Raw genomic sequence first — 119,072 nt, forward strand, 5'->3', positions numbered from 1 at the left:
CCTCTCTATGGGCAGTTTTTTTTTTCGGTGATGGAGCTTTGCAGGAGGGGATGAATAATGACGGGCTTACTCTTTTGAATGGGATGGACAAGTATGTACCGACACAACAACAGGCAATTGATGGGCCAGAAGACACTTCATCGTGACCCGGTACACGGTACACAGCTTGTAGGGACATGTGTTGTAAGTAATTAGATATACAGAAGTAAATTGGAGAGTATATTCGCACGCCCCCCCCCCCCCCCCTCCTCGGCTCTAACGCGGTCAAAAACACCCGAGGGTATTCTCTTCTCTCACACAACAAGTATACAAAACTTCCAACCGTGTCTTAGATCCAAGGATCTCAGCAGTGGATCGTAAGGGTATCACGAATCACGACATAAATCCCAAGTTTTTAAATATCAGATATCAGATTGAATTTCCATTTCGATCAACACGGACTAGACTAGACCAGACTAACAGAGTGGGAAAGAAAAATTAAAACCCAAGGCCCAGAAAGGAAACAAGCAGAATGCCCTACCAATACGACCCGGAATACCACCAGGCCATCGAGCCCATGCTGCCGGCCATGGCCGCGGCGCCACAACACCCTCCTTACGAAGTCGCCCCGCGCCGCGCCGGCATCGACGGCATGTGGGCGGGCCTGATGAAGAACTGGCCCGAAGTTGACGACGTCGAGGAGACGATCTTCAAGGTCGCGTCATTTGACGGCGTCGAGATCAACGTCCACCGCTTTGCGAAAAAGGGCTCCGCTGCGACGCAGTCGGCGGCAGTCGTGTACACCCACGGCGGAGGGTATTTCTGCCTCAGTGTCCCGCTTTACCGCAAGATGATCCAGAGTTACGTGACGCAGGGGGGCGTCCCGTTCTTCGCGGTCGAGTACCGGTCGCCGCCCGAGTATCCCTTCCCAACGCCCATCGAGGACTGCTACGCGGCGCTCAAGTGGGTTCACTCCCCCAAAGGTGCCGCGGAACTGGGTGTCGACCCCGCCCGGATCGCCATCATGGGCGACTCGGCAGGTGGGGGACTCGCGGCCGGGGTGGCCATCATGGCGCGGGACAGGAAGCTCGACCCCCCGCTGGCCCGGCAGGTGCTCGTCAACGCCATGCTCGACGACCGCAACAAGGGCCGCTACGAGGCCGCAGGGGGCCTCCACACCTGGACGCCCGACGACAACCTCACGGGCTGGGCTGCATACATCGGTCGCGAAAAGGCCGGCAACCCCACCGCCGACGTCTCGCCCTGGGCCGCCCCGGCGCGGGTCTCCTCCGTGGCGGACCTCCCACCCGTGTACATCGACGTGCCGGACCTGGACATCTTCAGGGACGAGAACATCAAGTACGCGGCACGACACGCCGAGGCGGGCATTCCGCTCGAGATGCACGTCTATCCCGGCCTGCCTCATAGCTTCGAGTCATTCGCGCCCAAGATATCGACGGCCAAGACGGCGGTGGCGAACAGGGTGAAATTCATCTCCAAGCTGTAAAAGAGTAATGCTGAAAAAGGACGCCTCTGACACTGCACCGCTTCGCTTCTGTAAAAGAGCAGGAACAGGAGTGGCTAGAACGCCAAAGAAGCGTAGCACCCAGGCTATACCACAATGGCAATCGAGCTTCGCCTCCTCTTTCTCTCCGAACCAAGCAAAGGCGTCTCATCGTCGTCAGCATCCTCAACTTCCTCCACCACTCCATCGTAAACCTCGTATTTGAAGTCCTCGTGACCAAAAACGCGACTCATTTCTTTCCCCAACGGAACTCCTCTCGTCTCCGGCACGCAAAAGTAGTAGAATGCCATTCCTAGGACGTTGCAGAGGCCGTAGAAGACAAAGGTCATTGGGCCAATGGAGGCGAGGAGGAGAGGCGTGATGGCCGCCACAACGACCTGAAACAACCACTGCGTGCATGTCGTGACCGCGCAGCACTGCGCGTTGATGTACGAAGGGAAGATCTCGCTGCACACATTCCAGGGAATAGGCCCGCTCGACACCCCGAATGCGACTGCGTACACGTAGACACTCAGAATGCAAAACGTGGCGCGAACGACAGACGGGATGCTACCGCCATCCGATGGATCAGACATGGTAGCTGTACAGTACCCCAGCACAAACATCGATACGGCGCATACCCCGGTTCCCCACAGGAGCCAGAAGCGATTGCCGTAGATGCGCACACAGAGGAACATGAAGAGGAGGGCGGCGACGAGTTTGACAAACCCAAATATCCCAGTCAGAAACAGAGACGCTGACACACTCTTGAATCCTGCTTTGAGAAATATGACTGCCACGTAATAGTTTAGCGCGACCATGCCCGACATGTTCTGTACGACGAACAGGCCGACTCCGACGACCAAGCGCTTGCGAATTGGGGCACTGAGCGCTTCGCGGAGAAAATGTGTTTTGTGGATTGCTTGTCGACGTACTCCAGAGAGGACGGTGAGGGAGATTTCGAAGGCTTCTCGCTTCATAGCCACGTCTGTTGGGGGTAATCCTCGAAACCAGCACAATGAATCCTCCACCAACTCGAGATTGTCCAGGGTAGCCAGGTATTGCGGTGTCTCTTTGATATAAAATGTTCCCAGAAGGAGAATGATACCTGGAAAAAGTTGAATGGCAACCGGAATCTGCCATTGTAGATCCGAAGTGTCTGCAATCGCTGCGTTCGCAGCATATGCTCCCCAGAAGCCGATCACAGCGCTGCCTTGGATCACGACTTGGAAGCTGGACATCAGTATGCCTCTGTTGGACGGTGTCGCGATCTCCGAAATACTGTAATCATGGTCAGCGGGGGATGTCAGAGAATGGATGCAAAGAACACATACTAAATGGGCGAGACCAGCGTGCCAGCGCCAACCCCGTAGCCGTTTAGAAATCTCCCGACCTCAAACAGCCACAGAGCTGATCCAGCGTTGATCACCTGCAATACAGTCCCAAGGACATACAGAGCAGCACTGAAGATGAGACATGCCTTCCGGCCATAACGAGAGCAAATAGGGATGCCGGTTGGTACGCCGAAGAAGGCACCAACAATCCACGACGAGACAACAAGTGATTGAGCACGTGCGAGTTCGGCCGCTGGAAGGACATCAAGGTGGAAATGGCCAAGGAACGAAGGCAATACCAGCAGTCCTCCCACGAAGCCGACCGAGTAGCCAAACAGTGAACCAGTAGAGGCTGCGACGGCTGCGGCAATGTAAAGGTTGAGCCTGGACATGTCCAGCAGTTGCAATAGCATGCAGCGAGAAGATTCTGTCGAAGTAACCAGATATTTCACCAGAACCGGATGACAAGGACTTATTTCAATCTCGATTCACATTTGCTTCGGGATCAAATCCAACTTACCTGTACAACACACCCGATCCATCGGGTCTTGAGAGGGGGAAGCGGAGGAATACAGTTCAACCGACACATATTCGGTGAGCCGTGGACAAGTTGCGACACACCCTCATCCATCTCGTCTGCAGATCGCGTGGGGTACAACGGGGAAATCGTGGTAGAAAGGGTGAAAGGCTTGTTGTTGATGTAACGGATGCAGATGCCGGTGGCGGAGAAATGATTGTCCGGAACAGGGAATTGCTGGCGAATCTCGGCTACCATCCCGAACATGATTCCGATCGCAATGATACTGATATAATAGTTATTTTGTAACGGACCTCTACGAGTAACCCTTGGTGCCACTATAGATACTATGACTTATCACTCTTGTTTCAGGTAACGACGCCGATACAAAGGCGGGACGAAGTCACGTGGATATCGACTGACAAGGCAAGTAATTTCAGCCAATCATGTTTCACCTTAGTGGATGCACAAGGCTGCGCAAGGCTGTATAAGCACAGGGGTTTTACGCAACCGGGAGCTGCCAAGCGTCAATTACGATGCTCAGAGAAAACTCACGAGAGACTGTCCAGATACAGGTCAGTTTCTATGTACAAGTATTAGCTAGTAGCAGTCACTACTTGTCGATCAACAAGTTGCGCCTAACCAGTGCCAGAGACCGACGTTTGTGTCAACTCTACACAAGTAACTCTCCCCACCCCATCTTGCAGGAGAGATGCATATCTCCGCACCATCTTCGTCTTCAGAGCCATGTCATTATATGGCTATCGTTCGGTCTTTTTGTCCTACACCACAAGATAGGAAGACTATGTTACATATGCTTGGTCAGCATGCTCTTCACCTTGCTCCTGCATAAAGGGGTAAGACGCCCTCCTGAGCGTGTTCTCATGAACACCACTGGGTAGGCCGGGAGCCCACCGATACTTTTATCCTGCTTGATCAAGAACACTCCAGGTGTTTCCCCATACTTGGCATTTTTGTAGAAGACTGGGCTGCTTTGAGAGGAATTCCATGAGCATAGGAGAAGGGTGCAGGTTGAGACCAGAGAGGTCTCTCAGTAGGTGTATGGGCTTGACCGGACTTTGTTTGTCGTCATAAACTGCGTTCAATGCGCCCTTGCTCCTCGAGAACCATAGGTCGACGAGACGTGATTCCATTGACATCAGGGTGGAAGGATCTGACAATGTCCCACCTCCTGAGCCTCAAAAGCTACCAAACATCTCTAGCTCTCCGGTAGCTGCCACTTTAGATGTTTTGGGGGAGGCGTGGCATCTTCAACCAGGACGATAGGTGGTTTGGGTTGTCTGCTGCCCGCAGACGAACCAAGAAGCACGTTGTCAATGGACTCGTCCATGATCCCTTGGTTGGGCTCTGAGTCACTGGAGTCTTCCGCCCCTGTAAGCACAGGCGGGCTCGTACTAGGTCGCTCAATCAAGCTGGGATCAAATTGGGGATCTCCGAGCCTGCCATTGTCCTCTTTGTCGTCGCCGTCAGATGAAGGGTCGCCGAAGCTAACAGGCGTTGGTGGTGAGTATAAATCAGTCGGACTCAAGCTATTGTCAGCCGAGTCCTCCGAAGGGAAACGCCGGTGGCCCTTCAAAATACCCAGACGCCGTTGCACTGCACTCGCGGAGTTAGATCTCGAGACGGGAGAGTTCTGCGAGGGTGTGTCAGGGCTGGTGACATTCACAAATCGTGAACTCGGAGATCTGGACAAGACACTTTGTACTAGTGGCAGCTCAAGGTAGCTGTTCACATTGCCCTTGGAGAACAGCACCAATCCAAGACAGATCAAGATTAGAAGCAATTGCAGAAAGGACATTCGCTTCTGAAAGATGACCTCGTCCGCAAGCACACCGAGCCGCGCATTGATGGCAATATTTTCCTGCTGGTAGCGTTCGCGCTGCATCTCAAGCTCTATGACCGTGGACTGCCACAATTGGTCGTATTGCTGGCGGAATTCTCGGAGTTCATTGAGGACCGTAGTATTTAGATGTTCGAGGAAAGAGGTTGTTTTGGCCAGTTGTCTCTGTTCCACTTTGTGGAATGCATCTCGAAGTGCGCGAGACTGATCTTCTATATACTGAAGGGACAAAGACGAATTCGATTCAAGTGTTTGCAGGCGCTTCTGAACCGACTTGAAAAATGATTCTTGCATCGTTGGAGCTGGGTGGGACGACTGCGTGATGGACGCGGGTGTTTTCGAACTGTTGGTGCTGGGTGGTGACGATGAAGCATTGGTCGCTGTTGAGTCGACAATAAGATCAGATTTGGAGGTTGAGGTTGACCCATCCACCGCCGCCGTTGTGACGTGGCTTGACCCCAAGGAATTGGGGGTTAGAGCATCTGTAGTCACCTTTATAGCTTCTGTGTCAGACGATTGAGTAATATCCTGGCCGTGAAGAGCATCGGGGGTCGTTCTAGCACAGCCCTTCGTCGTCTCACACGTGCTGGATGTATCGTTTTGGTCACTTAAGCCATTGATCTTTTGGGACGAAAGCGCCGGAGAGGTGGAAACTGCGTCTTGGGTATCTTCGACGTCTGGGGTTTGGGTCCGATCGAGGTGATGATCCTGCACCAGGGATGAATCAGATGCGGCAGTGCGGACAGACTCTTCGAGAGTGTCACTCTCGGTCAAAAGCTGTTCAGCCACCGCTTCCGGTACAAGTCTATCCTCGTCTGCACTGTCGGCACCTTCCTGCTCCACTTTGCCTTCATCCTCCATTTGGATCGATTCGAGATCGTGTTTGTACTCCTCCAGCATTGTTGTCCCATGAACTCTGACGAGACTGATCGGGCAGTAAAACTCATTCCCATAATGGGTAAGAAACTCGATGCGTAGATACCGTGCCCATATGACAGGATTCTCAACCAGAAACGCCTGCACCTCACGGGTGTTTCGAGCTTCAAAAGTACCTAGAGTCTTCCACTTGTCGGCTTTGACTGGGTATTTGTCGGACACGCTTACTCTGAAAGTATGGAAGGTCGAGCTGAAGAATTCGAAGTTGGCCAGCACAATAGTGTCGATCGATATGTCGTCGCACAGTTCCAGGATCAAGAATTTGTTCTGGGCAGAGCACTCGTTTAGCATATAAGAATCCTTGTTATTTCCCAGTACCGCTGAAGCGCTTTTGGCTTCTGGATTGGTCTTCAGAACGTTGGCTGCACAATCAAATGAGGCATAGTTGAATCGTTCTTTGCAGGTTGTGCCAGCATCTTTACTCCTCGCGCCGGCTCTCGGAGCGTGTCCCAGTTCGATCTTGGTAGAACTGTCGCGAATTTCCTGCTGCACTCTGGGTTGATCCTGATTTGGAGGTTCAAGGGTGTCAGAGACAAAGCCAGAGAAGTCCAAATCTATCTCGGCGTCGTCCCCCAACGAATCTAGAGAATCTCGAAGAGACGCGGTTCTCTTCCTCGGTTCTCGACCTTCAATTCCAGGCCCTTTCCCAATATGTTCAGATTGACCCGACTTTTTCAGATTTTCCCGTTTCCAGTCCTCAAAAGAGAGAAACTTTCCGTCTTCGAGGGGGGACTCGTCCTCCGGCTGATCGGCATCTGTCCCGGAAGAAGCGCCATACCTTTCTGTCTGGGGAGGACCCAAAGCCGACTGCTCCTGCGATGTGTGCACGGGGTGAACCGAAGAATCTATCGAGGATGACGACTGAACAGTAGACGGAACCGAGAGGGAGGAATCTTCTGCGTAATAGTCATCAGGAGAAGATGTAGGAACAGCGGGCACCCCGCTGGGAGAGCTGGCGGTTTCGATCGTCGTGGAGGTGATGTTGGCCTTTCGAGTCGACGCAAGACATTGCTGAGGGAGACTGTGAGTAATGTAGTTTACTGTACGAAAAGGACAAGTGGAAGACGTCAAGGTCGTGAATGGAATCGAAGTACTCGCAACGAGGGTGACGAAAAGGAGTAAACCTGGCTTCGGAAGTCGCATTTTCAGCGCAGTCCATTGGCGATCTCTAACTGAGATGCCGACCTCGAGGGAATCATCTGTGACGGCTCATTATATTTCCATTTCTTCACCGGCCACGAGCACACCGCTTCGACAACTGTCCTGGTGCGGAAGTGGATGTTGGCTTGTGTTCGCCTCACGCGAATGCGCCAAGTGGACGGCGGGACTCTTTTGGTTCAGGTGTGATGCCGCTTTATGTAACGTCGGGGTCAGGAAGCATTCGTTCAAAGCGGCATATAACCGTTCCATTAATGGTCTATCTCAACAACCGTCTTTGGGTAGCTACACACTGCATTCGTGCGTGATAGCCTGGAGGGCGGCACGGAGGATGGACAGACGGAGTGACACGCTCGATGCCGCAGGAGCTTAAAGGGAAAGATAGAAGCGTGTTTGCTTGCAAGCTGATCGAACAGACTCCTTTGACAAGAACGAGCTCACCTACATGAAATCCCATCTGCTTGCTACAACTTTGGTAGGAATGGACCCGCAGATGGAGGGAAGGTGCCAGACTATTATATCAGCGTCGTGAGTCCACCTGGTTGCAGCTTCCCCTGCATGATGAAGCCATGGATGTATCGAGGAAGGAGCCGGCCAGTGACTGGGAAGGCGCAACCCACCAGAGAAACAGAGACGAGGAAGGCGCTCAACCATCTTTCACTTCACATGACCACCACGGCTCTGCTAAATACCATCATGTCTTCAAATCTTTCTCCCTCCCCCTCTCCTCTCCAGGCTTCACAAATACTGAAGTTGTTACTCTTGTCGCTCTTAATTTCCTGTTAAGAGGCCCTTGAAGATGGCAGATCTGCCCTTGAGAGCCAGGATGGCCGTTACCTTGCTCCGCAGCAATCCTTCGGGGTGGTTTCGTGATGCACCGATCGAGCCGAGAGACCTTGAGCTGATTTCTGCCGATCGCGTGAATTTCGTTGTCTACAATCAGGGGAGTTACCTGCGTAAGATCGTGGGTGTCTCTGCGGAAATTCACCCGATCCTTCGTGTGACGCCAACTGACTTGAGATTTCTAGTACCATATGAAAGCGGGCGAAGAATTCGAGAGTGTACGTCGTTGAACCTACGGGTTTCAAAGCTCACATTACAATCCTCATGCCACGAATCTGCCATTTCTATGCGTATACGCAAGCTGGCTGGCTCACCTTACCAGACTATTTGGAAGGTCGAGGCCGACAAAGAGTGTAAAGGGTTGGTTCGTTCCGCTGGGGCAAAGCTATATGGGTACGATGAGGGACCTAGCATATCTTCACACTGGGCTATTGTCACCGGTAAGCCAGCAAACCCTTCGCATGTCCCATTGATGTGATACTGAGAACTCCATGAGTCAACGTCAATATTATGGCTCCTCCCAGTTTCCCCTTCGAATGGGGCTTTCTTTCCACAAAGCCCGAGAATATCCGCATCTTCAAGAGGCCTGCGGATTCTTGTGGGTTACACGGTTGCGACGCGATGATACTGCGTAGCTGTATCGCCAACACAGATGGGCTCATGGACACGCCGAACGTTGCAGACCGTGTATGGGATATTCTGTGTCTGAAGATGGGCGATGATTATGACTGTTTGTATATCTCAATGTTCTCAAGCCGATTGTCACTGACCTATTTTGTCAAGATCCGTGGATGGTTGTCGCGGTGAAGGACGCTGGACCCCGCCCAGGATGAATTCGATGCCTGTGGCTGCCAGGACCCGTCTGCATGTGGTTGCAGCTTTGAGTGACCAGGCGAAGGTTACCTAGCTCGGACAGCCATGCCTGCATAACGGCGGATGATTCGTGAGCATGGACATACATGTGTGAGGGTCACAGGAGAGGCACTGTCAAAGAGTGCGCTGAGCCTGGCGGCTGATCCAGCTAAGAGCCAGTACCTGGGTGACTGCCGGGGATCCTTCAGGCTTGGGTGGTGCACAAGATGCTGTATGAGAATGTAGAGTGTGTGTGTCACATTACAATCAGGTCTTATGCAAGGTACCCCAATTGTGGTCCACAGAGCAGTAAGGACTCTGTTGATCTTAGGACTCGATGTGGAATGTGTCATTCTATTTTCAATGCGAGCATTGCGCCGGGTTTACACAGACAGCTGATGTTTAGTGGAAAAGTAGATGGGCCTCGCTAACAAGGTCAAAGGAATGCAAGGCAGACAAGGCTGGGTGGAGGCTGCTATTGATCTCGGTGTGTAACAGGCAAGTCAATGGCGCCAAGCAATGACAACATCGTTGGAGATCGACAAGAAATAATATCGGGAACGTGCGCAGGTGTATTCAAGTACCGAGTACTAGGTACACATTGAGAGATCCGCCATTATCCAACAAGACCGTTGATCGAAATGGGCCAAATGGAGAGGTATCAACTGCGTCAAAGGTGACAGGCTGTGACCATCTTTTGCCTCTGAACGGACATGTTTGCCAGGAGCTGTGGATTGCACGGCCTCCGCAGCTGCAGTCGGACGACCAGAGCTTTCATTCAGCGCAGCCCGACAACGAAGTTCGTCTCCAGACGCTTTTCCTCGTCCTCGTCGTCGGCTTTCAGCAATGGCCCTGCTCCGACAACGCACCCTCTCGCCGGAGTGGCCACCCAGCTTGATCATGTCGCCCCTCGATTCGAGATAGATCCCGACAAAATCCAGATCCTCGACTCTCCCACCGCTTTCTATGATACCCTGAAGGTAGACACATAACGCGCCTGGAAGGGGAAGTGGCCGGCTAAGGTGTGCTACAGGTCAAGATTAGAGGAGCAAAGCGGCGAATATACCTGTCTACATTGTACATTGGCAAAACCGAGCACGAGCTCATCGAGACCCTCAAGGAAGCGCTCGAGAACAACCCGAACCTCGAGGTTTCGATCCTCACTGATGCACTTCGAGGAACTCGGGAGGATCCTAATCCATCATGCGGCACCCTCCTGGCACCGTTGGCCGTCCAATTCCCCGACCGCGTTCGCATCTCTATGTTCCATACCCCAAACCTGAATGGATGGAAGAAGAAGTACATGCCCAAGCGGATAAACGAGGGATGGGGCTTGCAACATATGAAACTCTATGGCTTTGACGATGAAATAATGCTCTCAGGGTATGGTCAATGCTCACCATGGTTCTTGTCAAGGTTCTGACCCAGTTACTTAGTGCCAATTTATCCAATGACTACTTTACCAACCGTCTTGATCGGTACCACCTTTTCTCTTCCAAAGAACTCACCGATTTCTATGGCGCTATTCACGAGGCTGTCTGCGACCTGTCCTACCACCTGGTTCCGTCCGAGGAGCGTCCCGGCGGCTTCGAATTGTTGAGTCCTCATGAACGAGGGTACCCCGATCCTTTATGGCATACCAAAAGATTCAAGGCATATGCCAAAGAAATCCTCGAACCATTGATACACAAAAAGGCCAGACAAAAGATGTTCCCTGTTGAGTTCACGCAGCAAAAGACCTTCGTCTATCCGCTGGCCCAGTTCGACGTCCTCCTTGGAGCGCCCAAGAACATTGGCCTCCTCGATTATGAGTTTGCACAATATACTTCCACGGAGAAGCCTGCAATTACTAAGCTACTCACGAACCTTGCGGAGGATGAGCGATTACACAAGTCAACGTGGACATTCACGGCTGGATATTTCAACATCGACCCAGACATCTGCAAACTCCTCATAGCAGCCGCTCCGGAAGGCCCGTCCGCAGTACAACCAGGCCTCAGAGCTTTCGAAAAGGCATGCACGGTGATCACTGCCTCACCGTGGGCCAACGGCTTCTACGGTAGCCCTGGAGTAAGTGGTATGCTACCAGCAGCGTACACTTTGCTTTCTCGACGCTTCCTCCGTACCGTGTCCAGTGCTGGCAAAGAAGATGTTATTCAACTAAAGGAGTGGAGAAGGGGCACAGTCGGTGAACCTGGAGGAATGACCTACCATGCAAAAGGCCTTTGGGTTACTCTCCCACCTCAGTTGGACGCTGAGGGTCAGGTTACCGAGGAGTCTGGGCCGAGCATTACAGTGGTGGGGAGCAGCAACTACACGAAAAGAAGTTACAGCCTTGACCTGGAAATCGGGGCGATGATCATGACCGGCGACGAAGGCCTCAAGCGCAGACTGAAAGAAGAGACGGAAAACCTCCAGAGAGATGCGACGGTCGCAACGCAGGATGATCTCGCAAAGATTGACAGGAGGGTAGGCTTGAAGGTGCGGCTGGCCCTTTGGCTAGTTGAGGCCTTGGGAGGAGCTCTGTGAGCGGTATCGCTGCTGAGGAGAGCTGGCTGAAACCAGGAAACAAGAGCAGAGTTGGCATCGCCTGCAAACAGCTATCCAGTGCCGCTAAAAGGCCCAAGAAATGCCTGACATCCCAGACAAACGGGAAGCAACCGTCTCTCAGCAATGCCAACCACGCCAACCACACGGGACCGGTGCCTATCAAAATCCCTTGGCTGGGAGGACGACAAGCCGACGAGCACCACAATTCTCTTCTTCTCAACACTTGATCCTGGCGAAGCTGAAGATACTCAGCTATCCACGTCGACCTGTGGACACAAGAACCCCTTCGCAAGACGATTCTGGGCTGTATCTACCCTTGTATAATATTCCTCGTTCTCTTCTGCACAGACAATGCAGACATACCATGAAAAGAAGCATTCTGGATAGAAGGGAGGCCAGGGCTGATTGATTGATAAATAGACAGAGTGGGCTAATAGACCTCGGGCGCGAGGCGGCAGGTCTTTGTACACAGTATATATGTACCTATGTATCTAGTAGAGCACATGTGCAATTGCACCATATCCATATATCACATACCATGTACCAATATACCATATATCCCATTCTATATATTATACCATAATATGAACGAACATCCATGAGGACCAACATGATTACCATATAGGTAGAGACGAGGAGACCCTCCCCTGGGTACCCCTTGGGTACCTAGACAGAACTTGACTGCACCGCAATGAAGGCCGGTGTGTAAGACTGACTGTCCACCTGCCCTCGATCGTGGCTTTGTGGCCGAGTATAGGAAACAGACTGAATCGAAATTGGCCCCTTTCGCAGACCAAGGATGATGAGGACACAAGGCCGAAAGTCCTGAGACACGGACCTACCTATCCTCAGGTGGTCAAATCACTGGTTCAATGTCGATCCGTATATACAAAATCCTCCCTGGTCCTCCTAGGCGTGCGAGTTAAGGATAGAATCGAAGCGACGCAACATTTGAGCCACATACTATCGCATCCGTGGGTCGAAATGAGATCGAAGAGGAGCAATGTATGTCGCCGCAAATAGTGCAGTTCACCGACTTGAGACTCCATTGCGCGAGGATATAACACTTTGTCACTGGTAGGATTAGGAACGGAGTATCGGAAATATCATGATGGACCAGACAGGTAAAAGATCAACACCACGTCCTCCCGTTGTGACATGTGCAGACAATGTGGGAAGGAATTTTTTGTTTCTTCTTTCTGCTATTGAAAATTTTGCAATGTGTGATTGCGGTCACTGTCCTCGTCTAATTAGCGTAGCCACTCGTAGGCAATCGAGATCTGCATCTTCCAGCCACCTTCATATCGTTCATGCACACTGCAACAACAGCGCCAAATTTTCCGAGTTTTGGTAATGAGAAAGGGATAACCAGCCCCTGTTCAAGGTAGAAAAAATTCCAACATGGCGGTGTATATACCGCCATCTTCGACAGGAATGCGCTAGATCCCGGGTGGTGTATGGGAACAGCCGCCCGGTGGGTTCGCTTAAAGCCTCACCAGACTAAAGCTCCCACCTTCTGGACTAAGGGTTGTTGAAGATCTCGAAAACCTACCGGAGAATGATCTGAATGGGAGTGTTCCTTGGGTTGGGCCGTCTGCACCCTGGTGACTGTCAATGCAATGCGGTGGCATGCATGCGAAAGGAAAACCGAAGGCGTGGAACCACACAAGAGAAGAAATTGTTGTGGTTGTCCAAAAACATGGAAAAAATGCCAAAGGCTTGCTTTGCTTGGTCGTGGTGGCCAATGTGGTTTGATTGTACGGAACAACCATAATATAGAGCCATACCTTGGTGTTGAAAAAGGATTCAATTTCGGATAAGAAGTAATCCTAGGGAGAAGATTCAGAGGCCAAACCCCGTGGCAATCTCGACGCATCTGGGAGTCGACAGTCGGAGAATTCGAGACGCTGCTCGTCCCAACACAACGGGGGGCAACCTCATCGAAAACGTGTCAATCATTACTTTGGACGAAGTCTTGTGTAGCCCAATTCTTCTTGAGGTGCCACGGTAGACACGATGGCTGTTAGAGCAGACGCTGTCCTCGGTGGAGCTGCCTCTCAATGCGCACCTCGTAGCCAGAGATTTCAGGTCCAGATCGACGCCCGTGTGGAGTGACGCTGTCGAGCGGGGTATCGGTCTCCAGAATTGCAAAGTATTGCTCGGCCCGACGCTGGGCAATGTAGGTAGAGCATTCAATAGTCTGACAGACCAATAATCGAGGGTTTCATAGCATCGGCGGTTAGCCTCAGCGACGAGTACCTAGTGCAGGGCGACGACAAAAACATCCCGGCAGGTAGTATTGGCAACAGCCATGGCAATATTGCAGACAATGTCGATGACTGGATGTTCGTGTTCCGTTGCCAGTGGGTGGCGAGAGCTTTTTCTCCGCTGGCGCCAATGAGGTCTGGCCTCTTGTCCGAGGGCGCCAGCATCCAAACAGGGCCTGGAGCCCTTCATCGGCAAGTCGCACAGCCCAAAATCGAAGCGGTGGATGGATGGAGAAAGCCTCCAGTCGAGCTTATGCAGGCTTCTGCACCTCAAGAGCCCGCTGGCTGCATTAGACTGCTCCCAAGAAAAGGACTGTAACAGCTCCAGGAGCCACTGAAAGAGCCCATTGAAGGGGATTGAAATTGCACTGCCTTTTCACCGACTTTTGGGCAAAATGGCCGGCATCGAATAGCAGTGTGGTCTGTCTTTTGTCCGTCACTGATCCAAGATATGGCAGATTGCTTGTCTGTGTAATTTACAGCACGTCGTTCCATCGACGCTGCTTTTGACGCTGAAGACTCTCTGGTTCGTCGAGAAATGGGTCTTTGACCTTGTGGATGCCCTGGGATACCAGAACGATCCCTGGCCGAAACATCAGCAACGCGAAACCCTCGGTGGCACTTGTTTCAATGACCTTGGGATTATCCGAGATGATCCTCCCAGGTCTCAAACCCAGCATCTGCCAATAATTGCTTATCATTTCACGTGGTCATCCCCCTTGGTGTCCCTGGAACTCCATTGGATCTAGGTTTTCGTAAGCTAATGTCGCCTGGAGCAAGACTGCCGATCAGATAAACACGCCATTGCCGTTGCCAGGTTTTTGACAGCTCGTACTTGTATTCCGGGACCGGACATGCTGGGATCGAGCGCCCAGAACTTGAATGCTTGGAATCCCTTGGAAATTGATCGAAGCATAGGAGAACAACTTTTCTTCCTTGGGGCCGACTGGCTGAGCCTTTGCGATGCGAATGGTTGCAATCACATGACCTCAGCTCGTCGAGTTGTGGCTGCGAGGAATGGTACGGAATACGAGGAACGTCCTATGGCTCCGCCTTCCTTTGTCCTTGTAGAATGATGAGACATGACGGCGAATAGCTACATGTATACAGTGTTGACAAGCTGCAGAATGGCATCTTAGTTGTCTCCGGAAGCTGTGGAATCAGAATTCGAGCTCATGGGCGACGCTGAATCCATCCCAAAGCCCAGGACTCCCAAGTTTTGCGGGGTAAGATTGTACGACGAGTTTGAATGACCTGTTGCACTCGTAAGGTTGACTCAGCCAGGAGAGCATGGTGGTGATTGAGCAACAATCAATCATCAGGGCCACATGAGAGATTTTCATCCCCTTTCCCCTAAATGTCCAGGCCTAATGATCAGCTGTCCTTGAACTTGTCATCTCTTGAATACTGGTACAAAGGAGGGACTCCTGAACTCCCAAGGGCCGATTAGGACGAGTTGCGTGAGGTAGCTGTTGAGTGGCCCTATCACAAAGGAGATAGCCACGGGACTCGGGAGACGTGTTGAACAAGCATGTACCCGGATATGGCATCCAGAACGGGTGTCACCAGCATCGAGTTATGAAGGCAAAATGCATTCTTAATGACAAAGGGGATGGGAAGCCTTCGGGAGTTCGTGCTCCCCTCTACAACCGAGATTCGTAATTAGGGCATTCAGTAATTGTTCATTGCAAGGTGTCCTCTTTCTGCTTCTTGTCCTTGTGGTTATCATCCACTGTCGTGGTTACGTGTTCGCTGCCGGGCGGCGGCGTCATTTTCTGGTCAAGGCTCATGATGGCTGTGGCGTGACTATTGGTTGGAGGGAGACAAAGCGACGAGCCGAAAGCGGGTAGAGAGAATGGCACCTGGGGAAGGGTGGTTCAAAAGGAGAGCCTTTGTCTGGCATGCACCTGATCTGAACAAGCTGCCAATGGGTCTGGAATCTGAATGGCTTGGAGGCGTGGGAGGGTATGAGGGTACGAGGGTGGGAGGGATTGTCTTGTCTGAGACTGACTTTGAGCGCGTGTGAGACAAAAAAAGAGAGAGCGAAGTGGGTGGCGGCATTGCTTCGTCGAGCCATCGAAACCTTCAGGCGTAGAGATGAGCACGAGGACACACAGACAAAGCCAGCGAGGGCCAGAAGAAAAATGGGTCATGCGCTAGTAGGAAATTGCGACGTGCAGCTTGTGTAGAAGGCGCTAGGGTATAAGTGGATTAGCTTATGCAGCTGCCTTCCAACCGTGGGCCACCCTCGCAGGCGCAGGCACCGTGGCAGTGGCTCCACTCACTTGGACCTGATTTGTTCATGACTGGCCCTGCAGTTGCCGGCCGATTCCATTGACTTCGCTCGCCCAGTGGGTAACAAGGCCAGCGTCATTTGTTGGGGCAGGTCCATGAGAGGGCAGCTTTCTCGCCGTTGCCCGTAGCTCGTAGGCCGTAGCCCTCTGTTCAAGGTTAGGCTGCGAGGGCGGCCCATCAGAGTGGTGTGCCCACTGCTCGGTTGGCCCCAGAATGCACCATTCCCAGGGACCAGACACGGCCAAGCTGTCAGAGCCACCCGTCACCGCCAACTCGACCGCCTGCACCTCTTCTGCTTCATAACCATAACTCAGCCATCTTCGTCTCACTGTTTACCTTTGCCCCTACCACTCGACCTCCAGATCGACCACCCTGCAATGTGAAATCAAAAGCCCTCACGAGTGTTCGTTCTACTCTCCCTCTCACATACACAATTTAGCACCTGGTCGTGTCTCTCCTTCTCACTCTCCCCGTCTCGACGACGTTCCTCTGCTCGCCAGCATTCCTCGTTGTCGCCCAGCGACCTCGCACCCCCGCTGGTCCTCGAAGGCCCCCCACCACACCTGATAACTGAGGTCGAACTCACCCATCCCAACTGTACCTATAATCCTGTTATACCATTGAGCTCTTCCTCGATCTGCGTGGGATATTGAGGGCCATTTGAGCACTCCATCTGTCGAGTCTCGCCTGCCTTTCGGATTCGGCTTAGTTGGTGAATCATTGTTGTGGGTGTCACCTGGGTCATCAAAGTCGGGTCAAGTCACGCTCAGCCCACAACAGCACAATAAACTTCGGGACAAAGGGGTGACGGCATCTGCTTTGAGTCAAGACTGCACAAGCCGGATTCACTCTCTCGTCATCTTCTTGTCCGTTCACCAGCATCGTTCACCAGCATCGTTCGTGGCGACAAAAATTGTGGCTGCCTGTCGATAAGACATCCTCTGAGCTCGACGAAGCTGTGACCAAGCGGTACCCTCAACAGCCTTGGATTAGCTACACCATCAACTGACCAACTCTTCCACTCTCTCGAATCTCTACTATCTCTTTCGACTATCCTCAAACTCTTGCTCTTTCACTCGCAATCTTTTGGCTCTTCTGCCGGAACCAGTCCCACAATCCATTCGACCATGACACAATAACTTGACGCTCTTTACGCATCTGCTCGTTCGACTGGACAACGAGCCCGGCAGGCTCTGCGTCAGCGATCAGCTTTTTCCTTTTGTTTTACGTTACGACCTATATCACCTCTATGAGCCTCTGACCTTACACGAACAACAAGGAGTTCCGCGGTGTCCTTATCGACTGGGCGTTTTCTACACATGATAAGTGGAGGAGGTTGAAGAATTGAAGCTACAAGGCGGATCTATGTTTGGTGTCCGGGTTCCAGTTCCTATACTCGACGACGTTTCCTCGTGAGCGTATCTGCTCCTACACACTTGCGTCTGCATTGCAATCCCATTCCTGTCTATACTGTTGTACAAAGCCCTCCTGGATCATATTACCCGTCACTGTTCAGATAACAAAAGTTCTTGTCACTTGCGTCTAAAGGATTAGACTGCTGCTCGAAACATCAGAGAGTTATCGGCTCACACCACGCTTAGCCATCCAACTACGAAGATGGAGTGCATGAAGGATGAGTTCCACAAAGGCCAACTTCTAGACGGTCGTTTCAGAACCATTGCTCCTCTCAACCATGGTTCCTTTGGCATGGTCTTCCTCGCCGAAGATACCTTGACCCGACAGAATGTGGCCATCAAATGTTTGACCAAGCCTTCTGTGGCCAACAAGTCCGCACAGGTAACGACCCCGGATGAAGGGACAGAAGAGCTTGCCTGCCATGCAATTCTGAAGCACCACGACCACCTAGTGAACCTTGTTCATCATTTTGAGACCGACGCTCACACCTACCTGGTCCTGGAATACTGTTCTCAAGGTGACTTATATGAGGCAATCCGCCTCAATCGTGGTCCCATGCAGACAGAGCACGTCCGCCGTTTCATGCTGCAGCTGATCAGTGCGGTGCAACACATGCACGCCAACGGTCTTTACCATCGAGACATCAAGCCTGAGAACATCTTCTTGACCCAAGATGGTTCCGTCAAGCTCGGGGACTTCGGCCTAGCCACCAGGAGCCTCTGGTCCTACGAGTCCTGTGTTGGAAGCGACCGATACATGGCCCCAGAGCAGTATGATCCCGCTGGTACAGGCTATTCCCCGGCAAAGGCAGATATCTGGTCCATCGGTATCTGCTTGCTCAATGTCCTCTTTGCCAGGAATCCCTTTGTTACACCCACGGAATCGGACGTCCTCTTTGCCGACTATCGTCGAGACCGTCAATCATTGTTCGACATCTTCCCCAGCATGTCGCAGGACACCTTTGAGATCCTGTCCGTGGCCATGGCTTTGGACCCTTCCAAACGGGACCTGGGGCTTGTCAAGCAAGCTGTGCTTCGCGCCATTGCCTTCACCACCGAGGACGAATCCTTTGACGACTTTTTCTGTTCTGAGGAACGGGACGTTGTGCAAGCCAGTGCCAACCGCGAGCCTTTGCGGACCCCGTCAATTCAAAGCCCGCAGATGGATGGCGACTCCTTCCCCTGGGCCAAGGCATTGCATGCCAGTCCTCTGAAACAGCAGTTGGACTCCATTCCCGACCTCTACGAGGAGGATCTCTTCGACTCGGACAAGAGCCTCAAGCTGGGCGAGTCCTGGTACTCGGGCCATGGTACTACACCTTCTCTGACATCCATCTTCGATTCTGCTTATGGATCGTTCAAATCCATGACCCTCAGACGGTCTGCTGCCCGCAACCCGCCTAAGCCAGACCCTGTCCCCATCCCCAACTCGTTACCATCTCGCGCTTCCAGGCCCATTCCCACCATGTCGTCCGTGTTTGGCAAGAAACAGGATGACGTGGCCAAGAGCTGGAGTGATATGTTCGAAGAAGATGAGGAGGAGTCGGAACGGGAGGCAGAGCTGAAGTTGCGACGTGAACAGAATTCACGAAGCTGGAGTCAGGACAGCCAGAAGCGTCTTCCGGTACCTCCAGGAGTGCTCACCGAGTCCAAGAGTCGGTCCTCTAGCAACGCGCGTCGCAGCCGCACGCCGAAGCCCGTGTCGCCGATCAAGGCGAGCCACGGGGCGAACGAGAATGACCCCTTTGGCTGGCGTGGACGGACTCCTCGACATTCGCCCAAACAGGTTCCTGTAGACAAGTGGGCGGCGCTGGGCGACAAGAGGCGGAACTACCACACGGAGTCGGATCCGCAGACTTGGACTTTCAAGAAACGATCTATGACGACTGGAACACGCAGGAAACCTACGACTGTATTGGGACACGAGAGCCACCAACATCAACATACATGGCATCGCCGTGACAGCCGACAGAAGGCACGTCCGGCGTATCTGAATCAAGATTGGCGGCAACAACGGGTGACGGATTCATCCTCAGCCGATGAGGATGAGCTTGAGTGGGTTGGAGGTTGGCACAACTTCCATTTGTAATTCTTTGAGCATCACCTTCTTGTCAGCTTATTCGAACTTTTTGTGTGAACCAGGCGAGATAAAATCCCTGCCGGAAAGGGGGGGGGGGGGAATCGAATCTTGTGTTTTTTGTTTGGAGGGTCAGGTGGAAGACCACATTGCCATGCGTCTGAGAAAAAGGAGAGAGACCAAAAAAATACTCGCAACACCCTCGTTCTCGTCTTGATTGGAACCTTGACACTGATGACTTTGCAAACATGGGCTTGTTTATTGACGAGGTGTCACGGAGTGTACCAACAGCAATCAGAAATCCAAAATACCCGGACCAAGGCATTGGGAACAGCAGCGGCTTTGAGTATGTTTTTCTTTTGAGATGTTTATTTTACCGTGGGCTTTTGACCACGTCGGTCCGACAAGGACAGGACCACGTTTACAGGATATGGAAAGAAAAGCTTGGTGTGGGTGTGGTGTTTGCTGTGGGCGGCAAGGGAAACGGTTCACCAGTCAGGTTTGAAGTAAGGCCATTTGAAGTGGTTGAGACAGGGCGAGTGTGTGCTCTTCGAATTGCATCAATTCTCCTGGGACTCTGCGTGGAGTTACTTTTTTTTTCTTTTTTGTTGCTGGCTTGAAAGAGACGGAGCTGAGTGCTGGAGTCGGTGTGAGCTGGAGGCAGCTTGTCGTGGGAGAAGTAGCTAGATTGATACTTTGGCCTGGACAGGCAGTGATTGACAAGAGTCTTTCAAGAATGGAGAATTTCAACCCTCTCACCAGATGATCTGTGCTTTTGTGTACTTGTGTAGGATACCGAGTACTCGGTACTAGAGCGTCAAGAGTAAGGCTCGGTATACCAATTACTTCGTAGTTTGAGACAATAGTTACCCGGATCGGGTATAAGTAGCCCCGGCCCCTCGACGTCTCTCTCGTCCGGAAACGGAAGTCAACCGTAACCAAGTAGACAAATCGCCGGTGCGGGCACCCCTAGGGGCACTTTAGGCTCCCCTAAGCTTTTCCCTGGGCTTCCCCAGGCGCCCCCAAGGCCCCTTTCCCCAGGGCTCAGCATCCACATCATCCGGTGGAATTGAGTCGGGTCCAAGTCATTGTATGGCCGAGGCACAAAGTCGCCGTCTCCAACTCCCACTTCCCCAGATTCAGACTTACAGCCGAAACAAACAGCTACAAAACTGCGCCCTCCACGTTTTCCCATTGACTTGTCTCGATTTCCCGTTTGTTAAAGAGCCGAGGGTCTGGCAATCTGGCGGATATTGAGTACATATTTTGTCGAACTTCCTCCTCCGTCCATCCTTGGGTTTTCTCATCCTAATCCTCCATCACCAGCTCTACTACTTTTCGCCAGTGCACCATAACGAAGACCTACACACACTCCGAATTCCCCATTCAAGATGCCCGCCTCGGAGAACATCCCACCCGTTGTCGCTCCGTTTGTGTCAGAGAGGGCAAAGAAGCTGTTGGACTTGGTATTGTCTGCCCTTCTTTCTTTGCCTGGTGTTCACATGGAACCAATTGTCTAACCACCGCCACCACCTCCTCCACAGGTTGAGAAATTCGTCGACGAAGAATGCATTCCCGCCGATGTCGTCTACTCGTCACAGATCGGCTCGGGTGATGCCCGCTGGCACGGCCACCCCTCGGTCATGGACGACCTGAAGGCGAAAGCTCGCGCCTTGGGCATCTGGAACATGTTCTTGCCCAAGAACCATTTCAAGGACGGCCCTCAGTTCACCAACGTCGAGTATGGGCTCATGGCCGAGCAGTTGGGTAAGAGTATTACAGCCAGCGAGGTGTGTTTGTTCCTCTCTCCCTTACGTCTTCCCTCGCTAACGGAACCTGCACTCAACAGGCATGCAACTGCGCCGCTCCCGATACTGGCAATATGGAAGTCATCGCCCGCTATGGTTCTCCGGCCCAGAAGGAGAGGTGGCTCAAGCCCCTTCTCGCAGGCGAGATCCGCTCTGGTTTCCTCATGACTGAACCAGATATTGCCTCGTCGGATGGCAGCAACATCAGGCTCCGCATCGAGCGCAGGGGCGACCATTACCTCCTCAATGGATCCAAGTGGTGGTCTTCAGGTGCCGGGGATGACCGCTGCAAGATCTTCATCGTCATGGGCAAATCTGACCCTAACAACCCAGACAAATACCACCAGCAGAGTATGTTGCTCGTGCCGGCCGACACTCCAGGCATCAAAGTCCACCGTATGTTGTCGGTCTTTGGATACGATGACGCCCCTCACGGCCACGGCCACATCACATTCGATAACGTGAAGGTGCCCCTGGATGCACTCATTCTAGGTGAAGGCCGAGGCAACGAGATCATGCAAGGCCGTCTCGGCCCAGGACGAATCCACCACGCCATGAGAGCCGTCGGTGCCGCTGAACGGGCCCTCGAGTGGCTGATCAACCGGCTCAACGACGACAGGAAGATCCCCTTTGGAAAGCCTCTCCGCGAGCACGGCGTGTTGTTGGAGTGGGTCGCCAAAGCAAGGATCGAGATCGACGCCTCGAGATTGATCGTGCTCAACGCCGCCGTCAAGATTGACCAAAGGGACGCCAAGTTCGCGCTCAAGGAGATTGCCGAGGCCAAGGTCAAGGTGCCCCAAATGGCCCTGAAGGTCATCGATCGAGCCATCCAGGTCCATGGCGCCATGGGCGTGTGTCAGGATACACCACTGGCTCACATGTGGGCACACTTGAGGACGTTGAGAATCGCCGACGGCCCAGATGAGGGTGAGTTGTTGTTTTTTGTCTCTGTTTTCCATTTGGGGGGGCAAGTCCCCTTCTCTGGAGAATCGTTTCCCTTTTTGTTGCTCGGTCCTTTTTACTAACTCGCTCTCCCAGCCCATCTCAGCCAACTCGGACGCCGCGAGAACAGGCAGCGCGCAGAGGAGATCCGGGCCCGGATCGCCCGTCAACAGGCCAAGACCGAGGAGATTTTCCGGTCCAAGGGTCTGGATCGCAATGAGCTGGGCTCGGCCAAGTTCAAGGCCAGACTCTGAACGGATTAATCAATCACGTCGACATTTTTTGGGGGTTTTCTTTGCCGTTTCCACTCGAGCGAGCGTACCTATATCTGTGTGCGAGAGTCTCCAATCCGAGCAGGAGGCTGTCAACGTACTTACTACACACGGAGGCAACCAACCGGAGAACTATGATGCGTGTGTGTAGGGTAGGTGGTGGTCGATGAGGTTGCAGTTTGGAGGTAGTGGGGAGAAAAAGGGACGATGAATGAAAAAAGTACCTTTTGACTATGACAAATAGCATAGTGGGTTAGTAGCATAGTATCGACGAGGTACATTGCCAGATTGCACGGTGTCTACCTCGTACAGTGTCTACAATACCCCAGTGAGCAAGTGAGCAAGTGAGCAAGTGAGCAAGGAAGGACTGTAGATACATACGTCCATACATACACCATACCTTATACCTACATCATACATCCATACATACGAATCTACGCAGAGCTTGAAACACAGATCGACGAGAAAAGTCATCAATCAAGTACGGAAGCAGAAGCGTTTCATTTGTTGTGGCATCACGAGTACTTGTCAATACCAATCAATAGCTTTTGTTTCATTTTTCAATTGGCCTCATACCCTTTCGCTTTTCCCTTTTCCTTGCCGCTTCTCCCTTTCCATTTCCATTTCCTTCTGCATGTTTGGTCACATACATGTACGTACGTATGAGACGTCCATACCAACAAAGGTACCTCGTATGCAGCGCGCAGTCGCTGTGCTATTCATGGAGCAAGGTCTCCAGAGGAAAAGAAGAAGAAGAGGAGGGAGACATTTTCAATGGGTCCGCCTTGCTTGCTCAAAGTGTTGTTTTTGGCTCTTTGCAAACTCCTCAAATTACCAGCCAGGTACTCTTGCACGAACAAGGCTTGATGAACAAGGAGGAAGGCGTCCGTAGCCATGTTTATGTATTGCACAGATCGATCGATAGATTGTTGGACCGGCCTTCCCTTGAATGCTCCCCAGCACAACGTGGAACACCCTCAGTCACTGTCGCTCAGAACCAGTGCGTCGTCCGCGCTGTTGCCAGGTGCGCTGCTGGTGGCCCGGCTGAGCTGCGGATTCGTCAGAGGCGTTTCGGCGTCGTCAAATTCATCCTGTCGCGCTTGGAGATATGCAGGATAGTTGTATTGCCTGTCTTCTTCGTCTCCTTCATCCGACTCATCGTCCTCGAGCTGGTCGTTGGTGTCCTCCCCCATCTCATCTTCCTCGTCCTCGTGTTCCTCCTCCCCGCTTCCTTGCCCAAGATGATATCCATTTTCTTCCTCCTCTTCCGACACATCTTCAACTTCATCGCTGGTATAAGTGCCGTTGCGTGCATCTGCCGGATACCCGTTCTCGGAAACGCTCTCGTCGTCATCGTACAGTTCGTCCTGATCTTGGTCGTCTCCGTCGCTTTCCAAATCCCCCTCCTGATCGTCAGACTGAGGTGACTGAAGCGAACCAAAAGGATTGATGCCTTGGTTTCTGGGAAAATGGTTTGATCTCGAGGAGTTGGTAGTGCGGTTTGTGGTCTTATGCGGTGCCGCTCGAGGTCGTTTGGAGGCAGGATGAGATTCAGAGGTCCGATCCGTTCCCCTATCATTCGACGCTGAATCCACATCATGGTGCGCCCGTTTTCTCCCTGGGCTCGAGATATTGGAACCCTGAGAGTAATCCCGTGCGCTCTTCTTGGACATTGCAACAGGGACGTACTGCGAAACTGTTCGGAGGGGTTTGGTGGCCAGTCCGTGAGCCCCAGTTTCGCGTATCCTCCTTTCAGTGCGCGATAGACTTGAACCTGCTCTACTCGATGCCGGGAGGTACTCGTAGCCGTTGACCCGCAGCATGCCACTTGCCGAACTAGGGCTACTCTGTTCACGGCCGCTTTGGCTTCCTTGGAAATCTTCCTCTTGCTCAATCTCCTCAAGTGAGACAGATTGCTGCTTGAACCATTCAATCTGTTCTTCCATTGCTTCACGCGCTTGTCTGATTTCCTTCAAGAAGTCATCTTCTACTGGAGGTGGCAGACGGGGAGTCGGTTGCGGTTCTGGATTCGCATCGGGCATCGGAGAATCAGCTATCACAGAGGGGAGCATCGGTGCAGGAGAGCTGTGATCAGAAGACAGAGAAGGCCTTAGGCGTCGGTTCGCTCTCCGAATACTTGCTTGTCTCTCTTCAGCTTCTTTTTGTCGCCGGAGAGCCAGCGTCTGCTTAGTGTCAGGAATGATCGGCGTGTCTGGATCGACACCCATAGCTTTGAGCCTGAAATAATCCGTGCGTGTGGTGTCGAGTCTCTGAGCAGATGCTGATTGACTGAGTGTCGAGCTGCGGGAGAAGATGGAGACATGTTGTGGAGGCCTTGAAGTGGATACCCTGAAACCGGGGACGGGCGGTCTGTGGCTCGTTGTAGAGGCTGTGGGATCTGAAGAAACGCTCATTGTTTTCGACCTTTTATGTCCGGACACTGAGGGTGTCCCATTCATTGTTGAGTTCGCACCAGAGAAGCTCTTGCGTTTGCGCCCTGCAAGCTTGCTGGCCTCTGCACCGTTTGGCAAGGCCGCCGGGGGGTTTCCTGCTTGAACAGCCTGTTGAACCTCTTTTTGTAGCTGTTTGCTTTCCTTTGTCGCTCTGAGTATCTCCTCAAGTTCCTCTTCTGTTCTCTGTTTCCTAGCTTGTTCCGCTCGAATTGTCTCTGCAAAGAGCTGTCGTCTGGTTTTCGCCCGACGATTCAAAGCACTGGTCCATGCGCGGGTTCGCCAGAGATACCCAAACTTGCGTGCGAGGATACGTTCACGAACAGATACTGGCCAATACCGTCAGCAGAGTCTCCACACCACAACCGAGCTAATGCCTTACCAATGGCAGCGTCGCGCACTTCTAGTCGATGTTGGTTGAAGGCGGTAGTCACAAGATCACGTAGAGTGAATTCGAGGTAGCTGTCAAGCAATCCCCTCTGTTGTGTCAATGCAATTCTGGCGATATTTCCTGCAAGCTTGTTTCGGTCTGTTTGAGTGAAGACTGGCTTGGGCGGGGGCTGACGAGGAGAACAAGGAGGGGTAGTGCTGCGATGAGGATGATCTTTCAAGGTTGAACTCGGAGTCACTGTTGTTGTATCAGGTTGCTGGCTTGAGCGCTGGTCCTCGGAGGTCGTGGCTGGAGTTGCCGCAGTTGGGAAATTGAACTTCTGCAAAGGAGGCTTCGGAATAGGATCAGGAGTCGATGACGGTCGGGGCGGAAAAGAAGAACCTGCGGCACCGGATTTGAAAAGGGGACTTTGGGTCGGCTGTGAGGACGAGGCTGATGGAGTTATGGTCGATGGAGAACGCCCCTCCGACTCTGATGTTGACTGGGCAAGGACTGGTTGGCTTGTAGGTTTCTCGACGGATGTGCGAGTTGATGGAGCAGTTAGGCCTCCAGATACCTGTACAGACGTCGCAGAAGGAGAAGACGATTGTGTGAACGAAGCGAATGCAAACGGTGTTGATACTGGAGCCGTCGCTGGGGTGTTCGCTATTCAGAACCACAGTATCAGTAACGACCTCAATTATAGCACGATGACACAAAAGTGGATGTTCCTTACCTTGCTTGGCTGGTGGCGCGACAGATACTGTCGATGGTGCCACTGATAGCTGGCCAAAGGCGGGCGCAGGAGGAGTGACGTTCGAGATTGAAGATGTCAAAGGGACGAAAGATTGTCGGCCAAAACTGTATGCAGGCGCAGGCGCGGCAATTCCATCGCCTTGTAAGCCAGTAGATGCTTCTTGAACTTTAGCAGTGAATCCGCCCAAGCTGAAAGGTTGGTTTTCTTTCTGTGCTGGCGGTGCGGGTTGTCCAAACGTTGCGGGAGGTGGTGTCTTGGATGGCGTGAATCCAGCAGAGCCGAACGTCGATGTTTGCTGTTGTTGAGTAAGAGTCGATTTGGCAAAGGTTCCTGTAGAAGTAGTGGAGGTTGATGGGTCGAGGGATCCAAAGCCACCGGTTTTCAATGGCTTCCCAAACGGAGACTCGTTTGTTGGCTTGGTGGAAGAACCGATGTTGAACGAGCCAGAAGAACCAAACCCGGAGAGTGCCGGCGGCTTGTTCAAACTCGACGAGGCAGGACTCTGTCCAAACGTCGGTGCGAAGGGGGCAGCCTGAGGATTGAGTGAAGCGCCAAAGAATGACGAAGCGGCGGATATCGAAGTTGTCTTCGCCTCCGGAACGAACATGCTTTGGTCGTCCTCTCTGGTATCATCTGCAGGGCGGACATCCTCCTCTTCAGGCTCAACCCAACCCTGACGAAGTGCTTCTGCGACGGTCGTTCCATTGATGATGGAGGTCAGTGTTCGGCGGTACCGTTTCCGTTCCACGAAGCTGTGCGAAAAGACCTGGCGTCGCGGGATCGAGGACGCTAGACAGACATCAGTACTCGACGACGAAGAATGGTTGGAGGGTGAAAGGACGCACGATCGAGCGATTGAGCACTGTTCGCCGTCGCGTCCAGATACTCCTCGCCACTCTCATCCGTGGCAAAGTAGAGATCGAAAGCGGCACAGAAGTCCTTGGTCTCTTCATCAGCATCAAAGCCGAGGAAGTTGGTAACCTCGCCCAGTGTCCAATCTCGAGACTTTGCTTGTTGGGCCTGAGGGCCTTTCTTGCATGAGCGCCACAATGCATCCAGGGCAACAAAACGGACTTCGGCGAAATAAATCTCAGCCAGGCAGGCCATGATGTAGGGCACGGCGTCCGAGGCCAAGAGGCTCCAAAAGCTCCCCGTTTTGCCCTGAGCGACAGCGAAAGATTCCCATGGCTGAAGAGGCCCTTGGCCGAGGAGCGAGTTGCCTGCCGCCCTGTACAGCTTGAGTGCCGTCTGAACTCTCTTGTCTCTGAGAAGACCAACAGGCCATGATTGCATGCGGTCTTCCAAGTCCGGTCTTTCAGGGGCCTGGATTTCAAAGATCACGAGATAAGCGCGAAACTCTCCTTCGTTGGGAAAGTCAATCCGGCCTCGATGGTCATCGTAATAGTAGATCAAAGACAAAAGGGTGTTGTTCAGCTGTTCCCTCTCTTGGTAGGTGTCGAAATTCTCTCCGTCCAGCAAATTGTCGGGGTTTGAGAGCTGGTGCAACGACAGGATATGGAATCTCGCTATTCGCTCGAAACAATCGACGGCAAGCTTGACGTCCTCGACGTTGGTGACCTGTTGGATCGAGAAGTCGTTGCGGATTCCTCGTGTTCGATCCCAGACGAACTTGTGGACGGTCGCCAAACGTTCACCACCAATAACTTTGTCGAGGAGATAGTCCAGCGTCCGTTTCAAAGTCTCGGGCGTTCGAATATCGGATGGCAGCTGCTCGTCGTAGCCAGCAGCTGATCGGCGAAATCGTTTGACCATGCGATCTTCCGCAGGCATGTCCTTGCCAGTTTCTTCGTTCCGCACCTACCCATCCCTTCAGTATACCGGCCTAGCAGCGAACGAGCACAATATTCACCTTCTCCGCTTTGTCAACCATGTTCTGTACTATACGCTCCACTCTTTCAAACTCTGGGCACATCTCCGTGCACGTTCCGACCGGGGTGATGGCTTTGTCCAGGCTGGTCTTCTTCTCAGGATCGGCGAGAAATCCATCGCGAATCGCTTTCGCCCTCTCCTCTTCCCGGCTTTGCTTTAGCTATATGAAGGTATTGCACGTTAGAAGCCTATAAACGTAGTCATGGTCAGCGAAACAAGGATCGGAATCGCAACGCACCGCTTGGAATTTGTTATAAGCCAAGTTCATAAAGTCTCGGTGGGAAGCAGGCGCCGGAGAAGCTGCTCGAGAGCCAGGGTTGGAAGTTTGAGCTTTGGTCGCGTTGAATGTCTGCGACAAGTTTGCAAATCCGCGACCACGCCCTCGAGAGCCATTCGCAACACCGCGTCCTGACGCAGGTTAGCATTGTCTTGGTGTGTCGCTGAGCCAGCGGTTACGATGGATTCACCTCTTCCAGCGCCCGAGGGCGCATTTTCATCGCCTCTTTTGACTGTTCCCGCACGCAATCGCTGCAGTAGCCCTGCGCCATTGGTATTTGTAGCACTTGTGACGGTGCCTCCACCTGCGCCTCTCCCTCGTCCTCGCACCGTGGTAGATCCACGAGTGCTACCGCGCCCTCGGGTCGATTGAGATGGAGTCCCTCGTCCACCTCTGGTCGAGCTGCCACCGCGTTGTCCGCGGGTGGACGGCGGCGCAGACATGGGCGCAAGAGCGGTGGATCAACATCAGAGGATCGTCATGTCAATGCAGAAGGAGATTGAGGAAATCGAGGCGAGTAGCAAAGGGAGGGCGAGACTCGAGATGACGAGGGATCTGTGCCCGCTCTGGAACGGTGGCGATGGAACTATCGAGAGAGACAAGCCCAGAATGTAAGGCACAGGCGATATGGATGGTGAGAACTCGCACTTCTTATCGTCGTTACAGTTGCTGTCGCGTGGGCGTAAAAAGTAAAAGGTGAGTAGAGTAGCGAACCGAAAGAGACACAATGAAAGGGTGACAGCGCGCTCTGTCCGCGAACAGTGAAATCCAAGACGCCGCGGATGCCTACTGTCGCCTATTGGCTGGGGTCCCGCAGGTGCCCTCGTTAGCATCACTACCAACAGCCTCGCCCCCCGCCCCCCCCAAGCCCCTCCCCTGGCCTCCGAATCCACGCCTGGTGATGACCTTTGGGCTACGTACTGTGCGTGCCTAGACACCCACCCAGATCAAACCGTCCGCCACACCCAATATCAACATCAGTTCACCTGCCAGCCATGCTCGTCCTTTACCACGACACCAATTTAGTCTCACGCACGGAATCCCAGATATTATATATGCATTCATTTGACATGGCTAGCTGCCCAATATCTTGACTCGTATCTCATCTACATTGACCCGAGAAAGATCCCACGCAAATGCTCACATTCATTATGAGAACGCCACACAAGCTGTTTGATGAGCTCAACCAAGATATCAAACCAAAGCAAGTCAAAAGCGCAAAGCAATCGCGATTGAGAGAGACCGAAACCCTGTTTCCAAAACATTGTCCAACAAACAACCGCTTGTGACTTTGTCTGGCCAATCCTGCTGTGACAGATTTGATGGTCACTGTCTTCCGCCCGCCATGACCAAGACGCCACCATGACGACCGACTCATTACCTCGCCCCAAACTTTTTGCTGTGGTTTTTCTCCAAAATAAGGAGCTGCTGTGATTCTTTTCCCTATCCAGAAATGGCAGAAAACGTGGCCAATCAATGTAATGAGACAAAGAATGTAATCCGAAACAAAGAAGATCGCCAAAGGATAAAACGACCAAAAAGCTCAAAAGGAAATTCGTGCGACAGTGTGTCATGAACAGTGGTCAAGAGTAATGAAGCAGTCCATGACGATATTCTGTGATATAAGAGCGGCGAGAAGTCTGCTTGACATAAGATGTGTCGCCTCGTAATTTGGAGACAGCACCGAATTGACAACGAGGCCTGGATGACTGGGTTCGAGAAAAAAATTACCAATGATCATGCTTGTAGCAACGGTCCGTCATCATCTCCATGCTAATGTCTGGCGTGGGGATCATGGCAGGTTGCTGTGTTTCCGCCACTCGCAGCGGCAGAGCGCGTCGGGGGGTTTCCCCAAAGTCGTGGTATAGCATGGGATTCACCACGGTCGGCGCCAGTCCATTCTGGATAGTGTTGGCCATGTCGAGTGTCTCTTGCGTAAAATATCCGTTTCTCAAGCCGACCGATTGTGGCACCATATTAGAGTGAATACCGAACATGTCGGGAGGTGGGTCTGGCACCATGTCTGGCATCATCGCCGTCCAGGCTGAATTGTGAAGGTTTGCAGTGAGATGACCGCTATGTGGCGCAGGATGCATCATGGTATTGGGCCCAGCATGGTTGTCGAGATTGCGCCCAAATACATTGGAATGTACCGGATGGATTCCAGCCAGGGGTAGCATGACACCTTCGGTATGTGGCATCAAATTCTCCATACCCATTTTCACCCCAGGAGAAAAGTCCGGTCCTGTCCGCGGCGCAATCACTGATACCACTCGATTCCCATTGAAGCTTGGTCGAGGTCGACGTGGTGCATAACGGCGATTGCCGGCGTCCTTGGACGTCGAGCCTCGGGATTTGTTGGCCATGAGGCGCCCGTCTGAGGCGGGCTGATCACTGGGAGATGGTTGCGCAGAGGAGCCCGGCGTTGGTGCATGCTCTTCGCCTCCCTCAAGGGAGCCTTCACTGGATGCCACAGGGACAGAGCCGATCCATCGAAGCCCGTCATCATCAGAGTCGATCGCGGACAATTTTGAACTGGTGGCATCACTGTAATCGCAAACAAAGACGAGGGTGTCACCATCTGCCAACGTCAGTGCTGCACCCGTGCTTCATTATGACTCTCAAGAGACCTACCTATCTCGTTGGCCTCGTACTGCTCTTGTTTCTCTCGCGCATTCACAATCTGTTGAATGATATCCCACCGGTCTTCTCGCAACTCGTTTCGCTTTGTCTGAAGGGACTCTAGCAGGTCTCGAGCCCTTACAAACTGCTGCTTCGCTCCTTCAGACGGAGGGTTGGTGATGACTCGCTGTGGGGTGTGCGCGATCAAATGGACAAGCAACCGGGTTCTCTCTGTGGAGCTTCAGCGTGAGAACTCTCTCACGGACTTGCACAAAGCTTACCATTGCGACCGATATGGTCGGGCTCTCGATGGATGACGTCTAGGAAGATATTAGATCCCAGGATATCGCGACCACATACAACAAGCCCCGTCGTGTCCGAAGAGAGTCGCATAACATACCAGCCGGCCAATAGGGTGGCCTAGTCCGATCCGGATCAGGGGGTTCGCCACGGGGCATTTGGCCATTGTATGGATGTGTCGATTGCTGGAATCTTCAGTCATTCTTCCCTGTACAGAATGTCTTTGGAGCGATCATCTAACCTTCTTGGGATGGATCCTCTTGATCCAGACCTTGGCTACTAGCCGACAAGCCACCTGTTGCAGAACCAAGAAGGCCCCCCTATACCACTGGGCTAGCTTCTCGTGGTCGTCCACGCGGATTTGACACGCAGGGGCTTCCCAGAGTCTCGCGCCCCCGCCAGTCTGCTGAGGCTTTGATCGTGAGGAGTTTCTTGAGCAGAGGTTGGTTTTTGATCTGTGTCGCTTCAGCGGACGCTGTGCGGGCCAAGTGATTGCACCGCCCGGTGTTCCAGCATCTGTCGGGGGCTCTGGCTTCGAAGGCCTTTCACTTGGATGGTTGCCGCCCCAGCAATGGCCTGGTCGAGTCAGTACTACCATGAGCCGCGTGGGGAGATCACATACCGGGAGCGCTGGGGCCGCGCATCGATATGTATTGACCAAAGGTCACATGAGCCTCCCCAATGATCGCCCATCTGTCCTTTTTGATGTTGGGGGAAACTATAACCTCAGGGACCCCATGTGGGCCAGGCACCAGGCCGATGAAATCTTCGCAGTCTTCGACGAGTTTCTTGATTTCATTCTGCATAGGATGTTAACTCGACTTCTCGCCTCTATCATTCCTGGAGGCATGGCTCACTATCAAGTATTGCTGCTTAGCTTCTTTGGTGAGACTGGAGACTGCGACGCCAACTGTTTTTGGATCTTCTTGTGGTGTGGCCGAGAGCTTTTCTGGAGGAGATCGAGGGGAGTATTTGAAGTTCACTTCGTGTGTCATTTTCAATGCGAAGGATCAATCCACAGTGCTGGATGACTGGGTTGCGGTAAGTGGAGAAAGAGTACTCGACATTCGAGGAGCTGTCTAAGCAGAGTTGACTCTAACGGGAAGCGCATAATTGTTAGCGATTGTGACCCGAGCCGGAAGCCTGGGCCCTCATGTATACAAAGACAAGACGATGCCCGACCAGTGCAGCCCAGGAGCCTAGACGCAAGATTTTGTAGCGGTGTGCCTGTGGAGGGGAAGGGGGAAGGGCAGGGAGCAACAGTGCAGATGGGGGGACGGCTAGTATGCCCACGTCTAACGCTTCACCACATGCTCGAACAAGACCATCAAGAGCGACTAGGCCTTGATGGGCAAGGCGTTTGCTGTGCGGCTGGTTGCGGCTAAGTTAGAGCCAAACCCAGTCGTCCTGTATGCCTGGAGAACCCCGAGCTAGTTGCTGGGGGCATTCTCCACTGCCGGCCGTTCATGGAGACGGATCGTCAGTTCCTCGACATCCGCCAGCGTCAAAGAGGACGACACGCGCATCATCGCACTTATCTCGGGCGAACAACACATGGTGAACAGAGAGATGGAAACACCACGAACCTTTTCTTCGCCTTTTTGGCCTGTACGGTCCTCGGTCACGACGCGAAAGAAACGATGCTGTGGTGGCTTTGGCGCCGGGATAGAAGGCGCAATCTCGAACTGTCTTTGGGTCGTGTGAGTGTCCAATGTATCTGTCGCCCCGCTGTATGCACCACAAAAGTAATAACAACAAAACCACCACACAAAAACGACGAAAACAGAGACAAGGCCGGCCAGCGAGATGGTAGGGGACGGGTTCCCGACTCTAAACAGCCATCCGGGAGCTGCAATTGCCGTGGGCTATATTCGAGTCGGACAGTATGTGCTTCGGAGTGAGGATGGGCGTATGGAAGAGCTTCAGAGGACGGAGGAGTTGGAGTCGTTTCTCAATGAGTGAAGTCTTTGAGGAGAGTGGGCTTGAATGAACAGGGCGACCAAGAGAGAGGGGTGACGGCCCAGCGATTTGCGTCAGTCGGTTTCTTTGGGGACTGTTTGCTTGAATTTGCTTTCTCGACCGTCTAGGCTTGAGGCGTGGATAACGGCAGGGACGGAGCGGCAGGACGGCCTGGCCAGCTGAGTACAAATCAAAGAGTCTAAGGAAAGGAAGAGGAAACCGAGTTCCCCGGAGTGGTCCAGACGAAGATGTATATGCGATTGCCAATCGGACGACGCCATGCAAGCAGCCAATGGGCAAGGAGGGGGGTCAGAGGGAGTTGAGATAGAATGGGGCATGTGTTCGTGGAGCGAGACTGAAGAGAGGGGAGGGAGAGGTGTGTGGGTGGGGTGGATGATAGCGGACGTGGTGGTGTTGGTCTGTCAGTGAGCGACAGCTCCCATTGTAGAGGGAAAATACGGAGTCTCGAGAGTGGCGGCAGCTGTCAGAAGAAATGTTGCAACCAGAAGTCCATCTCTTTCCAAAGGCTTGTGTTTCCGCACAGAGGGAGAAGTGAGAAGGAGGAGGGAGGGAGGAGGGAGGGAAGAGGGAGGAGTCGACTTTTGTCGGGCTTGTCCCTCGTTGCACCGGTCCGTCACGTTCTGGGTCACGGTTTGGTTTGGGCCTGTCTTCCCTTAGGATCGAGGTGCCTCTTTCGGCTGGACAAGTACAAGGCTCTCAGTTGTCTTCGACGAGGATCCCTTCTGTTCACCATAGATGCAGACCTCAGCCTAAAATCTTTTTGGTAGGGGACAATGGGTTCTCTGGCGAAATCGGGTGGGTTGGGGTTAACGGGTTTTGCGCTCTGGGGCAAACGGCCCGTTGAGAGACTGCAGGGGGATCCCATGCATTGAGTCGGCGTCAAGGGCTTGTGCTTTGATGGTTCAGGCGAGTCAGACAAGCGACGGCAGCACGATTCCGACCTGTGCCAGGCAGAAATGGGCATCGGCCAGGTCTGAATAACGGGAAAAAAGGGAGCCAGCAGGTGGTAGGGAGGGGACCACGAGCAGGGGTGAGTAGTAGTGGCTGCGGACCATCTACGAGTAGCAGAGAAGGGGGGAAAAAAGGCGCCGGCAGTTGGCAACAAACTGCACTGGCCTCATCGCCTCAAGTCAGTAGCTCCGCTCTAGCACCCCATCTTCATGCGCAACCATCATGCAACACCATTGCTACTAGCAGCAGCTTCAGCAGCTCCAGGGCTCCAGGGAGCTCTCTTCGAGTATTTGTTTCCTGCTCTGGCGAATTTCGAGTCCCCTCCTCTCTTGGTAGCCTGCCCCTTCTGTACTACTCGGCAAACCAACACGCTAAGGCATTCCTTCTGTCACACCCCAAGCTGCGAATTGCCCTTCCCAAATCGAAAGCGGTCGATCGATCAATTGTCCAATCAGTCCCATTCCGGTCCAGCACTCCTGAACGTGTCCGAGAGTCTTCTGTCTGGACATCGTTCGGCTTAGTCGCCCCCCTAGCTAGCTAGTGTCGTGGGCCAGAGCTCTTCCTCCTCCCCAGCACAAGCAAACTGCAGACACGATGCTGTCACATCTTCCCTTTTCCGAGACCTCCAGCACTTGACCAGCCCTGGCGACCGGCTAGACGGGAGCTGCCGAGCGGTTAGAAGACAAGAGCCCCGGACCTTGAAAAGAGACTGCCCCTGGCTTCTGTTTGAATCTTGTCGTCTCCCCTCGACCCCCACCAGCTTCTGTCATCGATTGTCGACCAGGGCTAGTCCACTGGACAAGTGGAGGCCAGAGAGTTAGCCACCTTTGTCTAGGGCAATTCGATCTGGACCCTTGCAAGCCTATTACCTAGCTAGTACCGAGTACTGAAGCTCAAACCTCTGCGGAGTTGTTCCTTGGCAATCACTGGCTCCGGCCGTGGTCCTATCCAAACACGCCCTCGCATCTCGGGTTCATCTCCTTCTCAAACGGCCAAGATCCTAAAACTTGGAGCCGTCCGGGGGCGGGGAAAGTGACCTCAACGCAGATAGTTGCCTCTTCGTACAACAAGATGGCAGCCCAAGCATTGTCTCCGACTGCGAGCTGCCCTGGGGGTCGTCGTGGCACTGCCTGACGTCGCGCTTCATCTCCGTCCTGTAGCGGCTTGTGCATCAATCGTGGAGACCATCAAGAACTCGAGGCTGTGAAAGGTGGTCCAAAGCAAACACGGGAAGAGTGGAAGCCTTATTTCGATCGAAGTCCCTTACACCCAAATGACGAATATCTAGCCAAACTGCAAAGCTAGTGTACGTAACTACGCCACGGGATGCCCGCAAGCCTTGTCTTCCAACCAGGATCTTTTCTTCCGCTGCCATGCCCGACACCTTCTCCTTCAGTTCAGAGGCCACAGAGGGGCTGGACATGGTCCAACTTGATCACTTGCACTGGCGCTTGATTGCCTCGAGACCCCTCGCCACACCTAGTCGGTCTCTCTGCCCATCCTCGGCGACTCGCCACCGAAGGAAACTCGCCTCCACACCTGGATTTGTTATTCATGCAGCTGGTGCAACCGTACAACTACAATCTGGACACAAGCGCTATTAATAGGTAACAGGTACACTGATCTCAGAGGAAAGAATGATACAGCTCGAGGTACCTGTACCAGTAGGACGGAAATCACCGTATCTGAGAGCGCCTTGCTGCGTCCAGCACGGATCCGAGTATTTTGTCCAACACGATACGATTCTAACTTTTCGCCCTTTGTGCCACCTTTGACGCCCACATGCACGACCATGAAAGTAGTTGTCAAGAAGACGGGGTTTGGCTAGCCAGAGGAGAGCCTCAAACAATCACCGCGGCACCTGACCGAAACCCGGTTTGTTTCTTTTCGCCAGTGAGTTACACAGCATATACTAGCTGGTGAGGCTGGTCATCCAAGTGTTCACTGAGCTGCCCGGCGTGCATGCCCCGGTTCTTATTGGGTGGACCACACAAGCTGTGCGATCTTTCAATCTCGCTCTGACCCCCGAAAACATCTGCTCATCACACCCAAACCCGTCGCTGGTGCGAATGCAGCTTCCCCCCTCGAAAGCTGCCCACCAGCACAAGTGCTGTGGAGCAGGGAAGTGAATCGGCAAGCCTTGAAGCTCAGGGTCTCAGCGTTGCTCTGTCGCCTGAGATCGCGCGTCATCACTCGGCAAGGGATGCTGGTACCTTGAGGACGGAAGAAAGAGCATTCGTTCCCCGTCCGATGGTTGCTTCAAGCACTTGTTATTCGGCTCTCAGGGCTGTGCTAATGCTGGTCTGCATTTGCAGTACCATTGCCGAACCCGTCGAGCAGCCCAGCTTCACGCACAAGCTCGTAGAATAGGCCCCGCTTCCTGATCAACTCTTCTGGGGTGTCAAACTCCGCTACCCGCCCTTGTTGCAGCACTACGATACGATCCGAGTCCAGGATGGTATTGATGCGATGTGCAATGGTGATGATGGTGCGGTTCTGGAAAATGGTGCTTCGAAGCGTGGCCTGAAGCATTCTGTCTGTCTCCACATCCACCGCTGCTGTTGCCTCATCCAGGACCAGGATATTGCTGGGTGTGAGTAGCGCCCTCGCCAGGGAGACTAGTTGACGCTGGCCTTGACTTAGATTGGAACCTGCAACCAAAATTCTCGTGGTCAGAGCATGCCCCAAAAAACGAATACTACATGTGCACGGCGTTCCCTTTGGTGAAGAACGGAGTGGCGGAACTCACCAGCTTCAAGAATGGCGGCGTTCAATTGGCCTGGCATGCTTGAGACATGCTCCTTGAGACGAGCGTGTTCAAGCACACTCCACAGTTCGGTGTCATCATGCACATGGCGCGGGTCCAAATTATCACGAATCGTGCCTTCGAATAACGCGGCGTCTTGAGGGATGATGGCAAGCCGCCGTCGCAGATCTAGCAACCCAATCGTTGAAGTATTGAGCCCGTCGATACTGCAATAGAATGGATTAGCTCAGCACTTCCTCGCCTAACCTCGAGGATCCGCAATCCGCAATAATTGAAGAAAAGGTCTTCGCTCTCAAAAAGTTTCACGCACCTGATAGCGCCAGATATCGGCTCGATGATCCGGAAGAGCGCCAATGTCAATGAGCTCTTGCCTGCCCCCGTGCGCCCGACCACGCCAATCTTTTCGTGAGGCTTGATGTTGAGGTTGATATCCTTCAAGACGGGATCCAGACCTTCTCGATATCGCGTAGAATAATTCTTGAAGGTGATCTGCCCTTGTGCGGGCCATCCAATGCTCGGTCTGCTCTTGAAAATGACATCGGGAGCTTCACTGGGCAAGCTGGCGTACTCCAGGACTCTCTCCACCGACACGATATTCGTCTCCACTTCGACCGTCTGGCGGACAATCCAGTTCAGGGATTGAGTGATCTGCAGGGCATATGACATCTGGAATCCGGAAAACGCAGTCAGTCATCTACAAAAGCTGTGTATCGTCCGTACCATGACGTGCATCAGAAACAACTGTGGCCGCTATCCACGGACCACGGGGGAGACTTACCGCAAGGCCCACCATGCCGGACGACAGGCCGCTTCCAGTTGCCACCGAGATGATGGCGAAAAGAGCAGCCGAAAGGATAATGACGGACCCAATGAATTCCAGTCGGACGGCCAGCCAGCGATTGGCGCTAACCGAGGGAAAGTATGCCCGCAGGTTGGCATCCATGCGCCACTCGTTCTCCAGAGCGAATCTCTTCTGTTGGCGATATGCACGAATGGTGGAGACGCCACCCAGTGACTCCTGGAAGTGTGCATAGATCGGACTGCGACTAACGCTGTCAAGCCGTTTCAGCTCCCTCGAGGTGCGGAGGTAGTATTTCTGGTAGATGATGTAGATGAAGCCCAGAGGCAGCACCATGACCAGGAAGATCGGCGTTGAAGCAGCAATGACGCCGATTGTGAAAAGTGCGCGACCGGTATTGACAAAGAGCTGGGTGGTCGGTTAGATGCTTCCAGGGGTCGGGAATGTGATTCTGTGTCCACTCACCATGTTAAATGTGCGTGCGATAACCTCGTCAACACGGTAGATGTCACTTCGATCCCCGAGTCAGCACCGATGTCCCTCCCAGCAACGCCATTGGTGGTACAACGTACCTTGAGAATCGGTTCAGGATGCGTCCCACTGGAGTGGTATCAAAGAAACTCATGGGTGATCGGAATATTGCGTATGCCATGCGATCGTGTAGTTTTCTCGAAGCCTATGGGAAAAGGCGTCAGAGACGAGATCAGAGATGGTCTAACCATGTTTCGCGTGCCTGCACCATGATCTCTTGACGTGACCGTTGCGATCAACGACTAGAGAAGTGGGAGGTAGCGTGGGTTGAAGACCGGAAGAAGGGGAAAACCATACCTCTATCGAGCAGAAAATCCAGAGAAGCAGAGTCTAGAGTTTCCACAGGTTCATGTCAGTTCGGATCAACCTTGTGGTACACACCCACCAAGAACCAGGCAAGAGACATGGATCCTTCAAAGTATAGATCAAAGACAGGGGCACTGGGAGGTGACAGGTACGTACCTGAATGACGACCAGTCCGGCACCACCGATGCCAAATGCAAAGTAAATGCCAATGTACTTTCCCACCTGAGGGTTCGATCCGTGCGACTCGTTGATCTCGGACCACCTCTTTAACCAGAAGCTGCCTCCAACCTGTGCCGTTTGAGCGGCCAGGAGAGCGAGGAAGTAGATCCCCACAGCGACGAGATTGCTTTCCTTCGCGTAGCTTGTGTAGACTGACCATTTCACTTTACCCTGCTCGGCAATTTCTTTGGTCTGCTTGCTCTTCAGTTGTGCACCACCATGTTCTTCATCTGTGAGACGGCCCATGGGTCCGTGGAAGCTGGTTGTCGAAGCACGACGGAGAGTATTGAAGCTGGATTTGCGGGCTTTCGAGGGACCACTGGGTCCGGCGTGGATAGGTACCAGCCCGCCGACTTCTTGTTGCGATTCCTCGACTTCCTCGTCATCTAGTTCGTCCTCAATGCTGCCACCGTTGGCCCCGACGATGGTTGTCGAGTCGTCGGACTCCATTCCTTCTATGCTTGGGCTGCGTTCTCCCTCGGACTCAGCCTCTTCTGCCGTAGCGGACTTGATCAGCGTTGCAATTTCGCCTCGCATGGCCATGAGTTGTTGATATGTTCCCTTTTCAAGGATGGTGCCCTCACGAAGAAGGTACATGTAGTCTGCCTCCTTGAGAACAGTGATTGCGTTAGTAGCCAGAATCCTCGCTTTTCCGTTCAGAAGCCCATTGGGACCTAGCACATTGTTAATTAAATGGCGTCCGACATGTTGGTCAACAGCGGAGAGAACATCGTCCATAAGATAGACATCTGCCCTTGCGTACACGGCTCGCGCTAGGGAAAGTCGAGCCTTTTGGCCTCCAGACAGAGATATGCCACGTTCTCCGACTTCTGTCTGATCTCCGTCCGGAAGTTGTCTGAAATCATCAACAAGAGCACAGGCATTGACTGTTTGCTCGTAAAAGTGAGGATCCCATCGATGCCCAAAGACGATGTTCTCCTTGACGCTAGCATTGATGATCCAGGCCGACTGTGCCGCATAAGCAATCCGGCCTCGGACAACCGTCTCGCCACTGATTTTGTAGAGATCACCAAGCATAGCTTGCAACAACGACGACTTTCCAGCCCCCACTCGACCAACGATGCAGGTCAGTTCTCCTTTGTTGGCGGTGAAGTTGATGTTCTGTAGGACATTCTTGCCTGCATTCTTGTCCCAAGTGAAAGTGGCATCCTTGATAGAGACGGACACATCCCCGGCCTGTTTGGGGGGCTCGTCGATAAATCTCACCGCGTCATCCTGAAGCTCGTCCGTGGTGAAGAAGGCAGTCAATCTGCCCACGGCCACTGATGCCTCGATGATGCTCGTGATAACCATAGGGAGGACTGTGAGGGGGAACGTCAATAGATTGAACAAAGTCAGAGCTGGAAACACCAATTCCGTTGTCAATGGTTTGTTGTTGACAAGGACGAAAACCGCAAAGGTCGAGCACGACACAAAAAAAGGTGTTGAAGACCATGTAAAGGTCGCGAACGACTGTGCGGCGCCGATTTTGCGAAGGTTATTCAACTCGAGATCATTGCGCACATGGCTCAATTTGTCCATGAACGCAGAGCCCCACGCATAGAGCTTGATGCTTTTCATGTTGTTGAGAATCTCCGTCATAAGTCGGGCGCGACGGTCTTTGTACTTCATCTGCGACAGTTGCAGCTTCTTCATGAATCTCGCGATGAAGCCATTGATAGGAATCATGACGATCATGGCACCAACTCCGGCCAAGCATGAGACTCCAACCAATTGGTATAGCGAGATCATACACAGGGTGATTTGGAACGGTGCTGACCACAACTGTTGGCCCCATTGAGCAAGGTCGGCTAGTCGTTGTTGGTCAACGCTCATATATGTAACGATGTCGCCGGTGGATTTTGTAGCTCTCGACTCATTTGACAACCGCAGTGACTTTGAATAGATCATGGCAGTCAACGAGGACTTGATCCGCATGCCAGTCTCGAAGGCACGCTGAAAGTACTGATGCAGAGCGGCGGTCTGGCAGATTGAAGTCGCAAACATGGCCAACGCAATGACGACCCCCCGGATCGCTGGTTCGGGTTCGGCATACCGATGAGAATTGACAAATTGAATCAAAAGTCGAAGCAGTTGGGGCTGAACGAATGCCAAACAATCGCTGACGGTTTTTATCAGTGCTCCGCGCAGATATGGCCCTCCAAATGCTCTACCCAAAGCGATCCAAAGGTTTGGTCTCTTCTTTTCCAGCTCGATCTCCCAAGCTTTCTGCAACTTGTCTCCGGTGACCTTGGTAGTATCGCGATTTCGCAAATTCCACAGATCATCTTGGGTGAGGAAATTGTTGTAGCCAAACTTCATCAGAGGTGTCATCCAGCCAAAAGTGAGAACCGAGAAAATGTCGGCATATTCATATGGACACTCGTCATCCGCCCCCAGCGCATCGTAAACGCTCTGCTTCTTCGGAACCAGATATTCGAGAATGAACTCCACCACCGCTAGGCCGAGACTGATGTTGAATGTGATGAAGTATGGAAGCCGATCCTTGTATGATTCCCTCGACACCAGCGAACGCAGCTTCACTCCATAAGCCAGAATGAAGAAGACCCAGTAGAACAGCACAACTCCATTTGGATTCCGCGACCGCGAATGCTCATGGTATTGTACCGTGGCGATGACTAGGAGCGAGATAATTGTGGCGATCGAGGTATAGAATCGGATGTCTTGAAACCAAACACCAGGTAATTGTTCAATCTGCAGAGAGGCCTGAAGGGCGGTCGTGAGGATGATGGCACCGAGGACGGCTCTGTTATCAAGTTAACCACAGACCCAGGAAGGAATATTTCCAGGGAGGCTCACAGTTTTGTATGGAAATGCCAGTTTTTGGGTACATCCTGGGCGATGCGTTTGGTGAACAAATACCACAAAGCTCCAGCACCAAATAGCACACCCCAAAGAGCGACCCCCAGAATCCAAACGTCAAGGAAGCATGGTGTGAGATCCCATCGCAGGGAGCTCACTGGGCCCCAACCCTCTGCATCGCCGCAGAATGGCTGATGTGATTGTGATAATAAACGACTAGAAGGGTCAGAATTGGGCGTAAAGTCTCCCGACGCAGCCAGAACAGACTGCAACCCTTCTAGATCCCTCATCTACTGCAATTGGCTCGGCATGTAAAGACAGAATGGGATGCTGTTCGTCGACGCAAGAGAAAGAATCGTGGAGGGTGTGTTCAAAGGCGTGGTTTGCCGAGATTTTTGGCAATCCTACAGAGATGACAATAGGCTTGACGAAAGCGCAGTCACGGCACCAACGGGCAATGCTTAGGCCTAGCTATAGTGGGAGAGTGGGTAGCCGTGCGCAAGGCGTCGAAATGATGATGCAGAGAGGATCCCCGGTATTATCGGGGTTAAAGCCACCCCAAAAAATTTACTGAATACTTCCAAGAGCTACCCCTCACCAGCCAACACGCTCCCTCCGAGTAATACACCGAAATTAATTGGGAGGTGTACCGAGTGGTTGTGCCAGGCACCCACCAGGCTCCAACCCTAGGCATGGTGGCCCTCCCGGTGGCGTTTTAACAGGCACAAATAGGCTCACCGCCGGATGCCAGTTAAGACTTCGAGCCCCGGCACTAGATGGTAGCGAAGTGTGGCCTCCCACGTGACAGGCACCTTTGTGGACTGCGGTCCCAACGTCGACTCACTCTCCAGCAATCTGTCGCCTCTTCCAACCTCTAGTCTTTACGGAATTTGCCCTGTTCGCGGATCTCTAATGCCGTGTTTGTACACACCTTGACACCCTACCGACGAATACTCACAAGTACCTAGGCTGTCAGCCCGCCGTGCCGTTGCTCCGAGGCCGGATTCAGCCTCATCCTGTTCGAATGTTCCTCGAAGAATTACCGCCTCAGTGGAAATCGCCTTGTCGAGCCACCGGCCCCCAAACTCTCAGCTGTTCATGGCATGACTTCGTTTCCCGGCCCTGTCCGTTTTCTTCAGGCCCAGAACCCCGTCTGCTGCAACGCTGCCATGAGTCTGATCTTCCAAGTCCGTGCGCAGGCAGTAGGCCTGTGCAGCTACAAACACGGCCGTTGGCGCCCCGGTCCCTCGCAGATGATCCTAGCTCTCTGGGCTAGCTACATACAGTGGTCCCTTTGTTTCTGGGCGCTCTAGCCTCGTTATCGTCCCGACTTTGTTCTTTAAGACTTCTGCATTCAATTGAGCATGCGACCCTCCCGGATCTTCCCCATGGCCTTCGCCATCAGTGAGACCGCCTATTGGCGCCCGGAAGACCCTCACAGGCACACTGGGTCGCCCAGAGACTTGTCTTATCACGGTTGGCCGAGTCTCGACCCTACGAGTCTACTCGCTTAGAGCCATCCTTCGGAGCTAAGCCTTGACCGGTATCGATAGCTTTCTTACCGCCCATTCGTGTGACTAACCAAGCCTCAGCATGCATTGAAATATGGGAGATAGGATCCCATTTCCTTCCCTAGTGTCTCACACGCAGAGATAGACCGGGGCGGTGGCCTAACTTGGCCTCCTAAGCCTCGTGAGCCGATTATGCGACAAATGTTTATATTCAGAGACCCTGCATTCGAGGGTCCTTCTCCACTCTTTGTCTCCTTACAGCCTTGCTGCAGACAATGTCGGAATACCTCTTTGTTCGTGATGGCCACCCGTCTCGTCACCAAGTCAAATTCCAGGACAACGAGCCTGACGATGACGAGTCCAATAGCAATGGCATGAATATGGATCTTTCTGGTGGACACCAAGAGACTGCTTCAAATGCCGCTTGGAATGGGGCAGACGAGCAGACCAACGGAGATGGGAAACAGTCTGGTGATGGGCCAAGTCCGGCTTTTAATATTACAACCAACCGCACAGGAGATGAACCTGCAACTCCCAAGGATGGGTTGGTGCTGGGAGGTGGACAAACCATCAAGCTTATGCTTGTGCCGGACAAACCACCAGCACCTCCACCCGCTCCAGCGAAGGAAAAGAAGCCTCACCCTCAGGCTAAGATGAAGAAATTCTGGAAGAACTTCGATCCCGAGTATACTGGCAAAGTCACGCGCGTTCTACCGGACCGAATCACGGAGAAGGATCTGAGCGCGGTGACATTGGTCGGCGAGATCGCTCACAAGGCCATCAAGTCATACGAGGACGCCAAAGCATCCTGTATCCGAGACGTCAAACGCATCATCAAGGAATGCCGAGCCTCAAATCAGAAATACACCGATCCTCACTGGGATATTGAAAGAGATTTGAAAATTACACGGGTCAGGGATTGCCTAGATGGATTGATCATTGCCGACGACGATAAAGAGCACCCAGCAGATGCAAAGCGAGTCACAGTAAGTATTTATGTAATGGCGATCATACGGTTACACATCGCTGACCACATCCTAGGATATCTTCGATGAACCCAAATTCTACGTGAATGGTGTTTCATACGACGACATTCTTCAGGGGTCGGCAGGAGACTGTTGGTTTCTAGCCGCCATTTCTACCTTGAGCTGCAACCAGCAATTCATTGATCGTGTTTGCGTGATTCAAGATCAGGCCGTTGGTGTCTATGGCTTTGTGTTCCACCGTGACGGTGAATGGCACCAGTGCATAATTGATGACAAGCTATACCTCCGGGCACCGGCATACGACGAGAGTGGGGATGTGGTCCTGGGACAATATGGAATTCGACGTCCAGACCAGGAGGATCAGTATCAAGAACTCTTCCAACGCGGATCCAAATCACTGTACTTCGCCCAGTGCCGCGATCAGAACGAGACTTGGGTGAGTCTTCTCGAAAAGGCTTATGCTAAAGCGCATGGAGATTATGCGTCAATTTCGGGTGGACAGACCGGAGAGGCCATCGAAGATCTAACAGGTGGTGTCACGACGGAAATTTATACCACCAACATCCTCGACACAGATGAATTTTGGAAAAACGAACTTAGCCGCATTGGAAAGGACTTTGTCTTCTCTTGTGCTGCTGCACGCTGGCGCGAGTGGCGCCCATATCTAGTGGCCAATGAAAAGATCCGAGAGGAACGTCGCTCCGGGATTGTCAGCCAGCACGCCTATGCGGTCCTCGACACATACGAAGGCCACGGCCAACGACTGGTCAAAATCCGCAACCCTTGGGGTAGGAAAGAATGGACAGGTGCCTGGAGTGATGGCTCTAAAGAGTGGACTGCTGAGTGGTTGACGAGGCTGAACCACCAGTTTGGCGACGATGGCGTCTTCTGGATGACGTACAAGGACATGCTGAGCAAGTACAAGTACATTGATCGAACCCGGATATTTGGGCCTGAGTGGCAGGTCGCTCAGCAGTGGATGTCGGTGCAAGTCCCTTGGAGTACGCTGGACTACCAAACCAACCATTTCTCAATTGTTGTCCCCGAGGACACGGATGCGGTGATTGTGCTCTCCCAACTTGACGATCGGTACTTCAAGGGACTGCAGGGCAAGTACAATTACACTCTGCAATTCCGAATCCAGAAGGACGACGACGACGACGAGGAATACCTCGCCCGCAGCAAGATGAACTATGAGCTGATACGGTCTGTGAATGTGGAAGCCCACCTGACCAAGGGCACATATACTGTGCTGATCAAAGTCGAGGCGCATTCCACGGGAAGAGATGAGGTGGAAAATGTCATCAGAAAGAATATCCACCGTCGCGACAAAATCACTCAGATTGGCAAACTGTATGATTTGGCTCATCAGAAAGGTCAACTTCCTTCATCCTCGTCAGCATCGGGAGCCACCTCAACTTCTGTCTCTGGAACATCGACTCCTGTTCCTTCGGGAGTCAGAACTCCATCCACCTCTTCGACCTCTTCGACGCCTGCACCAGCGGAAGAGAGCAAACAAGATGCTGACGACAACGAGAAAGACCCAAACCGCAACCCATGGAACGCAAGCTGTGTTGTGGGGCTGCGCGTGTACAGCAAACAGCCAGAGCTCGAGCTCAAGGTCGTCGTGCCGTCCAAGGAAGATGTCCACGAGATGCCGACATTTGACCGAGATGATGTGGCCAAGAGCGCGCTGGACGAGGTCCAAGCAGTTGCCGACAAGGTAGATGAAGTTGTTGGAGATAAGAAAGAAGGGGAAGGGGAGGGAGAAGGTGAAGAGGACGCGAAGGAAAACGACGAGCCGGAATCAAACGAGACAGAGACGAAGAAGGCGATGACCCAAAGTGGCCGGCTCCTTGTCGAGAGTGACGACGACGCAGACGAAGACTATGAAGAAGAAGACAGTGAAGGCAGCGACGACAACGACGACGACGAGTAACACGGCGCTTGACAGCCAAAGTCAGCGCCTGAATTTCCAATCCCGCGTTCCAGCAAGGCGCCAGGAGCATTCCGATGCTGAAAGACGTGCCTCGTACTAGAGGTAGAAACCAGACTGTTTTCACGTTCGCAGGGTTTTCTTATATGGGCGTTTACAAGGGTTTGCATACGAGGATAAAGGACTGTTCGACTCTTTTTTTCGGGTCACGGTCTGGAATGGATATATCGCGCTTGTCCCGTCGACAGTATACGATCAGTCGACTCTCTCAAATCAGGATGAGAGACACACCACTCCACTCCACCGTCGGCAGCAGTGGATTACGCAGGGTTCAGGAAGAATCTCGGTACTGAGGGGCTGCTGGACCTGGATCTGAACCCTGATGTCGGTGTGGTGTTGTTGGTATTTGTGTTGCCCATCTATCTGATTTGAGATGATGTTTATACGAGGTTACAATAGACAACAAACACCCTCCCCAACCCACCTACTCACTCCCTCCGTCTCTACTTGGTCTATAAGTTTCTTTCTCTGGCCATAGGAAACCCCAACGAACTAGAAAGCGAGCAAATGAATGAAAATCACCATTCCCGAATTTAACGCGAAGAGAAACTCGTGTCTTTCTTTTTCCAGGCCAGGCCAGGCCAGGCCACTGTCACCGTCACCGTCACCGTCCATTTATTTATTGGTTCGTCTTACTTGACTTACTGACTTACTGACTGACTGACTGGTCGTCTATCTGAATAGGTGGGCTGGCTATATATCCTCCCATCCATCCATCCATCCATGCCTCTCTCACTCTATTCATTCTATTCACTCTCTCCCTCCCTCCCTCTCTGTGAATGGTGGTGTTTAGATCAAACACGGAGACAAAACATATGTAGGTAGAGAAGATGATTTCATTGTGGCGGCCTCCCGAGTTAAGCAGTATAGCAGTATAGCAATATAGCAATATAGCGATACCCAGCTAGTCAAGTCAGTTGGTTGGTTGATTTACCATTCCATTTCATTCACATTTACGCCTTGTTGTTCCTTGTTCCATGTACCTTGTTCCTTGAATTCCCTTGATTCCTTGATCCCTCCCGGCCTAGCTGCCTAGCTGCTTCGACCATCTCAGCCGGTCGAATCTAAAGATGTATCGTTGACATCCAAAATACTCACACTATGCGCACTCCCACTCCCACTCCCCGTGGTCTTGCGGCTGAGGGTTCCCGTCCCACTGCCATTGCCACTACCACTTCCCTTTGAGCTCAACGTTGTAGAACTCTCGGCTCGGCTCCTCACGCCGCCTTCGTCTATACTCCCACCAGGGCCGATAGAAGGTCGGATACTGGCCACCTCGGCCCCCTCCAACAACTCTTGATCTCTCTTCCCGATCCCCGTGTCCTTGTCATCATAGTCCTCATCGTCATCGTCGTCGTCTCGATAAGGTTTCTGCCCGTGCTCGCGGGCGTTGCGCTCAAACTCCTTCTGCGCATCGTCCATACGTTTCCGCATCTCAGCCGCCATCCGCATGCCGTCGTTCACGATATTGTCCAAAACACCTCGCAGACCGCGAGAGCCCGGTTCCACAACACCGCCGGCACGGCCCACGTCAGGTAGAGTCTTGTTGGACGGCGCGCCGTTCAGCAAGTTTTTGACCGGCGTGCCTAGATTTGTGAAGGTGGTTAGATTTCCCGAGAGGGTGTTGGTGGTCGAGGCCAACGACAAGGAGCTGGCGTTAGGAGGGATATCGGCAAGACGGAAAGATTGAGGGAAGAAGGTCTCAAAGAACTGCTCGAGAAGTTCATCCGCGAGAATGACCATGCGGAAGGTCGGGAGGGTGATATGCAAGGGTTTATTGGGATCAAGGGCAAGGTTATGCGAGGCGGCGCGAGATGAGGAGGATTTGCGATTGTCCTGACCACTCGAGAATGACGGCGTATGGGGAGGCGTCGTCTCGGACAGGGGGTCTTTTTCTGTCGGTTTCGGCGAGGCGAGGGATTTGTGATTCGATCGTGTCTCGGTCAGATCAAGTAGATCTTCCTCGTCGGCTGGTCTGTCTATGGTTGTTGCCTCGAGCTTCGAGCTTGCTGCCTCCACGGCGTCATCCGGGTCGGCGTATTCGAAACACCTCCTGATAAAGGCACTGACGCTACCTAGAAACTTCTCATTGGTGCTCAGTTTCAGGCCCTCCTTTGCGTCCGAAGCACTGAGTGGAGAACTCAGCCCGTTGTTCGTGTCGGACGGGGTAATGGTGCCATCAAAGCCTCGTCGAGAAAGGAACAAGAGGGACTCAGACATCCTCAGGATGCCCTCCCGATCGACTTTCCCCGTCCCCTCGTCGTCAAAGAGGTCGAAGAATAGACTCATCGAATTCATAATATCCGTAGTGCCTTTGAACTGCGCAAGGCCACGAACTAGTTGTTGAAGCGTCATCTCTCCCTGATGCGACTCGTCCCATTTACCGTACAAGCGTTGCATAAAATCGTGGTCGGCGGGTTCGGGCCCTGATCCCCATTGAGACATTGTCTTGCTCCGCTTTCTCTGGCTTGTATTGGGGCTGGCAATCTCCTTACTGGGTGACGAGGGCGAGTCTGTCACTGCCCACCTGGCCGTATTGGCTAGGAACTCTCTGAAGGCATCATAGTCCATGGTCTGCAAAGGGAGGGCATTGCGGCCGGGCTCGTCATAGTTGCGAGATGAATGCTGTGGCCATAGACCAGGCCGAGTTCTCTGATCTTGCTGCTTCCTTCTCTCCACCTCGCGAGCTTTTGCACGTTCTTGTCGTTCAGCCAACACGCCAAAGAACCTATCGTAGATGGCACTGAGATCTTCAGCACTGAGCTTCTTACTTTCAGGTCCCAAATTCCGTATTGATGTCCGTTTGGCGAATGTGGCAAGCCCCTCCTTGACGCCCTCGATGTGTTTGTCTCTTAGTTCTTCGACACTGGCGTGTGTAATGCCAGCAAACTCCTTGAAAGCCGTTACCATGAGTTCCTGGAATTTGGTGATAGCCCTCAGCTTCTCGTTTTCCGAATGAGGGTGGGCGGATTCGTCCAGCCGTGAAAAGTAGTTTTTGAGTATCGAGATGAAAGAGCCATCGTCGCTCACGTCGAGTAATTCTTCGCCGTTTATGCGGAGAATAGCCAGACCAATCTGGAAGAGGACTTTCGGGCCTTCCAGGAAGAACACGTCAAGTACCCGGAAGGCGAATACAAGGGGCATCGAGTTGATGTAGAGTGACAAAAACCACGGCAGTGACACCACGGATAGGTTGACGTCTGACTTGACTAGATGTTCCCAAAGAATGGGCATTGTCCGTTCGACGAGGTTTTCAAAGACACGCTGGTCCAAAAGAGTGCCATACATGTCCTTTGAGTAGTATCCGGGAAGCAGTCTGTCGCACAAGGCGCCGAGTGTGAAGAACGCCTGAGACTCTGACATGTAGATGAGCAGGGCCGCCACGACTATATTCATGGCTTGACAGTAGCCAACCTCTTCATTGGTCCAGCTGTATGCTGTGAGGACGCGTCGAAGCCTGCCAATACCTTCATCGCTCTGAAAGCCGGGATATTCTGGCAGACTCCGATTTAGATCCTTCTCAATCTCATCGATGGCCAAGGACTCCTTTCCGGTAAACTTGGCCAAGGTTTTGGCGTAGAGGTTGGGATTTCTCAGCCGCGTGTAGAAAGAGCCGGAGCTGATCTCCCATATTTCGCCTCTCAGACGGTTTGGCAACCCAACACGGATGAGTTTGTGGAACGTGGGCTGGCGGACGATGGTGGCATTTCGGCCATTCTCCCGCATGTACTCGCCCCAGAGTCTGATCTTACTCCTATCCCTAAGTTTTCGGGCATCTCCCGGGTATTTAAACAGCATTCCAAGTCCCGTGTCGGGCGGATCGGGTGGTGTGGTTCCTTCCTCTTTGGCCTTGAGGCGAACTGGATCCAGAAAGTATTCTGAGTAGCATTGAGAGACCACAAGCCGTAGATTGTCCACCTCTTTCATACCTTCCCTCAACCCTTTCTTGAGACCGTCACAGAAGCGCTCACAGGCGATGCGACTACCGTCGAGGGTGAGGATCAGTTTGCGGGGAGGAGGCTGTGCCACCTTGGTCTTCTCGGTCGAAGGTCTCTGGACGGACTCAAAGGTGGTGAGGGCGAGCGAGAACTTGTCTTGATGACTATTCAGCCTCTCGACTCTCCGTATCGAGCACAAGGGTAGAGTAAAGCCATGCCCTCCAGGGCCCGCACCTTGCGTAGGGCCCGTGAAGGAGGTGGACGATGCATAGCTGGCGGTGGGCAGGAAACTGGTTCGGATCGTCGAGAAGCACAGAAAGTGTTCACTCAAGTGTAGTTCGCCCTGATATTTATTGCCATTGTCCCTCAACTTCTCTCCGGAGGTGACAGCGCCTCCCGCTGGGGTCGAGGGAAGAGGTAGGAATAGTTCGGCGGTGATCTCGTGCAAGGGATTTTGACCGGCGGGCAGTCTGAACTGGTCTCGGAAAAGAGAGGCCTTTGACGGACGGTTGTCATTGGTGGAGGACAGCGAGGACTGGTCAATGAACTTCTGTACAAACGAGCTCAACATGGCGCAGGCGAGGCAAGGCAAGGCACAGGCTGGCTGTCAGCGAGAGGGTGGGAGCGGGTGTTGGTACAAGGTCGCTTCCGCGGGTGGTGACAGCGCATGTCACTTCCTGCGCGTCATATTCTGCTGGAGAGACGGACGTAGGCTCTCTAGATGTCCTGGAGCATCTCAATACGAAGACACATGTCTGTGGTGACCGTCCAAAAGCAATCCTGATTGCTTGTTGTAGGAAGACGCTGGGGCCAAAAGTCAGGATGCCCGCTTGGCACGCGCTGAGTCTCTCCGAGGATGAAATCGCAGCCTGAGCGGAATCCAAACAATCCTACCAATTCAAACGTCATATTAAAAGGGGCCTGGGGGCCCATGCTAAACAATATCGGGGACTCATTCCTCTAGCATGACTAGTCATATGTGAGATCTGCCATTCCATATCTTCCACCATCATATAGCCCAGGGGAAAGCCCGTCCTTGCCCCATGACCGATAGGAGCAGTGGTAACCAGAACTCATATTTCATTCCATCATGAACTTTCCATTCCTCGTCCACCCGCCCTCCCTGAAACACCAAGAAGTCACCCAAACCGCCATTACTGCACGACAAAGTAGAACATGACCCCTGCTGGTACCCCGTCTTCCAAGAAGCGTCCGCTCCTAATCTCAGGCCGGGTCGGTGGTCAACAACAGCTCAACCACGACGTGGCTCTTTTCGTACTCTGGGTGTTGCAAGACTATCTTCGGCGTCCGTGGTGCATTTCCAAAGTTCTTGAGGCCGAGTCCATTAATTCCTCCTCCTAACATAGCCTGCGTCTGGGTTTGAGATCCTCCTGAGCCACCACCGCCGTCGTCGAGCAATTTGATGTCTTTCCCGGCGATCACTTGCTTCAGCCGACCGTTCTGAGCGTCTCGGATCTCCACAAAGTCGTCGTCGACCAAGATCAAATACTGGTTGTAGAGACACGCTGACTTGGCCCGACCGACGAATTCCATCACCACGCCTCTCGAAATATCTCCATGTTTGTTAACATAGACGGCACATTCTTCAAAAGTGACCAAGAATTCCGCCTCCCCGAGCCTGAACATCCCCAGAGGCTTGAGGTCTTTGATTCGAGTTGCAATGGAACTGAGATGAGCTTGTGTCTCGGGCTGTTCGCTTCGGAGATTCGGTACACTCCATGTTTGCTTTTTCTCGAGGGTCAATACCTCCACCCCTCTTGCGGTCGATATCGCCAAGCTTGACTGGAACAGATTCAACCCATAGCACTCGGCCGGGATATAAAACTCGTCGTATTCCCTGAAAAATTCCGTCTGTCCACGTCGAGATGCCGATGGCAGAAAACGTGATCGAGTTGTGGTGCTCTTTTGAAGGACGGGTTCGAGGACCTTGAAGGTCGACGCTATACCATCTCGTTTTTTATAGAAGACCAGTGTCCGCTCTTTCATTCTCCCCGTCACAAAGAAGCCAATGTCCTTGGAGCCGGATAATTTCTGTGGTGCCTTTCGGCTGGAGGCGTCATTTTGCGCGACCGGATTGCCCGTGGGCGGACAAACAACGTCGAGATGGTAGGCAATAAGAGCCTTGTCCGAGATAAGCAGAAACAGGTTGAACTCTTCTAGAACTGCGACCTGAGTCACTCTGTGCATTTGAATAGCCTAGGAAATGTTAGTAGAGTCAACAGTCAGCGTAGATAAGACTAACCCTGATCCATCCCCGAGAATTCTGGTACTCGGAGATGTACACGCCGTAGTCGGTTCCCACAGCGCACATAAGCCGACCATATGGCTGATTGAATACAGTGGCGCAGTTGACAGGAGCGCGGCAAACAGGTGCTGGTCGGCCCTGGCCTTCAAATTTCTTCTCGGTCTCCCGGATAGCCCTATCCAAAGGAGTCCCCTTGATCAGAATTCGCTTCGCGGGATACGTGAGGCCTTCGTAGCCAAATGCTGTGTCTGCCAGTACTCGCAGCTTGAACGGCTCAGCATTTTGCTTATACAGCGCCTCAGCATGCCTCGTTTTCGCCTGAATGATTGCCTCACACCAATCCTGCCGATTTTGGGCGCTTGGTGCGTAGAGAGTGTACGTTTCAGTCTTGCCGAGATGCTTGACGCGGAAAGGATACATGATTTTCTCCTCTTTGGAACTGCCCGACTCCAACGTAGTGATGGGAACCATGCTCTGGCTTGTGTTGCCAGATCCTACCGAGAGATTGGTATTTGTATGTGACAATGGACCAGGAGTCCCGCCACTAGCAGTAGACTGCGCTCTGGTAAGCCGATTATCAGGGGTTACCGGGCCACGAGGTGCGACCGTGGTGGTGACGGCTCCGATACCCTTCATCGAGGACTTTATAACTGCAGGGTCATTGGAACTTTCAAGGACGAGCAGGTCCATCGGAATGGGGACTTTTGAGACATCGTAATATCCCTCTCTGCGATCCCGACTGAGAGGCTTTGCTAGGACGAGGTAATGATCGAAGAGAATCGCATGGGTTTCGACCCATTGGAACCCTTTACCGCCAGCACGCTGCAAGTCGCCCCGGAAGATGATTTCTCTCCCCAAGTGATCGAGGTTAAGTTCAACTTCCTTCTCCATTGGTGGTCGAAGCCGCAGTTTGGTTTGCATTTCGATCAACTCCATCTTCTTGGTCATTTCCGCAAACTTGGAATCACATTCGAAAGTAGCTGCGCGAATCTCGTCCAGGGCATAGGCCAAGTTGGCCTTCTCCTCGGAGTCCTTCAGCATGTTCTTTTGGACGGTGGAAAGTAACAAGCTGTACCGCTGCAGCCTGGTGATCGGGGCCTTCAAGTAATTGTCCCATCCTAATCTGTTCGACCGCTTATCCTCCCGCGCCTGGTCCAGGAAATTCTTGAAGGGAATATTTCGTTCCGCTTCACGACGCATGAGGTAATCTGCCCGAGGAAAGTTGGAAGCATACTCCACATACACGGGCCTCGCTTTTCGGATCCATTCCCGGAAGATGTCACTGAAGCCAACAATCCAGGGCCCTTGCTCCGTCTGTCGGTATTTGAGCTGACCAAGAAGGTAGTCTTGGTTGACTTTCTTGACCTTGTCCACGCCACCAAACACTTCCCTAAGAAATGTCGGCAATTTCTTGGTGGGAATGATAGGCGGTTGCGCCCCAGAAAGTCGATCTCGGTATAGCACTCTGAGCACATCCAGCTGGCTGATATAAAGGTCTTCACTTGTGACAATTTCGTGCAAAACGTTCTGCCGTTCGATTTCTTTCTTGTCGTGGGTTTCGACGTCCTCCTTCTTGAGCTTGTAGTATGTGGCCCAATCTTCAGACTTCTTCTCAACAGGTAGGCTATCAAGATCGAGTTTCTTGAGAGTCCGCATGCAATGATAGGAGTAGCATCGCCCACGGGTATGATATAAATGTAGCTTCGAGGAGTAACATCCGGTGCCTGTCAGCTGATATAGAACGCCGGACATGGTCCCGGGCCCGAACTTGACCCATTCTTCTTCTCTCACCAGAGCATTCGCGTCGAACATTTCCTTGATAACTCGTTCTCCCAGTGATTCAGCCTCTGTGATGTACATTGTTGGTACTTTGTTCATGAAGAGTGCAACAATGCCTTCCACAATGCTATTCTCTTTCAAATCAACTTCTTCTTCGGCCAGATCCCTGATCCACGCTAAGATCGAGCTCAGCGCCCAGGGTTCTGAACATTTCTTAAATTGATCAGCTGTCAGTTTGGACGGGTTGTACCGCTTCCTCGGAATTGCTGGAAGATCCAGTGCTACAGCAGATTGCGGGCTGGAGATGTCATACAGATCAGACATCGGTCTTCCCTGCTGCCTCAGAAGCCTCTGACGGTCTGCATCTGTTTTCGAGCGGTTAACCTGTTCGGCCCTAGGAGCACTTCGCGCACTAGACAACGAAGTAGACCGGGGAACGCTCGCTGGGCTGAGTAGGGTGTTGGGGTAGGCGTCCGGGGCTGTTGGATACGCGCGCGAATTCGGATCGGTGTACTGAGAGAACCGGCTTTGTTGAGTATAAGTACCAGCAGGCATCAAATGCGGTATTCGCAGTGCCAGAGCCGAGTCGGAGAGTGAAGGAGGAGGTGGAAGGGGACGCTGCTGGCTCATGCCAGGATGGAAGAAGAGATCCGGCATCTCTTCCCGTGATGGACTTGAGCTTGCAGAAGTCCGATTAGTTTCTGCCTCGATCATAGTTGATTCGTCTCCGTCTTCATAGCTTAACCGTCTGGGGTGCGGGCTGGGTTCTGTCAAACCGCCTGTGCCTCCAGTGTCCACACGAGCGACATTATGCGTGGAAGAGAAGGGATGGACGCTGTCTAGAGGCGGGATCGACTCAAATCCGCTTGTCTGCGACTCCCGTCCCTCCGAAGAGACGCCAGAGCTCCGTACTGAACTCATTCTGGTGTTCAGCCGCCCGTATAGTTCACTTTGCGGCATGGCCGTAGCAGCACTCGCATAGTTGGACACAACAGAGTCGCCATAAGCCATATCAGGCGCATACCCTCCCCCAGCGAGACTCAAATCACCGTAGCCGGCATAATCGCTGTCGCTGCTTTGTTCCTGGGAGGAAAGTCTAGCAGCCGCTTCATCCGCACGTGGCTGGCTGGGGAAGAGGGTGGCTGAACCACTACGCCGGCGCGCGTCCTCTGCCCTTTCTTGCTCATCTAATGCTTGCATAGCAGCAAGCCCCGCAGCGGCCTCGGCGTCACTGTCGTCGGTGAACGCGCCATAGTTGATATAAGCATCTCCGGTGGAGGCGATATTCCCGTTGAGATGTGTTGGCGCCTCGTCTGGCGAAAGATGGGGTCTGGGCGACGGATGTTGGAAAACGGCATCCGCTGGACCGTCCCTCGAATTGCGGTGTCTGTAGTCGCTGCCTGACCTTGTATGCCTTGAGGTCTGTCCTATAGCCTCATCTAAATCTTGCATCAAATCCTCATAGCCCGAAGAAGTGATGCGTGCTCCACTGTTACGCGATCCTGTCGAATTGAAGTAGTCACTTTCTGACTCCGGCTCCGATGGAAGGCCTGGTAATGATCTACCTTGGGGATGACGGTCGAGTGTATTCGTACGCTGAGGCGACCGGTTTGAAGGTTGTCTGCTCGGTGGCGTCGGAATGGAAGGCTGTGGCGAAGCAGACTGATTGCTCATACGGCTCGCGAATGAGGAATTGCGGTTTATATCAGGAGACGAATAGGCCGTCAGATTTGAGGCAGGGTATGTTGCCGACGGGCCAGTAGGATATGGATATGGCTCTTCAGGTATGCTTGCCGACCTTCCGTGTGGTGGAGGCACAGGAGCTGGAGGGGAATAAGTTGACGGGACTCCGTAATGTTGGCCAGGGTACTGTTGTGATATATCGTGCTGGTACGCACCGTAGGCTTGCGGGTTGGGAAATGCGACTGCTTCAGACCGAGGAGGGGGCGGGGGCGGTTGGGACGAGGAGTAATTATATTGAGAGTTCGCATCGTAGGAACCGTAGCTGTTGTAGACAGATGTCCGACGAGCGAGATTCTGGTCGCCGTAGGCAGCTGGAACGTACGGCTGATAGGTGCTTGTGGGATGGGCAGGCTGGGGGGCTGCATAGAGCTGTGGATTGTAAGATGCTTGCGATTGCTGCTGTTGATGATACTGAGCGGGATTGTAGGGAGCGTGAGCGGGTGCCGCAGTCTGGTACTGATGCTGGTACCCGCCCAAACCTGCATGTTGAGTATTTGTCCTGAATGGCATCGTGACCGAAGAGTGCATGTTCGCCGACAGAGATCGATTCACTGGAGGACTCGCTGCCGCTCCTGTGGACGGAGCGTACGAGTTTCGTCCCTGCGCCCCCCGCGGCTGCTCTTCTCCATCGAAGTACCTTTCGTCGTCCCCGGCGTTGAAACTCGGCGAGCGTTCGAGAGATCTTGGAGGATAGATGGATTGTGCACCGTAGGAAACGTGGTCACTATTCTGACCAGACGAAGGGTGATTGCCTGTCGGGTAGTAGGGCTGCCCATTTTGGTGGTAGCTGGCCATGGTCAGCGCAGCTGATGGAGTATGCGATCGGGAGGCGCGAGAGGGCGGAGTCAACGCAGAATCGGCCGTGGATGTCGCTGGGCATGTTCGAGATCCTTCAGATGCCAATGAGCACGAATCACTCCGCGGGAGTTTGTGCTGTGCTGCGCCGAGTCATCGGTGATAAATTTGGAGGTGCTGAGGTCGTGAGGCAGCCTGACGACCAGGAATGATGGATTCCCGGCGACGAACGATTGTGCAATAGGTAGGATGCTCAGAGAATCGGAACCAATATCAGAGCGATACCGCGATGAGCGCTAAGATGTAAATAATACCGAGATGAGTGGTCTATGATCCATTTGAACAATGTTGAATGGACAGATGCGGTCGGATGTTGCTAGCCAGCCCAGTGTCGCAGACGTGCAATGCTGGTCCTGCTGTGGTGCGCTGGCTGTCAGCGGGAGGCGGACAATAATGATGATACAGTACAAGTGACTTTACTTAGCATCGGGGCATAAGGCTGCCGAGGTGCCCATCGACCACCGGCCACCTCCCAACCATTGGCACTGCAGGCACCGTTAGGGACCACACTGGGGACTCGCCTTTTGGGAGGGGGGGCCCTCTAAAGTAGTGCCCATCCCAAGGCTGATTGGTGCCTGACGCCCCGTTACAACGCCAAACTGGCCCCCCCTTGCCCCCCCTTCTGACTGTACTGAGCGAGGTAGATACTCCGTAAGTACGAGGTACATTTACTCCTACTATACGTACTTTCAGGCGCCTCAATGGCTGCGAAACCAGATCCTGCAGAATTATTTAAATTGTGATTTTGTAAGTTAGATGAGATGCTCAGACATAGCTAGAGTTCCACTTCTGCCAAAGGTCTCCCTTACATATAAACAAGTCCACTACCTACAAAATTATCGTCTTAATAATTGACCGGGCCCTGGGAGGATGAAACACTCAGGTTCCTGTTGTGATTTGTGATGTGTTGGCGGAAATGTGCAGCTTTTCTCTCTCGCGTCAACGTTGCGCACGTGCAGCATTCTCTTCCCCCTTCCCATTGAATTCATCGGTCCAAGTCAAGACTCCTTTTGTTCCCGCATGGTCTTCAATACTCCTTCAGCGACTCGAACCCCTTCGAGCCCTGCTGGCATTCCACAATAGATCGCAACCTGCATCAAAACCTCTCGAATCTCCACTTCACTCGCCCCATTGTGAACCGCTCCTCTGACGTGCACAGCTAGCTCAGTCATTCGGTTCAAAGCACAGAGCATGGCGATATTTAGCAAGCTTCTGGTCTTACGCTCTGCAACTCAATGTTAGCCTCTACCAGTCTTGACAGAAACTCGTCACAATAACTCCTCCAGAGATGAAACAGACGTGTAAGAAGGGGAGAAGGATTCACCAAGTCCCGGCCGGGCCCAGATCATTCCCCATCCCACCTCCGTGGCCAAGTCTTGCATCGGCCGAGCAAAATCAGAAGAGTTGTTTTGAAGAGAACGCTGGACATGTTCGGGCCCAGCGACTTCGGTTCGGATCTGGAAGCCTTGGTCGTAAAAGATCTTGTGGGCTTCAGCCACGCTATTCTCCTGGGCACTCGACATCGCTTCGGGCGGATTTGGTCAGATGCACGGTTCGCGGATCTCTCAATAAGATTGATGAAAAGGTGGTAAGAACACGTCTGTGGTGAAAAGAACAACGATACAAGACCGAGGTCGGCCGGGCAAGCCCCACTACGCTCTCGTCGGTGATCATGCTGTGACTGATCAAACAGAGGCTGAATGCCCTATCGACGCCGGGATACTGACCTCTGACTGCCCTGGCAGCCTGGATGCACTCCAATGCGGGGCTGCGAGGATGGCTGCGCTCGACTTGGGGGAAAAGTGAATAAGGCTAACTGTTGGAGTAGAGCGAGGACTGTGTGGTTGCGCACAGATTCAAGATACCTACTACACTACGCTATTCTATCGATTCGTCTTGCTTTCATTCCCCTCTCTTCAATCCAAGGTACAAACCTGCGATCCAACTACCGAGAAAGCAGCAAGGCCCAAGATCCTACCAGTTCCTTCGTTGGTATCCGACTTGCAGATGTACTTCGTACAATCGCACCAACCACTGCCCCACCTCCTACTGGCGAGGCCAAGTCAGCCATGGGCAGTTTAATTCGGTCATCTGTGCCCTCTCCACCTCCGGAAGACCCCCCATAATCTTGGACGTGGGTTCAAGATGGTGTTGCATCTCCTGATATTGGATGGAGAAAGATCGCGGGGCTTGACACTATCCCTGCCAGATATAAAACTAAAAACATAACAAAAACCTTCCTAGCATACCATCGTCCACCTGTCGCTTCTTGCTTTTCACTTGGAGTCATATAGCCCTTTCACGTGTCTTCGCGGCCTGCAATATATCAATACCGAAATGACGTCTCCTGAGAAACCGTGGACAATCATCGTCGGTGCTGGACCATCTGGCCTGCTTCTGGGTCTGATGCTGGCGAAGAAAGGGGTCACTGTCCATATCCTGGAGGCCGCTGGTGAATTGGATGACTCTCCTCGCGCAGCGTATTATGGTCCTCCGGCCGCGTATGAGTTACGCCGTGCTGGAGTCATTGATGACATTCGAAAGGAAGGGTTTGATCCGGTAAAGACATGTTGGAGAAAACTCGACGGCACTTATCTTGCTGGGTTCGACAACACCCTCATGCATGACGACCCAGATCGTCTGGCGTGTCTGCCATTGGCGCAACTCGATCGATTGCTGTACAGACACGCCATTCAGCAGCCCAGTCTGAAAGTGTTCTTCAACCACAAAGTGATGGATGTTGGTCAGGACGATGACAAGGCATGGGTGGATGTTGAGACTCCCGAGGGCCCAAAACGTCTTGAGGCAACTTACATCGTAGGTTGCGATGGTGCATCGAGCACAGTCAGAAGAAAGCTGTACGGTGCAAAGGATTTCCCTGGTTACACCTGGGACAAACAGATCGTGGCGACGAATGTAAGCAAGCCAATATTTTCATTCCTCCTCACTCTTTCTCATTTTTCTCCCTAGGTGGCGTACCCTTTCGAGAAATTTGGATACGACGATGCCAATTTCTTTATTCATCCAGAGCACTGGCATATGGTCGCCCGTCTCACCAAAAATGCAGACGGCAGCGGCTGGTGGCGTGTCAGCTACGGAGAGATCTCTGGACTCACTCGAGAAGAACTGATTGCACGGCAACCCATGAAATACGAAGCCATGTTGCCCGGTCATCCCAAGCCAGGAGAGTATGACCTTGCGGCGATCAGCCCGTACAAGATCCATCAGCGCTTGGTGGAGAAGATGCGAGTTGGCAGGTTTATGCTCGCTGCAGATGCTGCACACAGTAAGTTGGACGATCCACCGTGCGAAGTGACGCTCACGCATTACTCTAGTCTGCAACCCTTTTGGTGGTCTCGGGCTCACCGGCGGTCTTGTGGATATCGGTGGCTTATATGACTGCCTGATTGGCGTTTATGAGGGTAAAGCGGATGAAAGTATACTTGATAAGTATTCCGAGATGCGGCGGCAGAGATATCAGACAGTTACGGATCCCATCTCCACGGACAACATCAAACGACTGTATGATCAAGACCCGGACAAAGCACTCGAGAATGATTCGTTTTTGAAGATGCTCAAGGATATCGAAGGCGATGTGGAAGCCCAGCGAGAGTTTATGCGGTCGCCTATGGCGCTTCGATACGACTTTACTCAACATTATAACACCGCGAAGAACGGAAGTCAAGCAGGGGAAGTCAAGAATGGAGCTGTGACGTCGCAAGTAGAGCAGGTGGCTGTGGCGGGAACAGATTGAGCCTTATCGAATGCAATCATACCAGCCCCAGACTGTCACTGAGGACTGCAGCTCAGCTATTAGATAAATGATTATACCCTGCATGCCTGCATGCCATAGCCCTATTGTAACAAAGGTGTCAAGACAGGAACCGTCAAACTGTGTACCAAATACTGGCTTGCTGGGTATCTTGCTTGTAGTATCTAGAGATGTACCTAGTAGTCATGGTAGTGGTACTGAGTACCTCCTCATTCGCCAGTGGGGGTATTACTACTGTCCACTAATACTGATAGGTAATAGCGCCATTCTCATTCGTCATTCGTCATTTGCCTTTTCTGGCCTCGCTAAGTTGCCCATGTATATACGTCATTTGAACTCGAAGTCCGCATTGGCCCGGGGCGCAGTCTCTCTTTCCCATGCAAGTTCCCCATGTATCGATGCCAAAAAGTCAAGACTTTCTCACAAGCCGCCCAAGTCGCTACGATAGAGCCTATTTTGGCTCTCAGATCTTGGTTCATTATTGTCATGAAGATTGTTGCGCGCTGACTGCCGTATTTTGTGCTCGACATTCAACTCTCATCTATACCTCGTCCTTCTGAGGTTGCCTCTTAGCCTTGCGCCCCGCCACAGGCAGCCCTCCTCCATCCTGATGAATGCTTGATTTACAGCCATGAAGCCCTCCGATCATGGGCCTCTCCTTCGTCGCAAGTCTTCGACTCCTCATTACCAGACATTTGGCGGCATATCGCCTCCCAAGTCTCGTGGGCGACCGCTGTCTGATTCCTCCAACTCCTCCAGCCACGACCTGCACAATGGTGACGACAACCACCAACACAGCTCGCCGCTGCCGAAGAAACAGATGGCTATCTTAGCCGTTATAGCTCTGTGCGAACAGACAGCACTCAATTCTATCAGTCCCTACCTGCCTGCAATGGCGTCGACGTTCCCCGAAGTGAAACAAGGACAAGTGGGCATATATGTTGGGACAATCGCTTCTGCCTTTGCGCTTGCGCAGCTGGCGACAAATTTCTTCTGGGGATGGCTGTCGGATCATATTGGAAGAAAACCGGTAATATTGATGGGCACAATATTTACGGCTGCCTGCTTCGTGGCGTTTGGTTTTGTGAAGACGCTACCACAAGCCATTGCGGTTCAAGCGTTTATGGGTCTGCTGAATGGGAACCAAGGTGTTGTCTCTACCTGCCTTGGGGAAATTACCGACCGAAGCAATCAATCGCGGGCTTTCACCTATCTCCCTGTCATCTATGGCCTTGGAGGTATCACCGGCCCTATCATTGGCGGTGTGTTGGTGTTTCCCAGGAATCCTTTCGATAAATCGAAGCCCAATCCGTACCCTTACCTTCCACCGAACCTCCTATCAGCAGCAATCCTCTTGGTAGACTTCATCTTGACGTCACTTTTCCTCGAGGAAAGCTTAGAAGAGGCACAGTATCTCCAACCTCTGGGTTCCAGGGTGCGCAACCTATTTTCATGGCTTTGGCAGTTCACCTCCTCCAGCAGACCTCATTACCTCCGCCGAAAAGGCAAAAGCCACCAAACCCCAGTCCATCCGAACGGTCTTGCAGAGGTTTCCGACGACGAAGATACCGATGGCGGGACAGAGCCTGCCGTGTTCTTCCCTGCCTCGGAAGAATTGAAGAAGAAAGATGTGCTCAACCGAGACACCATCCTCCTCCTTGTGACATACCTCATTTTCCAATTAGCCAACATTTCCTTTAACTCGCTCTATCCCATTTTCGCCCAAGCCTCACCACCCACTGGCCGGAACCTCGACCCAGAAGAGATTGGCCTGTCGCTCGCCTTCGCCGGAGTAGTGACCATTCTATTCCAGATTGGTGTTTTCGGCAAACTGCGGGACATGATGGGAAATAGATGGGCATACAGAATCGGTTTAGCTGGATTTGTGATTGCCTACGTCCTTATGCCTTGGGTGGGTTACAAAGACGATGCTGACGGAAAAATGGGTACACATGGCGCGGTATGGTTATGGCTAGAGATTTGTACTGTCCTTCTTATCAAGACAGTGGCGGCAGTAGGTGGTCTGACCAGCGCTCTATTATTGGTGAGTCTTTTTGCAGGACGGCGGTGAGTAATCCTACTGACTATATGCGCAGATCACCAACTCGGCGCCTAATCACTCTGTCCTGGGGACTCTCAATGGCCTTGCACAGACACTCTCAGCTGCAGGTCGAGCGGTCGGCCCATTTGTCTCGGGCAGTCTCTTCTCACTTGCCACCCGAGTTCGCCCCAAGGGAGAAGCCCTAGCATTCGGCGTCTTTGGCGGCATTTCATTTATTGGCTTCTTGTTAAGCTTCGGTATCCGATCGCCCAACTTGGAGGCCGAGGGATGGGACTCGGAGGACGACGACGATGATGAAGACGATGACGGGTCTGACAAATCGGAAGATGAGGATGCTTGACCATGATGGAGCTCCTCAACTCGAGTACGACGGGCGAAAGATTGGACCTTGGATTCTAGGCAGTATTCAACCAGCGAAGGCGTTTAATGAAGGCATGGAAAATGAGCAACGGTAAAGCATTCAGCCTGCAGTCGGTCTTTTTTGGGATGGTATAGATTGATGGTTTATAATAGGGTGCTTTGAGAGAGAGAGAGAGAGCCCCAGACCGGGAACTTGATATATTTGGGAAGAGACGTTTGACTTTGACTGGATCAGGCGAGGCTCTCATATGGCCTTGTCGAGTGTAATTATGGGTGACATGGCGTGGTGGACATTTGACACTTTCCATGCCAGGATCACCCTCCTTCTCCTTCACCAGTCGCCTCTATGAGAAGTTTGGCATGGATTGTCTGGCATAAGGAGGTGGGGATCTTCATTGTTAGTCGTGGAAAGCCACAGGCAAAGGGACAGAGGGACAGAGAGACAGCGACACAGCAGTGAATTAATCTGGTAGAAAGGAAGACGGAGTCTGGAAAACGAAGGAAAGGGGGAAAAGGAAGATAGATGGATGCGCACACAAATCCGTTCTCAAAGCCTTCACTGTCCACTTCCTCAATCATTCACGACAACGACCACACAACCCCGTCATCTTGAATTATCGCAAGAACCCGATCCTTGTCCTCTGCGCATCGAATATGATGCTCTCTATCCCTCCAGCCCGTCGATTCCTTGCCCCGACACTGGCCGTGCTCACGCTCCTGATCGTCCTCCGCCTGCGATCGCACCGTGCCCTTATCCGCTCATCACAGGATGCGCTTCTTCATGGTGTGCTGCAGAGCTATGTGACCGGAGGCGCTCAAGTCATTGTCGTCAATGCCAGCACTCATCCACACCTGTTCCTGACCGGTTCATCAGGCAGCCGTGAACAAGGCGCAGCGGTCTCAAAGCTGAAGGAATTACCTCTGGCAAACCCTCTGATAACGCAGTTCACGCACTGCCCTACCCTGCCGAACACGCATACCTCACATATCCGCTTACCGAATGTGCTGTATAACATCAGCCTCGGATCTCCACGAGCACCTTTGTCACGAGAGCATGAAGAGCGAGATGAGGGCTCCGACGATCCGCGAACAAAAGACGCCACGCGCTTCTTCAATCCGGCAATCATCCCCCTCCCACACTGGTCCGGGGCCGCAAAATACGTTCTCATTTCCCGCCTTGTTACGACCGGCTTCCATCAAGAGTCTCACATCTGTTTGGCAGATATCTGTCATCCTCCTCGCAGTTCACCCTCGCCCTTGACCTGGTTTCCGGTTGAACGCAGCAACAATGCCACTCCTCCTCGACCCGCCTCGAATGGAGAGCCTGTGCAGTACCTTAAACGGCGACAACCCCGATTTCAACAAGCCCTGCCACCAGACGCCAGTGTCTGCTCCTCATCTGACCTCTCTGATACCCGGCTGGGCGGCAGCGGCGGGCTACGCTGTCTTACGACCCCACGAAAGATCAACATCCCCCCAACCCCGGCGGAGAACTGTACGGACTCATGGCTCGCGTTCCCAGATATCCCTGGCTTCCACGACCCACGAGTCTTTTGGAGCGGGAAAGGTGAGCCTCTAATCCTGGTGAATAGCGCCAGTCGCTACGGTTGTGTCGGGCTGTGGATCGTGGATCTGCGAAAGGTCTACCCGGAATTCGAAAAGGTCTTGAATCGCCAGCACCACCGCAGGACGGTCGTCGGTATCGAGACAGGGGACAGGGATCTGGGCCTGGAAGCTAGAGGCGCAGAAATTGAGCTGGACAAGGAAGAGGGTCAAGCGCGCACAGGCACCATCGGAGGAGTCGGTGTCAAGCCCTTGATGAGTTACCCGCATCTCACTGAGATCACTAGAAACCCCAGACAAAGCCGAGCGCGCGTAGAGAAGAACTGGATGCTCTGGTTCCCGAGTGCTGACGACTCGTATGTTCAGTACGACTTGATCGGTCAGGGGCTAGAAGAGGAGGATGGAGAAGATGGACTGGCACAGGAAATCGACATGCTTACAACTCTCGGATTGAATGCCTCCCTCGCCCTCGGTCCGGGCAACATCACGAATCGTACAAGTTTCTCAACACACCACGCAATGCCCCGAAGGTGGACAGCAGCGAGACCAACCACAAAGGGACGCACCTTTGCCAAACTCACCGGCAACGGCTTCACCTCGCCCAACCTCACCTCGGCCTTGGAAGAGCCCTGCTTCTCCCACAGTGAAGGGCATTTCGCAGACTCGTTGGGCAACAGGGGCCATTGGCATCAAGGCTCCAATTCGTTACGACTCATTCTCTGCACGAGAGCCCAGGCGCGGAGTGATTCAGCCTGCAAGGACGAGGAGAACATCAATGGCACGGCCGTGAGCACCGGTTGCTCCGTTCACTTTGCCATCATGCATCGAAAGTTTAGCAACGAGCTAGATCTGCCTCTTCGGTATGAGAGATATGTCGTCGTGTGGGAGGGGAGGGAGCCGTTCCAGATGCTAGGGGTGAGCAAGTTTCCGTTGCTGATGAGGAACGAGAGAGCAGGGCCGTGGACCGAGGAGGAAAACTGGCCTGGTCCAAAGGAGATGGGATGGAACGCTACAAGGGAGAATTTGCGCGAAAAGGAGGGGAGGGTGGTCAGAAGAGGCGCCGGGGATGGGTTATATGAGTACGAGACTGAACACAAGGACGACTTTGTCAAAAGCCAAGCTTACTTCACTTACACACCGAGTCTGGCGTGGGCATGGAGGCCTCATTCTGCAGCGGCAAATCAGGAAGAGGAAGATGACGACGTGGAATACATGTCGCAGTTGGGGACGGGATATCTGGGCGACGACGTGCTGGTCGGAATCGGTCTGGAGGATGTGAACCAGGCGTTTGCGAGGGTCAAGGTCGACGACCTTTTGCAGTGTCTGCGGCTGTGTCCTGGTGTGAGGTTTGCTGACGAGTCAGCGAGTCGGGAGACTGATTAGCAAGGAACATCGGCAACGAGGTACATGCCGGGTCGTTTGATGTCTCGTGTCTCCAACCTTGACCATTTGGCGAGTGTAACAGTGCTGGACTGGACTGGACTGGACTGGACAGGATGGGGCGGGACGAAGATTTGAACCCTCAGATAAGCTCTCTCATGTTTGCTCTGATAGCCAGAAGTCTGGGGTGATTGTTCGTCTCCGAGACAATGCACGCTCCCTTCGGCTGTCTCAAATTTGGCTTATTGGACTTTCGTCTTCATCGGGTGTGTGTCCTCGTCCTCGTCCTCGTCCTATCCAGCTCTCCGCTCCACTCTTGCTCTCGCAACCCCCGTCAACATCTTCTCCTGCTCGACCCGGCAAGTCGAAAGGCAGATGAAGAATAATTCGAAAACAGATCCGCATGTATCCACGATCACAACCCGCATTTGCTGCCCCAGAAGGGAGGCTCAGATTGAAAACTACTTTTTTTTGTGATATTTTGTCCTCATCAGCTCATGGGCAAAAGCGAACGAACGGGCTGGTGCTGCGGTCAGGAGAGGGGGGCAAGAACCAAAAAAGGGCCCTTTCACCCCCATTCCCTTGGTAGACCTGCCACAAACGCGCTTTGCACCATGTGTAAGGAAACAAGTTTGATTTTGACCGACTTGTTCCGCCTCGGACGGTGCAGGGTTGTCTTCATCGCCTGGGGTTGCGCCGTGGATACGATGACGTCCATCCGTCCGTCCTTTTTCCTTGTCCGCCCTTTTTTGTTTTCTTGCCCTCGGAATTTCCTTTCCACATCAAACTTCCCCAACTCCTGCGACACCATGATCGCAATAGCCTTGACGAAAACAGGGCGGAGGAGGGGGTCTGACGTTCGCGTAGACCGAAGGAGGACTCTCAGTCGCGTGTAAAGAAAAAGGACATGAACAATAAAAAGCTCGGGTTGGAAATGAGGGTAGAAGTCGTAATCATTTCATCGACACCAAAGAAGGGGTGTGGTAGGTCTTTTGTTTTTAAAGAAAAAGGCGGGCATCTCTTCGATCTCTGTTCTTATAAAAGAAGCGTCATCGGGCGAAACAAATCCCACAACGCGTCCACAGGAGCCGGGGACTGGACAGTTTGCAGTGCTTTGTGCTGTTGCCTCGTAATAAATAAATATTCGAGGCCTGCGCGTACCCGGTTTCGCGGCTTTCGCGTGTGACATGTTTCGGACCCTCGACGTTTAGCTTGGTAGTGAAGAATTGTGGTTTCGGCATCGAGGGCCACTGCCTGCGAGCGAGTGTGTTAGAAATTTGCATGTTGTTTCATATTACATGCTGGGTGACTGGGTATGTGACTGACCTTTCATGAGACCTGGAACTACAAAGGAGGAAGAAACGTGGCGTTGGTCCGTGGGGAAATGGCTTTGTTGGACGGGGATGTGACGATCCCTGATCAGGTTTTCTCGGCATGGCGGCGCATGCATGGATGGACTGATCATTCGGGATGGACTCTGTGCATTCTCTCTGCATCACACAGGCTTGATATCGCCCTCTTTCCAGCTTCTTTCTCTTCTGTCGCTTGTGGTTTACTCTGACAAGATCCCTTTGAGAAAGCAGAGCCATGAGAACAAGAGCGTGCACATCGATCGATGACTGCAAGCCATCGCACAAGGTGTGGTACTCAGGCTGCGCATCCTTTCTGCAGCACCTCACTTCCCTTAGACGACTGTTCAGATGCGCAGCAGCAACTCTAGGACCCAGACACGATCAACAGAGCTAATGGACCTCGATCCAGCTTATCAACCACCAAGGGCCCTGTCTACACCAGTTGTGGGCACGTATCGACGAGGCACCCGCAGACCAGCAAGTACCTGTACAGCGAGCACTGGATGAACTCTTCCTCTTATTTTCCTTTGTCTTTACATCTTTCCACCACCACCTCTCTACTAGTCTTTTCGCACCTTTCAACCCCAGAAACAACTTTGACGCGCATTGGGAACAAGAAGGAACAAGGCTGAGTGAGACAGTGGCATTATGTAAGCCTCGTCGGTGTCACACACCCCCATTGGGATATCGCCATTATGCACCGTGGCACCCAATATTATTATTCGATCCTCCCGCCCGCTCCTTGTCTCATGTAGATAGATAGTCGCCCCTTGATATCATCCTTATCCTTTCACTGCCTCCCCAATACTGAGCTTCCTTGAACTACCCTTGGTTTCCTCAATCTCCCACACATTCATCCCCCCTCCTCCTGAGATCCTGTCTGCTCAGCTGGCTCGGATGACGTAGAGAAAGAATGGAAGAAGCGGTCACTTACACCGCTGGTGATACGTCGACTCCACCAGATCTTCGACTCTTACACTTCAACGACGGTATGGATACTCCTCTCTGTCACCAATGATTGTGGTCTTCTCCCCTTCGGACCACTGACAAAGTAACTCGTCGCAAAATCTAGTCTATCATCTCGATGCTTTCTCCAGAGAGCCAGTCGGCGGCGTGACCCGCTTTCAGACTGTATGCAATTACTACCGCAACGATGAACGCTTCTCAGGTCAGCCGGATTTGATCCCGCTATTCTCAGGAGATGCCTTTAATCCCAGCTTGGAGAGCAGTGTCACAAAAGGTAGTCTCTGCTCTGCTCTTCTGATAAGCGTGGTATGCAGAGTGTCACTGACGAGACTAGGGAGGCATATGGTGCCTATTTTAAATATGATAGGAACGCAGGTCGCCTGTGTTGGTGTGCGTGACAAGAATCTGGTATCCTAGCTGACATCGATCACTCAACTAACCTCTGCTGCAGAACCACGATCTCGACTTTGGTGTCAAACAGTTTCGGAGCCTTGCCCGACAGTGCACATTTCCTTGGTTACTGGCCAACGTCTTGGGTTTGTGTTATTGAACCGATGTCGTGCATTACCCCATGCTGAGGACTGCCTATAGATCCACAACATGGCCCGGATGTCCCGCTCGGCAAGGCACTCAAGACTGTCATGCTAACTGCCTCCAATGGCGTCAAGATCGGAGTCATTGGCCTGGTGGAACGCGAGTGGTTGGATACCATCAACTCTTTACCTCCCAACTTGGTCTACAAATCAGCCTCCGCAACAGCTATCGAACTAGTACCCAAGTTGCGGGAACAAGGCGCCGAGATCATTATTGCTCTAACACACCAGCGAGAGCCGAACGATAACAAACTTGCCGAGAAGATACCAGAAGGGCTGATCGATATCGTACTCGGAGGACACGACCATTATTACAAACACTCGCTGATCAACGGAACTCATGTCTTGCGGTCGGGAAGTGACTTCAAGCAACTCAGCTATATCGAAGCACGACGGCGACCTGCGGGCGGCAAAGGATGGGATTTTCATATTGTCCGGCGGGATGTTGTGTCGGATATTGCCGAGGACGAAAAAATGACACGAGTTGTCGACCAGCTGACGGCGTCCCTGAAGGACAAACTCGAAAAGCCTCTGGGGTATACGGCTGCACCCCTCGACGCGAGATTTACCACAGTGCGACTTAGGGAGTCCAATATCGGCAACTTTGTTTGCGATCTGATGCGAGCTCATTATAATGGCGATTGCTGCCTCATGGCAGCCGGCACCATTCGTGGAGACCAGATATACCCGCCGGGGGTTCTGAAATTAAAGGACATCATGAACTGGTAAGCCACTGCTGGAGTGATTCGGAGTATCTGCTGATGACGGCATGTCAAGTTTTCCATTCGAGGACCCTACTATCGTCATCCGAGTCACAGGAGCGGCCCTGCTTGCAGCTCTTGAGAATTCCGTCGGCGCATATCCTGCCCTGGAGGGCCGGTTCCCCCAAGTCTCCAATATCACTTTCGAGTTTGATCCATCACTCCCGCCGCTCCACCGAATTAAGTGGACCAGGGTCGGTGGTCAGCCACTAGACTTGGAAAGAAAATACGTCCTTGTCACACGAGGGTACATGGGCAGAGGCAAAGACGGCTACGATTCTTTACTGGTCAAATCGGAAGGGGGCGAGGCCGAAGAGATTGTCTCGGAAGAGAATGGCATCCTGATAAGCATGATGCTTCGGCAGTATTTCATGTCGTTGAAGATCATCGGCAAGTGGAAGCATTGGGGCAAAAGCCTGAGTCGGCATTGGGACGCCATCCACGAGAACTTGCACGATACACACCCAGTGGTGGAGCCCAATCTCGACGACGTAAGCGACAATCAGTTGAAGGCGATTGACAGTAAGACAGGCACGACAACTCCCCTTGACGACTCGGAAGATGAAAGTAGTCATCGCGTCCAAGTTCATTCAGACATGCTGAGCGAGCGAGAATCTCTAGTAGCGAGAAGAGTTACGCGGAAGTGGCGGCGCCTGGCAGGTGTGCGGTGTGAGGCCGGGTGTGTAGACCCTATGAACGAAGGGGAGTTTCAAGTCGACTGGACTAAGGTAAGTACAGCATATTTCGATGCTATCGACTCGACTCTTGACTTGGTCATTGATACTGAAATTTGTGCTTCAGGCCATTGCACCAAGATTAGAGGGTCGGATTAGGATGGTCGAAGGCGCAGAGGTGGTAGAAGTGAAGTCATAGCGACCTTTGCAAGGCAAGATGACTGTAAGAAAACGGACAGCCCAGCCAGAGTCGAAATAAGGCTAGAGTGCCCAGGCAAAGTGAGCTGCACGAGCGGTCAGCAAAGACGATTCATCCTGCACAATAAGCTGTCACCCGAGATGATAGAGATTTTTGCGAGATATGAGCTGGATGGCGGCTCTGCTATTGAATTCCAATCCAGCAGTACGGCTGCATGGGATACGTTGGCTAGCGAGAATGATGTAGTGGTCGGACACTGATTCCGCGAGGACGAGTCAAGATCTGTGCTTGTGGCCGTACCTGGCTGTACCTGAGTCTAGGCTGGTGGCCAGAACCTGGCAGATTGTTTCGGTAGAAAGATTCTGCAGAAAGTAGCGGAATGGCAGAAAGGGCAAGATGGCCGAATTGGGCAATAGACACCGAGAAATTCACGTTAATAAGGGGCCTGTGATTGGCCAATTGTCGAACCCTGCCGCAGCTGCCGCTCGACCCCATATTCTTTCCATTCTTTCTATTTCCGACCACCGAACAATACCGAGAGAGCAAATATTACTCCATCCCCACCCCATCCCATCCACATCTAACACACATCCCATCCACGTCCTCTTCCTCTTGCTTTGTCGATTTTGTCCTTTCTGTTACCACCCTATCAATCACTGTTTCCTTACACACCAACCGGCTCGCTCACCATGGAAGCTCTGCTTCACCAGTCCAAGGGCGTCTGCCCCTTCTTGAAGAAAACTTCTCCTGCGACTCTGCGCTCTTTGTCCACCTCGACCCGCCAATCCCCAGGTGGCGGCACCATCACGAACCTGCAGTTCATTGCCCGACGATGCCCTGTCATGAACAAGGCTCTGGCCGTCCAGAGTGCTCGCATCAACACTCGTCGCAGCTATGGCAATGTTGCTGCCGGTGCTGGAGTTGTTAAATCTCTGCTCGAGAAAAAGCTGCACACCTCAGCTGAAAAGAAGGCTAGCGTGGACACCAATCTGTTCCGCCCTCCTCAGCCAGGTATACACCACCAATCATACTCTTAATGAATTTTGGACTGATCAGTTCCCTAGCTCCGCCTCCCCAGACGGTCAAGAATGTCGTCAAGAAACCTGACACCTACGCCGGCCCTAGGCCCAATGCGCCACCTGCCCCACGTTTCGACTACGAGCGCTTCTACAACAATGAGCTCGAAAAGAAGCACAAGGACAAGTCGTACCGCTACTTCAACAACATCAATCGCCTGGCCAAGGAGTTTCCTCGTGCCCACATGGCTGCAACAGACGAGAAGGTCACGGTGTGGTGTTCCAATGACTACTTGGGCATGGGTCGCAACAAGCATGTCCTGAAGACTATGCACGAAACGCTCGACATGTACGGAGCGGGTGCCGGAGGAACTAGAAACATCTCCGGCCACAACAAGCACGCCGTGGAACTCGAAAAGACACTCGCCGATCTGCACGGCAAGGACGGCGCCCTGGTCTTCTCTTCCTGCTATGTCGCCAATGATGCTACCTTGGCGACCTTGGGCAGCAAATTGCCCGACTGTGTTATTCTGAGTGACAGCATGAACCACGCATCCATGATTCAAGGGATTCGTCACTCTGGTGCAAAGAAAATGGTCTTCAAGCATAACGACCTGGCCGATCTGGAGGCGAAACTCGCCAGTTTGCCCCCGGAGCAACCCAAAATCATTGCTTTTGAGTCTGTCTATAGCATGTGTGGTTCCATCGCTCCCATCGAAGCTATCTGCGACCTTGCGGACAAATATGGTGCTATCACATTCCTCGATGAAGTCCATGCCGTCGGAATGTACGGGCCGCGAGGCGCGGGTGTCGCCGAGCACCTTGATTACGACGTCTACGCCAACCCAAACAGAACCAAGGAATCCCAGAAAGGTACTGTCATGGATCGGATCGACATCATCACAGGGACCCTAGGTAAAGCATACGGCTGTGTGGGTGGCTACATCGCTGGCTCTGCCTCCTTGGTTGATACTATCCGGTCTCTTGCGCCAGGATTCATCTTCACCACGTCGCTTCCACCTGCGACCATGGCCGGCGCCCGTGCCGCTATTGAATACCAAGCTGTCTATCAAGGAGATCGTCGCCTGCAGCAACTTCACACCCGTGCTCTTAAGGATGATCTCACCGCGAGAGGCATTCCCGTCATCCCAAATCCATCGCACATTGTCCCGCTCCTGGTCGGTGACGCCGAAACTGCGAAGAAAGCCTCCGACATGCTTCTCAACGACTACGACATTTACGTCCAGTCCATCAACTACCCGACTGTTCCTCGCGGTGAAGAGAGACTCCGCATCACGCCCACGCCAGGTCATACTCCCGAATTGCGTGCCGAGCTCATCGACGCGCTAGAGAACGTCTGGACCCGCTTGAACATCAAGCGCGTCAAGGACTGGGAGGCCCAGGGCGGTTTTGTGGGTGTGGGTGTCAAGGATGCCGAACCAGTGCAGTCCTTGTGGACTGATGCGCAGCTTGAGCATGCCGCACAGTCCCCGGTTGCCGAGGCCTTGATCAAGGAGGCCGCCGAGGAAAGGGTTCTACCTATTGCGGCAGCTGCGGCTTGAGCTTTTTCTGTATCCCGGTCAGTCTGATGGGAGACAGACAAGTGCTCGCCGCATGGTAGGGAATGTGATGTGAAACGAGAAGGAAAGAGACGATGAATGGTGGATGTGCAAAAGAACGGAGGCACGAACTCGTTTTGATCTTTCGAATGTCTTTGCTCTTTTCGCCTCTTCCAAGGGGCACTGGGAGCAAATGTCCGGCTCTTCAGCCATATATTATATATACAGACATCTTTCCATCGGGCACTTGCGTGGCTATATCAGGCTATGCTTGTGTTCCGATGAGACGGAAAAATCTACAATCGCCATACAAATGGCCATTTGTGACTTTTCTACACTATTGCTTTTCTGGCTGGCATAGTCTTTGCCGACCTTTAAGATTCTTATCTGTTTTCTTTACTAGGTATTGTCGGCCATTCCGCCGTGTCATTCCTTTGATCGACAACAACGTATATACTTGGATTCTCTGCCGAGCAGCACCGCTTCTTTTACCAATGTACAACTTCTGTACCTCCTTCGTTGCATGTGGGTAAGTGGCATTCACTCATTAACCTAATTAGGTATGCACATGCGTCTGGATTGAGGTTTGTATGTAAAAGCAACGCTCGTGAAATCTTGCGCGCAGTCGCAAGACAATTAGCTACCAGGTACAATCCACACAAAACAAGTCCACTCGTCCCTTGAGGTCTACCTCCTGCTCGGACGTCCGGCACTGACGCGGGGGAATTCGACGGGGAAGCGCAGTTTAGCGAATTTCGGTTTGGGCAGCTTGACGGGCTTGCCGGAGTCGTCGACAACATCAGCTGCACCACCTTTCGTGGAAGAAGCAGAGACCTTGTCCCAGCCGTGGCGCTGCAGTTCGGCGTCGGTCATGGATTCCATCTTGCAGCCCAGTTCGCGGTAGAGCTTGTGGACCTCGGCGTGCGGCATGGCCAGGTCGAGGGTGATGTCGGTCGGCTCGGTGAAGAGCAGGCGCGGGGTCTCGCCCGGCGTGAAGTTGGGCGGGGGCACGTGCAGGGTCAGGGCCAGGATGGTGGCCGTGAGGAGCGTCTTGTTGAAGGCGCTGGGCGTGCGGTTGGGGAAGAAGTGCGCCACCAGCCGGCCCTTGAACGCCGTTGACAGCGAGCTGTCCGTCGTCGTGCCCGCGGGCCAGTCCTCCGGCGGCGCCATCGGTCGTCGCGGCGACAGGTGCGACACGTACTTGTGGATCTCCACCAGGAGCTGGATGTACCGCAGGATCTGCAGCCGGAGCAGCACGTCCGGGTGGTCGGGCTGTTTGAGGTGTCGCTGGCTCAGGTATCCGATCCGCGTGGCCACGAACCGCAGGTGCGTCGACACGGGTTTCTTGTTCTTGGCGCATTCTTTCCAGTACGCGATCGGCATCTGGGACAGTGCCGTGCGGTACGGTCCCGGGAAGACGAGCGACGAGAGGTCGTAGACCTGGGTGATGTCCGTCGTGTCCAGGTTGGCGGGTGGGAGGGGCTTGTTGGCTCGAGCGGAGGCTCCCGCGTCGGGCGTCACGGTCGGGTCGTCCTCGTCGTCCTCCTTGATTGCCGAGAGGATGGCCTGCGACATGGCGTTGTCTCCGTTCTCCCCATCACGGGCCAGCAGGCGGTTCTCGGCCGTCGAGGCCACGGCTCTCTTTGACTTCTTTGTCCCGAACGCCTGCGTCAACGCCGCGCGAGACGGCGTCGACAGCGGCCTGGTCTGTCCGTCGGCGTCGGCGTCCTCGTCATCGCTCTCCCTGTCCAGCTGGCGCACCGTGCTCCTCACCGTCACCTTTTTGGCTTCCACCACCTTGAGCTTGTTGGACGCAGGGTCGAAGACGGCGATGTAGTGTCTGACGTGCTTCTCGGCCGCGTCGGTCGTGCTGCTCTCGGTCGCGACGTAGTCTATGGTAGGGTGCTCCGAGGACTGGAGGAGAACGCTGGACCTCCCGGAGAGTTCCTTTTTCGAGAACCCGTCAAAGCTGAGGTCCGAGGGAAGTGTGACGCCGGGCGCCGAGGCTGGAGCACTCAAAGTTAGCTCACCCCAACACAGAGAACAAGATTGGGAGTTGTCGGGGAAATCCAGGATGTGGTCTCAATTGCGTACCGACCAGAGGTTTGGCGACGTCCGGCCCGCTCAGATGGATGACCTTGATGGTGCTGGTCTGGGGTTTCTTGGACGGCCGTTCGCCCTCGATGGAGCTTGCCTTTCTCTTCTTCTCCGCCATGTTTGCGTTTTGACTCAGGTACACAAAGACCAAGGACTGTTGGCTTCCAGACTGCGATTGAGGTCGAACACCTAAAAGTGTCCCACCAAAGTTGCTGCAACGGAAATGTTCAAAAAAATTGGGAGCCCAAGGAAACTTAGCCGGGGCCCTCGGGGCTTATAGTTTAGACTAGTCACGCTAGTGCCGTATTAACTTCTGAAATCGGAAGTGGGGCTAAGATGCCGAGAAACGTAAATACTAGCACGTACCGAGGACATGCATGAGAGGTATGAGGTACTTCTTCGTTCAAGGTCTGTGCTCTTCTTCCCTCGTAAGTTGATGCTGCGATTGAACAGAAGCCTTGGAGTATACTTGGATGGTTTGCCTCGACCTGTCACTTCCATGGTAAATGATATCTCCAACGCCGTCACTGAGCGTAATCTACTGCTTCACAACTCTCACTTACACAGCCAAATCATCAACGGCTGAATGCTTTCTTGCACATTCAGACCATGCACCACTCGTCGAATGCCATATGATTGTCGATTGCGGTAAATTGTGGCCCATTCATGTAGATATAGACAATCGATCTCCATGGACTTTGAGCTTTCCGGAAGTGTCGCTGGACAAACAGTAGTGGAGGGTTTTCCTCGCCTCGCGCATCGCCCCAAGGAAACGCAGCGATCTCTTTGGAGAATATGTGGCGGGTTTGACGCGATACATGACCAGGCCCGGAGACCCGTTTTGGCTTCGTGTTTGACACCGAGTCTTTGACTGCCACCAAGCCTGGACAATCTGTACTCACGGAGCGCCTGGGATCGTATTTCTGATCATATGGTGTTCATGATGAATCATGACTTTTCCCACACTCTTCGACTGAACGTTGCCGCCAGCTTGTGGTCTCCCAACACCACTGGATCTTGCAGTTATTCTTTCAGATACTCAGTCGTAGTAAGAGGGCCATTGACTGATTGTGAGTCTCCCGCGTCCCTCTTGCATTGTTGACAACATGCGAGCCCGCTAGCACAGCTGAGGTCGTGTCTCGCCAGTCCTGAGAGGTGCTGTACTGTCCTTCCACTGCAGGTGTATCGCCGTTGAGGCGGTGGGGGAGCTTGCGGCTGTGGCTCCATGCCGATCCCTCGTGCAATGATCGAGGTCATTTCTCTCTACCTCGCCAAGTAAGCACGAAATGTGCCGAGCCGCAACAGTGCTTTGCGAGACTGCGTGACTTCTGTATCGTCACGTCCAGAGTAAACCCCAGTAGAAATGGCCATGCTGTGAGCAGATGCGATCGGACTGCGAAAGCTGACTGCTGTGGATCCTCGCGAATTGAAGTGACCACAAATGACTTAACAAGCCTGGTTGTGACACATTGCCTGGTTGTTGAGCAGTTCTTCAGCCTGGCGACTCATTCTCCTCCGTGAGGCACTGGTAGAGGTAATCGGTCATCTTTTTCCTGACAGCGTCACAACTGACCCTGAAAAGCTTCATGGCAGAGATAGCATCGGCCAGAAAATTGATGTAGTTTTTCAACGCCACCTGCCTATCACTCGTATTGGTCTGCACGTCAAAGCACGCCTTGACCACAACCCAAAAGAATCCATCAATGGTCAGCAAGCGGAGACCCGTCTTGGTTGGAGTGGCGCTGTTCATAAACACACGGTACAAGCCGCTAATAAATGCCATCTGGGATTTTTCGTCAAGCCGCTGGCCCCAAAACGTCGATACCAGCAGAAACAGAGAAATGAAGTGGGCTGATTTCTGGGCGTATTGGCGCTGTTCCCAGTTGTCAAGCCGCAGGTACGGTGCAATCACGCTGTACACTAGTAAACGGCGGATCTGCTTCGGTAGAGATCCTTGTAAGGAGAAGAACAAGACTTGGGGTCGTGCGATTACGTGTGTTGCTTTGAAGACCAAGTCGACGGGATCGACCAGATTCTCCCCTTTTACAATGGTCCGGAGGAGATCCATCGCTTGGTCTTCGAACTCCTCGGAAAAGACCATAGCAGCCGGCAGGGGCGGACATATCAGATAGGGCATAAAATTGCTCATCTGGTCGAATGGTCTCGAGGAAGCAGCGATCACTTTCCTCAGGCCGCCCCCCGTCTTGAGGACCGCTTCATATGCTCTGAGGTGTACATTCGAGGCCTCGGGGCCTGCCATCCGCGACTCTGCAATAATAGCCATAATGAGGCCATTGACGAATCCATCGTTTACCTTTTCTTTTGTAAAGTTTTCGAGGTATTTTTTGAGCGAGAGGTACGCAATGGCCTTTCGACGAAAAAGAGACAGTGGTTCAGGCCCGCCTCTGTAGCGCGTGAGCAAAGCCTCAGCCGAGATAACCATCCACTGCAAAGTATAAGGGGATGTCAACGCCGCGACGAAACTAATATCTCGAACTGGGCTGAAATCCGGGTTGCGATTGGTTCCGTAAATAGCGCTTGAAACCGTAGTAACATCTAGTGATAACCTGTTAGCCTTGGCAATGCCCTATATAGAATACTTGTAAAGGGCTGGGACCGGGTCAACAGACAGAAATGAAGTAGTCGACGACCGTCTGCAGACACATCCACCGGTAACTTGCAGAAGGGATCCAGGACTTCACCAATCTCCCGGATCGGCGGGGTCTGCCTTTGCGTTTCCACAGACGCAGGCGACTTCCTATTGAGATCTGATCCTGACATCGTGGGTTTCTTTGGCTTACGCCGCTTTGGGACCCTTTTCTGGTTTTGGACACGGGGTTTCTGGGGGGCTCGGTTAGTATCTAGACGAAATGAAGCTTCCCACTCTGCCACTTCGCTAACAGGACAGGGTAGACGCCCTACCTGCGAGCCTTTCGGAGGTGCGGCCGTGGCACGCCAAGTTGGAAGAAGATGGTGGCGGAAGACCAGTGGCGGTTTCGGGCGGGGTTCAGGGTTTAGCTTGTCACCAGAAGACGCCATTCCGGCTTCGGATCCTTTTTGGGAGATCAGGACCCTGCAAAATACGGAGGAGAGGGCCCCGGTATCTTCTGTGACAGATGGACAAGGCAGAGGTTTCCTGTAAAGGGAAGGGGTTTGATGCCCATGGCAAAAGTGGCTTCTTTGGCGTTACGAAGGTTTTTTGTCGTGATGACTGTACCGAGAGAACTGACCAATGAGAGGGCATCGGGCGGCCGCATTTGCCGTTGACCACTTGGTGACTCAGCAAGTCTTCAGGCTCAATACCGCTGCTTTAATGACGGAGGTGGCACTAAATACAAGCACGTGATAAATAGCGTCTTGGCATTGATTGGACAAGTGGGGCTTTGAGGCTAGCAAAAGAACGTCCAATAAAAGTCAATCATATGTATTTCTGCCACGCTACTCTTTCGCATGCAGCAACAATTGCACCCGTCAAGCCGTCGATGCTACTTGAAGCCCCTGCGAATCTCTGTGCGTGCCATGTCATAGCCGGCCTCGAGTTGATATTTACATCCTTCCTCTTCTGCCAAAAGTTGCCAGCAACTCCCCAAATGATGCATCTCGCCTTCGACAATCATCCGAAGAGCCTCGCTGCAACCCCGATTCAAATGTCCAGAAGAACTCAATTGAGCGTGAAACTCGGCAAACGCCATGGCCATCCCAATGAGAATCGCTTTGTTCTCTTCCGGTCTTGTCGACAGCTCGAGCATCTTTGACGAGAATTCCAGCGGCCACATCTCCAGAACCTCGCCGATAGAAGACACGGGACTGAATCCGGCAGGTCTCACCATCGTGAGCCCTATAGTGACCAGATCATGGGAAGCCTCTCGCTCTGCCGCAGCATTTGTTGAGGAAATATCGTGTCCAAGGCCGTCGTAGAATCCTTTCTGAACTCGCAGGACTTTCAATACGCTCAGTGAGAGCTGGGCGGCGGCCTTTATTGGAATCGCCACGAATCCCTCCAGCAGGCAGCACGCTGCAAACCAAAGCGGGATCACCCTCTCAAAGACAATGCTGTCGTTCAAGCATGTCTTCTCCGACAACGCCACATCTATTTCTGGATGCCGTCGTTGGGAACACAGCCATTCTGGCTCATTCCGAACGGATTGTCTCTTCGCAACATCATCGGGCGACAATTTGTCAATCCACTCTTTCAAAACCTCTCGCTCGTCCAAAGTGAATGACCCAAACATCTTGCCCCCTGGCGAAATGAGCTGAATGAATCCGCTATGGCTGCTGTCGCCTGGACATATCCACTGTTCAGCGTGGGTAAAAGCCTCCAAGAACTCAACTCGCCAGTTCGGAGAGTCCCACTTTTCAGGATCCAGCCATTTCCCGATCAATTGGCCTTTGATGCGAGCAGGGCTATTGCAATGGACCTTTCTGGAAGCCCGGACTTTGCCGGTCAGAAGGCTGACTATCCCTACCTCCCGATCGTTGGGGGAGAAGGTGTCTATGGGAACATCCAGCTTGGTTGAGAACTGTGACAAGCAAAAGCCGTTCTGGATACGCTCCCAGTAGCGTCCAGCAGCCGCTAGTCCTTCGGTCTCTCGAATATGTTCCATGAAGTTGCAGACTGCTCGGAAAGCAATGGCTGAATGGCCAGAGTCTGTGTTGTCGATACATACATGCAGCAAGAAGTAGGATGGATCGAGACCTACTTCCTTCAGCTCTTTGGTCGCTTTCAGTGTCTCCAATGTCACAAGCTCGAAATGAAGATTAAACCCGAGAATCTCGGGAATGTAATCTTCAGGGAACAGGGAGACGGTAAGTTGTGCAAGTGCAGAGTTCCAAATGGACAAATCGTCCGTTGAGTGTTTGGAAGATATGAAATCTTCGTGGTCCGCGTCGGAAAGCTTGGAATTAACGCTCCGGAGCAATTCCTTGAAGACGTGGACATGGTTCTTTGCCAAATCTCCATCACCCAGCTCTTCCGAAAGAATTTGCCAAAGGTCTTTGAGGACCGAGTGGAGTGAGAAGGGCATGTGGTTGAGCCGAAGATGACCAAGCCATGCTCCGTCAACGAGCTTTACGGGGCTGATCCGTTCGATCCATCGAGCTGCCTCGTCCGCGGTCTGGAATAATTCTCGCGGATGCCCTGCTTTCCTTGCGTGGATATATCTCTCCCATTCATCTTGGATCTCGGTGTTTGTTGCCTCCAAGAAACTTTGTAAGTCTTTCCTTGAGAACTCCCGAAGACAATAAATGCTGCTGTTTGCCTTGTGGGATCGATTTTGGTCCCAATGCTGCCCGGCCAAACGATTCGTCTGGGCGAGAAGCGAGTCCAAGCACTGACGTGCCAACGGTCTAACGTGGGCAAACTCTTCGGGGTGGTGTAGCCGATGGTACAGACGTTTCATCGCCCGAAGAGCAAGAACGTGTGATGTTGAAGCGCCATCGAGTTGTCGCGGGTATGGTTCAACGTGGACGACTGAAACTATTGCGATATAATAGAGATAAGCCAGCAGTATCAAGGTGATTCCGAGTCCCAATACCCAAATCTGTGTGGGCTGTTCCATCGGCTACTTGGATGAGCAAGATCAGACCAAGTAGAACGATGTGTGTGGGAAGGGATATGAGGCTCACCGTGTTCTCAGAACGACCGATGCAAAGAATGGCTTTGCACAGGCCTTTCTAGAATCTGGACCGAGATCGCTTGTACCCACCCGGAGGTTGAGCCTCGCCCTGGTTGTCTCCCTCAGCCTCTGCTTCGGAAGTCATGGCACCTGTCCATTGAAGCGATCACCAAAGGCCCGGTAAAATGACTGGGCAAAAATCTGGATTCTGTCCTCGAGTCGGCGGCGGGACCATTGTCCTCTGCAGGTGCCACGTCAGTTGGTCACGTCAGTGCAACGAGAGCAAAACCCGTGGAACAAGGCGTTGGTGCAAAGAGAAGGGAAGTTCGCGTGACAGAGGCTCGTTGTGCAACCAGCCATGCCACCAAAGAACCGTACAGAGCTGATATCGCTTTGTTCCCAGTTCGGCGACTCGCAGATCCGACACTACGACTCCGTTGTCTTTGATTGGGAGGACCTCGCAATCCTTGCATTCCCCCAATTACCCCGGGATCTCTTACATGAGACGATATGTGATCGAACACAGATGAGCAAGTCTTGTGCAACACACTCCCCCACGTTGCTGGTGCACTGCATGCCATCTCCGGGCGAGAAGATGCTCCAGTCCTGATTTTCACATGGCCTCAAGCTGGGAGAAGCGAAAAAGACCCTCGTTTTGCTCCTCTGCAGCTCTGACCTGCTGATGTTGCTCAAGAACCCTCAAGCCAGACGTTGACCACTGACTCATTCTCACATGTCATGGCATGATGGTTGCAGACTACAGAGACACGGCATTAGTTTAGTCGCTGTCCTACCGAAGATGGCAGCGCCTGAACATCTCGACCTGAAGACAATGTGTCACGTCCAGACAGCCCGAATCTGGAGATCAGAACGCCCTACAAAATACTACCAAAAGTGCTGTGGCAGAAATCTATTGGAGGCACGAGAGAAACCCTGGTTCTGCACGAGCGGTAGTTGGTTTGATGGCAGCGGATGGTGAGGCCGGAGTCATCCACGAAGGCTTTGTAGGTGATCGCTCAAATTCCCGTCATTCCTTCGGGCTCAAAGTCAGTCGATGCTTTTACTCCCATCTCTTGATCTATACAAGGAAGAGCGTTTCAAATCACAGGATTCAAAATGAGCGACGTGCCTACTAGGATTGCCCAACTTGAGGTCATAGACCTGGCAGGGTTACGCGCGCACGAAACGACTGAGCTGGAAAAATTGTTCAATTCTGCGCGAACCTCTGGTTTCTTCTACCTCAATCTTGAAAATGATGCTACTGGGAGGCAGATTGCGGGGATGTTGCCAGACGTCTACCGCATCTCAAGCGACTTCTTTCACCAGCCGAGCAAGCAGAAGATGAAACTCTACAGGGCTGGGCAGAATCCATCGCAAGACCGTGGGTAAGTGGTGCACAGAGGCTTCAGTGACAGGGTGACCGACTGATCTATCCTAGCTACAAAACGAGCAGTTGCGATGAGACTTTTGAGGTAACCATGCCCACCTCTTGTCCGTCTAGAAGGTGGAGAGCTGACCAATTCTCCAGATGGCTTACGACGAAGTCACCCAGAAGACCTGTCCGCTTCCGGAATTGACGGGAGAAGACGATGGACTTGTGGACTCTTTCTCCCGGCTCTGTCACTCTACTTGCCTCGTGGTGTTGTCTTGCTTCTCCGATGTTCTTGGGTTGCTGGACGACCAGAGGTTTGAATCGAACCACCGCCAAGGAGAAACCAGCGACTCGGGCTTAAAGCTCATATCAGAGCCTACTCTGGACAAACTCAGCCAAGTTGGAGACAATGTGCACACCGACAGTGGCACGTTGACCATGTTGTTTTACGACCAATGGGGTCTCGAAGCGGAGCAACCTGGAGGTGGTGACTGGACATTCCCAGCTCCCATGCCGGACTGTGCCCTCTTCAATGTGGCAGATTCGCTGCAGCGGCTGTCGCAACATCAGCTGCGTTCTCCCCGACACCGTGTGACCCAAGTTGGAGATGGGGCGGCTGATCGGTATTACATTTCGTACTTTCTCAGACCTGAGCATGCTCTGCGGGAGAGGTGGATGGCATAGAGGGGATGTCCTGATGGCATGACAGTTCTCCTTAAGGCGCATATAGCGCAACATCCTTGACAGTCCCACCATGACAGGAGAGACAGAATAACATAGCAAGCATCAAAATGCATATTCCGGTGGCTGATCAGTGCTTCCCCCTTCTCCCTCCTCCTCTTGGAAGTGGTGCCAGAAATAGGGTCACTTACTCCGTAGACCCGAAGACGGATTGAGGCGTCCCGTCGACCAAGTTACAGAGTCCCCTTTTGCGTCTCTCCTCCCCGCACTCGACAAGAAGCACATGCTTGAAGACGAACACGTTCCGAGGCGACTAGGCGATGTCTCACGACATCTGATCAGAGGTATTGCTGACCAGTGGCCGCCGTCATTACAATGCTTGGCGGTATTGGCACCAGTACGTGGATTGTCCGCACCAATCAAGTGCCACTCTGTGCGCCCAACGTCCCCACCAGTTCTCTACACATACAAGGTGGGCGACTACTATTCATAAGGCCCTGTCCGACCCTTTCTGCTTTTTCGTCCTCTGGGCAACGACAACCAACATCAGAGACACATGTCATATGCGTGCAGCTCCACCTCAAGACGCCCAAAAGGCGACGATGCATCTGCAGTGCTCATGATGAGTTCTCGGTGATACCACCATGGCACAGGGCAACGATACATCACCCCAGCCCAGAGCTGCGCGTTTTCTTCAGCTGCCTACGGAGATACGCAACGTGATCTACTCCTACGCACTTCGTGCTCCAGGCCGAGGCTACCTGGATGTCCGCTTTACCCCTCAAGACAGTCAGCATTACTGCCCAATGCGGATCATGCTGTGTAACCACCAGATACACCGCGAGGTTCGAGAACTGTTGTGCAACCGAGAACTACGTTTCTCCGCCGTTCACGACACGGGCCACATCGAGTCCAACGTGCCCTGCCTGCACGGCGTGGACCTTGCCAAAACCCGGCTCCAGTTCGACATCAACCCCTTCCAATACCCCGAACGTATCCCCGAACTGTGGGATGGCTTGGTTTCGCTCTGCAAGTCACTCGAGAGGGTGGCTCGTATACCTCGAGTAGACATCCGATGCGATGGCACCATGCCACGTATGACGCCGCCTCTGCATGTCAACGAAGACGATCTTGAAAGAGGCCCACTCAATTGCGTCCTCCTGCTACAGCCGTTCAATCTCCTGCCGGTTGCTACCAAAGCGGTCATTACTGTCCTGGGGGGGCCGCTGAACGATTTATGGTGTGACAATGCAACCATCCAGAATTGGGCTGAACAGTATTCTCGACAACTTGAGACCCGAACACGGCGTCGTATCAAACATGCCGATGCTATTCCACATCAAGGTCTGATGTTGAAGAAAAGGGAGCCCATAGTATGGGACATTGCTGTCTACAAGAAACTCTGTGCAGCCATCCTGGAGGACTTCGGTGATGCCTCCCTGGACATTGATGGCGAGGCGCCGACATGGGAGAAAACGGCAGACTCATAGCGGCCATCTGCAGCCAGGCCGGGATCGAGGCCGCGGTCTTTCAGGTTGACTTCCAACCTCTAGCGTGGGGGGACTGTTTGTCTGTGTCACATAGCATGTTCTCAATCTGGGACTGGGAGTACCAACCAGTTCGCATGGTCCCTTTCTCTCTACAAAGCGCTTAAGAGCGGATATGCTGCAGCTACGGAGGACACCCAGCCACCACGGACTGTGATCACTAGCCTTCCACTCACGACGCATCTACACCTCGTTGCTCTACAGATGTTTCTTTGCAGCTGTGAGAGTTACACATCAGTTTCAGCAAAGCGTTCGGACGCTTCCACTCGGCCTTTGATGTTTGAGCACGCTATTGCACTCTTTGCCCTGTTCGCCAGATGCAATTTTGCGGAAGAGCGATTGTCGAGCCAGGGTAACTCCTGACGAGTTGGATATTGCATAAAGAGGGAGATTTCAAAGCTTGCTGACATAGACTGTCCATCAAGCTCGCACCTAGAGAAGCAGATTCTCCATCTATTGACAGCCCTTCGCCGTCGTTGCCATCTGCTGCCGTGAACATGGCAAGTCGTCGACAGCTGGACGAAAACTTCCAGCTGATCACAAGAAGAATCCCAGAAGAGAACATCCATGGTGCCGATATCATCCACACAGCTCTTGCGAGGGAGGGTAAAAAGCCAGTTGGGCTATGGGGTTAGTATCTCGACCCGGCTTGTCGTTGGAGAGAATTCTGATCTATTGAGAGAACAGTCACCTCGCCTACAGGGAAGCGTGAGTCTATGCAAATAGCAGCGGCGTCGAAGAAGAGACGACTGATCAGAAGCCTTCTCTAGCACACATCGGGTATCTAATCCCACTGTTGAAATTTGCCGATTTCTTGCGTGCAGGGGTCGAGGTGAGAACTCCCATCCCCACAGAGGTTTCTATGTTGAGCACTGACCCGAGATGAAAAGATCATCGTGGTCCTTCTCGACGTCTACTCTTTCCTCGACAATGTCAAGTATCCCATGGAACAGGTGGTCCAACGCATGCACTACTACCGGTTCACCGTCGAAGCCGCGCTGGAAGCCTTGGGAATCCCCTCCAAGAACATCAAGTTCATCGCCGAATCGTCGTACCAGATCAACCCGAGGTTCTTCTTCGACCAGTGCAGGCTTTGCACCCTCGTGCCGCAGCAGGCGGTGAGGGATGCCTGGGACCGGAGCTACAACCCGGACATGCTGGCGCCGATGTTGTGTCCGGGTCTGCAGACACTGGCTGAGGAGCATCTGGACATTGACTTTCAATTCGGAGGGACAGATCAGGTACTGACGACGTTTCATCCTCCCTTCCCAGAAGACAGTCCATGATACAATAGAATCTCTGACCCCTCCCTTGATAACAAGTCTGACGCTGACATTCCGACTCTGATCTCATTGTCGAACTAAAGCGCGGAATCTTCGAGTTCGCCGAACGCTTCCTCCCCCAGCTCGGGTACCGAAACCGCGCACACCTGATGAACCCGATGCTCCCGAACCTGTACGGGGACAAGATGTCGTCGTCGCACCCGCCGCACACCAAGATCATGTTCCTCGACGATGAAGCCACTGTCGAGGAAAAAGTGCGGGCGGGGTACCTGTCGAGCGACGAGGTGTCGAGGAACGGCGTCCTGGCCACGCTGAGGGACGTCCTCATCCCTTTGAGCCAGTTGCAGATGGAGCGGTGGGTGGGGGGCACTGCTTCTGCAGCGCGTGTCGGAGACACCCCTAACCATAATACCACTCCTCCTTTCCCTCATAATACTGCTACTAGTACTACTACTACGGCCGGTGGCGACGACACTACTGGTGCTGGACACGGTCCAACACCACTCTCCCACCCATTCTGGACGCCCTCCTCCCCCGCCGGCACCGTCTTCACCTTCCCTCCCAGACCCGAGCCCAAGCCTGATCAAGAGAGTCACGGCCACAGCCACGGCGACGGCAACGGCGATGGTCGATATCATCGACACTACACCACTTTCGAGCAGATCATGCACGACCTCGCCGCCGAGACCCTCCGCGCGGACGATATCGTCGTCGCCGTCGCCGCCGCGCTCAATCAGATCCTGGCGCCCGTCCGCGCGGCGTACCGCGGCAGTCGGGCGTGGCGGGCTGCGGATCGGTTGGGGTATCCCGAAGAATCTTGATGGACTTGGAGAAGGATGGGATGGAATTGTTGGGGGTGAGGATGGTGATGATGATGAGCCATGGAAACGAGTAGAGTGGAAAAATGGAGAATGGGAAAAAGGGAAAAAGGGAGACGGGGGATGGGACATGGGAGATGATAGATGGGGCATCTTTTCTAATCTACACAATAACGGAAAAATCGCAACGAGTTGAATGTGAAGAATGTGTCGAATCGAGTCTACGTGATGGATACTTTGTCGTTCATGCTCGACACCTCTGCCTCTCCATTGCCCCTTTGAAAGCATTCATCCCTAGGATCATTTCCGTCTACTGGTGCGTGACATTGAGTTGTCAGGAAGCAAGGCAGGTATGTGGGATCATAAAGGATTCAAGTTTCTGTATTTCTCTTCTATCATCAAAGGTCAAGGTCGACGTCGCAGGGCAGGGTATGCTGCCACCTCTACTCTCTAGAACCCTCTCCCATGGCCAACACGTTGAATGTTACGAACGTCCTGGCTCTTGTGTTGATTGAGGCTCGCCCTCAAGGCAGCCGAGCTGCATTCAACGCGTACGCCTCGGCCTTTGCATTGGCCTCCCCGACATAGTCTGCAATGTACTGGGGGAGTTCGGCGACTTTGTTCTCCGGGCCTGCGATCGGTTCGCAAAACTTCTCCACCACGGGAACCACGCCCACCCAGGTTGTTCCGGTCACGTCGTCACGACTCGTGTCCTTTGCCTCGTCGTGCGGCCCGCCCTCCCTGGTCTTGCCGCTCGCCGCGGTGACCTTGACCTTGAGGATTTTCGTCGACTGCATCTCCGCGCTGTCCGGTGGGACGCGGGAGTGCCGCCAGCGGTCGGGCACGACCGAGTTGGTGATGAGTTCCATGGCCCAGACTTTCTCTTCCGCCGACTCCACGATCCTGGCGTAGCCGTGCAGGATCGCGCTGCGGTAGTTGTAGCTGTGGGCGTTGGGGGTCAGGGCCAGGACCAGTCCGTCGACCTTTGTGGCGGCGATGCTGACGGGGAGGCCCTGGGGCGCGGACGTCGCCAGCCTCATGATGCGCGAGCTGACGTAGCCGTGCAGGTAGCAGTCCAGGGGCTCGTCGAGGCCCGCGCTCGGGTACTCGTACGACCCCATGGTCCCGATCATGGGCAGAATGGCCGGGAATGGATCTTCAGCGTCGGGGGCGAACGAGACGTGGAGCACCGAGCTGTCGTTGACGATCGAGTGAATGGCCTGGACATCGTATGTCGCTGCACACGACAAACATGGATCAGTGGCCCGCCAAGTGACCAAATCTCTGTTGAAGGATCGAGCCCTTACCTCTGGTGTGGTAGCGATTGACCGTGGTGCTCTTGGTCTTGGGATAGGTGAGAGAATCAGCCATGTTTGGGGAGTGACGACTAGGGATCGAACTGCGGTGCGAGAGAAACTCGAGGTCTGCAAGATGCTAACAAGTGGTCATCTCAGTCCCGACGAACAATGCTTGTCGCAGTCTGAATTGAACTCAATGTGGCACAGGGCAGGCAGAGGGAGAGTCACATGGCTTGGCAAAGTCTGTGTAACATTGTGAAAAGACATCCTTCCTATTCTGGATTAGTGGTAACGGTGTGGGGTATTTGGGTAACAAAGATCAAGCTTGACCTTCACAGACAACCTTGTCCCTCGAGGGTTCGTCACCCCGTGCTTCAGGTCGTCAACAATCCTGCGTCAAAAGGCCCCTCAGCACCGACTGAAGCTCCCAAGTTACCCCCCTTCGTCCGCTTGGTCTCACGTACACGGAATATGGCGGAGCAGCAGCACGCAGGGATTTCCAAGTTGATCGCCCAATACCTCCCCGACTTGCGCCCGTACCAAGACCTGTACCGGACACTTCATGCAAATCCCGAGCTGTCACTTCAAGAAGAGAAGACTGCAGAGGTCGTCGCGGCCCACCTTGGAAAATTGGATGGCTTTGACGTACGCACGCACATCGGCGGGCATGGTGTTGTCGGCATCCTCGAGAACGGGCCAGGCAAGACCGTTCTTCTGCGGGCAGAGCTGGATGCACTGCCTGTCCTAGAGCGGACCGGTCTTGAATTTGCGAGTTCCAAGACAGTACTCGACCGCTCCGATAATGTCGTCAAGCCTGTTATGCATGCCTGCGGTCACGACCTGCACATGGCAGCTCTGCTTGCCGCCTCGGAATTTCTTCATCAGAGCCGCCACGCTTGGGGTGGTACGGTTATTGCGCTGTTTCAACCCAACGAGGAACGAGGCGCAGGTGCGCAGGCCATGGTCGATGACGGTCTGTTTGACGTCAACCGACATCATATCCCAATACCACACGTGGCTTTGGGCGGGCATGTGATGCCCATGAGAACGGGTATGATCAAGACTCGGAGCGGAGTCATGGGCAGCGCAGCCGACAGCTTCCTGGTGACTCTTTATGGCCGTGGTGGCCATGGAAGTCGCCCACACCATGCCGTCGACCCTGTGGTTTTGGCGAGTAGCACGGTGATGAAGCTCCAAACAATCGTAAGCCGCGAGACCGATCCGCGCGAAACCGTGGTGGTCACAGTCGGTTCCCTGCATGCAGGGTCGGCGGCGAATATCATCAGCGACGAGGCTGAACTGCAAATCAACATCCGGACTTTCAGCTCACAGACCAGGCATAAAGTGATAGAAGCCGTCAGGCGCATCGTCGACGCCGAGTGCAGAGCCTTTGGGAGCCCAAAGCCGCCGCGCATTGAGCACATTGGATCATTTCCATTGCTCTATAACGACGAGGCCGCCACTGACATTGTCTCGGAAGCCATGAAGAACCACTTTCGCGGCGAGTTTGGCACAGATGCGACCATCTCCACCGGCAGCGAAGATTTCGCCAACCTCACATCTCCTCTGTCGATTCCAAGCGTTTTCTGGAACTATGGCGGTGTCGACGCTCAACAGTGGGATGATGCAGTGCAGAATGGAAAGTTGGAAGACATTCCTGGTACTTCCCTGTCAAGCCCTGACACAGAACAGTGAACCTTTCTGACACAAATACTAGGTAATCACAGCTCCTACTTCGCGCCGGTAATACAGCCCACCCTTTCGGTCGGGACCGAGGCATATGCCACGGCCGCACTGGCTTTTTTGCTATAGCTTGTCTGTTGGTGGTAATTTCCAGAGGTTGCCTGGAATCCATCTGGAAGCGATGTAGCTCCGGCACGAACACGCATTCATGGGTGGCAGTTGTCTTTATATTGACGTTTGTATTGTACTGCAATCTTGCTGTAAGCAAAAGACACCGTGGCCATTCGATAGCTGTAATGTCTGAGCTGTCGATCGAGATACCTTGCGCGCGCTTTGTGGACTTGACTCGAAGTTCTACTCAGGTGGTAGTCAACTGCGTCCATGCCAAGGTATGTTTCTTTTTATCCTCGTTGATCAACGATGCGGTGGCGGACCTGTACCCGAGTCGTAGTGTGTTATTATATCAAGGACGAGGAGCTCTAAGCTCTTCAAGCTCGTATGAAAGCGAACAAAACCTGGTGCGGCTCTGGACGATTGAGTAGACTAGAAGGAGCCTTTATGACGAGGAAGACGTGGAGGACCTAATTCGCACATTCTCACCGACTCGTCCGCACCTCTCGGGTTTGGCATCTGTGTTTGCGCGCTGAAAACTAGGTAGATTCTAGGATGAGCTTGAGCGCAAACTGCTAAGATACTGGCAGTGGGCTGACCAGATGTCTCGACTTGGCTGGCACACTACGAGGTACATACCGATATTGTAAACGAGCTTCGAAATGTGCTCTTGATCAATGTTGTTCTCTGATCAAGGATGGCTACACACATGGGAATCGAGGGTGCCAAAGCAGTGGAGTCTACGGAAGAGGCGTGCAGAAATTTAGAGCTCAATTGATCGTATTGACTATCTCAAGTCCTGTTTGAGTACCATGGCTAGTGACGGCACTTGACGACATGTTGTGAGGTGCAGAGCTCTACTTTTGAGAGACGGAGAGCCATGGGACACATGTACTTTGTCCGAGGTGTTCTGAGAACCGACACCTCTTTGGAAATGCCCCAGACATCATAAGCAACCCGCCGATGAAGCTCCATTGGGAATTTGACCATCTCCTACTCCTCTTACGCGAACACCACGGACGAGCATTCGACATTTGCAAAGCCGATTCTTCAAAGACCGCATCTCTTCCCACGTAGCAAATGGTGACAAAAGCTCGTGGTTGGTTGTGGTCGAGGGGCTAGTTGGTTTCTGAAGTTGAACGTCGAGAACTAGCTAGAGGTTGAAGAGTCGTTGACATTGGTCGAGAGAGGAGACGCGATGGAGCAGCTGACGCGATTACTTGCTGTAGGCCATGGTTAGACATCGCCCCTCTGCGCAAACAACGACAACATCGAGACACATACCTGCGGGCTCTGGTCTTTCTCCTCTTACGCTTAAGGCGACGAACTCGCTTCTTTCTCCACTTGGCTCTCATCTTCGCTCAATGTGGACTGATGTATGTTAGCATGTGCTTCTGATGGAATTGTCCTGCTCGTCGAGTCTCGGGGGGAGAGGGCCACGTACAGATTGGTTTCGAGGATGAGGTTGCTAGATGAGATGGGATGAAGCAAACAGAGATGCAACTGTTGTGCGGGGAATTTTGTTGTGTGCAGCTGCCAGATTTTCCTTGGCGGATTTGACTCGTTTGGAACGCACTAAGGTTCTCAATGCGGTCATCGATCACGTTGGTCCTTCTTGCGCAGTTCCACCAGGTTCTCTCACTTCACTCCTCCTCATCCTCTCTATCCACGCCGATCCTGGCCTGCGACAGGATTGATGCTGGATCGCTACTCCGTAATCCCCCATCCAGTCAAGCTAGTCTCATCTCGCGAAGTCTTTCTTTCTATCCATACCCGAGCCACGTCGAGTGACAAGTACCTGGTTCAGCGTATCTCATAGTTCCATTTGTGACGTCTGCTTCTTTACTTGCTGAGGAAATGTCTACACTTCCGTCTTCTAGTGTTCGCCGTGTCGGCAGTGCCTGGGGTAGTTCCTCCAAACCAAGTCCTGCCGGAATGCTCATCCACAAAAACCAGAAGGGCAAAATTCTGGGGAGTGGGTTCAAAATCGTCCATGGTACTTGATTCGTCTGTGGTTATACTAGCCTTCTGCAGGGGAGAAGATATATCCTAACCACGAGATTGTGATTGGTCGTGACAACGATCGCTGGTAAGGACCAAGACCTACCTATTGGACAGCCACTCACCCAATAGTCAATATGTGCTCAACGATCCCTACATCTCGAAGCGGCACCTAAGAGTCTATACCGTGGTCTACGAGAATGACGAGCCTTGCGAAATTGACACACTGGTCTATGCGGAAGACCTATCCCAGAATGGTACCTATTGGAATGGATCTCTCATCGGAAAAGGCAATGGGGGCTTCCTTCTGAGTGACAATGATGTCTTGCGACTGAGCCGCCAAACATACCTCATCTTCACGGCCACCTCCAGTGGAGCGTCAAAAGAGAACTTTGATCATGCACAGGAGGCTGAGATGGCAGTACGGTGACAGGTACACCTTTCCGAAGCGCACACTGACAAACACAGAAATTCGGCAAAGACTACGTTCTCACCGACAGGCTTCTCGGCGCAGGCACCTTTGGTCGAGTATACATGGCCATTGAACAGATGGCTCGGCGCCAGGTTGCATGCAAGGTTGTTGACCTACGGAAACTCGGCCCTCGACCGCTGCTCCAGTTTGGACGGCCAGAGGAACCCGCTCCAGCTGAAGAAGTCGATAGCGTAGCCCAAAGACGCAAGCTCAAAGCATGGGTCGACCAGCGAAAAAGAGAGAACGCCTTGGAGAGAAAGATATGCGCATACTATCGTGAGGTGGAAATCCTTACCTCGATTAGCCACGTAATGTCCCCTCTCGAGACATTTTGGAAGTGACTGATTTTGAGCTGTGCAGCCGAACATTGTCGGCATCGAAAAGGTGTACATTACAGACAATACCATGTAAGGAGATCAACAATGCACATTGTTTCAGCTGACTTTGCAGATACATCATGCAAGATCTCGTTAGCGCCGGCGACCTATTTTCCTACATCGAGCTGAGGAATGGGAAGCTGCTTGAAGTTGAGGCGGCTGTGATCGTTCGACAAATCTTGGTGGCCTTGCGTTTTCTTCACAACAAAAACATCGTTCATCGAGATATCAAACCCGACAATGTTCTCATGTCGAGCCAGGCCGCGGGATGTCGAGTCATATTGACGGATTTTGGTGCAGCTCGGAGAATTGAGAGCAAGCTGCACCGAATGTCGTCCATTATAGGAACACACGAATACGCAGCGCCGTGGGTGTTGATGCAATACTTCCCGTTTAATCTGCTGACCCTCTTCTAGCGAGATACTGGGATATGCGCGAAGCAACCTGGAGCCCGAGAGACCGGGTTATACTCGATCTGTGGACATGTGGGCGGTTGGCTGTGTCTCGGTCGTGTTGCTCACAGGAGGTCTGGCTTTCTCCGATCCTCTTACAAACACGTATTCGGAAAAGCTGGCCCGGGATTGTAACCTGAAATTTCTTCACCAGTCAACAGAATGGCAGGCGGTGAGACAACGGCCGAGGGAGTTCGTTGAGCGGCTCTTGGTGCTTGATGAGGACGCCCGAATGACAGCAGAAGATGCTCTCGCCCATTCTTGGTTCTCCAATGAAGTACACAAGAACGACTTTGGGAATTTGTATCAACGCACAATCAGGGACTGGCGACCGCGAACGCCAAAGTTTCCAGTGGTTGAGTTTCGGGACAGCGGGTCTATTCGGAAGTTGCTGAGCTCATTAGGTCTTCGAGATGCGACCAAGCGCAGCAGTTCCAGACCACCGTCTCCAATCGAGCCGCCTTACAAGCCTTTTCCGAGAAATATGCATCTTGGGCTATGGCCAAGAAGAGATCCAGACGAAAGACTGTCGGAGGAAGTATTATCTGCCATTAAGAAATGGTCACCACGATCCGCAGAGTCGTTGCGCATGCGAGCGGGAAGCAAATCTTCAAGGGCTACGCTGCCGACATCACAGTCCTCGGATCCAGGAACGATGAGTGTCTCCAGGAAACCTAGAGCTGCTTCAGAGCCTCCTCGAAACAGACTCACGTATCAGTCACAGCAGAAGCCGACTGATGCCGACTTAGAAAGCTGTCAGAGAGCTTTCATTAGCAAGGAATCCAAGGGGTTCACCCCAGCTCGCTCTGGGATCAACGAGTCGTTTTCGAGAACAGCTACCTCGAAAGATCGTCAAAACCCGGAGGGCGCGCGTTCGAGGTTCCCCTTTTCTACGATATCGAGTTCACCTGAGCCTGCTATCCAGGACGGCCTTTCTGGCTCTCGTTTCAAATCCTTTGGCGAGCTCAGCACAAACAACGTGATATCTGAGTTTGTTATCCCGAGAAACCTTGGCAATATGTTAAGTGACAATCAGAGCTCGATCAACATCAAAAGTAACGACGGCTCAAATCCGGCTTGCGACATCACAACGACGCCACGTAAACAAGGCAAGCTCAAACGCCGCGTGTCTACAACACAGGCAACCGTAAAGGCCTCGAAAAAGAAGAAGCGCCGCCGTGGATCCATCTTCGAGCTCGCCGAAGACAGCGACACGGAAGACACGTCAGGGCCGCCCGGCCTGAGCAGTCGAAGGTCGATCTTCGACCTAGCCAATGATGATGGCGAAAACGATAATCAAGGCCGTCCGAGAGTCGATCGCGGCAGTCCTCGTGCGCAGAGACTGCCTCTGCTCGTCCATCGGCCGAAGAAACCAGCCTCAGCTTCAGCCTCGGCGGAAGTCCCTCCTCCGCCATATGCATCAAAGCTCTATCTCCCGCGCTAAAGGAAGAGAGGACGACATACATTATCCGCCGAAGTGACGAGCAACACTTGAAAAAAAAAAAAGAGGAGCGCAATCGACTGGAACACGGGGTCGATGCTGTATATGGATTTCTGAGACTATCATCGAGTTTTGCGACATCTGACCAGGCACGTAGGTGAATTTGGGGCGAAAAAATGAATGAATGGGTGACGCACACATGGACGATCAGGCAGTATGGGCGAATGGCAAATGGCAAATGGCAAATGGTGAACTCAACAGCCCTCGCGTCCACCACTCCGTGCCACAGGCATACAAGGGCTTTGTCCATTTCACAATGCCCCAATGATGAAGACGTTCAATCAAAGAGAAAAGCGTACCTAGGACTAGGTCCAGGCCGGCTGACTAGAATACAGACAGACTGACAGACACTTAAGTACCCCCATCTATGGCCATGAGCACATTGATATATGAATCACCATATATTCACAAGTGTAATCATAATCATAGTCCCATGCCATGATGGCCCATGTCATGTCATTCAATACATGTGGCCAAGACAGAAGACAGAAGACAGAAGCTGCAGAGACATTATCTATCCAATCCATCCATGTGTCTAACACTAGGTATCTAGGATTATCCAATGAGTGTAAATTGGTCGAATGCGGATTTTTATGACACGACAATTCTAACGCCGGCCAGTTCTGGCCAAATCTGGCCGATTCTGGACAATACCTTAGTACACCTACCTACCTCCCTACCTGGCTAGGTACAGCCTCGAGTTTTATGCGATCTTGCCCACATCGTCGACGGGCACCGTTTCATTGCTTTCCCCACCGAGCGAATTCGTCATGGCGTGCTTCTCATCCTTTTTGTCCTTCGCATCAACGTCGCCAGCCACCACCCTGTCAGGTGTCAATCCCTTGTCGTCGTCACCTCCACCGGCGACGGCGGCGGCGTCAATGGCATTGACAATGCCCGGGGTCTGGGGTCCCGTAAAGTTCTTGCGCCCGTCAAAGAGCCAGGTGACGACGCTGACGAGGCCGATGACGCCAAAGGCCGCGCTGCAGTAGTTCATGTTGCTGGCGGTGACGGGGCCGACCTGGGGGAAGTTGAAGTCGATGCCCGCAAAGACCAGGAACAGCAGGCCCGCTAGGTTCATGTAGGGCGACCATCGGCCGAGGGTGTAGACGCCGCCGCGGATGGTGGTCGCGGCCGGGTTGGCGCGTGTGACGAGTGACCACAGCCGCACGAACAGCGGCGCTGCGTACGAGAGGTAGAAGCCAAAGGTTGCGATGGAGATGACGGTCGAGAACCCTTCGAAGGAGGCGTAGTAGATGCTGTTCAGCCCAGCTTGCAGCACACCACACAGCAGCACGCTGTACACAGGGACTTGGGACCTCTTGTTCACGCGGGCCCACAGCTTGCTAAAGGGCAGGCCGTGGTCGCGTGAAAATGCCCAGAGTGCCCGCGACCCCTCAGCCATCAGCGAGTTGGAGCAGATGAGCATGATGACGGTGATCATGGAGGCGAGTGCTGTCGCCCCTCCAGTGCTGCCTGTGCTGTCGAAGAAGATTTGGATCAGCGGCACCCCTGTCGGTGTTGTTGCCGTAGCGTCGAGATCGCCAATACAGAAGAAGGCCGAAATCAGGAACACGAACCCGGTCACAGCACCTAGATATACTGAGAGGATGATGGCTTGGGGTGCTTCTTTTGCCGGGTTGAGCATTTCCTCGATCATGTGGCTGGGAAAGAGAGCACAATGATTAGCTTCCAGAGACGTACAGCGTATTTGACGCATTACCAAGGGCATTTCAGTCCTTACCTAGGAGCATCGTAGCAGCACATGCCTGTCTGGGTGGTTAGAAGATGGAGAAAATAGCAAAAGACACCCTAATCCACGACGTACCAAACAATGTCTGTAAAAGACCAATCATGACAGCCATTCCGCCCGACGAGAAACCGGTCTGGTTCTGAAAATCGGAAAACACAAAGCTGGCAGACTGTTTGTGATCGTTGGCGGCCAGGATGGTGATGATGACGACAAAAAAGCTGAGAATGTTCCACGCCACGGCAAAGGTAGAGATCTGATTGAGCCAGCGCGAGAGGTAGACGTTCGAGAGGGCGGCGAGTGTTGCTATCAGGTAGGTTACCAGCACGGTATGCCAACGCTCGATGGTGTAGGATGGATTGTTAAGATTGGCCATTCCAAGGATGAAGTTTGCGCCGAGCTGTTGGAATACGTCGAGGAGACAGTTAGTAAGTCAGGGGTTTTGTGGGAATGACGGATTGACGCGAGACCACAGAGAGGCTCACAAAGTTGTTGACAGCGCCCATGGCCACGATGCCCGTACACATGAACCACCCCGTGACAAAAGCGGCACCACGGGCGTATTTGGGCGGAGCGAGGATAGCCACCCAGCTGTACTGGCCGCCAGCAGTGGGATAGGCAGAGCACATTTCGGCAAACGAATAGGCGACGGTCAGGGAGAGCAGACAAATGCCCACCCACGACCAGACCATGACGGGAGGACCGCCAGCGACGATGCCCACGATCAAAGTACCTCCCAGGGCGGTCCAGCAGGTCACGATGGAAAAGCTGAATCCCACCATGCCCAGAAGGGAGAATGAGCGTTTGAGTTCTTTTGCCAGAAGGTCAGCAACGAGGCTTCGTCATGTGAGAGGGTTGCATGCCTTGCTCATAGCCCAGCTGTGCCAGTTGGGTTTCAGTTGCAATAGTCGAGTCAAAAGGTCCATCCTTGGTACTGCCCACCAAAGACGACAGGCGGCGAGGAGCCATGCTGCGGTAGGTGAATGCGTATAGGCACCTGTCAACTGGAGGCTATCGCGGTAGAAGAAAGGAAAAGGACAAGAAAGGCACGGACGATAGCAGAGGAGGAGGATCTGAGCGGCAGTGGACACTGATACTTATATCTATCATACTTGTTAGCTATCCCATGGCAATTGATTTGATGGATACTGAATCATTTCTGTATATAAGAGATCCTCCAACAAATAAGCTTCATGAGCTTATCTATTCGACGAGCGCCGGGCCGTCGTAGGGCGTCGCAAGGGGGTTATCAAGGACGTATGTGGCTGGCAGAGACTCGGACGGATCGGATTGTGGGTGGGAAATAATTAATGGGGAAGATGGTCCAATGTTGTGCGCAGGCGATGTGAAGGGAGAGACCACGGGCAGAGTGACATTGCACCAAGTAAAATGGCGGGGGGTGCATGATTGAGCGAGATGAACCCTCATTCTCGTCCTCACCATCACCATCACCATCAGCCACCCTCAACTATTCCTCACTACCTCCTCCTAGGTATGAGCACAAGTAATTACTGGACATCCTGGACATACTCGTATCTTTCATCTGCGGATTCCTTCCCCTTGACGGGGGGCCTTGCGGTTCCTGGCACTCTCTCCTCCACTTTCCCATCCTCCATCACAGTCGCTATCATCACAACCCCATCGCCTCCGTGGAGCCTCGACGCGGACATGACCACCTGGTCCTAGAGGTTGATCTCAAGACAATCCACCTGTATCTCATACTTAGCAACCTATCTTCCAAAAAGCCCAGGGCCACCAGGGCCGCAGACAGGCGTCCTTGTCCGAACGCCTCCACTCGCCAGCAATATACAAACTACTCGTATCCGCATTCTCGTCGGCGACGACCTCCGAAGCCACACAGTCAGAGAGTTCGATTAAACCATGGAAAATAGGAGGAGTCAAGATTGTCAAACCCTCTTTTTTCTTCTGAATGATAAATTGATAATGAATCTTTTTGCTTGGCCAACCCAACACATTGACATGTCGAAAAGGTGCTGCTGATACCCGAATACCACCCGTGAGAGCATGAGCCTCACGCCTCACCCACAGCAAACACCCTCGTCTCGCTCTCCCTCGTCCTGCCATGCAAGGTTCTTCCACCCCCAAAGCCGGGATGGGTCTGAGCCCCAGTCCGCTTCATCATCCCGTAACCTCGTACGGCCTTCGAATGTTGCAAACAGTATCCCATAATCGTACATTGGGCGCCATCAAACGCCAAAAAATTCACTCCCGATACCCTGCTTCTCTGCCCAATTCTATCTCAAAACCCCGGTAGACCCGGGTCCCTTTGTCTTTGATATTAATATCCCTTGTGTCTCTTTTTGGTGCTGCGTCTTCCATGAAACGTTCCAAATCGCCCCTGATGGTTCATGTCCCGCTCATACCCAGATCCCCTTCAGCATCGACAATTGCAAGTCTCTGTTTGGCCGTTTTGGCTTTCTTGCTCACACCGCGTCCACCACGCGGCCCGCGCTTTGGTCCAGCCGTCGTCTCGGGCGCACTTACTGGCGTTGCTGCGCCGGATGGTTTCGCCGAAGCATCTTCGAAATGTCCTTCGCCTGGAGGGGAAACACGGTCAGCCAAAGCCAATGACAAGAGAACAACGTTAGACGGGGAAAAAGCACTCACCCTCATGATACATGTCATCCAAACTCATCTCGCCCTTTCGCTTGCGTGAAGCGGCGGCTGCTGCTGCCTTCTTGCTTCGCTTCTTCGTGTTCTCTTCGTCAGGTTTCTCGGCAATCTCCTTCTCTTTTTGCTCAATAAGAGCCGCTTGGTCGTCGTCGGCAAGCCACATGGCAATATCCTTGGTCCTATTTTCACGTCGATCACGAGTATTGAAGTCCACACCAGCCCCGTCTCCGCCGGTGATGACGACACGTTGGACTTCCTCTTTCTGCATCGCCCGCTTGCGGATTCGTTCTTCGATCGTGCCTCGAGTGATGAGTCGATAGACAGTAACCTGCTTCGTCTGACCAAGTCGATGCGCTCGGTCCATGGCTTGCGAGTCGATCGTGGGATTCCAGTCTGAGTCGTAGAAGATGACGGTGTCGGCAGAGGTCAGATTGATACCGAGACCACCAGCACGTGTCGACAACAGGAAGATGAAGATCTCGGGCCGCGTTTGGAAGTCGTGCACCGTATCTCGCCGGTCTTCCAGTTTGGTACTACCATCCAGTCGACAATACTTGTAGTTGCGGTACGTAAGGTATTCTTCCATCAAATCAATCATACGCGTCATCTGGAAGTACAAGAGCACACGGTGGCCGCCCATCTTGAGTTCTCGGAGTAGCTGATCCAGTTTCGCCAGCTTGCCCGAATCTGTAACAAATCGCCGCATCGATGGCACCGAGATGTTGGTGTACCTGGCCTTCGCAGATTCCGGCGCCGGGAGCATGTTGGAGATGGGGAAATTGGCAGGATCCACGTCACGCTCAAGCAACTTCTCCTCGAGTGAAGCTTCCAGTGGGTACAGAGTGCTGCGGATATCCATGTTGAAAAAGGTCAACTGTCGCTCAGAGATGGAGGATTGATCGAAGCAGCTGATCTCAATCGGTGGAGCCAACGCTTTTGGCCGGGCCGCTGGCTCGAGCACTGAGACTCCATGTTCTGCAAGGGTATCCGTGGAGACATTGCAAAGTCGTGCGAGGTTCGAGTTGGGGTCCAGTTCCATCAGTGCCCGACGCGGTTGGTTTTCTACAATGTTGAACATGGCATGGACTGGCGGCCCGTCGGGTCCGTCTTCGGAATCTTGGAAGATGTGTAAGCCCCGTCCGTGCTGTTTCTTGAGCTTTATCGCACGCTCAAAAAGTCCCGATTCGCCATGAAATGAGGCTTCGCCGGCCGAGGTGTCGACAAATCGCAGGAATGAGAAAGCCCCGTCTTCCTCCGCCGAGTTTTTGATGTGCTCAGGAGTCCAGATCCTCAACAAGCCCCCAAGTCCCTTGGTCTTGAAGCCAGCGCGTCGGAACCCAGCGTACGGATTGCCAGGTCCAGCAACGTCAATTCTTCCGACATCATTACAAAGCACTCGAGGCAGATAGTATTGAATCTGGTTGCGAACTGAATAGCCAACCTGCACAAATGACCCCTCACGGACGAATGAGGCAGTCTCGGCATAATACGACATCGAGAAGGGGGACGTCGTGTCTGCTCGTTCGAACAAATCCGGGTGGTTGCAAACTTTGCGGAACTGCATGACCAAGTTCATCAGTGTGGCAGTATCTTCATCGCCGCCCAGCGCCGCCTTCTCGATAAGGTCCATGATGCTGATCTTGCTACGCAAATTCGAATAGTATGCTCGTTGTCGGTAGGTGAGCTCGCAGAAGACATCCTTCTCAACCTTGTCGCCAAGTTCCTTCTGCACGTGGGCCTTGACACGTCGCAACATGAACGGCTTGAGAATCATATGCAGACGCTTGAGTTGGTCCTGGTTCAGTTTGGTATTGCTCTGCGCGTGACTTTCAATATCCTTGGAGAACCAGTCGCTGAACTCGTCATGAGAGTCGAACAGCGTGGGCATGATGAAGTGGAGTAGAGCCCACAACTCCTGCATGTTATTCTGTATAGGCGTGCCGGTCAGCAAAAGTCGGTTGCGGCACTGGAAAGCGAGCAGTGTCTTCCATCTCGAACTGCTCGACGACTTGATTGCTTGCGCCTCGTCCAGAATCATGTACTGCCATCTGATCTTCTGGAAATATTGAGCATCTTGAACGACAAGTTGATATGAAGTAACGAGAACATGGAACTCGGAGTCTTTCGTGTAGGTAATGTGCTTCCGGTCCCAGAACTTTCGCAGAATCTTGCGGTCTTTTGCACTGCCCCAATATGGAAGAACCTTGATGGCCGGCACAAATCTGGTAATTTCTTGTTGCCAGTTGTGTAGCGTCGAGGCGGGAGCAATGACCAAGAACGGTCCCCAGATGTTGTGCTGTTCTGCAAGGTAGCCCATGACCGAGATGGATTGCACGGTTTTGCCGAGACCCATCTCGTCTGCCAGGATGCCGTTGATACCTTGCTCATAAAGGTTAACTAGCCAATTGAGGCCCTTGAGCTGGTACTCCTTGAGTTGCGCTTGTAACATCTTGGGCTGGGAGACCTGGACATCGCCAGCCATGGTGGGGTTCTGGAAGTTCATCTCACTCGAATCAAAGGCATCCATCGGGTCTTGCGCGTTGAAGTTGCGGGCTTTGTCCTGTGCATCTTGCAATGCGCTTGCAGCGTTGGCCGCCGCGGCTTTTCTCAGCTCCGACTCGTCCTCGGCGTCGAAATCGAGGTCTTCAAAGTTTGTGACCTTGTGATTTCCGTGCTCATTAGACAGTGACAAGTCGTCCATCCCACGGTCCCGATCTGCGGCAGGTACCCTCTTCTCCACAGCCCCGGCAACTTCGGCATCGTCTGTAGCTCTTTCGATTTCGTCGGTTTTGATCTTTCGCCCGATGAAGTGTGAGTAGATCTCGGTTTGCGAGATAAGGAAGTTGAGCTTTCGCTTCTGTCTGTTGGCCTCACGATCCGCCTCAGCTTTCTTTGCGTCTTCAATCTCCTTCCTCTCGGCCAGACGGCGTAGATCTCGCTCTTCTCGCTCATTGCGTTTCCAGAAGGACATCATCTCCCGCATGACACGTTTCGCTCGTGCTTGTGTATCCTTCATACTCTTGTTGGTGCGTTCCTGCCATTTGCGCGCTTGTTTGCTCGCGAGGATGGCAGTTTTGCGGAGATTTTCGCTTCTGGTAGCAAGAGATACTTGCTTGATGCGATATACTTTGGGAATATCTTTCCTGGCCAAGTCTCTCCAGATTTGCTCGTAGATTTGAATGTACCCTTTCGATTCATAGTTGACTGTCTGGGGTGGAGGGCTGGCGGGGGGTTCTTGGACTTTGGACTTTTTGGACTTTCCTGATGGAGCGGGAGTTGATTCTTCCTTGGGTGCAATCTGGATCAAGGCATCTTTTTCCATTGCCGCGTAAGCCGCCTCTGCTGCATCTTTCTCGGCTTGCTTCTTTTCCTTGGACTTCTTCAAACGAGCGGAGGGAGCACCGGGGTCCTTCTTGCTTCGCTTCTTGGGAGGTTCTCCAGGTTCGGGCGTGGCGAGCTGGAAGGACGAGGTAACACCACCTTCGTAGTTGGGGGCTGGTGCTGGGACTTCCATGTCTTCTTGAGGGGGAACACCCTCGAGCAATTCGGTGGTTTGTTTGATGCGGGCCTGGGATTTCTCTGCTTGTCTCAGATACTTCTGCGCCTCTTCTTGATCTTCGGCCTCTCGAGCGCGCTGTTCGAGCTCCTCAAGTCTCTCCTTCTCGTTGCGAATCTGCTGTTCACGACGGCGTTTGCGCTGCATATCTTTCTTTCTCTCCTTTTCGCTCTGGTGATCTTTGTCTGCAATTTCTTTGGCGGCGACAGGCTCAAAGCGTTCACGGAAGCGTTGTGTGGCAATGAGTGCTTGTTTGTCCATGGACCGGATGAAAGATTCTAAAAGATAGCCGCGACGACGCTATGAGGGAGGTCAGCCGGACTGTTGTGTTGGGTGCGGTAGATGAATCACTTACCTTCCGCTTGTGCTGTTCACCTTCGTAGACATCTGCAGCTCTCTTCCTGCTTCTCTGTTTGTACCGTTCCTTGTATTCGGACCAAGCCGCATCCTCGGCGTCACTGAAAACAGTCTCATCAATAACGGCAAGGGCCTTCAGTATCTTGTCGGCCTCCCCCTCTGTGAGTATCTTTCGTGGCCGTGGTGGAGCAAGGTATTTCTTAGGAGGGACTACTGCTTCCGCCTTCGATTGTGATTTGGTGTGGCCATTCCCCAAAGGCTGACCTGGACTAAGATCTAGCATTTTCGTCGCAGGTACTTTTTCAGGCACAATCTTGCTTTCTACCACGGGCAATGATATCGGCACTGGCGCCGGCGCTGACGGTGGTGGTGGCGGCGGTGTCGCTGGTCGCGCTGGCGGCAGCTTTGCTTCAGCCATTTTAGGGGAGGGCTCATTGTTTGAAGGACCAAGAATGCTCGCAAAGGACATTGGGTTGCTCGCTCTGTCAGGCTTCTATGGGACAAAGTCAGTATTTCATTGGGGTGGCAGCGCATTTGAAAACTCACATCTTTCGACTGCGGCCGCGAATCTGAAGAAGAAATGTCTCCAGGTCTTCCATTGGTGAGGCTATGGTGATCCCTCAAAGGAGACTGCAGCGCCGAACTCGGGGGCCCAGCTGGATGCGCGTGCGAAGGATTGACATCGTATGCTGACGGCATACTGGGATGAACCAGATGTCCAGAGTACGATCTCTGAAGCGCAAACGGTGGACTTGATGTCAGAGGTTGATACTGCGGTCCTGCGCCTATCGAGGGAGGAAGAGGAGGAGGTGGTGGCGGCGGTGGTAGGGCGCTCGCCGAAGGCAAGGGTGATGCCAACGTGGGCCGGGTGTGATGCGGGCTATGGACCAGCGACGCAGGAGGAAATGGAGGCGGAGTTTGGATGAGGTGTTGAGGAGGTATCTGGAACGGCTCGTGGACGAAAAAAGGGCGGTTCGGGTGAGTTGGTGAATACGGTGGTGGGTATTGGTTCGACTGCGTCGGCGAACGAACCGCGTAAGGCGTCGATCCAGACATTGTGAAATCTTTTTACCTGGTTGACCAACTAAACGTCGTGGATCTTGTTGGGTCTACCGTTGGTGTGGTGGTCCTACTGGCATGGAAGTCGCTATCTCGGTGTTTATCTATTGCCTTTGCCCAGTCTCCATTGCCAAATCGTGGCACGGCGCTGCAAGCAGGTGGGAGGCACTCTTTTGTTCGCCAACGACAATGATCGCGATGAGGATGGGTTGGGGTGGATGAGACGAGGGTCGATCCACTCCGTTTGGGTTTCCCTTCAAGGGCGTTCGGCTGGCACAGTCAGGTCGTGTCACCGGATTCGGAATCATTCAAGGGGCTGGCGACATAATTGTTCAGCTGGGGGGCAAATGGAAATGTATTTCAGCGTCGCGCAATTGGGGAAAGGCGATGGGATGGTGATGAGAAGGGAGGGAGGATTAAAGGAGATGAAGGTTGGTGGCGATGAAGAGGATGCTGGGTCATGATCAATCGCAGTTGGTGGCAGCCGTGGGTGCGCAGTCCCAAAAGCCCAAGCTCATGCCGGATGTCTGGAATCACCATTTTCCTCGAAAAGCGCGAATCCCGGCCGGCGTTAAAGAAACCTCAAAGGGCCATCACGTGACGACTCTGTATATACGCAGCAAGTGGTATAGCAATTTTCCTATCTATGGGATGCGGGCCCTCTGCGATACTGCATATCGCACATAAATGTGTTTCCCTTCATATCCAGAGCCATTTCGCTCGGTGCGTTGGAGGGTTTTTGCTTGTGCTGAGGCTGGTATGAGTGGTGCGCAGGGTGGCCGCTGGAAGCGAGGAGAATGACGGGCACCTGCTGAGGTTTGCTTGCTGGCTGATCCACAAGGCACCTTTTCTGACTTTTTTGTCAAAGGGGGAACAAGAAGGACCACGGCCAGGTGGTAGTGCCAAAACGCCCACCCCCGGGAACGAGACTGGCACGAACTGGGGCTGACGAGGGAGCGAGCGTCATTTGCGCTGTGCCCGCCAAGATCTTATCCGACGCGAGATCCAAAAAGGAAATTTAGGGGCTCTAATCGCGTTTGTACTCTATTTTCCGTTCTTGGGTTTCCTTATCAATAAATCACGCGGCTACGACAATACCCTATTTGGGCCAGCCAACTTTTGCTGGTGCGTCACCTCAAAGTCGAGTTTCAATAGCAGCCCTGGCATTTTATTTCAGGACGCAATTTGATACCACTTCGTTGCAAGTGCTTCTACAATAACTATCCCTGCTCAAAAGGCACTTTTCCGAGGAAGGTCCAATGGCACCAAAGGGCAAAGATTCCGGCAAATCGTCCTCTGGCGGTGCCAAAGGCAAGGGCAAAGGCAAAGACGATGATGGCCCAGCAGCCAGTGGAAGTGGGAAGCTGAAAGCGGCTCAATCCATCAACGTCAGACACATTTTGGTAGGTTGGTTCCAGTATTGGGCAGAAAGGGTGGTATATCCAGCCACTCCTGTCAGTCAAACACTCCCTTTTAACCCCTCTGGTTCCCCGACAGTGTGAAAAGCATTCCAAGAAAGAGGAAGCCCTGGCAAAGTTGCGCGAAGGTGTCAAATTCGATGAGGTAGCAAGGGAGTTCTCAGAGGATAAGGCCCGACAAGGTACGGAGTTTGCGACTTATCGTCACCCTTTTCTTTGGCAGGTCCTCTGCGTCAGCCAGTCACTGAATTCTTCAAAATAACTGGGGCTGACATGGCACATTCGTTATCAATCTGTACTGTACAGGCGGATCACTGGGCTGGAAAACCAGAGGCAGCCTGCATGGGGACTTTGAAAAAGTGGCCTACGAATTAGAACCCTCCACAACAGCAAATCCAAAATGTGAGTCTGATTTCTTATCTCGTTCACTGAGACTGGTTACAAGGACCGTGTTGTTCCTTTTCTGGTATCTAGCTGTACAACAAAGGAACTGAGCCACAGAATGAGCGTTCCTAAGCGATTCCGACAACCCCTCTGAGGTGAAAAAAAGAGTAGATCTGCGCGCGATAAAAGAAGTGGTGCCAATGCTACATTCCAAAATGACCGTTCAACCCCTTTGGATACCCCTTGCTAATCATCCTCACCACAGATAGCGAGGTCAAAACAAGCCATGGCTACCACATCATAATGGTGGAAGGGCGAAAATGAGTGAGGTAGCTAGAATTGAAATTGGTCGTTAGGGCATCAGTGGACTGGCGACGGTGACATCGGCAAGCACATCCAGGGCGATGTGGTCGAGATGATGCTTTCTCTTTCTTGGAGATACGTTGCCAGGGAGCACCATGACATCTATGATTGGCATTCTGGGGTTGAGGATTTCGGGAGGGGTTCGAGTAGCTCTTGAAGGGATGTCCTGGTTGGACTTTGCAGAGTTGGATGGACTTGGTCGATCTTGGGGTGGAGTAATTCGAGAAGCCTGGTGGATGGAGATCTGTGCTACCTGCTCAGAGGCAGCCCTCTCTTTGAGTCGCTCGCCCATGTCTAATGTCAAGAAGCCACTTGATCTTGGCTCTTCTTGTGGTGGTGAGAGGCGTTGGGGCAGGTTGACAAAGGGACCAGGACGGGGGATTTCAGCGACCAGGTTGAGGATTCCACTCGAACGAGGTTCCTCTGGCTCTGGTGCGGGAGCAGGCGCGGTCCCATTGGGCGACAATGCCCTCGATGAAGGCGTACGCACCGAACCTCCGTCGATGCTCGAAGAGACTCGTCTAAAGTTGTCCGGGTCAGACGAGACATAGCCATTCTGCAAAGGTTGGTCCTGGGTGTTATTGCGACCCACGCGTCGCCTCTTGAAGCGAAAATCTTCGAGCTCCTCCACCCTCTTCTCCATTGACATGGTGGCATCGTCAACGGCCACGACGCGGTCTCTGAGGCGGACGTGCTCGTCATAGTTGCCGTCCACTCGATCTTCAATGTCGACGATGCGTCGACGCATTTCCTTTTCGCTTTGGTAAAAGGGTGCTAACGCCTCACGCAAGATGCGAATCTCTCTTTCCCACATCTGTCTTTCTCTCTGTAAAGCAGAATCCCGATTACTGCGTTCATTCTGAATGGTTTCCTCCATACGCTTGACCTTATCAAAGACGACGTTTATCTTATCAAGAACAGCATTGAGTGTATCCGTATGTTTTTCATTGTTGTTTTCGCGGTGGACATGGTAGCAGGCTTGATGGCCACATTCACAGATGTTGCCAGGCGCGCTCCGGTTTAGGTGGAAGGACTGGCACGAACATTGTTGGTTCTGTGCCGAAGGGTGCAACAGGAGATATCGACATTCTCCGGTCGGAAGGGGACGGGCGCTTTCAGCGCTCAACCGGAGAGGACGATCGTGAGCAAAGGGTGGGGGTAACGGCAACGCGTTCGAGCCAAACATCGAGGCGAGACCAGCGGTACCGGCGCCCGGGATTCGATCAACGACTCCGGAAGAAAGAAATGGAATCTATGCAATGCATATGAAGATGTCGCTAAGGTCCAAGAGGCTTGTGTGTAAGGGTAATGACCCCCTCCCCCTCCGAAGAGGGTGATATCACCGGCTGTGTGATATCTCTATATGCAATCTTGAGTCGAGAATGGGACTGTTGAGCCTGGCCACGGGTCAGCATCCATGACAATTCATGCTGGTCTCGTCCGAGAACCAAAGGTACGGTGAGCGACCGCGGATAAGGGTGACATACGCAGCTGTTTTGGGGGAGGTGGGTGTTACCACGGCGCAAAGCTCTTTCTCAAAGAACTCCAGCTGAACGTGTACCACAGATAAGTGCTCATTGTACCGGGGATAGCGACGAGAGATCAGAGAGGGAGAGGAGGAGGAGGGAAGGAAGCAAAAATTTCGAGAAAAAGAGGAAGAGTGAGAGAGAGAGAGAGGGAGAGAGAGCCTGAGAGGACTGGCACGCAATATCCAACTCTGATGGTTCAGGAGAAGTTTATCAGCTGGGTGGATGGGTATTTTGGATGGAGGAGCGACGCAAGGTCGTTATCTGCACAGAAGCTGAGGTGCAGGACCGATAGTACCGTGTGCGTCTCGGTTCAATCGAGGAGCGTCTGCCGACAGGACAGAGTCAGGGAGGCATGTGCCTGCGTGCTGTCAGGCAAATGGACCTTGATCACTTGGTTGAGGACAGGAGGACCGAATCAGAGGGCGGATAGCAATCGGGGATGTCAGGAAACGGCAAAATGCAGGTAGAATTGACATGGATCGGAAGAGGCTTGGGGGAGGGGGGGCTTGTGGCTAGCCTCCAAGGATGCCCGACGATGTTGGTTCTTCTTCGCTGATGTGCGACACAAGCGATCGTTTCTGGATGGGCTGGCTGGCTGGTTGGCAAGGCGGGTTTCTTGCTGATGCGCGCTGCATTTCTACCGAAGATTGTGGTGTAAAGTACGAGGGAGGAATGATAAGGATAAGGCTAGTGAGGCTTGCTTTATTCGCAATGGGAAGCAACTTTGGCTGGATTCCCCGTTCTCATCACAGGCATTCGCTCGCGGCAAGGCGGAACGGAACAACGTGGGATCCCGCCGAACGAAGGTTGGGAGTTGGTCTCTTCTTTTTTTTGGACTCCATGTCGCTCAACCCCCACCGCCGCACCCTGGTCCTGGTCGCCCAAGGTTCCCTTTTTTTCCCTCTCATATCATCATCGGAACCGGGTCTAAGGTAACTTGGCCATGAGCAATGAGCAGAATAAATACGTGGTGAAGCAAAAAGGGCCCCACCCCACCCGTCGACGGAGTGAGAGAGATAGCAGCAGTACCAGCAGTGCCCAGCAGGAACCCACCCACCCAGTCGATCCCAGCGACAAGGTACCAGTTACAAAACTCAAAGAGGAGGAGCAGTGGTGGTGGGAGTGTTGGTGATACGAAACCACAGTCCCTTGCTTGGATCCCTATGAGTACAGGACCTACCTGCAGCCATCCTCGAAGTGGGGTTTATCCACCCTTGCGATTTGAGATCCTGGTGGTGCAGAGGAACGGAGTACTCGTCCTTCCGGACATACCTCTCCCTTACGAGTCGATGATATTTGTTGCCACGAATGGCTGCAAGGAGTGAGATAGGAGAAAGACGGAAGTTGCCAGTGGCGCAATCCTCACAGTCCAATACAATAGGGTTATCTTGATTTTCACATGGAAATTTCAAGGGAAAAGAAAAGCCAGAGTCAGAAAGGTACCTACAGACTGACCGCTTCATAAGTAGATGTCGATACCTCTGGGAACGGGGGATATATCTCCATCCTGAGGGGACGCCTACGATTTGTCCTGGTGCAGAAGGGAGGAGCGCGAGGGCCCGGGCCTACCGCCTAGCCATCCGTGCCATTGACGGTCGAGTCAAGGAGTGCTCCCCAAGGCACAGACCCAGCTGGAGCCATTCCGAAGCATGGGGGTTTGGGGCCTTTGGGGCTCTTGGGGCGCAGATGGGGGATTGCTTGGGGTGCCCAGAAAGATGATGGTTGGTGTTGGGTAGGCTAGACTCGCAGCTTTGGAGCAGGTGGGTGGATGCAGAGGTGGGACACACTACGATAGGCTGCAGGCCATGCCCGGGATATTCCATCACCAGTCGTTACGATCATCATGACCATCATCACCACCACCGTCACCCACCCACCACTACGAACACGATTCGACAAGTACCAGTACTCGGTACTCAGCAGGGGAAGGACCAAAAGGAAAAACACAACTGCTCGAATCGTGAATTGGCGACGGAATTGGTTTATCCGGTACATCTGTATATGCGTACGTACGGTCTACAAACGATTGACCCGGGTAAGTACTCGTACGTAGACCATGTGCCTAGTACTTCTGTTGGTACCTATGTAGGCAAGTACTTCACAAGCACAAGCACTTGTCTGCGAACTCGTCCGGTTTGCCGGCAGAATGATCTCTCGTCCCTCGGAAATCACCTCTACGTTGCACAGCTTGACAGGAAAAAATTCCTCACACAGGGCACGTGGGCTGAAATTCTCGTTTTTCTCATGTAATTAATTAATTTTTCCCCCGTGGGTTGGGTTCTTTTGGGATATGCAGAGAGACTGCTAGCCCAAGCAAGCAAGATGGGGGATGTGTTGTGCTGATGACCAGTGACCACGGGGGGACGGTGGTGATGGAGGGGGAAGAAAAAGGGAGAGGAAGGGGGAGGGGATGTGCATGCGCCTTGGCCCTTCGCCCATCGAGGGTGTTCGCAGCATTGCTTGCATCACATCAACTCGAAACGCCCACACACCAAACACTCCCCAGCGCACGCCAGGGTTTTTACTTTTTTTTGGAGCTCTGCACTACCTACCTATCTAGTAATATCGAGATTCATACTTGTAAGATGTCACGGGTATTTACCTCGTGCATATGAGGCAGAAAGGGTTTAAACCATCCCCCGCCACGCTCTCCAATCTATTCTATCATGTGTACGAGGTACAAGTACCGAGTGCACATCACTCACTCCCAGTCTTCTTCTTTCACCCAGCCAGCACCCACGCGTGACTGGGGCGTGGTCGAAAAAAACAAAGAGCCGACTTTTCGGCACCTCGCGGCAAGGAAAGGCGAGTTAAGTCAAGCAGTGTGGGCTGAGTAGTCACCTACTTACTACCTATTACTACAACTGAGTGGTAAACTCTCGCCTCTCACCTCACACATTTGAGCGCCGCCTTGCCGACCGCTGCCGCCGACGGGGGCTCTCATAATCAATGACATCTGACTGCGCAACATTTTTGCTAATTCTCCTTGATGTCACTGACCTTTTCCACACGAGTGCAGCTGTGCAGCTGTTTGTTCAAAAAGTCATTCCTGAGCTGACTGCAGGTGAAAAACCAGCGAATTATTAACTTTTAAGTGATCCCTTGAACTGAGGCACACCTCCAACACCCAGTGCAGCGCAGCCTTGGCCGACTCATGTAAGAGGAGCGATCACTCAGCCTCGCCACCATCGTCACCCCGCAGAACACGCCGTCACTGCGAATCTGTTTGTGGAGGGTATTGATCGCTGAATACGACACCTTCTCCTCCTCAACAGACCGCATATTCCCTCCTCAATTACCATCACCTCCTCATTACAAGTATGCCCGACAACGCCAAATTCGAACCCCCGACCGGCCCTCCCCCAAATTCAGCACCGACCGTCCCTCCGCGAGTACATCACGACGCTGGCCCGTACTACCCGCCCGATGCACCGGTAGACAACACACGCGGTCCCGTCCCTCAGTCCTACCCTCCCGCACAAGATCCCAACGGTGGCTACGTCCCGCCGCAGGGCTGGAATCAAGGTCCCCCGGGTCCAGGTCCCTGGCCGCCGCAAGGTCCGCCTGGCCAACAACCACCATATGGATACTACGGTCCACCACAACCGGGCATGTATTATCAACCAGGACCACCGCCTGTGGGATACTATGATAGATCACCGGATCAGGCCGCGGCGGATGGGTGCTGTGCGGCATTCCTGGCTGCTCTGACTTGTTGTTGCTGTCTGGACATTTTGTTCTAAACTTCGTTCGTCCTGACCAAGATTCTCCTCACGAGATTGGGTTGGATGCTTCGGAATCGTCGCAATCAAGAGCTTCAAAGAGCAACATCTCTGTTTCGCGTTCCTTGTGCAACACACCAGACGCGGACTCTGTGGGTTGAACACTTTGGGCAGTCCGCTCGGGCAATCCGGGTTGGCAATCATCGCTTTCCTCCCAAGATCCAGCGCCCAGCGCCCAGTGCCAAGCGGTGCCAGAACGATTGGGACTGGATGAAACCTCTTATCATCATCATCACCTTTACAATGACAATAGATGCTCGTTCTAAGTGAGTGAGTGGGACAGCAGCGAATTAGCGAATTGACGAATCTTTCAATGTGTATGTCATTCAGCGGGAACGGAAGCATATGGCGTCAAAAAACGGGTCAAGTACTACTCAGTGTTTAATCATAATTCTTATTTTCCATATGCTTATCCACCTATTTCCCAATTTGCCTACCTAGTACATTGTCGTGTTGTGGTGCTGTGGCTGCTCTTGCTCTTGTGTGGGGTTTTTTTTTGTTTTTGGTTGGCAGACAACAAGCAAACATATGTCTGTCACTGAGACTCGACATTATGGTCTATATGGTATGTCACAATGTCACCGGGCAAGGCGCGGGCGCCGCCGAGCCATGACCATGAGAGATAATCTATCACTCACTCGAAACTCGAAACTCGAAACTCGACGCTTAAAACGAGAGAAAGGGTCAAGGGTAGGCAGACAGAAAGACGGACGGATAAGAGACAGCCAAATTCAGCCACATCGACTGGAAAAGGCGTGATCCGTTCTCCTCCTCCTTCTGCTTCTGCTTCTGCTTCTGCTTCTGCTTCTGCTTCCACTTCCACTCCCGCCTCCTGCTTCCGTTGACTTGATCGACTCGTTCTTGTTCGTTTGTCGATCATCAAACGACCTACAACCCCTTTTCATGTCTCTCAAGTTCTCCGTTGAACCGCCACCACCACCGCAGCCTTCCTCTCCTCTCCTCTCATCGAATCAAAGCGAATGGAAGAAGCTTCACTAGAACCAGAACCAGAACCAGATCGAGAACGAGAAACAATGACTCGGGATCACCATTCCCCTCTCGCATTCGCATTCCTCGGTATCCTCACACTATCTCTCGCAGGCATAGCCATAGCCATGGGCATGGGCATCTTGCTCGCCGCCACTGCTGCGACTGCTGCAATCTACAAGTCCTGGATGAGTATAAGTACAAGTCCAAGTCCAAGTCACAGTCACAGTCACGCTTGCAGGGAAGGTCACGGTCAAGCAAATCATTGGATTGTTGCGCCGCGAGCAACTCCCCCTCCTTCTCCTTGGCCATCACTAACCATAATACCGTTTCAGAGCGAACCCTGCCATGGGAGAGGTGACCTGCCTTTGACCGTTGTGGGGGTGATTTTGATCGTCCTGGGATTCCAACTTACATTTTGGTCCTTCTGGATTCTGGCGACGAGGCGACGGCACTGAGTATGGCTTGGACATGTCAAAACGGCGTCAGTTCGGTGGTACTGGTAAGTTCAAGAGGAATCATCTCATCTCGCGCACAAGCTCGTTCGTCGTAGCATCAGCAGCGCATGGTCACGTCGCTGATAGCTGGTATCATACAGAAAATCCCTTCCCGATCCCGGATCTGAGTACAGGTGTACATAATATCATCAACTCATTTGACTTGCCCTTCATTTCTTCACCATCAAAACCGCCCCTTCGTAAACTCTCTGCACCTCGGTGGTCATTTTTGCCACTGGTCGCGGATCTCCTCCGGCAAATAACCCAATCACAGTAGCAAGAGCTGGGCGAGCGTTTTGCTGAACAGGAGTCCAGTGCCCACTTCGTGGGAGAATTGTCACCTCGCTGTCTCTGCCCAAGTAGTCTCCGATCCCATCTAGACAGATTGGTTTGGAGCAAGCCTGGTCTTTCTCTCCCCAGAGAATGTACGTGGGTGCTTTGAGACTGCCCTTGTATTGACCGACGAACAAAGTCTGCGATATTGAAGACCGACGTCTGCCAGGAGAACTGGACTCTGACGCCGAAGTCTCCAGAGCATAGAGGTCGGTTATAGTCTCAAGCGACTTGGTCCATGGCCTCCAACCCACTCCGTCTCGATAATAACCGGTCATATTCCAAAAAGCCTCCTGAGGAGATCGAGCTCTTTGCAGCACGCTGGGGCCGTAACTGGTTGCCTGAACCTCTCCGTTGGTGGAGGCTGCCGTGCCATTGACAGTCGGAATTGAGGTCTTGCATTCTTCTGGGCCAGGGCCGAAAGAAGAGGCCATGCATTCTTGCGCATGATATTCCTTGGAACCTTTGCCGTACGATGACCAATTTGCTCCTCGTATAAACGAGTAATTCCCGGCCACGCCGAGGTATCTGACGAAGATTGAGGGCAGGTGGAATGCAAAAATGTAACCCATCAACAAAACTTGCAGTAGCAACGGCTTCAATGTATTCAAGGCCTTTGACAAACACCCGAAGTTTTGTTTCGGCGATTGCTTAAACTGCTTGAAGATCTTCGAGGCCGAGTTCAGGATCCGGTCCTTGTTGGCAAAGGCGAGTTCAACCTACACACAAGGTCAGTCAGTCATCCGCTCTGGCAGCACTGGGGTCCGATGACTTACATGTGGCGCGTTGGTCAGAATGAAGCGATCTGCAAGGCTTGGAGCCTCTGCAGCCAAACGGAATCCCAAGACGCAACCCCAGTCATGGCCCACGATGAATGTGCTAGTCTCGTCTGAAGCCTCCGCGGGTATGTACTTGTCCCTCATTGCCACGACGAATTCCGTAAGAGCCTCGAGCACTTCGGTGTCGTACTTCTTGAAACTATCACTTCCTCCGTATCCAGGCAAGTCGACGCAGATCAAAGTAGTATTGCCGGTTGGCATGGCCGGCTCTTGCATGACATGTCTCCACATCATCGAACTGTCGGGAAATCCATGAAAAAATACCACCAGATTACCCTGAGAAGGCCCATGTCGGTTGCTAATATAGTGTAGTCTGAGTCCGTTGCGGAGGGTGTAGAAGTAGTGCTTGAAGCCAGGGAGAGGTGATTTTGTCAGGTTCCAGAAGCGATCTCGTTCTGTAGACAGGAAATCAGTGGTGTTACCTGCGGGAGTTCTGCACCCTTCACTAACCAATTGCAAATTGTAGCTTGTCTTGCTCGGTATCCTTCCTGAAGAATGTTCCATTTTTCACAAACAGCCCCAGAAACAGACACCAATTGAAGAAGCCAAAGGAGTAGAAGGAAACCCGGCTCAAGACTCGGCCCAAAAAGGTTGAAGCCATGGTGAAGGGTGCTCTGGAGAGCAAGGCCGGTTCATGAGGTGCTGAAAGCGGTCAACTGTTCAATAGGCCAAGGCAAGTCGGCGAATTAAGGAGGGTCCGCAGTCTAGTACAGCCGTGAGGGTATGTAGAATTCGAGTTGGTCTGGGGTTAAGTCTGGTTCTGGTGAGACTGGCTCTGGAGGGAGACAAAGAAAAGAGATGAAACTCGTGACTGCTCAGGAAGGCATCAGCATCAAACATTCGATTTCACGCATCAACGTTCACATTCAGCATGGCGCCTGCCTGGTGATAAGCAACGAGGAATGCCGAGGTGTGATCTTTCCCATCCTTGGGGAACGCCAGCATGATCAGCCCATTATTCTCTGACAGACAGACTGGTTGCATGCTTCAGCACGCCAGTCTGTGCACAAATAATTCAGGGGAACACAGACGTAGCTCCAATAGCTGCAGACAAGTCGCGCGTTGGACTGCAGGGGGGAGGAAGGCATCACGATGGACGACTCGATACAGCAATGATGGACAAGGGAGACACGCGGAAGGGCAGCTTAGGCACCTTAGGCACCTTACCGTCAAGCAGATGCTGTGCTACCGCGGTGTGCGTGGGACAGTACTGGGGAGGGGGAGGCGGATGAGGGGCGGGTTTTGCAGAGGAGGGGCAAGTGTTTAGCCTGCCAGGCTGCGCATCAGACCAGACTGCGCTTCAACTTTCCCATCATCATGCTGTCCACCGCTGCTTCATCCAAGTAGGTACAGTAAGTATCCTCATTACTCGCTTTGCACCTTGGAGAGTCCTAGACTTTCCATCCCCCTGCGGACCTAGACCAGATGACCATCCAACGAGCCTTCGTCAACCCGCCGATCATCCTCCTCCCAGGACCACATTTGCGCACATTTCACACACCTCCCCAAAAGATCTTCGCTGCTATACCTTAGCTCTACGGGTTCTGGGCCTTCTAATGGATCCCAAGCTCACAGGCCTGTCTTCTCCATCTTCAAGGAACAGAGATCCCCAGGAGGATCTTGGAGTAGGCGAAACAATTGGCTGCTAAGCCACCGCGTGGTCGACCGAGACTCGTATGCGTCACACCTGCACCCCCGTCAGGGTTGGACGGTGGCAGTCTCTTGCACAAGATATGTCGAGTTGGCAGGCTGAATTGAGCCTCGTCGAAGATCTTCACTTTCGAGGCCGAAGGTCTTCGTCTGCGTGACCAATCGTCCAAAGCCAAAGCTACCCGACTCCTTGGCTGTGGAAAGTTTCAGCGGCTGATATTGCAAAGTCGCCACCACTACTTCCGGCAGCAGCCAGCCAGAGGTCGAAGAGAAGTCAGAGGAAAGCCTCTAGAAGACTCACACAGTAGTCAACGGCCGAGGCATGTTGTAGGGCTGGCCCTGCCTAAGCCGCTATCAATCCTCCCTTCCCAGGGATCTCCGATTCGAGGACCATGCAGCCGGCCAGTGGGTATGTCGATCATACGACAGTCCGGCAGTCGACCAAAGGGACGGATCACACCCACCAGGATATCCCGGTGACGGCATTTCTGCCTTTCTACATTGCCATTTACGCTTCACGGAGCACGCAGAGGGTTTGCCGAAAAGACCTGCTGGAGAAGTTTCCCTTGAGCTGCTTCGAAGATCAGAGGCACCTTCAGTAAAAGGGTCTCAGTCCTGTACCACTTGCGGCTGTCCTGACAAGTCTATGGGGATTCCTCCAGATTGGCATCATGTCCATGCCAGCTCAAGATGTCTCGCCATTGGCGCTGAGCTTTATGGCACCGTTATTGGTAAGCTAATCTGCAGTAGATCTTGGTGATAGCCATCGACCGGTCTCACAATCACATCCACTTCGTGACTGGAAGCAAAGGGTCAGAGATTCAATATGCTCGCCATCAGCGCCTCACAGTCTACCCTGGTGATTTGCTGGCCTATCAGGATGTGACACGGTCATGCCAGCCCTCCTTTGCTGAAGAAACCTCCTGGATGGACCGTTCGGGTTGAGTTTGTGCATGTATACCATTGCGATGACCCCGAAGATGAAGACGAAGAATACTAATGGCAGTTCCCGCGCCAGGCTTGAAACCATGGCTCCGTCTTGCAACCCCTCCGATGGCTGATGATATCGATACAACGGTTTGTGTTGATCTCACGTCGAGAGAGGCGTGCTGAGGTCAAATCGGTGGTGTTTGTTATGATGTCGTGGATGTCTGATGATGTCGCCATCAGGGCAATGTGTAGCTGTGGTCTTTACGGGAACTGACATGTGCAAAATAGATATAAATCCCTAGGAGCACTCGCTTTCACTGGTCCTGCAAACGGCAACGTCTGATCAGCAACAGTGTTGAATTCAGGTCACCTGCTTAATGCTCACCTCAGCGTTCGATAAGTGGCTAACAAGAGACGCGGCAGCCTTCGCTCCTACCACTCCAAAGGTCCTTCGACACGACGAAGCGGTTCGAAGCCCGAGTGGACGTTGCTGTTTCGCTCTCCTTGCAAGCTGTGGACCAGTCCTTGGCTCTCCTGCCAGGACGCCCACATAACCACTATGAGGCCGACGGCCCAAACGACGCCAATGAAAATCGCAAGGATCACCAATATGTCCATTGTTGCTCTTCTAGGTTCCCAGATGAGGCGCTTCAGCCACCGAATTGAGATATCTTCAGCCGTGTCTGCTGCTGAGAGATGGATTGGAGGATTGAGAACTGGATGCTCAGATCTGTTTCTTACTGGGTATCAATTTGTGAACGAAGACAAAAAAGATGTTTGAGCTCGCCGCTGAAGAAGACATTATATGGACCTCAAAGCATCACTTTGCATGTCTCCCTAGCCAAACCATGAACGAGTGCAATCTGCCTTCACAGAGACTTGCAGCTTGTCACAAGCCCGAGGGAAATATGTCCATCACGACAGATTACCTTTCGCTACAGTTGACTCGGGCTTCGTCTTTCTGTACCTTAGAATCACCCTTCTGTTCGCTCCATATGTCACCAAATACAGCTTTCTCCTTTGTTTTCACCTTGAGAGAGGCACAGTCACCGAAGCGACGAATGCGTTTGTCATGACAGGCAAGGGTGAGAGCTACGAAGGGTTGTTGTTGAAGTACAGACGGACATGTGTAACATGAAAACCCCCCAGGCAGGACGATTCTCAGCACAATATACTCGTTATATGCAGTGCACCATCGGAATCAGAGAGATATCACGAAGGCCTTCAGATGTTTATGATCACATTTCATAGAACAAGCGTTCCATTACTGTCAGCTTTCCAGCCACCTAAATGCCAAGGTGTCTCTGATATCTTCTGCCAAACGACGACCATCTCGCCCTTTTATCGATCGCTCAAGATCTCTCGAGTCAACTTCCGTTGCAAGATACTCTCTGGCGGTCCGAAGGAAGGCCTCTATACAAGTGCCCCGTCAAGGCCGTTCAAAAGAATGCTCACACGACAGACACAGGTGCAGACGCCGCGTTGGCTGCCCGTAACCATCCGCCGGGACTGCGACGAGCCTTGGCTGTGCCACCACGCCGACGTTATCCTGTCAGTGATGTCAGTCGCATGGCTCCCGCCGCGCCCATGCCTATCTGGTTGGCCTTGTCCCGTATCCAGCCGTGGCGGATGTACCGATTCCAGATGAGGGAGACGAAGAAGAAGCCGACCGCGCCGAGGAAGAAGACAATGGCCGAGTTGGAGACTCTGGAGGGGGGAGAGATCGACTTTTTGTTCAGCAGGTACGGTTGTGAAGAGATGCTCTCGCCGTCGCCACGGGGACTGCGTCGAGATGCCAGATGCTCGAACAAGCCCGTGGCCACTTTGACGGGGTCGTTTGGTGGGTATGCAGAGCTGCGAACTAGAGCACGGGCGCGGTCGGAAATCCTCGCAAAGACCTCTGCGGGCATCTCATCTTCCTCCTCCACGTGAAGCAGATTGGGGATATAAGGCGTTGCGATCGGATAGTACACGAAGCGCGTCGTCGTCGTCGTCGTCTCCACGCTCGGGAGATCGTCTTCGGGCATGGCGCGAGGGATGGGGGTGGCCGTGGCTGTGTCCGTAATTTCGACCAACACCGTGCTTGAAGTCCCGATTCGCCAGTGCTCGTTCTCAAGGACGGCACTTCCATGGAGACGCCGGTGTCGATGCTCGTGTCTGTAATGGACAGGAGCACCAGATACTGATACTGACGGCAGAGCAGAAATCAGAGCCAGTCCGAGCACGAGGACTTTGACCTTGGCGCAGACTCGGAGTAGTGCCATGCTGAGGCACGAGGATAGATTTATCACCCTGAGAGAGGCCCTGCAGGCTCCAAGGATGATCTCTATGATAGGTATCTATCTACCCGCCGCGTGAATATGGGATAGATGATAGATCGGGTGTGTCTGTGCGTGTCGAGGGAATGAATGCAGAAAAGATACGGAGACAGAAAGTATTCCTTTCCAAGCCAGAAAGGCGGAAAAAGGAAGAGCAGCGAGGGAGAAATTGATCATAGAGCAACAGACAGAGAGACAGAAAACAGCAAACAACAGTCACAAACATGTTTACAGGGACGTAGACATGGTCACAATCACAGACACAGAAACAGACACAGACACAGACACAGAAACCGACACAGACAGAGTGCGAGTCATAGAATCGTGAACGACACACACGACACACACAAGATAGAACATAGACACCACCGAAAGTCAAACACGCACCACCAAAC

The 119,072-nt window shown here is 52.9% G+C and overlaps 32 protein-coding genes across 32 annotated transcripts; 17 read left to right on the plus strand and 15 right to left on the minus strand.

Annotated features, from left to right (window-relative positions):
* Nucleotides 1–511: 511 nt before the first annotated feature.
* On the plus strand, nt 512–1,486 carry AYO20_09933 (hypothetical protein; the record flags this gene model as incomplete). The annotated part of the gene is made up of 1 exon (XM_022648200.1): nt 512–1,486. One exon carries the CDS (start codon nt 512–514, stop codon nt 1,484–1,486), a length of 975 nt encoding a protein of 324 aa, XP_022495795.1.
* Nucleotides 1,487–1,590: 104 nt separating this feature from the next.
* AYO20_09934 (hypothetical protein) lies at nt 1,591–3,601 on the minus strand (the record flags this gene model as incomplete). The annotated part of the gene is made up of 3 exons (XM_022648201.1): nt 1,591–2,764; nt 2,818–3,201; nt 3,351–3,601. The coding sequence occupies 3 exons, from the start codon at nt 3,599–3,601 to the stop codon at nt 1,591–1,593; spliced, it is 1,809 nt and encodes a 602-aa protein (XP_022495796.1).
* Nucleotides 3,602–4,553: 952 nt separating this feature from the next.
* On the minus strand, nt 4,554–7,274 carry AYO20_09935 (hypothetical protein; the record flags this gene model as incomplete). Its single annotated transcript, XM_022648202.1, has 1 exon — nt 4,554–7,274. One exon carries the CDS (start codon nt 7,272–7,274, stop codon nt 4,554–4,556), a length of 2,721 nt encoding a protein of 906 aa, XP_022495797.1.
* Nucleotides 7,275–8,115: 841 nt separating this feature from the next.
* On the plus strand, nt 8,116–11,513 carry AYO20_09936 (hypothetical protein; the record flags this gene model as incomplete). The annotated part of the gene is made up of 8 exons (XM_022648203.1): nt 8,116–8,253; nt 8,318–8,350; nt 8,455–8,572; nt 8,629–8,730; nt 8,785–8,866; nt 9,796–9,964; nt 10,018–10,367; nt 10,421–11,513. 8 exons carry the CDS (start codon nt 8,116–8,118, stop codon nt 11,511–11,513), a joined length of 2,085 nt encoding a protein of 694 aa, XP_022495798.1.
* A 6,200-nt stretch (nt 11,514–17,713) lies between these two features.
* Nucleotides 17,714–19,600, plus strand: AYO20_09937 (hypothetical protein; the record flags this gene model as incomplete). The annotated part of the gene is made up of 1 exon (XM_022648204.1): nt 17,714–19,600. The coding sequence occupies one exon, from the start codon at nt 17,714–17,716 to the stop codon at nt 19,598–19,600; it is 1,887 nt and encodes a 628-aa protein (XP_022495799.1).
* A 1,379-nt stretch (nt 19,601–20,979) lies between these two features.
* Nucleotides 20,980–22,592, plus strand: AYO20_09938 (hypothetical protein; the record flags this gene model as incomplete). Its single annotated transcript, XM_022648205.1, has 4 exons — nt 20,980–21,054; nt 21,133–21,378; nt 21,438–22,323; nt 22,435–22,592. The coding sequence occupies 4 exons, from the start codon at nt 20,980–20,982 to the stop codon at nt 22,590–22,592; spliced, it is 1,365 nt and encodes a 454-aa protein (XP_022495800.1).
* A 995-nt stretch (nt 22,593–23,587) lies between these two features.
* AYO20_09939 (hypothetical protein) lies at nt 23,588–28,797 on the minus strand (the record flags this gene model as incomplete). The annotated part of the gene is made up of 7 exons (XM_022648206.1): nt 23,588–25,389; nt 25,443–26,096; nt 26,167–26,976; nt 27,033–28,005; nt 28,058–28,237; nt 28,316–28,485; nt 28,545–28,797. 7 exons carry the CDS (start codon nt 28,795–28,797, stop codon nt 23,588–23,590), a joined length of 4,842 nt encoding a protein of 1,613 aa, XP_022495801.1.
* Nucleotides 28,798–30,081: 1,284 nt separating this feature from the next.
* On the minus strand, nt 30,082–32,271 carry AYO20_09940 (hypothetical protein; the record flags this gene model as incomplete). Its single annotated transcript, XM_022648207.1, has 7 exons — nt 30,082–30,935; nt 30,989–31,207; nt 31,258–31,296; nt 31,377–31,461; nt 31,518–31,852; nt 31,899–32,076; nt 32,134–32,271. The coding sequence occupies 7 exons, from the start codon at nt 32,269–32,271 to the stop codon at nt 30,082–30,084; spliced, it is 1,848 nt and encodes a 615-aa protein (XP_022495802.1).
* A 4,228-nt stretch (nt 32,272–36,499) lies between these two features.
* Nucleotides 36,500–41,942, minus strand: AYO20_09941 (hypothetical protein; the record flags this gene model as incomplete). Its single annotated transcript, XM_022648208.1, has 10 exons — nt 36,500–36,858; nt 36,957–37,180; nt 37,285–37,640; nt 37,753–38,181; nt 38,239–38,284; nt 38,346–38,449; nt 38,493–38,546; nt 38,602–38,634; nt 38,767–41,596; nt 41,650–41,942. The coding sequence occupies 10 exons, from the start codon at nt 41,940–41,942 to the stop codon at nt 36,500–36,502; spliced, it is 4,728 nt and encodes a 1,575-aa protein (XP_022495803.1).
* Nucleotides 41,943–43,438: 1,496 nt separating this feature from the next.
* Nucleotides 43,439–46,088, plus strand: AYO20_09942 (hypothetical protein; the record flags this gene model as incomplete). Its single annotated transcript, XM_022648209.1, has 2 exons — nt 43,439–44,149; nt 44,205–46,088. 2 exons carry the CDS (start codon nt 43,439–43,441, stop codon nt 46,086–46,088), a joined length of 2,595 nt encoding a protein of 864 aa, XP_022495804.1.
* A 1,107-nt stretch (nt 46,089–47,195) lies between these two features.
* On the minus strand, nt 47,196–50,654 carry AYO20_09943 (hypothetical protein; the record flags this gene model as incomplete). Its single annotated transcript, XM_022648210.1, has 1 exon — nt 47,196–50,654. One exon carries the CDS (start codon nt 50,652–50,654, stop codon nt 47,196–47,198), a length of 3,459 nt encoding a protein of 1,152 aa, XP_022495805.1.
* Nucleotides 50,655–51,307: 653 nt separating this feature from the next.
* On the minus strand, nt 51,308–56,666 carry AYO20_09944 (hypothetical protein; the record flags this gene model as incomplete). Its single annotated transcript, XM_022648211.1, has 2 exons — nt 51,308–52,300; nt 52,347–56,666. 2 exons carry the CDS (start codon nt 56,664–56,666, stop codon nt 51,308–51,310), a joined length of 5,313 nt encoding a protein of 1,770 aa, XP_022495806.1.
* Nucleotides 56,667–59,063: 2,397 nt separating this feature from the next.
* AYO20_09945 (hypothetical protein) lies at nt 59,064–60,480 on the plus strand (the record flags this gene model as incomplete). Its single annotated transcript, XM_022648212.1, has 3 exons — nt 59,064–59,642; nt 59,697–60,012; nt 60,062–60,480. The coding sequence occupies 3 exons, from the start codon at nt 59,064–59,066 to the stop codon at nt 60,478–60,480; spliced, it is 1,314 nt and encodes a 437-aa protein (XP_022495807.1).
* A 649-nt stretch (nt 60,481–61,129) lies between these two features.
* Nucleotides 61,130–62,900, plus strand: AYO20_09946 (hypothetical protein; the record flags this gene model as incomplete). Its single annotated transcript, XM_022648213.1, has 2 exons — nt 61,130–62,542; nt 62,595–62,900. 2 exons carry the CDS (start codon nt 61,130–61,132, stop codon nt 62,898–62,900), a joined length of 1,719 nt encoding a protein of 572 aa, XP_022495808.1.
* Nucleotides 62,901–63,574: 674 nt separating this feature from the next.
* AYO20_09947 (hypothetical protein) lies at nt 63,575–65,866 on the plus strand (the record flags this gene model as incomplete). The annotated part of the gene is made up of 1 exon (XM_022648214.1): nt 63,575–65,866. The coding sequence occupies one exon, from the start codon at nt 63,575–63,577 to the stop codon at nt 65,864–65,866; it is 2,292 nt and encodes a 763-aa protein (XP_022495809.1).
* A 2,262-nt stretch (nt 65,867–68,128) lies between these two features.
* AYO20_09948 (hypothetical protein) lies at nt 68,129–70,408 on the plus strand (the record flags this gene model as incomplete). The annotated part of the gene is made up of 6 exons (XM_022648215.1): nt 68,129–68,204; nt 68,288–68,487; nt 68,633–68,717; nt 68,773–69,499; nt 69,552–70,263; nt 70,337–70,408. The coding sequence occupies 6 exons, from the start codon at nt 68,129–68,131 to the stop codon at nt 70,406–70,408; spliced, it is 1,872 nt and encodes a 623-aa protein (XP_022495810.1).
* A 689-nt stretch (nt 70,409–71,097) lies between these two features.
* On the plus strand, nt 71,098–72,986 carry AYO20_09949 (5-aminolevulinate synthase, mitochondrial; the record flags this gene model as incomplete). Its single annotated transcript, XM_022648216.1, has 2 exons — nt 71,098–71,419; nt 71,473–72,986. 2 exons carry the CDS (start codon nt 71,098–71,100, stop codon nt 72,984–72,986), a joined length of 1,836 nt encoding a protein of 611 aa, XP_022495811.1.
* Nucleotides 72,987–73,670: 684 nt separating this feature from the next.
* On the minus strand, nt 73,671–75,198 carry AYO20_09950 (hypothetical protein; the record flags this gene model as incomplete). The annotated part of the gene is made up of 2 exons (XM_022648217.1): nt 73,671–74,989; nt 75,078–75,198. 2 exons carry the CDS (start codon nt 75,196–75,198, stop codon nt 73,671–73,673), a joined length of 1,440 nt encoding a protein of 479 aa, XP_022495812.1.
* A 1,374-nt stretch (nt 75,199–76,572) lies between these two features.
* Nucleotides 76,573–77,861, minus strand: AYO20_09951 (hypothetical protein; the record flags this gene model as incomplete). Its single annotated transcript, XM_022648218.1, has 2 exons — nt 76,573–77,636; nt 77,711–77,861. 2 exons carry the CDS (start codon nt 77,859–77,861, stop codon nt 76,573–76,575), a joined length of 1,215 nt encoding a protein of 404 aa, XP_022495813.1.
* A 704-nt stretch (nt 77,862–78,565) lies between these two features.
* Nucleotides 78,566–80,638, minus strand: AYO20_09952 (hypothetical protein; the record flags this gene model as incomplete). Its single annotated transcript, XM_022648219.1, has 1 exon — nt 78,566–80,638. One exon carries the CDS (start codon nt 80,636–80,638, stop codon nt 78,566–78,568), a length of 2,073 nt encoding a protein of 690 aa, XP_022495814.1.
* A 1,173-nt stretch (nt 80,639–81,811) lies between these two features.
* On the plus strand, nt 81,812–82,751 carry AYO20_09953 (hypothetical protein; the record flags this gene model as incomplete). Its single annotated transcript, XM_022648220.1, has 3 exons — nt 81,812–82,080; nt 82,134–82,167; nt 82,224–82,751. 3 exons carry the CDS (start codon nt 81,812–81,814, stop codon nt 82,749–82,751), a joined length of 831 nt encoding a protein of 276 aa, XP_022495815.1.
* Nucleotides 82,752–83,392: 641 nt separating this feature from the next.
* AYO20_09954 (hypothetical protein) lies at nt 83,393–84,238 on the plus strand (the record flags this gene model as incomplete). Its single annotated transcript, XM_022648221.1, has 1 exon — nt 83,393–84,238. One exon carries the CDS (start codon nt 83,393–83,395, stop codon nt 84,236–84,238), a length of 846 nt encoding a protein of 281 aa, XP_022495816.1.
* Nucleotides 84,239–84,792: 554 nt separating this feature from the next.
* AYO20_09955 (hypothetical protein) lies at nt 84,793–86,399 on the plus strand (the record flags this gene model as incomplete). Its single annotated transcript, XM_022648222.1, has 5 exons — nt 84,793–84,925; nt 84,983–85,003; nt 85,066–85,127; nt 85,186–85,536; nt 85,662–86,399. The coding sequence occupies 5 exons, from the start codon at nt 84,793–84,795 to the stop codon at nt 86,397–86,399; spliced, it is 1,305 nt and encodes a 434-aa protein (XP_022495817.1).
* A 521-nt stretch (nt 86,400–86,920) lies between these two features.
* AYO20_09956 (hypothetical protein) lies at nt 86,921–87,767 on the minus strand (the record flags this gene model as incomplete). The annotated part of the gene is made up of 2 exons (XM_022648223.1): nt 86,921–87,633; nt 87,704–87,767. The coding sequence occupies 2 exons, from the start codon at nt 87,765–87,767 to the stop codon at nt 86,921–86,923; spliced, it is 777 nt and encodes a 258-aa protein (XP_022495818.1).
* Nucleotides 87,768–88,165: 398 nt separating this feature from the next.
* AYO20_09957 (hypothetical protein) lies at nt 88,166–89,389 on the plus strand (the record flags this gene model as incomplete). Its single annotated transcript, XM_022648224.1, has 1 exon — nt 88,166–89,389. One exon carries the CDS (start codon nt 88,166–88,168, stop codon nt 89,387–89,389), a length of 1,224 nt encoding a protein of 407 aa, XP_022495819.1.
* Nucleotides 89,390–91,345: 1,956 nt separating this feature from the next.
* On the plus strand, nt 91,346–94,234 carry AYO20_09958 (hypothetical protein; the record flags this gene model as incomplete). The annotated part of the gene is made up of 7 exons (XM_022648225.1): nt 91,346–91,463; nt 91,523–91,577; nt 91,622–91,910; nt 91,958–92,269; nt 92,322–92,368; nt 92,436–92,705; nt 92,755–94,234. 7 exons carry the CDS (start codon nt 91,346–91,348, stop codon nt 94,232–94,234), a joined length of 2,571 nt encoding a protein of 856 aa, XP_022495820.1.
* A 760-nt stretch (nt 94,235–94,994) lies between these two features.
* AYO20_09959 (hypothetical protein) lies at nt 94,995–103,644 on the minus strand (the record flags this gene model as incomplete). The annotated part of the gene is made up of 8 exons (XM_022648226.1): nt 94,995–95,955; nt 96,036–96,060; nt 96,120–96,441; nt 96,527–96,852; nt 98,426–98,599; nt 98,670–102,531; nt 102,587–103,081; nt 103,135–103,644. The coding sequence occupies 8 exons, from the start codon at nt 103,642–103,644 to the stop codon at nt 94,995–94,997; spliced, it is 6,675 nt and encodes a 2,224-aa protein (XP_022495821.1).
* A 1,262-nt stretch (nt 103,645–104,906) lies between these two features.
* AYO20_09960 (peptidyl-prolyl cis-trans isomerase PIN4) lies at nt 104,907–105,327 on the plus strand (the record flags this gene model as incomplete). Its single annotated transcript, XM_022648227.1, has 2 exons — nt 104,907–105,050; nt 105,145–105,327. 2 exons carry the CDS (start codon nt 104,907–104,909, stop codon nt 105,325–105,327), a joined length of 327 nt encoding a protein of 108 aa, XP_022495822.1.
* Nucleotides 105,328–105,801: 474 nt separating this feature from the next.
* AYO20_09961 (hypothetical protein) lies at nt 105,802–106,998 on the minus strand (the record flags this gene model as incomplete). The annotated part of the gene is made up of 1 exon (XM_022648228.1): nt 105,802–106,998. The coding sequence occupies one exon, from the start codon at nt 106,996–106,998 to the stop codon at nt 105,802–105,804; it is 1,197 nt and encodes a 398-aa protein (XP_022495823.1).
* Nucleotides 106,999–110,661: 3,663 nt separating this feature from the next.
* On the plus strand, nt 110,662–111,084 carry AYO20_09962 (hypothetical protein; the record flags this gene model as incomplete). Its single annotated transcript, XM_022648229.1, has 1 exon — nt 110,662–111,084. The coding sequence occupies one exon, from the start codon at nt 110,662–110,664 to the stop codon at nt 111,082–111,084; it is 423 nt and encodes a 140-aa protein (XP_022495824.1).
* A 1,693-nt stretch (nt 111,085–112,777) lies between these two features.
* On the minus strand, nt 112,778–114,380 carry AYO20_09963 (hypothetical protein; the record flags this gene model as incomplete). The annotated part of the gene is made up of 3 exons (XM_022648230.1): nt 112,778–113,659; nt 113,717–114,174; nt 114,230–114,380. The coding sequence occupies 3 exons, from the start codon at nt 114,378–114,380 to the stop codon at nt 112,778–112,780; spliced, it is 1,491 nt and encodes a 496-aa protein (XP_022495825.1).
* Nucleotides 114,381–117,903: 3,523 nt separating this feature from the next.
* AYO20_09964 (hypothetical protein) lies at nt 117,904–118,623 on the minus strand (the record flags this gene model as incomplete). Its single annotated transcript, XM_022648231.1, has 1 exon — nt 117,904–118,623. One exon carries the CDS (start codon nt 118,621–118,623, stop codon nt 117,904–117,906), a length of 720 nt encoding a protein of 239 aa, XP_022495826.1.
* Between the last annotated feature and the right edge of the window lie 449 nt (nt 118,624–119,072).

This window comes from Fonsecaea nubica (assembly GCF_001646965.1).
Source record: "Fonsecaea nubica strain CBS 269.64 chromosome Unknown Scaff99, whole genome shotgun sequence".
NCBI lineage: Eukaryota > Fungi > Ascomycota > Eurotiomycetes > Chaetothyriales > Herpotrichiellaceae > Fonsecaea > Fonsecaea nubica.